The sequence below is a fragment of the Oryctolagus cuniculus genome, chromosome 12, assembly GCF_051225735.1.
Source record: "Oryctolagus cuniculus isolate XC-2025 breed Fujian yellow rabbit chromosome 12, ASM5122573v1, whole genome shotgun sequence".
Classification (NCBI taxonomy): Eukaryota; Metazoa; Chordata; class Mammalia; order Lagomorpha; family Leporidae; genus Oryctolagus; species Oryctolagus cuniculus.
Window position 1 is genome coordinate 24538158 of NC_142878.1, and position 144179 is coordinate 24682336.

The 144179-nt window shown below is 44.9% G+C and overlaps 2 protein-coding genes across 3 annotated transcripts; one reads left to right on the forward strand and one right to left on the reverse strand.

Annotated features, from left to right (window-relative positions):
* The first annotated feature begins 2534 nt into the window (after positions 1 to 2534).
* Positions 2535 to 4535, forward strand: LOC100348796 (large ribosomal subunit protein eL36). The gene has a single exon (XM_070053671.2). It carries the CDS (start codon positions 3529 to 3531, stop codon positions 3844 to 3846), a length of 318 nt encoding a protein of 105 aa, XP_069909772.2. The 5' UTR covers positions 2535 to 3528; the 3' UTR covers positions 3847 to 4535.
* A 4045-nt stretch (positions 4536 to 8580) lies between these two features.
* Positions 8581 to 89917, reverse strand: FRMD6 (FERM domain containing 6). 2 transcript variants are annotated; one of them, XM_051822842.3, is made up of 14 exons: positions 89768 to 89917; positions 49688 to 49932; positions 40219 to 40309; positions 37303 to 37382; positions 36212 to 36288; positions 32407 to 32593; positions 29769 to 29924; positions 26007 to 26072; positions 25189 to 25257; positions 23160 to 23334; positions 18188 to 18523; positions 16965 to 17096; positions 13693 to 13784; positions 8581 to 11542 (listed from the first exon to the last, which is right to left on the reverse strand). In XM_051822842.3, exons 2-14 carry the CDS (start codon positions 49784 to 49786, stop codon positions 11258 to 11260), a joined length of 1845 nt encoding a protein of 614 aa, XP_051678802.1. In that variant the 5' UTR covers positions 49787 to 49932; positions 89768 to 89917; the 3' UTR covers positions 8581 to 11257. The 2 variants fall into 2 exon arrangements, with proteins under 2 accessions (XP_051678802.1, XP_051678801.1); XM_051822841.3 differs by having other exon boundaries at positions 37279 to 37382; positions 89768 to 89900.
* Between the last annotated feature and the right edge of the window lie 54262 nt (positions 89918 to 144179).

A 144179-nucleotide genomic window follows, 5' to 3' on the forward strand; every position in this document is an offset into this window, starting at 1 on the left:
CTTCTATTGGTTAAATACGTGGAAGTAAAATTGCTAAGTTTCAAGCTAAACTTACACAAGTTTTCGGTATTACCTACCAAATTGTCTTACAAAATGTATTATTTTATATTTTATCAAAATTATTAAAGTGCCTGTTTTTTCATATTCCTACAAACACTGGATGTTACCAATCATTTTAACTTGTACCAATTTGAGAGCAAAAATATCAGTATATAATTGTTCATCTACCTCATTATAGGTAAGATTGAACAGCTTTTCCTGAACTTGTTAGCTGTTTCAAAAATTTCTTTCTCCATGAACTGCCCATTCATAGCCCCAGAACTTAATTGTGATATTTGTATTTCTCTTACCAACCTGCACAAGCTGTTTGTGTACTATGGGCATCATTTGGCTTTTATAAAAGTTGCTAAGATCTTCTGTCACCTATTTTTAGGTGATAAGCAAGTGTTTTTAAGCCTTTTTTAATACTCAGATTTATCCACTTTTTTTTGGTGTGTACAAGGCTTATGAGTAGTAGTTTACCTTACAGAAACTTTGACACCCCCAAGTGTTCTCTATTACCTCTAATAATTTTTAAGTGATTGATTGATTGATTGATTGATTTGAGAGGGAGGGAGAGCCCGCGAGCACTCCCACCCATTGGTTCACTCCCCAGATGCATGCAACAGCTGGGGCTGAGGCCGCAGTCTGAGAACACTGCTCGCCTCCCACGTGTGGCAGGAACCCAATTACTTGATCCATCATCACTGCCGCTCAGGACCTGCACTGAGAAGCAGCTGGAGGGGCGGGCGCTGTGGCGCAGCGGGTTAACGTGCTGGCCTGAAGCGCAGGCATCCCATAGAGGATGTAGAGGATGGCCCAAGTCCTTGGGCCTCTGCACCCACGTGGGAGACCTGGAAGAAGCTCCTGGCTTTGGATCGGCACAGCTCTGGCCGTTCTGGCCATCTGGGGAGTGAACCAGCGGATGGAAGGCCTCTCTGTCTCTCTCCTCTCCTCTCTCTGTGTAACTCTTTCAAATAAATAAATAAATCTTGAAAAAAAAAAAAAGAAAAAGAAAAGCAGCTGGGGAGGCTGGCACTGTGGCATAGTAGGTTAAACCTCCACCAGGGGTACCAGCATCTCATTATGTCTCCAGTTTAAAGATTTAAAGTTTAAAGTTTAAAGAAAGTCAGAGTTACACAGAGAGAGGAGAGGCAGAGAGAGGGAGAGAGAGACAGAGAAGTCTTCCATCTGATGGTTCACTCCCTAACTGGCTGCAGCGGCCCAAGGACTTGGGCCATCTTCCATTGCTTTCCCAGGCCACAGCAGAGAGCTGGATCGGAAGTGGAGCAGCCTGGTCTCGAACTGGCACCCATATAGGATGCTGACACTTCAGGCCAGGGTGTTAATGTGCTGAACCACAGCGCCAGCCCCTTGCTCCACTTCCAATCCAGCTCCCTGCTAACGGCCTGAGAAAGCAGTGGAAGATGGCCCAAGTGCATGGGGCTCTGCACATGTGGGAGACCTGCAACTCTGCCTCTCCAATAAAAAAACCTTTAAAAATAAAAGCAAAGCAGCTAGAGTCAGAAGCTGGTGCAGGGTACAGTCTTTACTGGTAGGTAAAAATCCCAAGCCCTGCTAATACTCTTATAAATTGTATATATTTAGCTTTTTTTTTTTTGCTGTTGTGTAAAGGGATCTAATTTTTTTTCAAGAGAATAATTTTTGCAGCACTACTGCCTAATCTATCTTTTCCCCTATGATCTGAAATGTCAGCTGTTTCATATACACTGTTCCCATTTATATATTATACGGTTCCTGGAGTCTTGTCAATTACATTGCTCTAATCAGCGACTGGTAAACCACAGCCTGTGAACTAAATCCAGCCTGCTGTTCTTGTAAATAAAGTTTTATTGGAACACAGCCATGTTCATTTGTTTACTGCTGCTTTCACACTCTACATGGGCAGAGCTAAGTACTTCCAACAGAGACCATGTGGCTTCAAAAGAAGAAAACATTTCCTCCTCACTTTAAGGAAGAAACTTCCCAGTTCTTGCCCTACACAGCTCCTTTTGTGTTGATATCATTCGCAAACAGAATGCTATAGTATGTTTTGTATCTTGGGTAAATATCTCCTAATTGGGTCTATATTTCAAAACATTCTTAGCTCTTTCTTGTAAATGCCTTTGGGGGGTGAATTTTACATTTGATTATTGATATAGTTGGCTTGTGGGGGCATTGCGGCACAAGCCACTGCTAGGGACATCTGCGCCCACACTGGAGGGCCTGGTGGGAGTCCTGGCTACTCTGCTTCCAATCCAGCTTCTTGAGAAGGGGACCCTGGGAGGCAGAAGACGGCGGCTCCAGGGACCGAGTCCCTGCCACTCGTGCTGCAGAGCTCGCCTGGGCTTTGGCTGCTGTAGACGTATGGGGGAGTACAGCAGCACAACGAAGCCCTCTCCCTGCCCCCGTCTCTCTCCAGCTACTTGCCTTTCAAACAAACAAGTAAAATATATTGATTAAAAAATAAGTGTGTCAACTTCCCATTTGTTTTTTTTCACTTGTTCTATATATCCTTTGACCATTTTATCCCTGTTTTCTTTGGGTTTAGTAAATTGTATTCCATTTTTATCTCTTACACCTCTTGTTTATGGATTTTTTTAATGTTTGCTTTACAGTTTATAGTGTATATTTTGAAGTTATCATGGTTCATTACACTGCTTCAAACACAGCGTGAGTAGCTTAGCAAAGTACACTTGAATTTCCCTTTCCTGCTCATTATGCTATCATGGTCAGGCATTTTATCTTTTATGTAGGTCATAAACTCCACAATCATTGTTTTTATTTTGGCTTTAAATAGTAAAGATATTTAAAATCCATATTTAACTCCATTCTTTGTGTAGATTTCCTGAAAGACTTCCATTAACATTTGTCCTGCAGATCTTCAGTGTTGAATTCAGCTTTTGTGTGCCTGAAAAATGCTTTATTTCACCTTTGTTTTTTAAGGACATTTTTGCTTGGTATAGAATTCTAAATTGATGGTACTTTTCTTTCAATATTTTTAAAAGGCTAGTTTTAGAGCTTTTTTAGATGGGAGCATGGCAACCTTTGGCAATAGGAGAGTACTTCAAAAAGTTTGTGGAAAATGGAATTAAAGTTTATATGGGCCAGAGCTGTGGTGTAGCAGGTAAAGCTGCCTCCTGCAGTACTCATTCCATAGGGGCACCAGTTCCAGTCCTGGCTGCTCCACTTCCAATCCAGCTCTCTGCTATGGCCCGGGAAAGCAGTACAAGATGGCCCGAGTCTTCCCACCCACATGGGAGACCCAGAAGAAGCTCCTGGCTCCTGGCTTTGGATTGGCCCAGCTCCGGCCATTGCGTCCATTTGGGGAGTGAACCACTGGATGGAAGACCTCTCGTTCTCTCTCCCTCTCTACATCTGCCTTTCTCTAACTCTGCCTTTCAAATAATAATAAAAAAGATAAGCTTATATTGGTAGAAAATATTTTTGGAGTTCTTCCGCCCCGGCCGCCATCGGAAAGCTGCAGCCATGGCCCTGCGCTACCCCATGGCCGTGGGCCTCAACAAAGGCCACAAGGTGACCAAGAACATGAGCAAGCCGAGGCACAGCCGCTGGCGCGGGCGCCTCACCAAGCACACCAAGTTCGTGCGGGACATGATCCGGGAGGTGTGCGGCTTCGCCCCCTACGAGCACCGCGCCATGGAGCTGCTCAAGGTCTCCAAGGACAAACGGGTGCTCAAGTTCATCAAGAAGAGGGTGGGCACGCACATCTGCGCCAAGAGGAAGCGCGAGGAGCTGAGCAGCGTGCTGGCCGCCATGCGCAAGGCGGCCGCCAAGAAGGACTGAGCCCCGCCCGCCCCCCAATAAATGAGTCCGCGAAAAAAAAAAAAAAAAGACAATATTTTTGGAATCTATGCATAGCTTTTTTCCCATAATATGCATTTTTTCATAAACTTTTTCAAGAGCCTTCACCCCTTCTGAGTAATCGATGCTGCTCCTTTCTTGTGGTTTTCTCCCAGCCTTGGAGATCCTCACCACACGGTGATCTGCTCACCAGTACTCAGCTGCACACAGCCAGCCTTCTGATCTCCAAGGCCTTCTTTCTGTGCAACTCTCTCCCTTTCTCTGGCTCTCTACCCTATGAACTCTAACATTTATTTAATTTATTTGAAAGGCGGAGTGACAGAGAGAAAGACACACGCACAGAGACACTTTCATCCCCTGATTCACTCGAAAAATCATTGCAACAGCCAGGCCTGGGCATGTGAAGTCAGGAGTCTGGAACTCCATCCAGGTCTCCTACATGGGTGGCAGGGGCCCAGGTATTTGGGCCACCATGCACTGCCTTCCCAGGTGTATTGGCAGGAAGCTGGATCAGAAGCGGAGCAGGCAGGATTCAAACCAGCACTCCAATATGGGATACCCTTGTCACAAGAGGCAGTGACTTTACACTGCTGTGCCACAATGCTGGCCCCTGCCCTGTGAAATGCATCCAGCCTGGTCAACTGAAATTCTCAACTCTGCCTTCTCAATCCAGGGAGACCACTGGGACCATTCAGATCCCTCCTCTCTGTGTGGTGGCCTGGAAACTGTCCCTAGTGAGATGGGGGGACCATGACAATGGCCACCTTGTTTGTTTCTCTGCCCGTTGCCAGGTAGCTACAAACACATTTATTTGCAGCTTATTTTAGTTATTTACGACGGGAGGATAAAACTAGTCTCCATAGCACCCATCATGGCTGAAAATAGATCTATCAGTCAGAACTTAGTTAGGAATTGATGGGAAACGGGGCCATTTGTATTACTCCATCTGCCCCTTTAGGAACAGGGCCTGTCAATTTCTTTAGGCCATCTTTTAAATCCTTGTGGACCTTTGGTCTTACACTTTCACGTGGGTGTTGCACATAGGCTCCTTAACTTGTGGCTCAAAGCATTTTATTCTCACACTTCTGGGGTGGAGCAAGAGCAGAGCTTGGCCTTCTGCTTCTTACAGGGCAGCTCCTACACCCAGCCTCTTCCTCCCACCTCTGCCGATCAGCAGGATCTTGTTCCAGCTTGCTGATGGCAGAGCAGCACAAAGCAGCTGTGTCCTAGGGTCTTGGGTGTGGATGAGGAGAAGCATCTGTCCTGGTGATACGCAACTCGGCAGGCAGGAGTGAGCTGGAATTTCTGCCAGCCCTGCATTGTATCTTTGCCTCCTTACACCCACTTTCCCATGATGCCCCTCCATCACTTCCGGGACCAGAAAGGAGAAGACACCATGGCCATGTGGAAGTTAAACTCTAGGGGCTCCATGAGACCCCCACCAAACCCATCACATAATACGCTTCACTCTGTTTGTATATTCAATTAGAGTACCCCCTAGCTCATGAAAGGGACGGATAACATGGTAGGGGGGCTTTGTTCTTGAACAAGCCTATGGCTTCTTCTCTGGCCTCCTCCCCCCCGCATTCTCATAGGCAACTCTCTGGCCCACTCATCACAGCATCTGTGTGGGGTGGCCCACGTTCAGGTGTGTATATTCACTCTTTCAAATAAACCCTGCTCTCATTCGTACACTGCATTTATGCCTCGGCTTTGAATCCTTCTGAAGTCAAGAATCTAGAATGAAGATGGAGATACACAGGCCTGTAACACTGGAACTCCAGGGTAGAAACTGGCTTACAGTGCACGGCTGGCCTAAAGCTTTGTTCTCCTCTCGTTATAGTGGGACAAGGAAGTACCAGGAGAAGTAGACTTCCTCCTCCCTGGAGACTGAGCTGTCAGTCCAAGGGGAGGAGGAGGTGTTACCAGCTCTGGTTGTGGGGTTCTACCTACCTCATCTACCCCGTGGGCCTCTTCTTTGACAGACGGTTAAGGATGCACAGAAGAATCATCTCTAATAATATCCCTGCCTTACAGGCATTTGTGGGCTACTTAGGGGAGCTGGGGACGTGTGTTGTAAATGTCAACCAACCAATTTAGAAGCAAACTTGGAACATGATTCCTTCCTGGGTTGGGAACTGTCTGTTCTTGGGAAATCCGTCTCCTGCAGTAATGACAGTAATAAATGGAGGAGACCTCAGCTGATGGCAGTTGGCAGCAGATGGGAAAACGCCCACCTTAAGTACTGAGTCGGTTAATTATAGCCAGGTCGTGTGTACCGCCCTTCGATGGATCTCGAGAGTCTGTAACTTCATCACCTACGGTGCTTCACAGCGGCTGAGCGGGCCTTTGCAGGGGACTGGATCCTCCACCAACTCAAAACGCACGTCTGAGGCATCAGAGGGGGGCATTCGGCTGACTTATCTTCATGAGACCTCCATGTGGGGATCCACCTGCGTACAACATCAGGGGGAGGATGAGGCCAATAAAACCGTGACAGGGAGGCGACTCGAAAACTCACAGAACCCCCACCTCTGACCGAACCAGTCACAGGCATGGAACACCCTCCTCTCTAGAATGGGTGCCCTCAGACTTCCTGAGACCGTCACGCGGACAACGCCGCCATTTTCTGACAGTTTCACTGACAAAAGAAAACAATGCCACTGTTAGCAAGTACAATGTGTGCAGATCTGCCACAGGCCCAGCCCACCCAAGAGTGGATCACACAGGTGCAGGGGCAGAGAGCCCGGCTGGGCTGTTCCTCAGGCCCAGCTCTCAACCAGGAGGTGACAACCCTGGTGCACATCAGTGTCACTTGCGGAGCCACCCTGCACCCAAACAAATCAGGCGCTCTTGGCAGGGCACCGGACATTGTCATTTTAACCCCGCCAGGTCATTCTATTGTGCAGTCTACAGGCTCCAGCCCTGACGTCCACAGTGCCAATTTTTAATGTTCCAAGTATTCACGCAGACCGTAATTCACAACATACAGTGGTAGCTAACCCTCGTCTTCCCAAGGTCTTTGCCAAGCACAGGAAAATCGCCTGCTTTTCCTTACAGTTTAGGGGATGACAACCTGTGTATGTGACACACAGCACAGGTCTCCCATCCCCCTCCCTACATAGCTGTTGGATCTTTGCTTTTCTCCCTGCTGCCACCCCCCTGGTTGAGACCCTTGTCCCCTCTTGGCTCTCGCTGATTCCTTGCAACCTTCTGTGAGCACTGACCCATTATTTCTCTGCAACTCCAAAGACGTGTCTTTCCTTTGCAGCCCCTCAGTGCTGCCCTGCTGTGTAGAAAGACACTCGGCGTCCTCATCCGGGCACCCAAAGCCTTTCATGTCTAGGCTGGACATTGAGTGCTAAAGTGAAAAATGCGCCCTGAAATCCAGGCGGGTCCCTATCACGCCTTGCCCTGGACAGCCTGTCCCTCACCCCACCATGCCATGAGGCGCCATCAAAGGCTCTTTTCTCCAGCAAAACCTTCTCTGATCTTGCCGTCTCTCACTCCCCACCTGGCCCAGGCCTTCAACGCCTCAGTGCCAGAGGAACACCCGTACTACACGTCTTGCTCGTACACGTCTGACACACAGTGGCTGCTCAAACCACCCCTGAGCCAATCCATTTCATCTACCACACTCTCAATGTGCGATCTGTCTTGCTCGTTAGGTTCTGAGTCCTATCTCAAGGCAGTGGATAACATGGCGTAAGCAGCAGCAAAGAGAAAGCTTTGAGTTGGATTTGGGTTTCGAACTCTGCTCTACCTCTCTCTGGCTGGAACATCACAGGCAAGTTTAACAGTCTCCTCAGCTGTGCTGTGAGGGCCACAGCTGCTGCAAAGGCGGAGCCAAGGACGCAAGGTGCACTGACACCTGACACACCCCAGCTGATCAGGTATTTCCCTCCCCTGGCACCAGCCTACACATCACCAGGCACTCTGCAAAATTCCGGAGTAGCTCCCAACTAGAGCACTTTTGCTCTGGACGATAGGCTTCCAGAAGGCCAAATGGCTCTAGTGTAAAGTTAAACGTCTGTTAGATTTAAAAAGCTTCCTTTCTCTGACCCTAGTCATCAACGTGGTACACCTGTCCGCTTACTGAATTCACTGAAGTGTCTGCTGAATTCCTGTCCCTTAGATTACAGACAAGAAAGCTGGCAAAGGCAATGGGGTTCCCTTTGGGAAGAGCTGGGGCTTCTCAGAATCCCGAGCAGACTCCTGGCTCCACGCTCTTCCCTCTGGGTCACGGGACCACCCCCCCCCCCCCCCCCATCCAGCCTCTCGAATGCAAACACAGCCACTTAGTGTTTTGAAATCAAAACCAACACTCCCATGATGGGTGTTTTAAGTATTTTAATTAAAAATATAATCGTTAAAGAGTCCTTTCAGCCCTGTAATTTGAGACTGCAAAGGGCCTGCTCTGGTTTCTTGCCCTCTACCTTGAGAATGGGACAGCACTTGTCTTTCTGGACTGTGAGGATGAAGCGAGCTAACACGTGCGGGTCTGACAGCCTGGGCCGGGCGTGGAACGTGGCCATCAGTGGGCGTTGGCTCTCAGCACCAGCACCACTACAGGGGCTGCTCTGCGGGGAGTTCCATCACTTTTAGGTTGTTCTGTAATGTGTTCCATTATAGGGAGGAAGAGCACAATGAAAATAAATTCCATCCTAAATGCTTCTTGTTTCATGTATGAATGCTCGTAACAAAAGACTCTTGAGAGGCAGAAAAAAAAAAAGAAACTTTATTGACCTCTAATCTTACCATGAAACACCTATAAGAAATAATTACAAAAGAATGCAGTTTTTTTTAAACATACTTTTGGTATGATCCTGATACGCTGATCCTTTCACAGAAAGGATTATTTACAGTCTGTGTGGATATAAAGCTCACCGTTGCAAATACGAATGTGGCTGTGCAGGGCGGCAGTACCACGCGGGGAAAATGTAACAAATGCAGAATAAATAACAGCTTCACACTTTGCCTTTATTTCTTCAAATAATTTCCAAATACAAAAATGTAGATTATTCAAAGTGATTTCCATACATATATACACACACACACATATATAAGTTATATAAGTGTTTGTGTGTACATATATATATATATGTAATTCTGCTGCAAGCAGTGGATCAAAAAGTGAAACTGTTCCTTACTGCATTTCATTTTTGAAAACCCACAAGACTATTCATGAACTCAATTACAAACAGGGTGTGCAAAACCACCAACCATGCCGGCGAAACCCTGAAGACCTGATTCTGGCTGAAGTAGAGAGAAAATAAAGTATAAAGCGTCACCTGCTTAATTGTCTTTTTTTAGGTTTTTTGCTAGAGACACTGCGGGCTAAGGAAATGCACTGCACGGTGACGGGGCTGGGCTTGTCAGCGTACAAAGCTCACCAGGATTCGTGGATTACTCAAGGACCTCTGAGTGGAACGGTCATTAGGTGATCCCTTCATTCTTTCAGCCAGAGACTGAGATACTTTTTTAAAAAAATACATTCTGAAATCTGGAACTTTGGTTCTTTTAAAGCCTTTGAAAAAAGCAAAATAATTTCATGACCATAGGACTCCACAGGACTTTTTTTAAAAAATTAAAGTGTCAGGTGAAACCAGCTGCATGGGGCTCACGGGCCACTGTGCCCCACACAGGAGGGCAGCCCGGGACACGCTCATGGTCTCTGCTGGCTGCAGTACTGACTCCCAGCCACGGGTAACACTGCTTACGTTCTGCTGTGCACGATATCTAATTCTCTGTTACTTGAAAACACAGTTTTGTACAAAAATATGACTGTTTCCTTAGAAAATAATATATACTTCTTCTTTTACTAAAACCTGGCAGATAGAAAAAATGGTATATCAAAATATGGTAAACAAATGCTGTAAAATACTAAATCATTAAAAACACCTCATAGAAAGACGTTGTGCTGTGCAGTTCTCATCCTGAAGTGCGAGCAACACTGTTTCACTGTACATCAAAGGGCGATGGACTCCTTGTCCTGGCTGCATTTCATTCCGTGTCCGAAAGCACACAGCAGGAGCTGTCTCAACATCGGCCCTTCTCACACCAGCATCTCCGTGGCACGTGTGCTTCAGAATTCATGAGCAAACACCCTCGGGTCAGCGGTTTCCACCCCTGCTGAGGTCAGCTCCATCTGGAGCACTCTGAGAGCAAAGGCAGTTCCACCTGGGCCCCACCACGAGACTGACTTAATTGGTCTGGGGTGAGACCCCGACTCTGTTATCTTTTCAAAAGATCCCCACATAACTCTATTATGCAATCAGGGTTGAGAATCATGGCCAAAGGCACAGGAGGGAACAGCCATTCCAGCTCTACAGCTATCAACTGATTGTCTGTACGTATCATTCACTCAGCAACGAAGCCTTAATATTAAACAGGGATCCCACGTAAACACGACCAGCACGGAAGCTAAAATGAAGAGTTCATAAGCCTAAACACACCTCAGCACACACAATCCCATGTAGTTATATGCTTATAACGTATACATACAATTAGGGTATTTTGGTTAAGCAGAAACTAGTATTAACATAATTTGTTCCTGATAATTAAAATAAACAAAATATCACCAAGCCCAAACATTTTCTAAGACATTTCCATAACTTTAACAGACACCGGTTTTGCCAACTCCACAAAACTCATCATGTCATAACACAACTGATCTGTTACTTGGATGAGGAACTGAACTGAATTCTAGAAGTTTCTAGAGGGGCAAACAGGAGGACATGGCCCTGCCCAGGCTGGAGGGAGTCCCAAGGCATCCCAGCATGCAGTCTTGACTTCCTGCTTCATTCACGTCTTCCTGTCTCTGAGCAGTCACTTCCGTTATGCACAGATCTTTGGCTTTCTAGAACCACGTGATTTTGATCACTTGGTTATTAGTGTTCACTCTGGGACAGCCTCAGTGAGGCAGCCATGGTTGTGTCCTAGGCGACAGCCTCTCTGTTAGAAGAGAGAACCTTCTCGCTCTTCTCCCCAAACCATGAGCGTTTATTTCATGAGGGAGCGGTGTAAAATAACGTGCAAATAAAACACCACTTCTCACGTGATAAAAACCATGATGCTACGTGTACTGAACTCGAAAGCAGCTAACGAGAAAGCACACCACGGTTCTGCAGTCTGAAGGCTTGGTAACCAGCAAAGCACATTTCCTTCCCAAGGATCAATAAACTTCTGGCACTTGTCTTGCTGCACATTCTCTGTGGTTCTTCTACTTCTGCATAATACTTAAAGTGCAATCGTCCCAAGGCTTTTGCTTCCATCACAAATATTATAAAGAAAGAGCTGTCTGGGGTGAAGAAGATATGGCACAAGTAATATGTAAAGAACCCAAGAGGCTCCCACAGCCTCTGGCCAACAGCAGGCTGCCTGCACGTGGGCTTCACACAACAAACTCCGGAACCTCATCATGAGTGAGATCCAGAGAAAAGTACTTGCTGGTTCTTTTGACTGGAAAAGCATCTTGGATGTTGACGCACTGCTGGGCCAAGCAGCTGTTGCAATAGAGGCCTTCCTCATCAAGTTCATGGCCACATCCAAAAGTGTAGCTCTGAGCAGTGTCCTGACACAGACCTGCGATGCGCAAGAAGTCTTTCTGGTAAAGTCTGATGTCATCCAGGCTCAAGCTATGTCGGTCAGTGGACGTCTTTGGCTTTCGACATACAGTCTGCAAAATAAGGGCAGATTGAGGCGCTTAAAAGAACAGACTCAAGTGAGAGGGTGGTGTACCTGCCCTGCAAGGCTGGCCAGGGTGCTGTGAGAGGTGACGGAGTCCCTGCATGTTGCAAAGTGCTGGTCTGCGGGCCCCTGTGGCGACAGGCATCAACACCACCCCCAACACAAGCAGCACCAAATGTGTACCATGTGCCAGGCCCTGGTGTCAACACTCAGCATGTATTAACTCATTTAATCATTCTAACAGCTCGGGGAGACAGGTGCTATTATTCTCCATTTTATGGATGCAAGCACAAGAGGAACCCAACTCTGCCGAGCACGCAAAGATATTGTTTATTTTTTCACTAGGATATGGTGAGTCAGTCTACACTCTCATGCTGACGTTTGCTGCTATTTTAAGAAAAAATGGGAAAACAAAACAACTGTCACACAAGCAACACAGTGTGAGAAATTATTTCTCTACAAGCCAGAATCCTTGGGCAGAATACAGTGTTGCTGGTATGAAAGGGCTGGGGAGGCAACACCAGGACCACAGGGCAGCGCCTGAGCCCCCAGGAGGTGAGGGGCTGCCAAATGCTCCAGCCAGGCTGAGGCAGATGCTGGGACTCAGCATCGCGGGAGGCCGTCCTGGGGGAGGTCCCAGGTTGAAGAGTGGTTCAGATCATTACATGCAGCAGAGGCAGTTAATGCGTCATTGCTACAGTGAGCGCCCTGTCTCCAACGTCTGCTGCTTCACACACTTTTGCTAGAAGCAGCACTTTTTATTTATTTATTTATTATTTTTTTGACAGGCAGAGTGGACAGTGAGAGAGAGAGACAGAGAGAAAGGTCTTCCTTTTGCCATTGGTTCACCCTCCAATGGCTGCCACGGCCGGAGCACCGCGCTGATCTGATGGCAGGAGCCAGGTGCTTCTCCTGGTCTCCCATGCGGGTGCAGGGCCCAAGCACCTGGGCCATCCTCCACTGCACTCCCGGGCCACAGCAGAGAGCTGGCCTGGAAGAGGGGCAACCAGGAGAGAATCTGGTGCCCTGACCGGGACTAGAACCCGGTGTGCTGGCGCCGCAAGGCGGAGGATTAGCCTAGTGAGCCGCGGCGCCGGCCAGCAGCACTTTCTGGAGGACACTTTACCAGGACGTTTCCCGTCTGGGTGACACCCCTGCCCACGACGACTGCTCATAAGCCTGGCTGCAGTCCTCACAGGCTCCAGCTGGGTTTCACACCCAGGACCACCTGGTCAGCTCCACAAACCCTCGAGGCACGCGTGGTGCGGCTGTGGAATGTGAGTTTCGGCTGTGCCCAGGAGCAGTGCTGGCCTGGGGTGGGGGGGCACTGCTGAGTGGCAGGGCTGGGGCGGGCCCAGCAGTGCGGCACAGGACCTCTCACCATGGTCCACCACGCTGCACACACAGCTCCAGGGATGACTCGAGTTTTCAGGAATGTGCTTAATAAGCATCGTTTTCATACTATGGTTACTTCAACGGAAGCAAGAGAAAGGAAGGGCAGTTGAGAAAAGAAGGGGGGAGGGTTTAAAAAGCAGGGGATGGAGAGGGCCAGGATGCAAGATGAAGAAGGAAGTAGAGAACTACATCAACAGGACACAGATAGAGTCCACGCAGGGAGGTACAGGGAGGCACACGTCAGCGGCAGGCTAGGCCCAAGCCTGAAACCACGAGTTCAGGGTCTTGGATCTTAGTGTTTGACGCCGTGACAGTTTAACCGCCATCGCAGCTCGTCAAACGCTTCAGCTCAGCACACTTAGAAAGTCCATTCTGAATGCAATGACCAGCGTGTGGTCTGCCACGACACACGGGGCGAGATGACGACTTTCCAGGTCCAGGTCAGTGAACCCATGCGGACACCCCCACACTTGCATGCACACATGCACACTGGCTTCCACCTATGTGCAATACGGAATCAAGTATGTGATACGTCCAAATAAAAATCAACTCACACAGAAGTGGAACTAGCAAATAAAATGCAAGCAAACTGATAACACAACTAGAATTTTTGTCCCTAGTTAGAATCCTTTCTTGAAGGTTTTTAACTTTCACTCACTTGTATAAACATAATAAATGTGAGTGGTTATGTACAGCTGCCTGTAACTGCAGCTCCTAATTTAAAATGCCCAGTTTCTTCAGTACCTGTGGAAGGGAATCGGTGCTCTGGCCCCGGAGTTTCACCACGGTTTCTGACGAGCTGGAGGTGGAAGAACCGATTTCTTTCACAATCAACCCTGAGATAAACCAGAGGAAAACACAATGAATGTATCAAGTTAGCCATACCTCTTGCCACATATTCTCTCCCTCTTTTGTAAAGACTGACTTATTTATTTATTAAAAAGGCAGAGTGAGACACAGATGTCTTCCATCCAATGGTTCACTCCCCAAATGATTGCAATACCCGGGTCTGAGGTGGGAGAAGCCAGGAGCCAGGAACGCCATCCTGGTCTTCCAAGTAGGTGGCAGGGGATCAAGCACTTGGGCCATCCTCTGCTGCCTTTCCAAGCACATTAGCAGGGAGCAAGATCGGAAACAGAGCAGCCAGAACTCATATGGGCACTCCAATGGGCATCTGGATATAAGATGGTGGCTTCGTGAGCAGCGGCTTAACCCGCTGCATCACACCGCTGGCTCCTCCTGCCATGTATTCTGACATGAACGACTATCAGCACTGAGAAACCACTGAGAAACTGTCTCAGGTGCTGGACAGCCAGGGCAGTACATTCTCTCCAGGAAACAGAGTGCAGTGCGGAAATGGGGCATCAGAGCAGAGGACGGGGTTTCGAGTGTGAATCCCGTGGAGTCAGAAATAAGGACAATGACGGTAGGCGTCTCCTTACTGCAGCTCAAAGCCTCCCTTCCCAGCCTTTGTGGTTTTCTCTGGCATTCAGTTTGCCCCAGCAGAACAGTTTCGTTGTGTGTGGATGTGTGGAGGACAGGACCGGGGCTCTGGCCTCGGGAGTGAGACAGACCTGGGCTGGACCGTGGCCCGCACCACAAATCACCACGTGTTCTGGCAGGCTAGCCGGCCTTCCAGTGTCTCAGGCTCCTGCTGCTATAAAATGGGGCTGAGCACAGCACCCATTCATGAGAGTTTGAATGCACGAAAAGGGGTGGGTTCTCTTCTTGACAGACAGGGACACAGTGGCAAGGATCCCACCGGAAAGAGACCAAGGTAAGACTAGCAACCAGGTCTGCATCACCTCAGCGCTCAGGGCAGAGTAAATTTTCACAAACAAAAATCCAGGCTGACACACAATTTCTTCTGTAACCGTGTGGCATGCGGGTGAAGCACCCTCCCCCACCCAAAGACAGTCTCACAGGTGAGGTGTGGACAAGAACTGTGGCTGTGAGCAACCAGCGTGGCAACGCTTCTGGCTGATGACGAAGCACGTGAGCAGGTCAAGCTCGAGATCCAGAAGGGCGCACAGCGCCTCAGGGACATCCCGGATCAAAGAATGAACCCGGGGATAGATTCTTGTCCAACTGCTCGTGGTCGGCAGAAACGACTTTTTGTGTTCTCTCCCTTAACTCTTTAGAAATGTCTCTCAATGGGGCCGGTGCTGTGGTGTAGCCAGTGAAGCCGCTGCTTGCTGTGCCGGTGGCATTCCTTATCAGCGCTGGTTCAAGTCCCAGCTGTTCCACTTCTGATCCCACTCCCTGCTAATGCACCTAGGAAAGCAGCGGAGGATGGCCCAAGTGCTCGGGCCCCTGCACCCACATGGGAGACCCAGAAGAAGCTCCTGGCTCCTGGTTCCCTATTGGCCCAGCTCTTGACACTGTGGCCATTTGTGGAGTGAGGCAGCAGATGGAAGATCTTTTCTTTCTCCCCCTTCGCACTGCCCATAACTCTGCCTTTCAAATACATAAATAAATTGTCACAACAATTGGGTGTCCAGCATGTGCCTCGTGGATATGACGTGCCTTGTATATACTACACTTCCAGTAATTACTTCAACTGAGACCTGAAAGATAAGCCACTTGGGGTTTACACGTCGACAGTTTAAGAACTTCCAGGAGGTGCCCAAGTTCTAGGGGCTGGTACGAACTGCTTAGTAGAGGGTGTCTCTCTATAAAGACCACTGCCCTCCATAGAGCACTAAGGCCCTGAACAAACCCTCCGGGGAGCCTGTGGACCTGTGCACTGGACGGCCCTGGCTATGGTTCCTTGTGGGTTCCCTGCAGCTGTGTCTGTGGCCGCCATGCCTGTACAGTCTTCACCAAAACCCTGACCCTGACTGCCACTGGGCAAGGTGGTATCAAGAGCCAGGTGCCCAAAACATCGAGCCGTCGACTCTCACCCCCAGCGGAAGGCAGCAGAAGGGCTCACTGCACTGCCACCTCACCTGCGCTCAGGCTTCAAGAACAGTCTGCATCTGCTCACACTTTTTTTTTTTTGCATATAAGTCTTTTGAAACAGCCATCATTTTAATGGCTTTCCATTATAAATTACATTGTTTCCAGTTAAAATTACAAAACTAGGGGTGGCGCTGTGGCGTGGTAGGTCAAGCCTCTCTCTGCCTGCAGTGCCAGCATCCCATATATGTGCCATTTGAGTTCCGGCTGCTCCACTTCCAATCCAGCTCTCTGCTATGGCCTGGGAAAGCAGTGGAAGATGGCCCCAGTGCTTCAGCCACTGCATTCGCATGGGAGACCCGGAAGAAGATGCTGGATCCTGGCTTCAGATGCGCCCAGCTTGGCCATTGCAGCCATTTGGGGAGTGAATCAGCCTGTGGAAGACCTCTCTCGTATTTCCCTCTCTCTCTGTAACTCTGCCTCTCAAATAAATCTTTAAAAAAATTTACAAAACTACCTACCCCATAACCAACATTAAATCCGTGGAGGAGAGTGGGAGCCCTTATCTGCCCCTCCCCATGGGCACTCTGATGTCCACTTTCCACAGTGTGTGAGAGGACATCAAAACAGCTCGTGGGAACAATGAAAAGGTAAGCTGACTTTGGTGCACAGATTTTGAAGCTTTGTGTAGCTTTTTCCTAATGCACATTTTCCATGAACTTGGTGAAGACTCCTCGTATGTGCATGGAACTGTGCTAACCTGAGGCCTGACTGCTGTTTCTAGACACACAGCACTGTCCTCTCTGTCATCTGTGACAATGAGGCCCTTCCAGGTACATCATAGGACTCTGATTTTTAAGCAGCAAAAGTAAGTAAGTAAATAAAGGCTCCTCACACAATGTAGGGAGCAGAAAATGCTGACTCCCAGTGCTGGTGCTTGTCCCCTTCTCTTTCGCAGCGGGCACCTGACCCTGTAGCTGACGGCACTGATTCGGAGTCTCTTCTCCTGGCCCTGCTCATGGTGGAGAAGCCCCACCCACCCCTTCTGCGTTCAGAGGCACCTGCTTTTCAGCCTAGGTGGATCCGACTAGAGGAGAGCCAGTCCCACGGGAGCTCACCAGAGTGTCCATTCAGCTTCCGTGACACCAGCATGTCCTCTGTGATATAGATGCACATGTCTGGGCTGACTTCCAGAGAGTCTTCATTCATCGGCTCCAGGTCCCTGGGGTCATCAACCAACATCTCTATTTCTGACACAGAAGAAGGGAAAGGCACTTAATGACCCGGAGAGAGCTGCCACCATTATCCACAGCCACTCTGGGGGCAGTTGTGTCATTACTCAGATTTGAAAATGAATTTACTCATGAGACTCTTCAACAGCAAACTCCAAGGGCCAGCCCTCAACCAGGCACTTCTTGTTCTCTCTGACACAGGGTTGCTGTGTTAGCTGCGTATCCCCTAATGCCAGGATTTGATGAACAACACTGCCTTATTCTCTTAGAAGAAAGAAGAAAACCTCCAGCCTTGCTAGAACACAGTGACACACAGAGGACCTCCTGAGATGCACAGGCCGTCTGCTTCACACAAAGCCAGGCCTGTTGACAATGGCAGAACAAACGCCTCGTGAAGCTGCCCCTTCCCGCAGCTGCCGGCTTTCAGTGATTTGATCTGAGAGCTGACGAGTTCTGCAGGACCCCACTCAGTCTGCAGTTGTCCCTAACACGGTCGCTATCTTCCCACACCTGCAAGCCAAAGCACTTACTTAAGACAGGAGAAAGCAAAAACATGAACACAGCCGAGGCAGACCAATGCCCAGTTTGGCTGGCATGGGTCACAGGTCTCTTCTTCCCTCTGTGACATGGAGGGAGTGCCTATCAGCTCTGCATTCTGCTTCTTTTATGCTCCCTGTAGTTCTGGTGACATGGGAGGCACTTACAGAATAATGTACTCATTAACTCAATGGCACGGCCTCACCTCCTCCAGGGGAAGTTCAAGATGTTTTTGTCACTGTCATGCACCCCATTCTGTTGTCCTAACCACTGTCTTATTTCACCTGGGATTCAGAAATACTGTTACCGACAGGACTGCAGGACTAACCTCTCCTCTGCACCATAGAAACAGCTAAGACTTAGAACCCATGCCCACCCAACCCTTTGGCTCAAAGGGTCATGACCAGAGGGACGCTTTGTTCACAGCCCAACACAAGCAAGTCGGGCAAGTCACTGGGGAAGACTCCTCTATTACTGCTACTCGGCTGCTCCCCTGACATGGATCCTGCAGGATGGGCAGTTGAGAAAGCTGGGAGAGCTGCAGCGGGCCGGGGATGGGAAGGCGCCATTACCATCGTCCTGGGAGTCCTCCTCCAGGCGGTCCTTGCCGCCACTCTCCACACCAGACGTGTGGGAGCTGCCGTGGCTGGTCATGGAGCTGCAGGTTTTCAGCCTGCGGTGCAGGGCGCTGCCGGGACAGCTGTCCTCGGGCCCCGCGTCCCGCGGCTTGGTGTCTGCCTCGATGCCCGAGGTGTGCGAGCTGCTGTGGCTGGCGGTGGAGTGGCGAGACAGGCGCTTGTGCTTCACGCTGCCCGCGCTGCTCCCGCTGGCCCGAGAGCGCTTCTCCAGCTGGTCCATGTCCAGGTCCAGGTTGTCGCTGATATAAGACTCCCGGTACTGCTTCTTCTCTGTGGGAGGGGGGACAGGGCGTGTCACTACACTCGACCAAGACAGGAGGAAAGCCATGCATGGTGATGGGAAGCAGGAGCTTGACTTAAGAACAAACAACGGGCCGGCGCCGCGGCTCACTAGGCTAATCCTCCGCCTAGCGGCGCCGGCACACCGGGTTCTAGTCCCGGTCGGGGCGCCGGATTCTGTCCCGGTTGCCCCTCTTCCAGGCCAGCCCTCTGCTGTGGCCAGGGAGTGCAGTGGAGGATGGCCCAGGAGCTTGGGCCCTGCACCCCATGGGAGACCAGGAAAAGCACCTGGCTCCTGGCTCCTGCCATCGGATCAGCGCGGTGCGCCGGCCGCAGCGCGCCGGCCGCAGCGCGCCGGCCGCGGCGGCCATTGGAGGGTGAACCAACGGCAAAGGAAGACCTTTCTCTCTGTCTCTCTCTCTCACTGTCCACTCTGCCTGTCAAAAAAAAAAAAAAAAAAAAACAACGTGAATAAAAACCAACACAACGGGTCTGAGGGAGTGGTTAAGATACCCAGAGTGTCCGAAGTTTCAAGCATGGCAGAGGACACAATTCCAAGCAGGGTCACAAAGGACCTCCTGTCCACAAACTGATCGGCCTATGGTGAGGAGGGCTCAGCAAGTGCAGAGGAACGTTCAGAGCTCGCGCAGCACCGTGGCGCTGCCAGGACTGCCACCAATGTGAGCTTGTGATTTGGGCTCCACGGCATGTTTGCTATTTTTAACGTCTGGTCCTTCTCCACTGGTCACCTCAGAGGCACTGCTCTAGAAGACTTGCATAAATGTAATTATGCTAATTACAATTCATTTTAGCCATGCATTCACTTTGGTGTGCTGTTAGCTTTAGCTGTTGAATCCAACAAAAAATGAAATTATTCTTCTGAGACTTTCTCTTAAAGAATCTAAAATCTAGATTTTTATGAATATAAAACTGCTTTTTTTCTATGCAGGCTGAACTCAGTGAGGCTTTCTCATCTACCCAGGAAGCAGTTATCACTGCTGGTTTGATGGTTTGTGTCATGTGGCCTCTGATGGGTAAAATCATTCTTTAACATCAATACTATTCTTTAATGAAGACAAAGACACTGAAAAGACCCCTTTTCTACCAAACACTAACCATTACATTAAGGTGTAAAATGACAACTGAGCTATGAGCATAGAGCTGACGACAAAAATACTTTTTTGTTTTGGGTCAGAAATTTAAAAAACAAACAGCTTATTTAGCTTCCTAGATTTTTTAATACTAATGAGAAAAAACACATTAGAACACTGTTAAAATCAGAAAGTGCATTTGGGGAATATTAACATGATATTACTTTAGAATCTACTAACTAGTAGACTAATTGGGTTCTCAGGGGCCTGCTAATGGATTTGATCGTCTTGTTTCTCAGTTAAGTGAAGATACTTGGACTCCTAATGTCTGAATCCAGCTCTGAGGTGTAATCACCACAGGTTCCCTAGGGAGGGAATGAATGGCAGGAGAAACTCAAGATAAGATACACTTTCCAGGATGCAAAATCCAGGAACTGCTTGGAGCAGCTGTGTACACCGCCGGGCTCCATCCGTGTCATCCCAGGAGCCGGGCTCCCACACAAGGCGGGTATGTGCAGCCATACAGAAAGCAGACCAGAACCTGACACCAGAGCTGCAATCACCTTCACACACCAGCAGTGCACCCCTCCGCATCCCAGCTCTCAGCGGCGGGGGGACGCGGGCTGCTAACAGAGACTGCCAAGCTCTCTTGCAGTGCCTGTTCCCTGCGGGTTCAAAGGAACAGCGCAGTGGCCCTTAGAGAAAAAGCTAAGAAGAAAAAAGTTAAAAAAAAAAAGTCTTTCTAGAGTTCTATTTGAAATTTTTTTGTTTACTAGTTTTCATTTTATTTGGAAGTCAGAGAGAGACAGAAACTCAGACAGATACACAGATAGATTCCATCTGCTAATTCACCCCCTAAATGCATGCCTCAGCCAGGACTGGACCAGGTGGAAGCCAAGAAGTTAGAACACAATTCAGGTCTCCACGTTGGTGTCAGGCACCCAGACACTTGAGCCATCATCCGCTGTCTCCCAGGATGCACCTCAGCAGGAAGATGCATCAGAGGTGCAGGAGCCAGGACCAGAACCCAGGCACGCGTGACACAGAGTACGACTCAACTGCTGTGCCAAAAGCCTGCCGCTGCTGTTCTAAGACATTTAGAAACTGCATCTGATACATGGAAAAACTCCTCTACTTCTGTACAACAGCCCCTTCCCTCCCAACTTTCCTGCAGTTCAGAGTGGTCCACAGTTCCTGAGTCCTCTCAGGACACTCACGAGCAAACAAGTGCTTGCCAGCCCGCTCCCAGTGCAAATCCTAGCTCCTGTCAACACGTCAGCACGGCCTGGGCGCTCCACAGGGCTGGCTCCACTCCCTTCCCAGCACCCTATCACGTACCCTCTGCAAACATCTTAGCAGCTTCACACAGCTACAGACAGAGGGAAGTGGCTGAGTCTCCTGAAGCTTATTCTCAGAAACGTGCCACTCGCCCTCCCTGGGTGTCAGGGGCTCGGGGGCCGGCACATCTGCATTCTGCTCTGGGAGCGCGGGCGCTGCCAGGCTGCTTGGACCTGGTGGTGGACCGCAACACAGTGGGCGAGCACCGCATTGCCTTGGCACAGGACCTCAGTTCACTCTCCAGCTGCGACGCACGCTCGGGTTCCAAACTTTTTAAACGACACAGGGCACGTTTCTCCTCTCCTACCCCTCTGAAAGAATCTTCTGATTACTTCCCACTATAAAAAATGCTCAAGGAGCATTAGGATTTTTCTTGTGAGAATTATAATGCCCTTAAATGTGGGTGAACTAACTGGGTGCAGGGCAAAGTTGGCCCAGAAAACCTTGTTCTCAGGCCCTTCCTCAGACCTGGAATTATCTCTAAGGATAAGGCTCTAAGCGTGCTTTCTCTAGTGGAGGAAAACAAAGACAAGCCTCCATACTCGTGCACGTCAAAGCTCTAATCTGTATCTTCAGCACCTCTTCTCTCCTCTCCTGTTACGGTTTGAATGTGGCCTTCCAAACTCATGGTGAAATTCAGTTGTCACTGTAGCACGACGTGGGGCCTTTAGTGACCGGGTCCAGGCCCTGTCCTCGCGAGTGGGTCACTCGCGAGGGCTGTCAGGGGAGTGCAGCCCTGGTTTTTCACTTTCTCTCTCCCTCCCTCCCTCCCTCTTGCTCCTCACCCTCCTTCCTCCTGACATGGGACTGCGCAGCAAGGAAGCCCTTGCCGGATGCTGGTACTTGGGGCTGGACTTCTGAGCCTCCAGGACCACGAGAAAATACATGCCTGCTCTTTGTAAATTACCCAGTTTGCTCCTGTCATATTTTTGTTTGTACTGCTGCTGTTTGTATTTTGTTATGGTAAGCCTTCAAACACATCTGCTTCTATGCTTGGCAGTGAACAAAGTTTTGCTCCTCTAAGACTCAGAAATTTCTTCTAATATTACTTTAGAAACCATGGAGGAGATTCATTAATTTTCTTGGGCTTTGAAGGGCTTCCTGTGTGGTTAGCTAAGCAAGAATTTCCTCAAACGCTGCAGGCAGGGAGCCGAAGGAATCAATGAACATCTCGAGGTGTGCTGTGGTGGCCACGTAGGAGTGAGGCACCTGGCGAATCAGCGGCCTTGCACCCCAGTCAGCTGGCCTCTCAGCTCCCCTCGGCACGTCTGCCTCCAGCTGAAAGCCTCCGGGTAGCCCTGTCAGCAGAGGAAAGTCAGATCTGTGACACGGATGGGTCACTGGGGAGAGGACGCAGCAGTGTGGCGCAGCGGACGCCAGCACACCTGAGTTACACCCTTCTCTCGGAAGATGGATGAGGCTGGTGACAGACAGGGAGAGTGATTCACGCTCTAATCACTACTAAGTTACAAGGGAATCTCCAAATGAGGCCTGACTTGGATTGAGAGATGGTTTTTGAGACAAATCAATCAGACACACAAACCTGTGAGGTTTTTTTGTGTGTGTGTGTTTAAGAGAGGCTGAGTATCAGATTCCGCAGGGAAGATGTGGCCTGAACTCACACTCAAACACTGGTTTCAGACAGGAGGCCCACATGGACTGCACTGTTCCAGCTGCATCGTGGCAAAGCCCCCACAGGGCTGGCTGACAAAATCCTCAGAGGAATCCTTTGTCACTCTTGCTGGGCCAGACCTGGGGCCTCCCAACTGTCAACCAGAGATGTTAGAACCACCTCTGGGACCCACCCTTGGTGTCACTCTAATGTTAAAGAACACTGCGGCTAACGGCACCAGGTATGTCAGTGTACGCAGAGCCCTGAGACGCAGACGGCATTTACGACACGGGTGAACTCTCATCCTGGACCCTTACAGGGCAGCTTTTTCCAAGGATTTCAAGTCACACACAAGAAACTGACAAACTGTACATGACTGAGGCGACCTCAGAGACTCTGAACAGGTGCTGAGCCTACCCCTTTGCTTTCTAAGACAGTGATGAGTTATCAGCAGAAATGCTGCTCTCTGTGTAGAGGGCCCGCGTCCCCACAGCCCACTGCTCAGAGGCTCAGGACAGCTACAGAGCAAGAAGCCACGCGTGGCAAAGGCACTGTGTGCGGCCCGGAGCCCGACAGCCGTGGTTACCTTCGTTTTCCTCCAGCTTCCGGATGTGGCGCAGGATAGGCTGCAGATTCATGTAGAGGCGGTGGCTGTTGCTCAGCAGTTGCAGGAGGTGCCTGGAGCGCAGCGGGCAGCCCGTGTAGTAGATGAGCTTCCTGGCTGAGGGCAAGCCGTCGGGCAAAATCTCAAACCTCTTACCCTGGGGAGGGAGAGCAGGAACCCAATTCAGGAAGGAAAACCTCTTGTTTGCCAAGGTCTCCCTCCCTTTCAACTTACTACGGAAAACTAGATTCAGAAATAGAGGTACACAGCTCCATTTAAAATTCCCGAAGCTGGAGGTAGGCTTTGGTGCAGTGGTTAAACTGCTGCCTGGGATAACACCCCATGGCAGAATGCCTGGCTTTGAGTCTCAGCTCCAAGTTTGAATCCCATCTCCTGCGTTCAAGTCCCAGATCCAATTCCAGGGTGCTAGCGAGCACCCTGGTTGGCAGACGATAGCTCAAGTATGTGGGTACCTCCGACCCACATGGGAAGGTCTGGACTGAGTTCTTGGCTTCTGTCTTCAGCCTGGCCCAGTCCCAGCTGTTGTGGGCACTGGGAAATGGGCCAGCAGATAGAAGATCTTTATCTCTCTGCTTTTCAAATAAAAAGGGAAAAATAATGAAAATTCCCCAAGGGATATGTGATTGTTTTCTCCTTCACATATTTGTTTCAATGATTTCTGGACAAAGCAGAATGATGGATTTTGATGACAACCAGATGTATGCATTACTACCCTGTCACTCTTTGAACCCTATCAAAAAACGGACAGAGGTGGCAAAGCAGAGAAATAGCTGGGAAAAACCATGACTTTGCTCTAATAAAGGAGAAAGTATCATTCTCAATATTCTAAAAATAGAAGTATCTTTCCTGTTGGGAATTGTAGACCTTTCTTTATAATGTTGAATTTTAAATAGATATTAATAGAAACATCTTTTTATATCACTTTATTCTTTGCTCAAAAGAAATAACTTCCAGGAGAACCAGCCAAGCCCCACGCTCAGAGCATTCTGCCCTGTGATTACAGCTTTTTGTTTGCTACTCCTCCTGCTGCAGGCTTCTTGTGGTAATTCCACTTATGAACCCATCTTGTACTTTCCCCACATTTCTTGTGCAACTACAGTAACTCAGGGTAGTGTGGTAGGGACCAGAAACATAGCAAAATTAGTCATTTCTTTTGCTGTAGAATTTTTTGATTTTGAGTTCCCTACTGATCTTACAAGAAAGATAGCACATGCACAATAATATAAGAAAGCAAATTACTTTCAGCTTCAACTTTTAAAAACTACAAAAGTATTTTTATCTGTTTGAAATGTAGAGTGACAGACTGGGAGGGAGGGAGGGAGGGAGAAGACAGAGAGTGAGAAAGATCTTCTATTCATTGGTTCACACCTTACATGCCTGAAACACAAGGCTGGATCAGCTGAAGCCAAAAGCCAGGAACTCCACCTGATGTCTCAGGTGGGTGGCAGGGAGTACTTGGGTCCTCCTCTGCTACTTTACGAGACACATTAGGAGGAGGCTGGATTGGCAGTAGAACAGCTGGGACTAGAAGCCGGCATTCCCATATGGGGTGCAGGTGTCCTAAACAGCAATTTGACCTGCTGTGCCAGGACACCTGCTTCAGCTTTATTGTGGGGCACGCATTAGTGCAGTGGTTACAAGGTCACTTGGGTGCCTCCATTCCTGGGTTCAATTTCTGGCTCTGCTTCCGACTCCAGCTTTCGGCTGATGCACATTCAGGGAGGCAGCAGGTAATGGTTAAAGTAGTTGGGTCCCTGCAATCTAGGTGGGAGACCCAGAGTGAGTTCTGGGCTCCCGGCTTCAGCCTGGCCCAGCCTCAGCTGTTGGGTCACTTGGAGTAAACCAGTAGATAGGTGATCTCTCTCCATCTGTCTAGGCCTTTCAAATAAATAAAATAAAAATTTTAAAAACTTCTCTGACAGACAACATAGTTTTTAAAAAATGAACAAAAAGAATCAACCAGTAAGATGTATTAAGTCAGGTAACTTACCACAAACACCAACTTTCCAACATTTGTCCAGGGGAAGTCATAAAGTAACTGTTTCTCTTCATCTAGATTCTATGGAAGGAATTACAAGGCATATAGAATGAATGGGAGAAAAATGATAGATACTCTAAAATGGCTCTGACTTCCCTCCCAGAAAACTGCAATACAATCTGATGGAGGCCCCAGCTCACTTTGGAGAAGTGCAGACAGTAATTAAAAGATGACTGATGCGACCCTGTAGCTTCTGTGCCAGTGTGACCGCACAAACTAGCCTTTCCAAGGCAATCTTCTCCCTACTGGCCTTTGCCAAAATGTAAATAAAAAGTCCCAAAGATGTAGGCATTCAAGAGATGTGACAAGGCACTCGGACTTTCCTAACTGGATACTGTGCCTACGTCAAGGATGACACACCCTTACAATTTCCAGTATCTCACAGAAGGACTCCCTTTCCCCTGAAGATGGCTACAGAATAGCACTAGTTCACCTGGAAAGAGGTGTCAAGTACTACTTACTCAAGAGACAAGTTTTATCAGGAAAGTACAATGGGAATTAAAATGTTTGGCCAGAAACTTTGTCATTTTTCTCTTCACACTCAGTGGTCTGCAGTGATGAACCTGGGTTAAGCTTTCGTTAGCTTCCGTTACAGAGGACTTGGAACTGTCAAGGGCCAAGCTGGGTCGCTCCACCCACACTCCACTGCCCATACCTGTGCTCTCCAGAGACCACAAGTGGACTGGTGAGTCTGTGGCAGGACCATGCAGGTTCCCTGTCGACCTAGGATGTGGCCCATCCCACTGGACACACAGTTCTTATTCACCAACCTGGAAGATCTGAATCCCCCGCATAGTCAAGCCAAGGGTGAGTGAAGCTTCAATTTCCCTTTTATCCTGTAGGAATACAATTTTGTGAAAAAAACATGTTTTTCTCGTTCCAGTGGACAATTCAGCACCCAAGAAACAGAAACTTTAGGACTGGAAAGTTTATGACTTAAAAATTATCTTTGTTCAAGTCTTTCCACATCCTTAGTCTCCTACAATATTTAAGAAAATCATGAGCACGTTTTCTATCAATGATGGTATATTCTACTTTTTACATCCCTGTGATGCCAAGCTTCTGTTTTTTTACTAGTATTACATACACTTTCATATTGGAAAAATTCTAAATACTTATGCTATCAAGAACTCCTGTAAACAAGACTATTTTTGGTGCTTTTGCAACATCTGCTTGGGTATCTTATACTTACTCTTTTCTCATATATTACAATTTTAAATCTAATGTTCTAGTGTATCCTGAGATGCATCAGACTTTTTGTTTCTAAAACTGGGCAAGATTCCCAACTCTGAAGTGGAAATGAGAGGGAAACAACTATACATTTAAGGCTCTCCCCTGAGAATAATAAAGCCATAAAAGCCTTATATTCAGTTAGTTCAGAAATACTTATTTTTAAGAAGTTATCACTTGCTGACATGATACCCATTCTACTAGCCAAAGCATACACTGAAAAAAAAAAGGGGGGGGGGCGCCATGGCTCAGTAGGTTAATCCTCTGCCTGCGGCACTCGCATCCCATATGGGCGCTGGTTCTAGTCCCAGCTGCTCCTCTTCCAATCCAGCTCTCTGCTAAGGCCTGGGAAAGCAGTAGAAGATAGCCTAAGTGCTTGGGCCCCTGCACCCGCATGGGAGACCAGGAAGAAGCACTGGGCTCCTGACTTCAGATTGGTGCAACTCTGGCTGTTGCAGCCATTTGGGGAGTGAACCAATGGAAGGAAGACTTTTCTCTCTCTTTCTCTCTCTCCTTCTCCCTCTCACTGTCTGTAACTCTACCTCTCAAATAAATAAATAAAAAATAAAAAAGGAAGGAAGGAAGGAAAGAAGGAAATAACGAAGGAAGAAAGAAACTACAAGATTAAGAAAAAATACTGTAAAATTAAAAGTACTCTGAAATTTGGCCACATCTTTTAAGAGCTCATCTGTAACAACCACATACAATGTATTAAGTTCAGAACAGAAGGTAAATAAAATTATTAAGTAACTAAAATATTTTCATGATGATTTCACAATAAAAACAAATATACATATATTCATTAAATTTAGTGCCAGTTTTCCCATAAACATGGGAAGAAACATTTTTAGAAAATGCATCTTCACCTGGCATAGGAAAGAGGGGCCCTGGCCTATTTTCACTTTGGGGCTATTTCTTGGCACATGCAGTCGAAGGACTAACAGGAGATCCATCCATCACTTCTTAGTTTCCTTTTGCAACTAGACTGATTTCTTTCTGTGGTAAGACTGTGCTCCTCAAAGGGCTGCTGTTCACATATGAAGTGTGCATGAGTGAGAAAGGGTCAGAACATTCTTATCACAATGTTCCCTATCCTGACCACCTTACCTCCATGTACGTAGCCCCAGATGATGCCAGAATTAATGGCAGTCACTTGATTTCTCCAAAGAATAGAAACTGCCCCTCAGGTAATACCACCTATTCCTCCACTTTGTTTCCTTACATTTTCATTAAACAGCTTCAACAGCAGACAGCAGTGCCATTTTCTATGCAATGTTGAAGTACCTCACTTTAAACCTATCTACCTTACTAGAGAAGATGATTTAAAAAAATTTATTTATTTGAAAGGTAGAGAGAGGGAGAGAGAGAGGCCGAGGGAGATCTTACATCCATGAGTTCACATTCCAAATGTCCGCAACAGCTAGGCTGGGCCAGGAGCCTGGGTTTCAGTCTAGGTCTCCACATGGGCAGAGAGGACTGGAGCTCTGGAGCACTTACTGCCTCCCAGAGCACACGTTAGTAGGAAGACGAGCTCAGAGATGGAGCCTGGACACAAACCTAGGCACTCCACTGTGGAATGAAGCCATGTGTCAAGCAGTGTCTTAACAGCAATGCTAAATGCCTGCCCCAGATTCTTCATGTTAAACAGAATTGTTTAAAACAGCGAGCTTCCCTAGGAAATAAGGCAAGAAGTAAGGAGTATTTCTGAGCACTTACTAATGTGCCAGATAGTCCATCTTGTTATTTCGGACTCATTATCTCATCAAATCCTTAACCCAGTGACATACACAGTAGTATTCCCACTGAATACTCATAAATGGCCCAGGATACTAGTTACAACTGCCTAGTAGCCCAGCAGCAGTGAGCAGTGACACAGGGTTTCTAACAGACATCCCATTCTAAAGCTACAGCCTTTCCAACTTATTCTTCATATTTCTAATAAACTGATTGTCAAAAATCTCACATATTTGCTTTTTATCATGTAAAGTGAGATGCTACAAATGAAATCTCTTAAGGGAAAAAACCCAAATCAGTCATTTAGGAATTGAGCCAAAGAAGAACGAATGTCTCTCGAGGATGAGGGAGCAGGCGCAGTGCATCTCTTGGGCATGGAAGAGAGAAAACACATGCATTGGCTCCTTATCAAGTTTCCTGAACTGTCTAGGAAGACTGCCCAGGTGTCCACAGACCTACCCAAGCCTCCACTGGTCTGGTCAGCCTAATCCTACCTAAAGAATGAGGTAGCAGGCACAGACTGACAGTAATGTTAGCTGCAGGCTGAGTGTCAGGCTTCATAGCACTGAGCACTGTCTGAAGCACTCTTTACCCATGAATTCCTTTAGTCACGTGCACCTGCAGAGGTGGGTATGTTACTGTTCCCATCTAACCACAGGCAAACGGAAGCACAGAGGTGCAATCACCAGCTCAAGGTCACACGGTGAGAAGCCCTGCTGGGATCAGCCCATGGGCACCTCTTCCCATCTGGTTTGAGAACCTCCTTCAGGAGTTCTCACCAATGAAAGGGCACTTGAGTCTCAGGGAGGGGCAGCGGGGTGAGTGGACGAGAAGACAAGCTCAAGAGCAGCGTGAGCAACTGCCGGCAAGGGCCCCAGCTGTTCTTGGGTGTGTGACCCTGCTCCAGGACAGGAAAACAAGGCTGGAGACACACAGCAGAGGAAGCCATGACCTTCAGAGAGTGGAGTGCAGTGGCTTAAGCACAGGAGCTTTGCTATCCGGAGGCCAGAACTGAATGGATCTGCCACTTAGGCTGACAACCTCAGGTGAGCTACTTAATAATCCCCCAAACCCTTAGTTCCCTAGTCCGTAACACCAAGACTACAGTCCCTTCCTTATAGCACTGTGAGGATTAGAATACAACAATAAAGTGTCCCCAATAAACACAGCACTTCAGAAACACTGGTGGTTGTGGCGATGACCTTGTAATTAATGGATGCAGCACAGGTATGCTTCACTTTGGGCACTATTAAGCATCATTATCAAACCAGTCACAAAGGTTAACCCCCACTCCCCACCTTGAAGCAGAAAAGCAGGTCTGGGGAGGAGAAAAAGGCCTCCACAATCATTGAACAGCCAGAGTTACACTGTGCAGCCATCTGTGACTTCCCTGTTAGAACCACTGACAGACGGTCCACTCTGCTTCCAGGCCAGCGGCAAAGCCTCACTGCCTCCAAGACTGACCATGACTACAAACGGTAGCTAAAAATAGAAGGAAGGAGCGGTTTCCCGCAGAACTGAAGCCCCCACCCATGGAGATGCCATGCTACGGAGTGGCAGGGCCGTACCTTGTACAACCTGTAGTAATGGACAGCAACATCATCCAGCCGGACGGCCTCTTTGATGTATTTCAGATGTGCCTCGGAAGCTGTCAGTGCAAACTGATCTTTGTGCATGTTTGGAATGTGCTTCAGGATGTAGTCCTTCCCCCTCTTGGAAACAACCTGTTGGGAACCAAGGGGTGTGCAATGCAACATCTGCTGGAGGGAGGTAAGCACTCCCCTCACCCCGGAAATGGTGAGAGGAAGAGAATCTAAAATAGGTCACGGACCCTGGCTGGTTTCCATTAGAAGATTCCCACTGTTACTGTGTTTCCATCACGTTATGTTATGACAACGCTGAAGCAGTAATACTAGAAACTAAAAGCCAGCCTAGTTGTACTGTTCCATCTGTATCGAGGAAGACTATTCACAAGCACTGGAAAAAATGAATACTCTTGGCTTTAGAGTCACAGGAAAGTGCTCCATGCAAATGTGCAGAGTTTCGTGCACATCAGTGATGATACTTGCAAGAGTAATGGTTCTATGAAAACGTCTACTGTCAGCAAACCTCTACACTCTGGATCTGCCTTTTGTCAAATTTACAGCCACACCAAGGGAGGTTCTAATGTTACTCCGGAGAAGGTAGGAGACTCTGAGACATTTTTGTTTCTGACATAAGAGAATGACATGGACACTCTATTTGAGTACTTTGAAACAACTTGATTTCAACACTCCACTCTGGTTCACTATGGCTTACACTTCACTGGACAGTTTGATCTTTCAGATGTCAAACACATGTAGTATCCAGCAGCTTTATGTTGACGATTATAAAGCATGGAAAGAATTCTACTATAAATTACAATATTTAATTTAAAATAGTTTTATAAATACTGATACTCTGTTTCTTCCTAGTAAGGATTCAACACAGTGAAATATGACAAGTTATTGCTCAATTATCCAGTTTTGCTGAAAAATCAAGTTACATATTATTATGTCTAGATTTTTACATAGAAATAATCTAAATCAGTACTTGTCCATCTTTCATTGGTCCAAAGAATCTCAGAGAAAATAGTATTTTTAAGATTAGTGAAGTAGATGGCCTTAGGTGCTGTCGGGCTGGAAGAAGTAGGATCTCTGCCCCATGGCACACTAACTGGGTACTCGGACTCGCAACACCAAGGTTTGAGGAGTATCTCCAAGGGCCACGAGAGATGCAAACGCGTGCTGTGGGCAGCATTCCTGCACCTGACACATTCTGTGGCTTCTCTTCTCCCACCGCAGCTCTGCAGGCTGGGCAACAAACCTTATGGAGCACCTGCACGTGAAATGCCGGTGAAGCAGAAGAGCGTCCGTTTACGCCCGTCCTTCAGGACGGCCTAGGAAACACTGAGTTTATGGGGGCAAGGTTGTAGGCCATTCTCAGAAGCCCGGGTTTTGCTTCACAGTCTTCTCATGGGCAAGCGCGGGCAGGCAGAGCCTCACAGCAGCACCGTACGTGTTGCTAAGAGCTGGGACGTGGGATTGGTGGATGCAACGGACACGAAGAAAAGCATGAGAATTTTATTTCTCAAGCTAGGTGGCAGGTACACAGTGTCTATGATAGAGGGCATTATGGCTGCCTGGATGGGGCAGGAAGAAGGACCGGTGATAAAGGAGAGTTCCCTGTGACTCTCAAGTTTTTGGGTAACTGGTGCGTGGCAGTGCCGCCTGCTGAGATTAAGAAGGAATAAACAGAATGCAGGTGGGAAGAAGAATTTGACTGAGTACTTTCTGAATTTGTGTTGCCTACAGAATAAACAGCCACCTCACAGACAGAGGGAGGAGAACCGAATTTGGGAGTTGGCAGCATCTAGGGTGATGGTTAAAAGCATTAATTTAGGTGAGATCTTCCAAGACCTAAGTGATAAGGGGTCCAGTGCACCACTGGGACTCAGAACAAGGAGTGAACACTGCCCACTAGCTTGACAGTATCGAGGCCACTGGTGGGAAAAGGTGGCAGGTAGAAGGGGCTTAACGGACGCACGTGGGAAGCAGCTTTAACAACCCAACGTGCAGCATGTTGCAAGCTGCTCTCTGGAGGACGCACGTGTAAGAACCAGCGTATCGGTTCGTTCTGAAAAGGAGCTCGCGGGGAGAGGCTCAGACTCGGCAGGGACTGCAGGACGCGAGGGAAGAGCAACGGACAGGCCAGGGTGGAGCAGGTGCATGTGAGGCCCTGCGTGCCGGAGTGCCGGAAGAACAAACACTCTCCTGCTGGCGTCAGTGGGGGCTCCTCTTCTCAAGGGAAGAGCAAGAGGTCGGCTTGTTCTTGTCTTCCCAGCACAGAGAATGCTATGAACAGTCTCACCCTTCGGGGGGTGACGCTCCACTCTTCACAGGCGGGAAACACTGCTCTAACAGGAGTCGATGGGACAGCCAAAAGGAAGCTGCCAAGTTCTGGCCCCAGGCCACACCTCGGATGGGCCGCATCCTCTTTCCCCCAGGTAGTGAGCAGACTGAGTGTGTCCGAGCACCCTGTCATGGAGCTCTCCACTGTTCAGCATCTACCTGGGTGTCACAGAGTGCTTCACTGGCCCCAGGACCTCTGCACGCCCCCTCTGGCAGCAGCGCCATGAGCGAGACCCGTGCTAGAGAACGTGTGTTAGGACTTGAAAACAGTACTTACCCATGCTGGGAAGTAAGCCTCTGGCTCAAAGTATTTTCCATAGTGCTTATTCCTTTTGAAGTTCCCAAGATCCGCCTGCAGGGCAAAGGCTGCCAGCAGGAAGTAGGCCTCCTCGCGGAGCACGCACTGGGAGTGCAGCACTTGTTTTCTCAGGTGCCAGTAATAATAGTATCTAGCAGCTCTGTCGCTGGAAAAGAAAAGAAAACAGAACGCACGTTTTGATGAAACAATCCAACAGCACGTAAACAGAACCCCAGCCCTACTCTCCACCCCGCGACAGAGCCCTGTCTCTGTTCCTCCCTCCCACCTCCGTGGAAGGGGCTGTCCTTGCTCCTCCTTGCGCACCTGATGACTGCCTTTGCCTTACTGAGGTCACAGGCCTCAGAACTCCAACCCACGCCACCAGACAGCAACAATAACATTGCCCAAGGCTCGTAACATTTGATTCATTCAGAGAAGACAAAAAAGGCCTGATTCATCCCACTCCAGTCTGGTAATTATTTCACTGAATGCGCATTAGAATAGAAGCCTTGGCATCTGCTGGCTGTATTAAAATAAATTTGCTGCAACAATGCTACAGACATGACAAATAAGGACAAGTCTGAGGGGCAGTCTCAGCTTCCATGTTTTGGTCTTTTTTGCTTTGATTTGTTTTTTTAGCTAACTATACTACAACACTCTGGCTTTTTAAAAAATCTTTCTATGTCTGTCTAAAAAAAGATGCCCAGGGCTGGCGCTGGTTCAAGTCCCGGCTGCTCCACTTCCGATTGCACTCCCTTCTAATGTCCCTAGGAAAGAAGCGAAAGATGGCCCAAATCCTTGCACCCATGTGGTAGACCTGGAAGAAGCTCCTGGCTTCAGTCTGGCCCAGCCCTGGCCATTGTAGCCATTTGGGGTGTGAGTCAGTGGATGGAAGGTCTCTCTCTGTGCTTTTCAAATGAAGAAAGAAAAAGAAATGCTTGCCTATAGCCTATAGTGTTCACTTTTTTATTTCCCTAAGAAAGATCGAACCGAACAGCTTTCCTTAAATTTGCTTCTCATGTTTTATTAAGTGGATATAACTTTCTGATTTTACAGGCACATGTCATGACAATCATGATAGTCTCCACAGAAGGAAATATTGGGGCCGGAGCTGTGGCATAGTGGGTAAAGCAGCTGCCTGCTATGCTGGCATCCCATATGGGGCCCAGTTTGAGTCCTAGTTACTTCTCTTTTGATCCAGCTCCCTGATAATATGCCTGGGAAAGCAGCAGAGGATGGCCCAAGTGCCTGGCCCCTGCATCCAGAAGAAGCTCCTGGGTCTTGGCTTTGGACTGGCCCAGCCCTTGTCATTGTAGCCATTTGGGGAGTGACCTATCAGATGAAAGATCTCTAAGATCGCAATCTCGATCTCTCTCTCTCCCTCCCTCCCTCCCTCCCTCCCTCCATCTGTACCTCTGACTTTCAAATAAATAAATAAATCATTAAAAAAGAAAAAAAGAATACTAACAGTGGACTCATTTACAATCCACTGAGATCATAAATACAACCCCCACTAAACATGCTGGGTGAAATGCTGACTGGGGAAAAACATGTCCAAGCACCAAAGAGGATGCTTTTGTGATCAGACTAAAACTGAAGAAAAACAAAGTGTGAGTATGCATTTCAATGGGCTTATTTGCCTCATTATTTCAGGTTGTCTGTCTACATATATATATTTGTACCAAGACCATGTTTAAGTATGAAGTGCTTAAATATAAAGCATTTATGTAATTCTCAGCACCCCTCAGAACAGAGTACTTTTCAGAACGTATCTTTTAATAATGCTGATCACACATTGTTTGTCTTGGCTCAACCCTGGGGAGAAAAGGCAGAAGAAGGGGGATGAATTAAACATTTTTATCCCCACTGGGGTTAATTAATGGCTAAATAATATAGTTTTTCTTATTTCCATGGCATTCCACCCTTCCCAGGTAAACTGGGTGAAATTTATATAAACTGGCTGCACTGTGGCATAGGTTAAGCCTCTGCCTGCGATGCTGGCATCCCATGTGGACACAGGTTCATGTCCTGGCTACTCCACTTCCAATCCAGCTCCCTGCTAACAGCCTAGGAAAGCAGTGGAGATGGCCCAAGTGCTTGGGCCTCTGGACCCAGGCAGGAGACCCAGAAGAGGCTCTTCTTGGCTCCTGGCTTCAGGTCGGCCCAGCTCCAGCTGTTGCAGCCATTTGGGGAGTGAACCAGCAGATGGAAGACCTCTTTCTCTGTATCTCCCTCTCTGTCTGTAACTCTACCTTTCAAATAAATAAATAAATCTTAAAAAAACCACTGATTTTTAAAAGAAGATTGATATATTTATTTATTTGAAAGGCAGAGTGACAGAAGAGGAAGAGGCAGAGAAAAAAAGAGCGGCCCAGCTTTGAACCAGCTAATTCTGATATGGGATGCTCGTGTTGGAAGCAATGGCTTCACTCGCTCTGCCACAATGCTGGCCCCTAAAAAAATTCTTTATAGGCTAATACTTTTTAATTTGCAATACAACAATATAAATATCTTTAATTTTACATGTAACTCATTAGCCAAACCCTCTATCACACAGGGTATCTCAAAGTTTAAAACCAAAAAAGACGATGCTCCTGGCTTCAGATCGGTTCAGCTCTGGCCATTGCAGCTATTTGGAGAGTAAACCAGTGGATGGAAGACCTCTCTCTGTGTGTCTATTACCTCCCTTTCTCTGTCTCTATGTCCCATTGTGACGCTTTCAAATAAATAAAAAATAAATCTTAAAAAAAAAAAAAAAAGTAACAGACACAGAGGCCGGCGCTGTGGCGTAGCTGGTAAAGCTGCTGCCTGTGATGCCAGCATCCCACATGGGTGCTGGTTCGTGTCCCAGCTGCTCCAGTGCCAATCCAGCTTCCTGCTAATGGCCTGAGAAAGCAGCGTAAGATGGTCCCTGTGTTTGTGCCTGGCCTCACCCTGGCTACTGGGGCCATTTGGAGAGTGAAACAGCAGATAGAAGATCTCTCTCTTTCTCTCTGTTCCTCCCTCTGTGTGTGTGTGTGTATCCCTCTCTAACTCTGATTTTCAAATAAATAAGTAAGCCTTAAACAGTTTGACACTTCTAGCTATTTCCTATCAGCCAAGAAGATCACCTAGGAAAGTTTCTTCTTTCCTATGCAAATGACTGAATGGACTTTTGAAATGGTGAGTTCTGAATCTGTGTCATGAAGGCTGTATGTGCATGTGCCCATCTTCAGAAAAAGAAAGCAGCTCCTTGCCCTTATCAAACTGCATCTAAGATTCCCATAGGACAGGGCCGCTGTACTTTATCTTAGCTAAAGCTATTGAGAAGAATAAAAACCACCCAATGAGAAAAGACAACAAGGCTCTATGAACACCTGTGCGCCTTTACAGAGAGTTCCTGCCGGGCCCGTCCCACCCCGAGAAAACAAAGTAATTCTTGAACCCATCTCTCTACTCTTCATAAAAACACTAGCTCCTTCTTGGAAGAAATAACTTTTTTGGTGGCCGATTTGTTTCATGAAGAAGATGCAGTACAGAAAGTATGTGTCAATGATACTGTTAACATTCCCAGCAACAGTCACAACATCATTCATTCATTCATTCAGCAAATATCTGGGATCCTACACCTCTGCATGAAGGGCTGAGGACACAAGTGCACGCAAAAACATTAGCAGAAAAAACCCACTCCTGTTCTAGAGTTTATACGCTAACAGAGGGAGACAATAAATGTAAGTAACTGACTGGGAATGCTAGAAAAGTGCTATGGGGAAGCAAAGGCTTAGGATCCCTCCTCGTCCCCTACCTGATCAATCTGCCGTTTTCCACGTAATACTGTACACGGAAGTGTATAATCATAGGAGGCCCAAACTGGTCAATACCCTGAAACAAAGACACACATACAAACCAAGGGACTTTAATTCCTTCCAAAATAGGTTTCAAAAGCAAGCAAAATGACATTTTTTGTAGGACATCCTTAAAAACACTGAAACACTTTATCTACATGTAGTGAGCAAACTTGGTGGGCAGACAATTGTCCTACATGGACACCTGGTTCCTGTAGAACCAGGATGTTACAGGCAAGACAGCACTATCCGACTTGGATTCTCATTCAAAGCTACGCCAACGACAACATAAGGGAAGATAAAAATAAATGTCACGGAAATTTCTAGCTGAGTGCCAGCTCCCAGCTCAGCTCTGTCCCCTGTGGTGACCATTTGCTCCTAATTACAAATGTTCTCTTGTTGCTCTGACATTCCACAGACCGAATTCTAAAATGTTGCTTGTTTATTTAGACATTCATGTTCCCTACTTTGTAGCTGCCTTTGAAGTAGCCTTCCCATTTATTCCAAGAATTCTTAAACACAAATTGGAGGATCTAGGATTAGATACTGGGGTTTTATTCCTTACTTACTAGGGTAATCCTGGCAACACTAGGTAAATTTCCTGTGACTACTCTTCCACATGAATGGAACCGATGTTCACTAGATAAAGGCACCACTACAATAAAATAACAAGTAGCAAATGCCAGTGTAGTACAAGTCGATTTAGAAATTACTAACTTTTAGAACTTCAGTTTTGACAACAAACATAGACACCAGAGAGGAGCAAATGATTTTTGCATGCTTTTCACTTTAAATCATTATTTCTAAATTATTAAAAAGAAGTTACTATCCAGCATTATTTCTTCAGCCATCAAGAATCTATAAGCCATAAGTCATTTATAGCAGATTAATGTGGCATTTTAGAATAATCCATTTCCCTTTCCTAATTTCTACTGTATAAAGCATTAAGACTTTTTCTAATGCATAGCAGCTAAAATAAGCATTTGTTTAACAATCAAAATAATTTTGCTCATAAATGTAATCTCACCCAAGTGACTTCGTATTGTCGTACCTTGCTGGCCTCTTTCTTCCATTCTTTTGGACAATACTTATAAAGCTTTTGTGACAATTCCATGTACACATGTTCATTGTCTGCACATTAAAAAACAAAGGAAACAATGCTAAAGGACAGATTTTTTAAAAAAGAATATATGAAGATAATCAAAAATGAATCTTGATGTGAATGGAAGGGGAGAGGGAGTGGGAAAGGGGAGGGTTGTGGGTGGGAGGGACGGTATGTGGGGGAAGCCATTGTAATCCATAAGTCATACTTTGGAAATTTATATGCATTAAATAAAAGTTAAAAAAAAAAGAATATATGAAGAAACAAATTTTTTTAAAGCCTCAAGATATGTGAGCTTACTCTGAATCTACATACTTTCAGGAGAACTCAACAAAAAAAGATGAACATTCCTGTGGGTTAGACATGAATGAAATCCTTTATGAATCATTTTGCTTTTGCAAACACAAAATAGATATACTCATTAAAATGTGTCATGTTTAGAAGAAAGGATGGTTTCCAGTCCTGCCTTTCCTAAGGTCCCTGGAGTCTAATGTTCAATATTATGGGTGTTATTTAGTCTGAGAGAAACGGGCTTCTGTTAGCTCAGGGACGACTGTTCCCGCAGCTGCAGAACACTGGATACAGGGCAGAAACGCCACGGCCAGTGCTGCGTGAGGCGTCAGAGCACTGGTGAGCACAGCCATCTCCGCAGGAGGAGCCATCTCCGCAGGAGGAGCCTGACAAGCTCTGTGAAGCAGTCCTCCTCCGCCTCTGTGTCCCCACATCAAAACACAACGGGACAAAATGAGAAAACACCACACTCACGCTGCCTTCAGGATCCAGCCGATGAAAACAAACATGCACAGGAAAATATTCCCTTAAGGGGATGATGTAAATAAAGTAAACAGAAAACAAAAGTTGAAAACCTATGTAAAAGTAACCTAAGGGACAACAATTTGGTAAAAACCAAAAATATCCAGATTTTCCAAAGAGAATCTTTTCAGACAGATTCTTACTTCATAAGAGAAAACCTTCAGTATTCCAACTGCATACAAAGTTTTAACACCTTTTTGTTTGTTCGTTTTTAATTAAAACTAAGTCCTTTTTTCTATGACCAAGGGGACATCCTCATGGAGAGCTCTATGTCAAAACGTTCATTTTGGAAAGGATGTGTCTCTCTGACAGCTGCAAGGATAAACACTTGGCTGCACTGGACTGCTGGCTGAACACGGGCGTCCCACTGGAAAAGCGCCACAACAGAACAGGAAGAGTGAAGTACTCTGAGTCTATAAATGGCACAGGGAGTTGATTCATTTGAATGAAATGGAGAAGCAAGAGGTCCCAGAGACCAACAAGGAGATGCTGCTGAAATCCAGTTATCAAGTGGTAGCTCCCACTTGCGTGTGGCTTCAGTTCCTGTCAGGGGCAACAGCAGACTGCACAGAAGTGGGACTGCTCAGTGCAGCAGCACACAGACATCCTTAGGCAACCGCTGTATCGCCACAGCCTGGCCCTCTGAGCGGAGCTGTGGAGGTGACGAGGTCTCAGGCACACTCAATGCTGCAAAGCTGCCGGAGCAGCCGATTCCATCTGACGTGTGAACACACTGACAGGGAGAGAACCCGCGCTGGGGCGTCTACAGCCACCCTGCTAGGCAGTGGTAGAACCAGAATTAGAACCAGGTCAGCACATGCTGCATGTGATGTTCTTTCACTGTTCCACGCTCTCTCCTGCAGAAGTTCATGTTTAAAACTCTCCTTTGAAACCTAAACATCTATGAACGGGTTTTCTTAGCCTTGCTCATTGGACGACAAAGATCGCCATCCCGGCCGCAGATGTAGCAGGAATGAACTTTGAGAAGAAGGCATCTAAAAGGCCCCTTACTGCTCCCGACCCTCCCTGGAGAGGAGACTGCGGGGTGTGGCGCCCACAAGCCTTTGTACGTATTACACCACAGCAGCCTGAGAGGAGCAAGTGGCCACTGTTGGGGTGCCCCTGAGCTCCCTGCTCCACATTCCTCAGCCGCTCCTAGAAAAGGAACTGACAGCGGCACACATTTTGGAGATGAGGCCTTATTCACCACCTTCCAGCCTGGCAGATGTGAGCGTTTTACAGTATCGATGAAGTTCTCAAGATCTCTCAAGCCTTTAAACGCAAACCAATTCCAGTAGCAGAAAATAATCCACAAGTAAGTACAAAGTATAATTAAAGACATTTCACAAAAAAAGTTTCTTTGGCAAAATGAGCTTAGGAGACCAGAGAATATTTAAAGCCCAATTTTAAAGAAAAAAGCTTATAAGGAAAGGTTGTGCTTAAGTCCTGGGTTTTTAACTCTTACTAGACATTATAGGAGAAAAAAAGTTTCTGTGGAGTCCTATACTTAAAACTTTTCTCCACATAAAGCATATGGCAGAAACTGACCCTATTGTTTCCAAGTCATACAGTCTAAACCGGAAACAGAAAAAGGGTAAAAGAGAAAACAGAAAATAAAATTAATGAATAGAGTCCCTTGTTACGCTATATAGTCAATAGTAAGAGAATCTAAAAAGGAAAGTGAGTTTTATTATGCTCATATTTCTTTTTAATGTAAAAATTGTAAATGACTACTAGCTCCAGCTAGTCCTTGAAAGTAAGGAAATAAAAACCAGGCTTTGTTCATTAAAACAGTAAAATGAAAAAACATGAACTCTAGATTCCTAATGAAGACCCAATTTTTAAGTCCAAACTAATAAATATCTGACCTAAAAACCTAAATCTTATAAGAAATATACAGTGGTTAAGATTTTTAAAAATCACGTTAGATTAAAACTGAAGAAAACTGTACAGATATTCTGACCATCAAAGTTGTCTAACAATATTCCTGGTGACATGTTACTTCCTCAAGGACAGCTGGCTAAACCCCCCAGGAATGGGACCATGACTTACTCTGTATGACACTGAGTCCAAAGAGGTGACAGTCCTTCAGTCTGAGCAGGTCACACACCTGGACCAGCAACTGATGGCACAGAATTTTAACCTATGGGGGAACAAAGCACAAACGGAGATAACAATTCAACTGAGTCCACACACACACACTAACACACTATACACACATGCCTTGGAAGCAACAGCGACTCCGGCAAAACAGTCATTGGTTTCTGGAAATCACTTTAATCAGTGGCTGTGTTTCAATTAACAACTAGCACAATACCAATTTTTACAACATGGTGATGAAGGACCAACTCAATCTTACACAAGAATCATAAATCATATGGTGGACAAGGCTTTCAAACTATGCTGCATGATAAACAAGCACTTCTAAAGTCACCCAGAAGAGCCACCTTAAGTTACCAAAACCATTCATTTGGCAAATATCTTTTCTTTCTTTAAATATCTATATTTCATGGGGCCAGTGTTGTGGCTTAGCAAGTTAAGCCTGGCATCACAAATATGGGTGCTGGTTTATGTCCCAGCTGCTCCACTTTTGATCCAGATCGCTGTTAATGACCTGGAAAAGCAGCAGAGAATGGCTCAAGTATTTGGGCCCTTGACACCCAGATGGGAGACTGGATGAAACTCCTGGCAGCTCCTGGCTTTGGCCTGGACTACAGCTGGATGTTGTGGACATCTGGGAAACAAAGCAGTGGACAGAAGCTATCTCTCTGTCTCTCCCTCTCTCTCTCTCTGTAGCTCTTTCAAGATAAATGAATAAATCTTAAATAACTAAATACATTTCTATGTTTTTACCTAACAAATAAGAATTGTATATATTCATGGTAAACAACAAGCTTATACACAAACAAGCTGTGAAGTGACTAAACTGAGCTACTAACATACATAACCTCATACATATATTTTTGTGTGTGAGGGAAGAGTACATAAAACATATTCTCTTAAAAACTTTTTTTTAAAGATTTATTTATTTATTTATTTATTTTTTTTTTTTTGACAGGCAGAGTGGACAGTGAGAGAGAGAGACAGAGAGAAAGGTCTTCCTTTTGCCGTTGGTTCACCCTCCAATGGCCGCCGAGGTTGGCGCGCTGCGGCCGGCGCACCGCGCTGATCCGGTGGCAGGAGCCAGGAGCCAGGTGCTTTTCCTGGTCTCCCATGGGGTGCAGGGCCCAAGCACCTGGGCCATCCTCCACTGCACTCCCTGGCCACAGCAGAGAGCTGGCCTGGAAGAGGGGCAACCGGGACAGAATCCAGCGCCCCGACCGGGACTAGAACCCGGTGTGCCGGCGCCGCAAGGCGGAGGATTAGCCTAGTGAGCCGCGGAGCCGGCCAAGATTTATTTATTTATTTTTTAAAGATTTGAGAGGCAGAGTTACAGAGAGAGAGAGGAGAGAGAAAAAGAGAAGAGAGAGAGGAGAGAGAGGAGAGGAGAGAGAGAGAGGAGAGTAATGCTATAATGAACATATGAGTACAGATATCACTTCAACACCATGATTTAGCTTTTTTTAAGATATATACCCATGAGTAGGACTGCTATACCACACAGCATTTTAATTTTCAAGTTTTTGAGGAGGCTCCAGACTGTGTTCGATAATGACTATACTAATTTATATCTCTACCAACAGTGTACTAGGGCTCCCTTTTCTTCAGTCCTTACCAACAGTCGTTAATGTTTGCTTTTTGGACAGTAGCCATGCTAACAGGTGTGAGATGGTATATCATTGTGGTTTTTGTTTACATTTCCCTGATGATTGGTGAAGCTGGCATTTTATATATTCCTTTTGGCAATGTTATATCTCCCTTCCAGACAACTATTCAGAGCAAGTAACTTTTCATAGAGTTTCCCTCTTGATGGTCAAAGCAAAATATTCAAACAACAGAATAATGAATGTCTACCTAGCTTTTACTTATTGTAATAAACTGCTATTGTCTAATATCTGTTCAGTAATTGAACTAGATCCTCTTTGAGTCTTACTATAATCCAATCATATACCCCTATTAATTAATCTATGCTAAGTTATTTATTTATTTATTTTTTTGACAGGCAGAGTGGACAGTGAGAGAGACCGACAGAAAGGTCTTCCTTTTCCATTGGTTCACCCTCCAATGGCCGCTGTGGCCACCACACCGCACTGATCTGAAGCCAGGAGCCAGGTGCTTCTCCTGGTCTCCCATGCAGATGCAGGGCCCAAGCACTTGGGCCATCCTCCACTGTACTCCCGGGCCACAGCAGAGAGCTGGACAGGAAGAGGAGTGATCGGGACAGAATCCGGCGCCCCGACCGGGACTAGAACCAGGTGTGCAGTGCCACAGGTGGAGGATTAGCCTAGTGAGCCGCGGTGCTGGCCTATGGTAAGTTATTCTGAAAAATTACACACTGAATGATAAAACAGGCTTTAAAAGATACAGTTATGAGGTTGGCATGGCACAAGGGGTTAAGCTGTCACCCTATAGGAGCGCCAATTTGAGACCCAACTGCTTCACTTCCAATCCAGCTCCCTGCTAATGTACCTAGGAAGGCAGGAGAGGACAGTCCAAGTGGTTGGGCCCCAAGCAGGAGGCCCAGGTAGAGTTCCAAGTCCTAGCTTCAGCGTGGCCCAGCCCCAGCTGCTGTGGCCATTTGGGGAGTAAAGCAGCCGATGGGACATCTCTCTCTCTGTCTCTCCCCTGCTACCAGTCTGTCTTTCAATTTTTTTTTTTTAAGATACAGTTCTAATGCTTTCTCAAATTTTTAATTAAATGCTGGGGGATAGATAGTACTCTGGTGAGTCTGCTTGTTGAGTTCAGAATTAGGAAAGTTTATCAGAGTTGAGATTTAAAGGACCATCCAGTTTAATTTCTTCATTTTAAAGAAGTAGAAAATATATCACAGGAAGCTGAAAGTAATTTAGATAATGGTGGCACAGGCAGCAACTCACAACTCATTTGTGCATTAATATGTTTATGAATATTAAGCTATGTACAATATGATGGTCTATCATTATAGCTATTCACAAACAGGGAGCATTTCCCCCCTCCTTGGTACTACTAGTTTTCAAATCCTATTCTCAATGGTAGTGACGCCAATTACACTTTAAATTATTATAAGTTCTACATTAGTTAACTCTAAGCAATCAACTTGTCATACTTTAATATGGAACCCAGATTAGTAAAGTAAAAACATGCCCAGATCCCCTGAAAATTAAAAGGCAAGCAATTCATAACTGGTGATAATTCTAAATGCAGCAACTTGAATGAGTTCACTGTTCTTTTCCACTTTTGCTACTTAAATGGCAACTAACCAGAAGTACTCCACCCACTGGAAACAGTCAAAGACACTGATGACCAGAACAGCACCAATTCAGCTACTTAGAAGCACCAGAACTCCATGGAACTGGAACAGCATCTTATTTTATATTCAGGGTATACAGTAGGCACTCAGTAAATACGTTACAAATGAAAGGCGAGAATGCTTCCCCTATGGACTCCTTACCTAGGTTCTGTTCCATGACAACTGACTTCTGCCCAGTTCACTGAGCAAACCATTTTATAAATGTGGCATTCAATAATACAGGGAAAACACATCAATGCAAACCCACCAATACAAGTAGGAGAATAGATTTGCCAATGACAACTAATTGTCACCCTCTTTGCGTACAGGTAGTGATTCGGCTCACTTTGCTATAGAAGTTCTATGTTATTTCCAACATTCACTAAAAAGACTTGAATTTGAGTTCCATATTGCCATAATTGCACTGTACAAGTAAGCTTAAATACACAGAACAATAAAGAAGAGGAGAAAGTATCAAATGTCATATAAAATCCTTAAGCTGAACTCTATAAGGGGTCTTCCAAAAATTTATGGAAAAGTGAAATTTGAATATGCACTTCCCACAAACTTTTTAAAGTACCCTCATATACTACAAATTTGAGATTTAAAATGTCTTATTTTCTACAATACCTATAATCCTTAGTTCAATTACATTTTAAAATGTCAGGCATAAAGCAGCCAAGATGACCTGGGGTAAAAAGTTAAAATTCCAAACCACAAACAAATGTGTACAAAATAAACTATGTCTAACATTCAGTGACTGCTGGACAAATCATGCTGCACATTTCCTACATGCATCCTGTGTAATTATGATGGTTGTTCTACTAGTTTAAATCAAGTATTTGGAGCCTATGGATAAAGCTCTTTAACAGCTATCAAGTAAGTCTAGCATTCTTGTTTAAAAACTATAATTAAATAAGGCTGTGGCTCTGAAGTCTTAGCTGCTGTGAAAATAAGCTCGAGTTCTCTGTATTTGCATAGTATGAGTCTTTAAAGCTATATTTTAGCTGACTGTGAAATTTCTCAAGTTCTTTAATCTTCAGGAGCACTGGGAATTTTAAAAAGTGCCACAAAGTATGAGGCATTAATAAAAAGAGTTAAACCTTACTTAAAAATACACTTTATATGGAACTTTAAAATTAAAACAGCATTGGATCCTGAATGTGCCAATGGTTTGTTATTGTGCAAGAATATTTAAAGTATCCTCCAGGGAAAAATGAGTTATTCACTCCAGTCATGGTGAAGACGTGTAACTCTTGGCCTTAACCTACTCAAACTTTGGGGGCTGGTGTTGTGGTGCAGTGGGTTAAGCTGCCAGTGTTTACAACATTTGCATCCCATATCAGAGTGCTGATTCAAATCCCAACTGTCCCACTTCCAATTCAACTTCCAGCTAATGTGCTTGGGAAGGCAGCGGATGACGGCCCAAGTACCTGGGGCCTTGTAACCTGTGTGGGAAACCCAAATGGATTTTCTGGCTCTTGGCTTTGGCCTGGGTCAGCCCTGGTTGTTGTGGTCATTTGGGGGAGTGAACCAGCAGATGGAAGACTCCCCTTTCTCTCCCCTTGCTCTTTCTGTCACTCTGCCTTTCAAATAAATAAATAAATCTTAGAAAAAAAATGGCTCTTACATTTACCATGAACATATCTAAAAATGCCCATTTCCATACTTAGTACTTGCCTAATAATCAAAATAATTTAAGATACCTATTAGTATAACTTATGTAGAATTCAGAATGACCAAAACATGAATTTATTCCATATGCAAAAAGAAAACATGCTATCAACTATAGCTGTCAGGGAACAATCTTTTCTTTGCTGAGAAAAATACTTAGGAGTGAAGAAAATAATGAGACTGCTGGTAAAATAGTTCTTGCTACAGCTAATTTGTTATATCAAAACTCTATAAACATCAACTGCTATTTCCCGAGAAGATATTATTTTGTATAAAGAGGGAGTCTTGCAGCTTTGACTTGTTTTTCTGGCAATTGGGTACCTCTATCTGCTTTAGGTGGCCCCTTTTTGACACAAATGCTCGCTAGACAAGAGCCTGGGCACAAGCAAAGAGTCTGTATGTGGGGCAGGCGTTGTGGTGCAATGGAGAAAACTGCCACCTGCAATGCTAGCATGCCATATGGGCACCAGTTTCAAGTCCTGGCTGTCCCACTTCTGATGCAGCTCCCTACTACTGCGCCAGCAGAAGATGGCCCAAATACTTAGACCCTTGCACCCGTGTGGGAGATCCAGATAAAGCTCCTGGCTATGGCCTGGTCCAGCCCCAGCTGTTGCAATAATTTGGGAAGTGAACCAGCAGATGGAAGATATCTCCCTGTCACAATCTGTTAACTCTGCCTTTCAAATAAATAAAATAAATCTTAAAAAAAAAAAAAAGAGTCTATCTGCCATGGAAAAAGAAATTTTAAATCCCACAGTGGGCTCAGACTCCCCATTTTCACTTCATGAATAGAACACCCTAAACAAATGAACAAACAACTCGAGAAATTGAGTGCCACTCAATTAAGGGCTCACTGACTGAACAATCCCCATGTACGTGACATCTTTAAGTTTTCTCAATGTCCCTGTGAGGTTACTCCAGTCCATAGATGAGGAAACCAAAGCAAACCAAAGCAAAATAAAAGCCAAAAAAACAAAACAAAAACCACCACCACCACCAGCTAAGAAATGTGCACAATGTTGCAAAGTCAGCTATGGTGTAGGGATTTCAACCTATGACCATTCTGTGACTCTAAACCTTAAACATGACCTATGGCTTCACAGTCCAGACCATGGTATACTTGTGAGATTATTATACTCATTTTCTAATAGAAGAGAATTGGAAAGTGTAAAATTTTTCTGCCTTGGCAAAGAAACTGGAATAGCAGTTACTACCTTTGTGTCAGATAAATGTGTGATAACCACGAATTCTCAGTTTCCTTGCTACACAGGTAATATTCCCATTTAATAGGTGAAGATACTGGGGCTGAAGCTGGTTTAATTAACTTTCCCAAAGCCATTAACACATGGCATGTGAATTCAGGTTAGTGTGTTTGAAGTCTGTCAATGTCTCCTCACCACCACATTGCTCGATTATTCTTCATAAAGGTAAGGCAGAAAGGAAACTAATACAAATTGAGGACCTACCAAACAAGTACTAAATAAGTTGTTTTTACAAGTGAACAAGATAACTAAGTTTAAGCAACCTGTCCAGGGTCAGCAATCTAGTCAACTTTAGCATCAAAGTAAGAATAATCTTGTAACATTTCTCAACTATGATTTTTTTTTTTTTTTACAGGCAGAGTGGACAGTGAGAGAGAGACAGAGAGAAAGGTCTTCCTTTTCCATTGGTTCACCAACCAATGGTCACGGCGGCAGGTGCACTGTGGCCAGCACACCGCGCTGATCCAAAGCCAGGAGCTTCTCCTGGTCTCCCACGCGGGTGCAGGGCCCAAGCACTTGGGCCATCCTCCACTGCACTCCTGGGCCACAGCAGAGAGCTGGACTGGAAGAGGAGCAACCAGGACAGAATCCGGCGCCCCGACCGGGACTAGAACCCGGTGTGCGGCGCCAAAGGCGGAGGATTAGCCTATTGAGCCACGGCGCCGGCCTCTCAACTACAATGTTGATAATTACATTATTACTAACCACAACCAACATTTACTGTGTTTACCATACATTATGTATTTTCCCAAGGGTCAGGCCACTGACAGATGCCAAAAAATACAATCCCACAAGTAGGACTCTGGGAAATGAAAGAAACAACATGGTGCTGGTATACAGATCAATGCTTGTCTGGCTTAAGATTTTAGAGTATTGAGGCTGGCACTGTGGCACTGTGGCACAGCAGGCTGAGCCTCTGCTTGTGGCACTAGCATCCCATATGGGCACTGGTTCACGTCCCAGTCACTTCACTTTAGATCTAGCTCCCTGCTAATACATCTGGGTAAGCAGCAGAAGATGGTCCAAGTGCTTGGGTCCCTGTACCCACATGGGAGACCAGAAGAAGCCCCAGGCTCCTGGCTTTGGCCCAGCTCTGGCCATTGTGGCCATTTGGGGAATGAACCAATGGATGAGAGACTTCTGTGTGTCTCACTCTCTCTCTGTAACTCTGCCTTTGAAATAAATATATAAACCTCAAAAAAAAAAAAAAGATTTTAGAATATTTATGGTCCCTGGTTAGGGGTCCTCTTAAATACAGATTCCCACATCCTACCTAACTTACTACATTAGCATCTCCAATGAATGGAGTTCAACAGTCTGAATACTTAACAAGCTCTTCCAAATAACTGATGTATATTCAAGATCTGAGGTCACCGATCTATAGGAATAAATGGACTGGCTACCCTCCCACCTGCGCCCCATAATTATCTCCCTCAGCTTAGATTTTATGACAAATTGGTTTCTTTGAAAGTTTAGTCACCTCTTAGTAGTCTTCACCACGTATCTGCAGCTAGCAAGGTTTCGTTCTGTACCTTGTGTATGTGCACACATTCCACTGGGTGCAAAGAAAAGGAGAGATAGTTCCTAAATATTTATGCTGTATGCCCTGCATTATGGATATTTTAAATTTTTAATGGGAATATCTTTTATAGAACTATATAAAAGAACTCAAACAGCATATTCATGCATATAGAACTATATTTTAATTTCTTCCCCAGTTTCCACATTTCAGTGTTGCCAGTTTTTATTAGATTTTAAAATCAAATGCTGCAAAATTAATACCTTACCACTTTATACAAGGGATGCTAACTAAAATCCATCAAACAGGAAGGTTTGATACCTGGACAATTCCTACACATAAAAATCAAGTTAACACAAAAGAGTGTGGTCAGAATAACCAAAATGATTATGTTAATAAGTAGGTTCCTTTCTTGTCTAAACTTTCTGATGATGCTATTCAAATGTTACATATATTCAGTATAACATTTAGAAGTGCTCTTTTATATGGCTATTGGATTCAAAATATTGGAGCATACAGGAAAGAAACTTATTTCAAGGCATACATTAAGGAAATTTTTTCCTTAATTCCATCGGAATACTACTAATTGAAAGAAACAAAATGAAGTTGATAATAGGGAAAAGAGCTGAAAAATGCTAGGCATATCACCATAAAATTGTTTGGTAGTGTCTACCAAGGCAAAACATAGGTAGGTAAACCCTATGATTCACATATACACTCTTGGTTATTAACCCGGAAATAGTATATATATTTGCTTGACTATTTATAAGTTTTATTCATAGTATTCTAAGATCCAAGAAGAGATCAATAATTGTGCTTATTCATACAGTAATCAATATATATTGGGCTTATTCACAGAATAATGAAAAAAAATTTGTCACACGCTGTAGCATGAATGAATTTCATGCGCCAAATGTTGAGTGAAAGAAGCCAAACACAAAAGAGAATATATAATTCCAGATGTATGAAGTTCTGGAAACTACTCTACTCCCGTGGTAATAGAGGTCAGAGTATTTGTTAGCCATTGGGTGGAGGTGACTGACTAGAAGGGGCCACAAAGGATCTTTCTGGAATGCTGGAAGCTTGTATCTCAAGCTGGGTGATGTTTACACGGGTTTATGTACACGAGTTAAAATGCATTGAACTGCAACTTAATATTTCCAGACTTTGCTATATGTAAATTATAACTCAATTTTGAAAAGTTAAGAAAACATATAGTGTCATATCCCTCAATGTCCAGGTTAACTAAGCGAGTTGATTCTTAACTAATAAATGGGAATTAACCACTTAGGTGTGCAAATGTACAGACTATGCCCTAGTCTTGAAACTGGCTAGATGTGGACTACTATTAAACAATCAATATGGCTATTAAAAAGCTAGAAATTATTGCCATTTCATGTGTGTGGGTCACAACTCTAAGCATTCGAAACATATTCAGATACTTCAATAAAAAGTTTAAAAATATCAAGTGTTTGTTTTTCAATATAGTGCCCAAAATTCTCTTATTTCTGTCCTCTGTGAGGGAAAGTTGAAGGCAGCTACACTTGAATGATAATGCTATGTTTATACCTGAGTAGACCATTCAATACCCAGTTCTGCCACATTCTGTAATGATTCCACCCTCAACAAAGTGGTAACTTGAATATGGTCATGGTGAGAACACAGGGTTTAAACGTTTCTCAAACTGGATCTACTCACATTTATGATGATGTTCAGAGATTCATCGTTGGGCAGGAAAATGCACACACTCCGGCGGTCTTGCATGACTCTGTTGTTATGGAAGTTCAATTTGTTCATTGTGTTATGGGCTCTCCAGTGGTCAGGGCTGGGCTCCGAGTCCTCGGCAATGCCTCAGGTTCCCAGCACTCCAAAGCCAAACTCTCCTCCTCATCACACGCCTGACAGCAGAAGCATTGTAGGGCTTGACTACGTAGGTTTCATAGCTGTTTAAAAAAAAAATGCCCAAAGGCAGTGAGGTTTGGTGAGGAGAAGGGTGGGAGATCAGTAAAGTGCCCACTCTCGTGAACACAAGGATGACACAAGGTCTCAAGCCAGGGTCACCCAGTTTAAGCCATGAGAGCCCAAGAAATCTGTTTTTCACTTTGTCTGTTAACAACTATGTGAAAACTTTCATTCACACTCATGAATTAAACTCAAAGCCAACAAGTGCTTCCTCTATCCAAGGAGTCCACAGGGCTCTCTCTCTCTCTCTCTCTCTCACACACACACACACACACACACACAGATTCTGCTTCAGATGTGTGTCCAGTCTCACTTGGGAGACAATGAGGGGCTCTGAAAACAAAATGACAGAAACAGACAACAACAAAATCTAGTCTCTCTCTTGACTTTTACACGACATTCATTCTTCAAGCACCTCCTTCACTTTACCAACTCGGCTCTGCCAAACGAAGCCAGTGATCTCCAGACCACCAGCGCTGCCCATGGGAGCCACTCTATTTTCTCTCTCTACAGCATTAAAGGCCTCCTTATGACACCCTTCCCCTCAGTTGCCATGGCACTGCTTGCTCATCATTCTCTAATCTGATAACACAAACTTAATTTTTTTACTTATTGTTTCATCAGGCAATGCACACACAGGTATAACAAGAGACTGTAACAAACATTGTTTGTATATAAAAGAACTATAGATTTGTGATTCCTCTCATGTCTAATTGGTTTATTAAATGTATTTTTCAAACTTCTCTTAGATTTTTAATGTATACAATTTTGTTTGCAAGTAATCAAAATCTTATCTCTACCTTTCAACCATCACTCCTTTTGTTTCTCATCTCATTGTATTGTACTGGCAAGATCTTGAAGAGTGACAAGTATTTCCTACTTTTAATGAGTGTGTGTTGTGTTTCATATATTAATGCCGGTAGAACATTATTCAAGTGGGATATTGTAAGACCAGTTGTCTCACAGATCATTGTATATATTGTTCCTTACCATCTATATTTGTAGGATGCAAAAGAAAATACACAGTATTCACAGAAAAGCTATTATCAGTGCTCACATAAATTAAGGCACAGATGCGATAGAACTTAGCCTACTTAATTTTTAAGGTTGACATTACCACCAGGAGGGGAGAGAATATGTTCTTAGATGACACAATGAGTAAACACAATCTAGTGTTTCTTTTAAAAGTACAATTAAAATATAATCCAATGAAATTATCCAAAACTAAATAAAAACAAATAGTAATCTTATATATTTATAAGATTATTATTTCCTTATTAAGGTGACCAAATTACTACTTAGGAGTTCTGCTTTCCTTTCTTTTTTTTTTTAAATTTACTTGAGACGCAGAGTGAGAGTTCCCATTCACTGATTCATTCTCCAAATGTCTGCAATGGTTGGGGCCAAAGCTAGGAGCTGGGGAATCAATCCAGGTTTCCTAGTGGGTGTTGTGAACCCAATTGAGCCATCTCCATCACCACTACTTCCAGAATCTGCTTTGGCAGGAAGCTCACGTTAGGAGGCTGGAGCCAGAATGTGAACTCAGGTACTCCAACGTGGGACACAAGTATCTTGAGTGCTAAGAGAAATGTTTATTCTAGCGACTGCTTCATGTGAGGTCATAGTCAAAATATCACTGCATGGTGTCACTGGAGGTCAGTGCTACAGTCCTCCCCAGAAAGGAGGGTTGAATAATCCATGTCTACTATGACCACAAATCAATTGCACCCCAAATCAATCACCTATCTAAGAAGTGCCTGCTTTCATATCAATAGTTCCAAAGCGCCATCTGGAGAAACAACGTTCACTGCATCAGAATCACCTGGGTGTCTGCACTAAATACAGAACCCTGAATGTGGTGACATTTTTACTCATGCCGAACCTCAGGGTCAGGAATTTCTGACATGTAGCCAGGCTTGGAAACTACTCCTTTAATTAATAGTAGGTACTGAGTTGAGGGTTGGATTTAACACCTCCACAGTATACACAGGGAAAATATCTTGCAGATAAACAATTGGCGATAAGTAACATATGCAAATAGCACCATATTATCATATAACCAAGAACAAATTCTTCAACACTTTCAAGAGTCTAAGTCCCTAAAGTGGTCAAACCTGTGTGTGTACTCATTTGTTAAATAAATCTTAAAAAAAAAATTCTCTATTTATTTGAAAGGCAGAGTTACACAGAGAGAGGAGAGGCAGAGAAAGAGAGAGAGAGAGAGAGATCTTCCATCCACTGGTTCACTCCTCAGATGGCTGCAACGGCCGGAGCTGCGCCAATCCAAAGCCAGGAGCCAGGAGCTTCTTCAGGGTCTCCCAAACGGGTGCAGGGGCCCAAGGACTTGGGCCATCTTCTACTGCTTTCACAGGCCATAGCATAGAGCTGGATCAGAGGTAGAGCAGCCAGGTCTCAAACAGGCGCTTCAGGTCAGGGTGTTAACCAGATGCACCACAGCGCCAGCCCCCTTTAGAGAAATTTTACTCAGTAGTTTAGTACTGTACCTTATAAATATCCTCTTAAAATTCCAGAAAGTATTAAAGTCTCTGAAAAGTCCTGAAGCCAACTTCCTAAGTTCAACTTAGTATTTCTCAAACAAGTCTGACTTGAGTACAGAATATTTTCTCCCTGAAACACACCCACTACATCTACAAATCACAATTCTTAGGTGCACCATTGCAGAAGTACATTTTGTGGCAACATTGTACGCTATTTACTGATGTATTTCAACCCTTGAGGCACTCACTGTTTGGTTATATAAAATCTTTCTAAGAAGAAATTATAAACTATGATTAAATGCATCTTAAATTCAAATCTCCAAATGATATTAATCCTAGAATAACTTTTTATTTAAATCTATACTTCAAGTTGAGTTAGTAGTATAATTTTCCATTTCTAATTAAATCAATTAAAGCATGGTATTGCTACTGATCTACTTTTTAGAAATTAAAAAATAAACAGGAAAAAATGTCTTCTGAGGTTTGGGATGTTTAAGTGTTACATTCAAATAATTTGCCAATTTCATTTGGGTACATTTTTATTTATTTCATCGCTCAAGTATGTAGTATTAAAGAATACTGGAAGAGATTATTGAAGCAAATTCAACGTAAGCAGAAACGCTAAGAAGCAGTGCGGCTTCAGTGCTGCTTTTTCTGCTTTGAGGATGGTAAACTAAATGGAGAGAGAGGATTAAGCTTTTACTTTACCCAGGACATCATTAAAGCTGATTAAAAGGCCCTTTGAAATAGCAAAATAACCATATTTCAGAAACAAACACATCAGCGTAAAATTTGATTTTAAGTTGGAGATTCCTGAAGAAAAGAATTAAAGAAAATGTATACCAATGTGCTTCCTAGAAATCAGCCCCTCCGTTACTGGCTCCTTTTTCTCTATCCTAAGCTTAGCCTTCCAAGGACACAGTTCTTACTGCAGAGCAACCTTTTTCTATCCAGTGATCTCAGATCATCTATGAAGGACAGCCATGTTGCCGGAACCTGTTTCCCAGACAAGAAAACAGGCCCATCCTGCCATCTTTATTAATACTCAACTTACAAACAAAATGTGTCAAGCTATGAAATTCTCCCATTTGAAGTTTAAATGCTTATTAGTATGAGTCCTTTATTTCCTGATAAGCCCCACTGGTTAAAAGCTATTTAGTTTTCTTTAAGCAGGAAGCTGCCACCCACAAACATCCAACACAGTCATTTTTTAGATTTTGTGGAAAACAAGCTCTAAAACTTGGTCACCATGGAATACAAATGTGTACTTATGTTTCAGTACTGGTTCATTAGTTGTGACAAAAGTCCCATAATCATGTAAGATGTTAACAACAGGGGAAATTTGGATGCATATAGGATATATGGGAACTATACCATCTTTGTAACTTTTCCATAAATCTTAAATTATTCTAAAATTAAAAGTTTATTTTAAAGAAAATGAGGACACCAGAAATTTCCTACCCACATAATACAGTTTCATTTTGAATGGAGGCAAAGGAAGAGTCTCATCTGGGATTGTCTCCTTAAAAAATGTAAAAGATGACAGGATGCTGTAAGGCAAGCAAGGTGAGGAAGGCATATGTCAACAATCAATATGGTATCTTTATAACCTAAAAAAACAAGGCAGAAAACTCCTTGGAAAACCCATCACAGAGATCCTAATCTTTTAATTCAGTAACTACAAACTTACAGAAGTCATGATACACACACAGTATTGTAATATTCACTGCTGAGAAACAGAATGCAAACACATAGAAGACTTTCCCCTTGTACTCACCAAGTCACCATCTAGTTAAAGATATCACTGACAAGAAGCTTAAGATGATGGCACTGCCCCTGACTGCTAAGAGCACACAGTCTCTGATGGGTAAGTCCCATGTCAACCTCAAGGGAAGATACAACAGATAACAGCGCTAATATATTAAATAGATGAATTAAATACATGGATACTGTAGCAACAAGCACTTTGGAATAAAAATATAGAATGTGTTCTACAAATGCTATCAAAATGCCTTCGGTAACATGAGTGCCAGAAATCTGGCTTGAACCTCTGGCTTCGGTATACTTTTGAAGTTCAGCCTTCTCAAAACTTCAGTTTTTAGGGCAGTGTATCACTAAACTTCTCACTTAAGGACACTTGTTACTACAGGTACTTGTTCCTGGAGAGTCCTACATTTTGTTACTCATATTTTAAAGCAGTGAAGCCCAATTTCAATTTGCCTTTATGCTCTTTGCAGGCTTATAAGCCTTTTTGGAACTATGGACTTTTTTCTTTTTTTTTTTTTTTATTTAGTTGACAGAGTTAGACAGTGAGAGAGAGAGACAGAGAGAAAGGTCTTCCTTCCATTGGTTCACCCCCAAATGGCCGCCACGGCCAGAGCTATGCTGATCTGAAGCCAGGAGCCAGGAGCCAGGTGCCTCCTCCTTGTCTCCCATGGGAGTGCAGGGGCCCAAGCACTTGGGCCATCCTCCACTGCCTTCCCGGGCCACAGCAGAGAGCTGGACTGGAAAAGGAGCAACCAGGGCTAGAACCCAGCACCCATATGGGATGCCGGCGCTGCAGGTGGAGGATTAACCAAGTGAGCCATGGCGCCGGCCCTGGACTTATTTTTTCTTACTTGAACACTTTCTGCTCCAAGGACTGCTCTGCAGTTACTGTTTTCTTAAAAAGAAAATAGTAGCCATCTCTCAATCATCTCAGGCAAAGTAACTGGAAAGACCATCAGATTCTTGTTGCCATCTCTTTGTCACCTTCCAATCATTGCTCTGGGAGATAAACAAGGCATTGTGCAGACACTAAGATCATTTTCCACAGGGTTGAACCCTAGGTGTTTAAAGACAATGTGGACAGTATACTGATTAAGAAGACAGACTTAACCTTCTCAGTCAAACCTGGATCCTAATTTGGATCCCACAATACTAACTGCATGATCTGGGACAAGTAACCTAATGTCTGAGCTCGATTCTTCACTCATAAAATATTTGTAATACTGGCTTCCTAAGATCTTTGGAAGGGTCAAATGACATAATAAAGCATTGGAGATCAGGTTGGTTGGTGGGAGGTGTTATTCAGTAATAGTCATGAGATGCCAGGTCATGAGAAGGAACATCTGTAACTGATCAACAAACAGCTATAGAGATCTAGACCTTAGAGCTAAATGCAACAACTGGGCTAGACTTTGGGAGGTCTACTTTGGGTTGATGAAGACTAGTGTACTGTTGGTTGTAAATGGGGCAGTGGCCCAACATTAGATTGCTACCCCTTTTTGAGATTTTATGTATGGAGAAAGAGTGTGCATGATGTGTGCTGGCTGACCAAGGATGGAAGGTAGAGGACTATTTTATTCTGCTTGCATTGACTTTCCATTGGTGAGTGCCCCTCTCCTACCCCCAATGCTTCCAGTGTGGATATAAATCACAATGTATTCTCTACCCTGGAAACGTGAAAGGTGAGAAAGGGTACAGATGTGAGCCAAGGCTGGCCAATAAGGTATCCCATTCTTGAACCACAGTGCTTGGTCTGAGAGAACATGCAATCCTAGCAAAGCCAGCAATCTTTCATGAATTTTGCGACACAAGTACTGGGAAAGACAGTGCTGCTCTTCTCCTTGGACTGCTATCTGTGAGAATCTTACAAGCCTAGAGCTCTGCCAATCAACTTGGATGTCACATGATAGAAACTTTCCAAACAAATATGCCATCCCACGCAAAGAGAAGCTCAAAGAGAAGCCTGATTATATCATTTGAATGGCAAGAAAATTCTAACAGTAATTATGAGTAACAAAGGAATACATCATCTTGAATACTAATGTATGGGTAAATAATCTTGTCTCATTAAAGACCACAAAGTGTTTTAATAGAATCTTGCTGAATATGCTTTTACTGTATTGTCCATGTCTAATAAATTATAGTAGCTGCAAAAAAAAAAGTTTTCTACAAACAAAATAACTGGAAAACATGGTTGATATACAATTTGGAAATTGATCAGTTAACAGTGGAATTGCAATTTAAGTAAAAATAATAGTACTTTCTGACATACTTTATACACTTGTAAGGGAAAACCATTAAGCTAATTACTAGGTACAACCTAATATACTCTAATATAGATCTCCAATATGGAGTATAATCTGACAGTACTACACTATAAGTGGTTGTGTAGGTCACTTGAAATGCAGGCTAGTTATAGAGTAAATGGGAAGGTGAAGTTTGAAAATAAAGACTATGGCACCAGACAGTACAACGTGCTGCTCAAGAGCTTGGTCTCGGAGCTGGACTGCTGGAGTTCGAACCCCAGCTCTGACACTTGGGACCTGAACACCCACGGGCAAGTTTCTTTACTTCTTTGTGCTCATTTCTCTCACCGTGGCCATAGGATTGTCGGGAAGATTAGTAAATATGTCCTTCAGATGTGAAGTACTGAAAACAGAGCTGGATACAGAATACTTATTATTGACTACCAAGAAGCACACTGTCTTTCTACCTTGAAAAGCAAGTGAAGCATTACTTTTTGTTAACAAAAGGTGGTAATTATCTATTCTTGTCTTAAATCCTATCATGATTGTTTTAAAATAGTGTTTTTTCTCCTGTTGGTAACTAACATAGTTCACTTCTGTATTTAACCAGTGACATTTGCTACACCTTGGGATTAGGAATGAAAAACAACCTAACAATTAAAATGGATTTCAAGTGATAACAACTAATGCTCATCACACTCTAATAAAATATGCAGCTGGATGTTGGTTACAGACAGGTCAAGAACTTTATATTGTAAGGAGAAAAATTAGCAAAATAGATACAGTCCTAAGCTGTGATTAGTACTGTAAATCACAGCAACCAATGTGGCTTTGTAAAGTCACAGCGATGTTCGTACCTGTGACATGATAATCCCACTCCTGGGAGCCAGGAAGGAAATATTTCAACCAAAGCACATGACACTTGTGAACAAAGATACTCACTGAAGTTTTACCCCTCAAAGTAAAAACTGGAAAAAAAATTTATAGTGAAACCAGAATGGGTAAGTAAATTATAATATGTAAAAAGAGTATCAGTGAAAAAACCCATTTATTGAGCACATTATCCTTCCAAATCATAAATAGTATAGCTCAAAAACCAACCCTATTTCACTTACGGAAATGTTTCCAAAAGCTCATGGAAAATAGAATTAAAAGATGTTTATTTTGGTGCAAAAAATCTGTTGAAGTCCATACACTGGTTTTCATCCATGCATTTTCCAAAAACTTACTGAAGACTCCCTCCCATGTTACTAGAACAGAACTAGGTAGAATGTTCAAGAGGTAGGAGAAAAACTAAAATCACAGGCATCCTACCAGTCAATGAACAAGCATAAGCCAACAGGCATTTTGAGTCCGTGGTACTTGTTAAATATTAGTACTTCCTTGTCTAAACTGGAATTTGAGAAAAGGCTGAGAAGTTGGGGGGAGGGCAAGAATCAGCATGGATTTCATAAGGGAGGAAGTGACATGTATATTCCGGCAGAAGAAAGGCAAGGGTGGGAGGAAACACTGATAACGGCCTAGGGTAGAAGCAGCAGAGGTATTGTGTGGCGGACCTGTGCAAACTCAAGACTGTGGAGATGCAGAATCGGAGCTCCGCCTGCAACTTAAGGCACTTCCTTCAGTTCCTGCAGGGCTTCAGACTAGAGTCACAGCGACAGCACGCAGCATTACACTGTGGGCTGTTCTCCACAATTTTGTTTTATGTCAATTTTTTTTTAAAGATTTATTTACTTATTTGGAAGTCAGAGTTAGAGAGTAAAGGAGAGGCAGAGAGAGAGGTTTTCCATCTGCTGGTTCACTCCCCAGTTGGCAACAGCCGGAGCTGAACCAATCTGAAGCCAGGAGCCAGGAGCTTCTTCCAGGTCTCCCACAAGGTGCAGGGGCCCAGGGACTTGGGCCATCTTCTACTTCTTTCCCATGTCATAGCAGAAAGCTGGCTCAAAGTGCAGCAGCCAGGACGTGAACCAGTGCCCACATGGGATGCCAGCACTGTAGGTGGTGGCTTTACCTGCTATGCCACAGCTCTGGCCCTGCTATGTGAACTTAACCAATCACTAGCTTTGGCAATGGTTTTGCAACCTGGGCTAACACTTGCTATGCTGACTCCAACTCTGTCAAGTTTTCCCCTTCCTTGAAATTATTTCCTGCTACCACCACGTTCACTCTTATTCAATTAAAAAGGCTGAGAAAAACGGTGGCAGCAGCACACAGGGTAAATGAAATCATCACCTTTTTACAGTGGAGAACAAAAACAGATTTCTCCAGTGTTGGACATTTGGTGCAGCAGTTAAGATAATGGCTGGGACACTCACCTCCCATACTGAAGTGCATGGTTCAAGTACTGGCTCCTCAGTTTCTGATCCAGCTTTTTTCCTATGTGCACGCACCCTGGGAGGTAATGAGTGCTGGCTCAAGTACATGGGTTTGTGCCACCCATATGGGAGACTCAGAGTTCTGGGCACCTGCTATCAGACTGGCTCAACCTGGCTGTTGCAACATACGGGGAATAAACTAGCAGATGGAAGCTCTCTCTGTCCATGTCTGACTTGTTCTCTTTCAAATAATAATAAAAAAAAAAATGTAAGGGGCAGTTATGTGACATAGCACTTAAGACGGTGCCTGGGTTTGAGTTCCCACTCTGCTTCAGATCCACCTTCCTGCTAATGTGTACCCGTGAGAAAGCTGGCAGTGCCACCCAAGTAGGAGGCCTGGATGGGTGTCTGGTCTCCTGACTTGGGCCTGGCCCAGTTCTGTTTTGGCATTTGGGGGAAACAATCAGGGAATGAATATTTCTGAAAATTTGTGTCTGTCTCTCTCCCCTTATCTCCACCAAGCTCTCTGGGTGCACACCTCCCCCTCTGTCATTATGCCTTCAATAAATAAATAAAACTTAAAAAATCCTTCAAAGCACAGTTCTGGTATACCCTCTCTAAACGGTGATTAGCTTAATCCTGATAACCAACTCATATGGTGGCTTCCATCCTTCGGTCCTTAGACATAATGAGATCTTTAAATATTTCATGAAGCCTAATAGAAATGGTGCATTTGCCCATGGGAACATCCCAAGAGAAATTAAAAGATCATTCACTTAGGTAACATTAACTCCATTTTTAAAGTGCTTATTTTGACAGCACACTTAGTTTTACATATAAGAGTGAAAAAATGAAAACAAATGACTTAATTTGTTTTGATAGACAAGATTTCCAAATTTAAGGCCCAAGGAGAGAGGGGGAGAGGAAGTGTAACAGAAGTAATCCTCAGGGATTCAAAGCTGGGAAAGACTGCGTTGCTCACTCTCTCAAGATTACTTCTGCAAAATATCTAAAGAAAAATGTTGCTTCCATCTGCCTACTCTTCTTCAATGGTTTTCTCTACTGTGTATCCCTTCTGTGCTCCTGTGTGGAGTTTTAAATGCTGTGTGTCCTATTTCATTCTTTAAACCCATCCCCCACAATGCTGCCAGGGTGAGCCCGTCACCTTGTGAGACCTGGCTGTGCCCATCACAGCTTCAGGCTAACACTTAAATGCTGTGCCCAGCAATCTCTCACCACTGGGGTCCATTTGTCCTCAGTGTGACCATCTTCCAGCTCTTAGTCTGAGTCACTGCAGGTCCTCTCCAGGCTCCATCCTCAGCTCTTGCTCGCAGACTTATGTGTCTGGCCTTGCTGTTCCTTCTACCTGCAATGTCTCCCTTAAGTCGCATCCCACCTGCCAGCTCCCCAAAGAACAAAATGTCTTCAAGACTGCTTGGAAGAGTAGACACACGTCCAAGTCTGGGCACAGCTGTGTGGTGTCTCCCTGCTCCCCCAGGAGGACCAGAGTCCTTGCCCAGAAGACCCCCTCAGCACCTGTGTAATACTGGCTCTTTAACAGGAAAACAGCAGCACTCTGGAAGAAATAATTTGTTCACCAGAAAGGTGAATAAATTCCCTAGCAATTAAGATTAAAAATCTGTTCTTTAAGGCATCCTTCCACCATCGCCCTCCACTCCAAAAGGGTCAGTGTTGGTCACAGCATCTTGAATATTTTCTGCAGGTTTATTACAGAGGAAAAGGTACCTATTTTTCTTTGTCTGTAAATTAAGTGGGAAAATGTACATGAGAATACTATTCTCCAACACTATCAACAAAATAGTTTCTGGAAAAGTCTCCACGTGTTTCAGGTTAAACGCAACTTGTAGGAAACAAACATAAGAAAATGTTGGTTGGGATGCACTAAGTTGCAAATGCCAAAAACATCAAACTCAGACGAAGATACCAGAGTCAAGTTTCCTGGTCTGACTAGCATCCAGCTAGTCCCTTCCCATTTGACCTAGAGCAGTCTCCTTCACCTGTCTCTCTCGGCTTCCACAACTACAAACTGCAAATGATGATAGTACATACTGCAGGGGGATGGCAAGGCCTATGGCAAGCAGACACAGATGTTAAGTACTAGTAAACAGGACTAGTTCATGATGTGAGGGGAATTTATAAATCAAGTACCTTAGAGCCTGGAGGGAGGATGGGCAGACTGGGGGTGGTTTGACAGCGTACCTTATGACGACATCCAGGCCCTAGTGCGCTTTGAGGCATCTTGGAATTAGCTCCACTTTAAGACGAGCACTGCTCAGTGTGGCCAAGTCAACCAGGAAGTGGAAGCAAACAAGAATACTGACACTTCCCTTGACAGGTCACAAGCCTCCACACCAATGGGTAGGGGCAAGCCCACCTCTAGATCTGGGGGTGGATCACCTTCCTGTGAGGTTCATGGACATTAAAAACAAAACTGGGGTACCTTAGGGAAGTTGGGGGACTAAGGGAGAGGCTGCACAGGAGACCACCACCAACTTAAACAAGGTGAAATTCAGGAATTATAAACCACAAGGAAAAGGGGAGCCGAGACTTGTGTCCTTGTTCCATCATAAACCATGAAAAACTTCTTCACAGCCATCTGTATTCGAAAGTCCTATCAGGTTTAGCAACCAGGCACAAAAAATCTTTTCAACCAAGATGAATTTCTAGCAAGCCATCACCAACAGAAAGTGCTGTTCTCAGGGAAAACCCTCCAACTCAGAAGCATCTGCTTCTAACTTCCACAATGAAATCTTTGATTTTTTTATTCATGGCACTTGCACTCAATTCCCTTTGACACAGGAGCTGCAGTTTTCTAGATAATGATTTTGCTGTGAAATTCTCATTATTTGGTAGCAAATATATGGACTCTTAATGTTAACTTCACTTTCCTCTCCCCTGAAGTGCTTTCTTTTTGAAAAAGTATTATTTAACAAAGATTGAAGTAGACATCTGGGATGTTACTAGCTTTCTTGTCACAGCACCTAAGAGTTTTCCATGTCATTGAATAACTCATGACAATAACAGCATGTGCAACCTAGAGACGAGAGTCCACTGACCACAGAAGAGATAAACACGGTACATTAAAACTAGGCAGTGAAAATTGACGAACTACAGCTACACATTAGTGAAGACGGATCTCAAAAATACTGTGAAGAGAAAAAAAGTAACCAGGTAAAAGAATACACACAGTATGATTTTAATTTTCTGAGTAAAAAGTTCAAAAATAGGCAAAAATAAAGATTCATTTTGAGAGAGAATTCAAAAAGCTCATGGAAAATGTATATTATGAAAAAAGCTTTTCTTTTAGTTTCATATCTCCACATCTGTTTGAAATACCCTCATATAGACAAGTATGCGTTAAGAGTATAAAGTTAAAAAGTGATTAACTCAAAATTATAATAATGGTGCTGGAGTGGTCCTGCAGTTGAGGGTATTTTCGGAAATGGGTAGGGAACTTCACGGGTTCTGGAGAAATGTGTGTTTTCTTAAGCTTGGTAATGAATCCAATGGTGTCCTTCTATCACTATCAGTGTTTAAAATGTATGTAGACATTACAAATGCTCTTCTGTGGGTACATTTTACAATATTAAAGGTAAAATAAATCAGAGTTACTGCGGTTGAAACTGCTGTGAACAACCACTCATTGGTGACTACGTCTTAGACAGGTACACGAGGCAGGCCAAGGATGAACTTTTGCCACATCTGCCTGCTGCATCCAGTAGATGACTCCATGGGGGACCCCTCGTATAGTCCACCACACACTAACACAAGAATATTATTCCACCTATCTCATGATAGTCTTCATGGCTCTGAAAATGATAAAAAACCTACTGCTTCTAATGTTACTGAACTTTTGTAGACATTTTTATAATTTATGATATATGCAAATTAACATATTTTAATGGGAAAAATGTGATAAAGTATAATCAAAGTACCACTCTATCAGCTCTCAGAGATGACCTTGCTCAACCCCTTAATTTTATAGATGAATAAAACTGACATCTTGAAAAAAGGCTCTGGCCCAGGTGAGCCATGTCAGTTTTAGGTCCCAGCTGTGCGTTTTCCTTTTGGGGATTTTTCTTTAAGTTCTACTTTAAAAACTCTCATGGGCATAAAGTCGCTTAGTCTCTTCTGAGAAAGTTCATGCTTTAAAAATAATTTACATAGGAAGTTGAGACATATGCTACAATGATTTACTAAATTAAACATACCCAAATGCTAATAAAAATTGCCTCTTACCCTGATTTATAAAGATTGCACGTGAAAAAAAAAAAGTGGAAATTTGCTTTGAGATGCTAGGAATCAAATTTATAGACTTCTACACAGAAATCTGGGGCTGAGCTTCAGGTGTTACCTTGACACACCCAGACCAGCAACATTTGCAACAGGACACACCCTCACAAGTGCACATGAACAAGACACGTGCAGAAGGGTGCGAAGTGAGACTCGTGGGGCCAGTCTTTACAGTAAAAGCAGATCAAAAGCACACTCTGCAGACTTCAAAGTAGGAGATTCCTCTGGACACACTCATCCGGCTTTATGTTACTACAGAAGTCCACCCCAGGAGGGCGGGTGTGCTGTGAATGTACAGCACAAACCTCTGATTTACAGTCTCAGAAGCCCTTACAGGAAATAATTAAAAATATGTTCATTTATATATGGCTTCTTCATTATAGCTCCAAAAACAATTTACCACTGCTATTGTCATGTAGGGATTCTATCTCCAACACATTAAAAGACACTCTGTGCTAACAAAGCCTTCATTAATTGGGGAGTGACACTCCCAACTCTGGGGTGCCATGAAATCTTCAGCCAAGCTGCTCAGGAGACTGAGGTGGCTTATATTATTCTGGAGAAACTTAAGTCCAAGACTCTAAGCTAACTGCAGGGAACATCAGCGGAAACTAGAACTGTCCCCTTTTATGTTTCTGTCAGAGAAGTCAACCAGACAGACGCTCGTTCCTGTCTGTGTCACCCAGGGTTTAATTCCCTCAGCTGTCTTCCAGACAGTAACTATCATGAATTTGCCAGCTCCACCAGAGTGCAGTCTCATTTTCAAGTGGCACTCACCTATTTAGAACATTCTATTTCCCATATGCCAATTTGCAGGCCTTATTTCTGTAACTCTTCTCAACTGGGGTTTTGAAATAAAACACAATCAGATCAATTCAATTATTATCTTTTTTTATTTTAACAGGAGGAGAAAGAAGTCCTTAACAGTGAAGCCCTGGGCTCTCCAGTGTGTGAAATCAACAAAATCCAATAGTGAGTCACTCAGGAGCCCACTCAAGTCACCTCCTCTGACCTACCTATTCACTGGATTTTCGGATCCTGTGATGTGTGTTGCCCTCTGTTGTGCCAAGAGAGCATTCCTTCTCATAGTAATCATCCTCTGATGCTTTCAGAGAGACTTAAAGTCTGATGTTTAAAGGGTGTGGAGGAAGGAAATCCAAATTATACTTTAGCTTACATTAACATGGTTAATCCCCCATGAAAAATTGAAGCATACTTCGACCTTAAAGGCTGGAGTTTGAAAACAACAACAAAACACACGCACACATCAATCAAACAAATGAAAAACAGAAACTACCCTACCTCTGCTAGGTACTGCTTTCTCAGGTAGCTCAGGTCACTTTGTCAAGGCACCAAGTTCTCAGACTGACCCACATATTTCAATCCTGGAAAATCTCGATGCCCAGCCTGCTCCAAGGTCATCCATTGTTCATGGCAGGACCATTGCCCAATACCAATCAAGCAGTGCTAATCCCTTAATCTAGCCCCCTTCCCAAAAGACTATACATTGCCAGCAACTGCCCTGGAATCATCTCATCTCTGATCCAGAGGCACAATCATTTAAGTTTTGTTTGTTCGTTTTGTTTTTTTTTTTAAAAAATCATTGAAGTGGGTGTTTGGCCTAGAAGTTAAGATGCCACTTAGAATGCTCACATCCCATATCCAATTGCCCAAATTCAAATGCTGGCTTTGCTGATTCCAGCTTCCTGCTAATTTGCATCCTGGGAGGCAGTAACAGCTCAAGGAGTTGGGTTCCTGTTACCCACATGGGAGACTTAGACTGAGTTCCCAGATTCTGACTACAACCAGACCCAGGCCTGGCTGTTGGGGGCCTGTTCATCTGCGAATGAACAAGTGGACAGGAGCTCGTCCTCTGTGTCTATGCCTCCCAAATAAGTAAAAAGAAATCATTAAGAAGGCTGCCACTTCTCCTTCACTGCTTTCACATTTGGATAAAAATTAAGAATTAAGACAACATGGTGCTGGTCTTAGTAATTGGTTTTCTAGGGTATACTGGACTAAGTGCCTTCCTTCTCAGACAAAAGCTTTGAAAAAGGTTTAAATCATCTACTGGCTTTACACTTCAATACAAGTCTCAATAGTCATGAGAGAAAAATCACAAAATTCCCTGTAAAGGCTTTCTTACAAAAACATCATCTAATGAAATGCAATCTTTATAGAATCTGGAAATAATGTGCTCCAAGAATATAAGCCACGACAGTTGCCTAAGCAGCCACGTGTGGTAAATGTAAAGATAGCTGAGTTCTAAATTATCCACCTTAGTGAATTAAAACCATTAAGAGCAAAGATTCTGGCAACATGAAAATATTTCTTTTCAGAGTCTTATGCACCACATGCTCTAGACAATATACAAACTTGCAATTACTTCTAGGTACCGTATTTCAGAATCAATATAAGCACCATATTCCACACAAAATTAAGCAAAAGACAAACCAAACCAACAACAACAAAATCAAAATATCTCAGTGCCCTCTCCACTCATTTTATTCCTAAGAGACAGTGAGATACCTTCCATCTGCTGGCTCACTCCCCAAACGCTTGCAACAGAACTCAATCTGGGTTTCCTACCTGAGTGGCAGGAAATCAACTACTTGAACAATACCCTGCTATCTCTCAATTTATGCATCAGCAGGAAGCTAGAATTTGAACCCAGACACTCCAATGTGGTATGCAGACGTCCCAAGTGGGGTCTTAACCACGGCATCAAACATCCACCGCTTCTCAGTACTTCTTTTCTCTCCACACTTTCCAAGTACTTCTTTCAGTTTCAAGGAGTTTTAAAATAATAACTTGTTATATTCAGAAACTTCTAATTCTTGTCCATCAACTCAGAGGGGCTAAGACAGGAAGATGGAGATCAAACCTTGAGAGGTAGAGGCAGCTGGAAGTTGCGGGGCAGAATAGGTGCACGCAGGGAGATCCAAGGGTCTACAGTGGAGGTCTCCTCAAATCACTGGCTAAGGGGTTGACACTGTGGTGGTAGCGGGTAAAGCTGCCACATCCCATATGGGCAACGGTTCGAGTCCTGGCTGCTCCACTCTGATCCAGGTCTCTGCTATTGCCTGGGAAAGCAGTGGAAGATGGCCCAAATGCTTGGGCCCCTGCACCCATATGGAAGACCCGGAAGAAACTCCTGGCTTCGAATCAGCACAGCTCCAGCTGTTGCAGCCATCTGGGGAGTTAATCAACAGATGAAAGACCTCTCTTTCTCTGCCTCTGCCTCTCTGTAACTGCCTTTCAAATAAATAAATAAATACTGAAAAAAAAAAATCACCGGCTAAATACCAATCTGGGCCTATGTGAAAAAACTCCATGAGGCACAGGAAAGAATACTGGAAGGCAATTTGCCAAATAATTCCTGGAGCTCTCACTGGACACAGAACAGTTCTCACTCTTACTCTTTTCTCTCAGCCAGAGAGAAGAAACCCCATAAAACTTAAGGCATCAGATGGCTTACTCTGAAGGATATCACATTAGTAGTATAGGCTAATTAGCTCTAGTTGGAAAGTTCTTCTAGACTCTAACAAGGCCTAAAAGCAAGTTCTGAAAGGATCAGACTGTAACTTAGAATAAAGTCCAAATTCTCAAAACATAGCATTCAATAATGGAAAATTACAAAAAATTTAAGTTTATGAATTCAACAACAGAGATGAGATGGTAAATTTTTTGAAGGGCACAAACTACTGAAGCTCATTTTAGAAGAAACAGACCATAGGAGTTATGTGTATCTATGAAATACACCCAATTTCTAGTTAAAAATCTTCTGACAAAGAAAACTGCAGGCCCAAATGGCTTCCCTGATAAAACCAATCAAATATAAAAAAAAATATTAACTCTACATAAAATTTCCCAGAAAACTCAAGAGGATATTTTCCAACTTTTTGAGTGAGGCTAAGTATTTCCCAAAACTGAGTGACATAATGATAATTAAAAAAAAAAAAAGACCAATACCTCTCAAGAACATAGACAAAGACATCCTTAACAAAGTTTAGCATACTGAATTCTGCAATAAAAGGTCTAATACTCAAGACAGTGTACTGGCCTTAGAATAAACATATGAGTGAAGGTCAATAGAATAAGGAGACCCGAAATACCCAATAGAATAGAGTCCAGATATAAAGTCACATGTATGAAGTCATCCAATTTTTGACAAAATGGTGCCCAGGTAATTGACTGAAAGAATGAACTTGTAAGGAATGTTGGTGAAACAATGAAACCTCTATATGGAAAACATTTACCTCAACACTTAAATAGAAACTAACCCCCAATGAACTGCAGATTCAAATTTAAAAGCTAAAACTCTAGGAGTTACAGAAAACTTCTAACAGATGATCTTTGTGACTTTAGGTTTCCTGGGCCCCAAAATACATGAACCATGAAAAACATATTTTAAATTCTTCCTTTTGAAAGCCACGTAACAATGACAAAGAATTCTCAGACTGGGAAAAACATTTTTTAAACATGTATCTGATTAAAGACATAAATCCAGAACACATGAATAGTTCTTACAATCCAAAAAGAAAACCAACTCTTTAAAAGTATGGCCAAAAACTTAAAGTAGTCCCATCACCAAAACAGATACACAAGTGACAAATGATGTTCAACATTAAAAAAAGCAAATAAAAATCACAGTCATATACCACTGCATATCTGCTAGACTGGCTAAGATTGAAAAGACTGACAATACCAAGTCTTGGTATTGGAATGAGAACACCAGGCACTGATAGTAAGAATATTAAATGGTTCAGCCAACTTGGAGAACAATTTGATGTTTTTTTGTAAGGTTAAACCTTCATTTACCATGAAATTCAGAAATGAGAAGATATGTTGACCCAAGACTTCTCCATATATGTTCATGGAAATTACATCTGTAATAGCTACAAAGTGGAAACAATCAAAATATTAATTAAAATAAGTGAATAAACAAATTGTGACACTTGAATGTAACCCAACAATCAACAGGAACTAGTGGTATATAGCACAGGATGGGTGAATCTGAAAAACATGTCACGTGAAAGAGCCTGACACAAAAATCAGGGAAGGCCCGGGTGAGGTGGACTAACTAGAAAGGACTTTTGGCCCTCACAGAAATGTCCACAATCCTGTCTGGGTGCTGGCTATGTGATCATATGGACACCTAGTAAAACTCACCAAATGACCACCTTAAAGCCTGTTAACTTTATTTTTACTCTAATTTACCTTCTTAAAAATTTCTTTAAAAACTAATGCACCTCTTTACAGTGAAGTGACTTTTTTTTTTTTTAAAGATTTATTTATTTGAAAGTCAGAGTTACAGAGAGAGAGGAGAGGCAGAGAGAGAGGTCTTCCATCCGCTGGTTCACTCCCCAGATGGCCGCAATGGCAGGAGCTGAGCCAATCCAAAGCCAGGAGCTTCTTCCAGGTCTCTCATGCAGGTGCAGGGGCTCAAGGACTTGGGCCACCTTCTACTGCTTTCCCAGGTCACAGCAGAGAGCTGGATTGGAAGAGGAGCAGCTGAGACTAGAACTGGCACCCATATGGGATGCCGGTGCTTCAGGCCAAGGCTTTAACCCGCTATGCCATAGCGCTGGCCCTGTGACTTATATATTAAGTAATGCTATATTACCTTAAGTACTTTCTTGCACAAAGAAGGGTAGAAACAAAATAACACGATACAAATCAGCTACATTGGCTAAATTCATGGATTCAGGCAGTTTAAGTTAGACCTTGGAATTAAAATATAGGAAGTCACAATGATTTGGAAAATAAGACTGTAACTTTCAGTGATATTAAACAAAAACAAATTTGGCCTCTCACGTTTACCAAAGCCATCACCAAGTAGGAATTCTTGAATGATTCAAGACTTCTTGTTAAAAACTGCCGAAGGAGAGTCTTAAACTCGTCACGCAGCATTACTGCTTGCTTGCTTCCCCGGCTTAACCATAATCTAGCTTCTAGTCCCATGCTTTGGTCATCACTGAACCGCCAGCAAAGCATCTGGCACATAAACGACCGAATCAAAGAACTGCAGATGTTGTCCTACTAAATTGGGTTTCTTCTGTGAAGTGCGCACCTGCGTAAACTTCCTCTAAGAAGGTTTGTATCAGATTTGTGTCCATAATGACCACCAGGATCATGTCACCTGAACCTCACAGCGATCCTCATTCCAACCTAAAGATTTTAAACTTAGAGTAAATCAAGCCACCTTCTTAATCTCTCACCCTTTAATATATAATGTGTAATCATTTCAAAACACTGATTTAAATTTAATTGCCCTTTTCTAAGCAACCCTATAAACAGAATCTTTCAAGGTAACCAGCCCCACTGAAACAAAGGACTGACAGTGTGAAATTCTGCACACACCTTGATTTTGGCAAAATTCAATGTCAGGTGAAATGCATTTCATGGAAAGTAGAGTTTGGAGAGATGGTTTTGAAAGATGATCTTATTCAGCTCAGACACAAAACTTTCCTTATGACAAAATCAACATGAGCTAATGAAGAGTGCAAGTTGATTTGGTATCTGGCACAAACTAAAATTGACTGGAAGAAATATCAAAGAAAAAAACATGCAAGGAATAAAAATGTAGCACCGTACCTTGCAAACACTTTAGAAATGCTTTACTGACAGACCATGGGGGAAAACAACAGCACAGGCCTGGGTGTCAGAAAAAGAGCACCGGGCTGGCACCGCGGCTCACTAGGCTAATCCTCCACCTGTGGCGCCGGCATACCAGGTTCTAGTCCCGGTCGGGGCACCGGATTCTGTCCCGGTTGCCCCTCTTCCTGTCCAGCTCTCTGCTGTGGCCCGGGAGTGCAGTGGAGGATGGCCCAAGTGCCTGGGCCCTGCACCCGCATGGGAAACCAGAAAAAGCACCTGGTTCCTGGGTTTGGATCAGCATGGTGCACCGGCCGCAGTGGCCATTTGAGGGTGAACCAACGGTAAAAGGAACACCTTTCTTTCTTTCTCTCACTGTCCACTCTGCCTGTCCAAAAAAAAAAAAAAAAAGAAACGAAAAGAAAAAGAGCACCATGTTCTGCTTTTATCACTCTCTCAGGCAAAGGTGTAGGGCCACTCACATGTTTTAAACTCTTCATCTGTAAAAACAGACTACTGCTTAAAACATCAAATACAATCATCCAAGTAAAAACTCCTTTTCCATGACAAAATGTCACATAAATTAGTACAATGATAGAAAATCTAGTGGAAGGAGACAGACGCTCACATCCCTTCAGTTTCTAAGAAAAGGAAATATACAATTCATGGTGCTTAATCTTTACTGGGGTCTTGGGTAGCCTGACCAGTGCTGTGTGTGACCAGCATTTGTCAGTCTGGCTGGATTAAGGAACAGAAGCCTGGGAAGGCATTACTTTAGATTGAAGTTCCGAGGGCGTTTCCAGAAGAGATCAGTATGTCTGAGTGGACTAGGTGGGAAGACCCTGCCTCCATGTGGTGACAGCATCACCGGCTGGAGGTCTGCAGAGACCAAATGCTCGAGGCTCTCTGTCTCTCGCTGACAGCTGGGACACGCTTGACTCCTGACTTGGACATTAGTTGCTGCCCTTTGTATTCCAGGATGTGGCTACAGCAGCAGGTACCTGGTGCTCAGGCTTTCGGCCTTAAACTGAGAACTATACACTATGTTTTCCCGGTTCTAAGACCCTTTGACTTGGGCTGAGCAGTGCTACCAGCATCCCAAGGTCTCCAGCCTGCAAATGACCATTCGTGGGATTGCTCAGCTGCCATTATCCCGTCAATCAATTCCTCTAATAAGCCCCCTTCATATACCTAAGCGCACATCCTATCAATTCTGCTGCTCTAGAGCACCCTGACTGCACCCTGTCATTTGTGCTACTCCGTACCACCACCTAAGTGTGGTTCCAGAGGAGCGACGTCTCCTCCACATGATTTGAAGTCCAGAGGAATCAATTTTCTGTTGTAGGCTGGCACTCTTTAATAATTCTATATTCTTCTGTTTCTTGCTGACACTTACTAGCAGTAAATTAACGTACAGGTCATTGTGATACAAACTTAAAGCACTTTCAAATATGCTATTTCATCTCCGCAGCATCTTCCACTTTCTAATAATATTTTACCAGCATGACCTCAGTCAAGTATCATATATAATTCAACTTCTGAAGTGTGATTTATTATAATAGTAAATTCTAATGCTAGTTAGAAGTCTTAATCATGCTCTATTTTTAGCTACACTGAGGCATGAAAACATCATTAATTAAGATGTATATACACTTATGAAAACTTGTGTTATTTTATAGATTGGCATCTCAAAACTGAGAGAACATCACTGAAATTATAATCAAATGCTCTATTTGTTTTTTTTGGGGTGGGTGTTTGGTAGGTGCTTACGACATGGCTTTGGATGCCTACATGCTGCATTCTGGCTCTGCTTCCAGTCCCAGCTTCCTGCTGGAAGGCACACTCTGGAAGACAGTAGGAGAGGACTCAAGTGACAGGGTCCCTGGCACCCTAGCAGGAGACGTGGACTGAGTTCCAGGCCCCTGGCTTCCTCCTGGCCCAGCTCCAGCTCTTACAGTTGTTTCAGGAACAGATCAGTGGCTCAAAGATCTCTCTGTGTCTGCCTCTCTTTCAAACAAATAAAAATTCTGAAACAAGACAAAACTACATGGTTCTCAAAAAAATTCCTCATGGACCTAATCAATAACATCTTGATTGGCTTCTTTGAGGAAAAGGTGCTTTTTATAGCTTGGTAAATCATCAAAACTTAATCTTTATATTGTTTGAAAATTTAAGCATTTATATTTTCAACACTCACATTAAATCTAAGTATATTATGTAAAGAATTATATTGTGCTCATAAGTCAGATGTGGAGGACAGACACATGAGCTTTCATAAATACTCTTAATTTTTTTCCTGAGTTCAACTCCTCATTGACTTGCTGAGGATTTAACACACACAGTTATTTATCAAATAACTTTATCAATAACACACACACACACACACACACACAGTAAAATTAACTGTTTTATTTATAAAGTAGAAAGGGGCAGAATCTCCATACATTATTTTGCCTATTTTCTTTTCTACTAGTCCTTCGATCTCAATATAGGCTACATCATAAGCAGAGATTTTTTTTTTCCAGCTATGAGAGAAGATACAGGTGATCAGACAAAACAGACACAGAAGACAGAGCAGAGTTAAGGAATAGAAGTCAGGGGAAGGTGACACTCAAAGATCTCTGAAGAGGTCAAGGCGGCAGCAGAGAAGACGGCTGGCACAGTAACCAAAGACTTTCACTTAGAAACAATCCCAGCCTTTTCATCTTTCCTCCCCCTTAATCTGGAGAAAACAAAGGGTCAAGAACAACATAAAACTCATGCATAAAAAAATTCAGCATCTGTTATCATCTCATTCCCAGGCCACAGGGCCCTGTCAAGTGAAATGGCCAGAGGTCCATACCAAGTTTAAGAGCGTGGACAGTTTGATTACCACAGCAAAAGTGGACGGCACCACTGATCAACCCAAGAAGGAAAACCTCAGTGATGGTTAAGTATGTATTTACAGTGGGTTAAGACTGTGCTTTGGGGCTGGTGCTGTGGCGTAGCAAGTAAAGCCGCTGGCTGCAGTGGCGGCATCCCATATGGGTACCGGTTTGGGTCCCGGCTGCTCCACTTCCGATCCAGCTCTCTGCTACGGCCTGGGAAAGCAGTGGAAGATGGCCCTAGTGCTTGGGCCCCTGCACCCATGCTGGAGACCCAGAAGAGGCTCTTGGCTTTGGATTGGTGCAGCTCCAGCCACTGAGGCCATCTGGGGAATGAACCAGCAGATGGAAGACATCTCTCTGTCTCTGCCTCTCTGTAACTCTGCCTTTCAAATAAATAAATAAATATTTAAAAACAAATAAATTAAAAAAAAAGTGCCTTGGCCAACCTAAGGAAAGCAGAGGAAACTTGTGCACAGTAGATGTTTATTAAACTCCCAGAAATCTCATGGTGCAAGCAAACAAATAACAAGCATTCTCCAAAGGAGGCTGGGAAGAGAAGAAATCCCAAACTAAGGCATTTCAAGCGACCTTTCCTCCTTGCACTCAGGGATCACTGGTAACTGCTACTGCTGCACGACACTGGCAAGTTTAAACACCCAGTTTTAACTGTCTTAGAATTTAAGGAACAAAATTTGTATTTTAGGGGACAGCAATTGTGCAGTGGGTTAAGCCACTGCCAGGGACAATCACATCCCATATCAGAGTACCTGGTTCATGCCCTGGCTATTGTGAGCTTCCAATCCAGCTTCCTGCTAATGTGCCTGGGAAGGCGGAAGATGATTGCCTAAGTATTTGGGCTCCTGCCCCTATGTGGGAAACTTGGATGGAGCTCTTGATTCCTGGCTTTGGTCTGTCCAGTGCTGGCTGTGTGGGCATTTGGGAAGTGAACTAAGGGATGAAGATCTCTCTCTCTCTGTCTCTTCTCCCTGCCCCTCATCACTCTTTCAAATAAATAGATAATTTTAAAAACTGGCATTTTCTATAGTCTTGAGAATCTAAGCAAATACATCAGTGCCAACATCAAAGCTGGATACTTATCGCTGCTGTGGGAAGAGTTATATTTTACACAGGTGTCAGACATGAGAGAGAGGCACACGGATTTTCAAAAACATGTTTTGGATTTTTTATGGGACATCAAGTCACACCTGGCTCGCTGAAGGTTTACATCCAGAGGACAGTCATGCCTCCCCTCACAAAGATAGAAAAAAAAAAAAGCTGTAATGTTGCTGAGCTTGTGTCAAGAGCCAGTGTGGCCTAGGTGCTAAAGAAATTGAGAGAGGTACAAACATGCCACCTGTCTGTCCTCAAGTAGCTCACTGGCTACCAGCAAGCTGACAAATGTCCTAACACTGACACCATCTGACCAGAAGCTGGTGACAGCAGTAGTCAGGAGTACACCTGCCTGCTCAGGACTCGAGCACTAGGAAATGCAATTCAACTCATACACACTGTCCATCAGGCCCTGCCACAAAATTTCAGCTCATACATACTGTCCACCAAGCCCTGCCACGAAATCCCACATCCTTTCCGATCCCCTTGGCAATTTAAAATTTATTCCCAAGTCTCTTCAATAGAAAATAGATTATAATGAAAAGCCATTATTCTGGATCCTACTATACACCGATTACAAATTTCCTGAGCACTTACTGGTCAAGAAAACATCTAGTTTGGAAGAGCACATAAAGCATAAGTAAAGACGCTTTGGTTTTATGTCACAAATTAGATGACCTCCCTGAGCTCTCTCTGCTGTTTTACTCAACTACAGAAATTCAAGAGACTTTGTCTTTATACTCCTCCAGGCATCCATAAAAGCAAATGACTTGGTCTCAGAAATTATCAGTTCATTGTCCTCTTTCACAAATCTAAAATGATTGTGAGCTCAGAAAATGATTATTTGAGGCTAAACAGGTTTTTATTTTCATTTTTAAAATATGTAATTAGAATTTAAATTCTAGATGGCATTTGACATTTCTTAACAAATATTCCCTAATTTGAGTTCCTTAAATCTTACTTATACAACATTTGAAAATCCTGGATATATTTGAACTAAAACTCTCCTATATATGTTAATTTGTTTATAATTTTTCCTCTAATAAAAGTAACATTAGTTGCTCAGAGAGTTCAGAAACAGCACCACTGCAGCTGACTTACGTTTCAGTGACACCAAACTATGCAAAAAACTAACTTTACCACTATATTTAGGTGACTTTAGTTGAGTATAGAATTCTACTTCCTTTGGGAAAAAATACATACAATATTTATGATTGTGCTAAAATATACTTAGCCACACAAAATTCCACTCTATTTTTTGACATACACATGTTACTAACTTTACAACTGAGTTTTTTCACGATATCATATTACTTCATTCCAAAGTAAGACTGATAAACAACATTTTTCACTTATTAGCTTGGAAGTATTAAATAAAGGTACTATTCATTAGTGACTCTTGAGTAGAATAACTTTGCTTTTTTATACCCTAGTTTTGAAAGCCATGAGAAAAGTCCTTACTAGAAATACCTTTGAAATAATTATAGGTTCATAAAATTAAAGTTGCTTTACAAGTTAACTATGTCTGAAATTTCTTTTTTCTTTTTTTTTTTTTTTTTTTTTGACAGGCAGAGTTAGACAGTGAGAGAGAGAGAGACAGAGAGAAAGGTCTTCTTTTTTCCATTGGTTCACCCAAATGGCCTCTATAGCCAGCACGCTGCGCCGATCTGAAGCCAGGAGCCAGGCGCTTCCTCCTGGTCTCCCATGCGGGTGCAGGGCCCAGGCACTTCGGCCATCCTCCACTGCACTCCCGGGCCACAGCAGAGAGCTGGACAGGAAGAGGCACAACTGGGACAGAATCCGGCGTCCCAACCGGGACTAGAACCCAGAGTGCCGGTGCCGCAGATGGAGGATTAGCCTAGTGAGCTGCAGCGCTGGCCCCTATGTCTGAAATTTCTAACCCAATTCACCTTTTGTCTTCTGCTTACCTATTTAAAGAGTTTAACTCAAGTACCAAACAATCAATTCTAGAGTTTTAAATTATAATTTTCTTTATCATCAAATCAATGACAACAGACAAATTCTTTGGGGTAAAATGTCTACTAGGTTGTTATAGAAATTGCCTCTTACATCCTTTCTAGGGTTAAGTTTTTCCATTCTGATTATTTTTACAAATGGCTATGGAATATGAGAAAGTTAAGAAATTCAGAAGTCAGTTCTACTGTACTCCTCACTCCAGCCCCCACTCCCAAATCAGAGCCCTCGGTTATAGGGTCTCACAACATCCCTACTTCTCAGTATACTTAACAAAATCATATCATTATATACATTATTTTAAAACCTGCCTTCCAGATTTAAAAAAAAAAAAGAAGCTTCATGAGGTCAAGTATGATGGTGTATATTTTTGTTAGATGAATGAAAAAAATAAGACATTTAAAATAGTATCAGTCATTGGAGCAAAAAAAGCATATTTAAAATAACTGAGTTATACATAGTAATGACCCTCTTACCTGGAAATTTTGTCCATTCACAATCAGAGAACTGGCAATAAATGTGGTGTTTAGTGACAGAATACTTTGACAGGTGATGGCAAAGGAACTACAAGGTTACAAAGGAATGGGCACTATAAACCAAGGAAGCATTATTTTTAAAAAAAATTTATTTATTTGAGAGGCAGAGCTACAGAGAGAAGGAGAGACAGAGAGAGAGGTGTTCCATTTGCTGGTTCACCCCCCAAAATGGCCACAACAGCTGAAGCTGGAATGATCCGACGCCAGGAGCCAGGAACCTCCTCTGGGTCCCCAACGTGGGCACAGGGGCCCAGGCACCTGGGCCATCTTCCACTGCTCTCCCAGGCCATTAGCAGGAAGCAAGATTGGAAGTGGAGCAGCCAGGACTAGAATTGGCACCCATAAGGGCTGCTGGTGCCGCAGGAGGAGGCTTAACCTACTACACCACAGCACCAGCCCCAAAAGCACTATCTGAGAAAGATTTTACACAAGATTTTGAAATAGTCTAGTACTTCCACAATATCGTTATAATCACACGTTAACATATACTAGAAGCTAAATCTAAATAATTATCGAGCAAATCTAAAATACATGTGCGAGGCTCTAGCAATTTATATGGTTTTTGTTTTCAAGAAATGTGTAACACAGCTGGGGAGTTAGGAAATACCTATAGAAAGCAGCACGTGCTAGGTTATAGTGGTGGGCAACACGCAGCCCAGGTGCAGGGGCGCGAGAAGCCAGAAGTGGAAACATGACCTAGACTAAGTGTACATGCATTATACAGGGCAATGGTAGAACACTTTGGCTGGACTTGAGGAACTCTGAGATGACAATGGAAAACTGTGTACCTACAGCACAAGGACAGCAAATTCATGTACCTAAAGGGGCAGGCAACAAAGAAAGCATGAGAAATGAAAAATGCCCAGAGCCACTTGGCTTCAAAGCTGGGAGAGGCTTGCTGCTGGGTGCTGAGGCAGCGGGAAGCGGTGGCAGAGAACACACCCAGGTAAGGCACGAAGCTGGTATGCTACTCCAACAGATCACTCTCAGGCCCTTCCACAGTTCAAGAACAGGCACAAAGTTCATTTTTTTAAATAATGTAAAATGTTTTGGTCTTTAAGTATTGGCAAATCAATGCTTTCAACCTTGTGTGAAAACCGAAACAAGTCTGCAGTCAATTTTGCTGGTGGGCCACAGGCTTGGAACTTTGGTTTGTCATGGTAAATTCCAAGCTAAGAGATCTGGACTTCATCTTGGAGGCACTGACTTAAAAAGACCCAGCAAGGGTTGCAAAATTTGCTTAGTTTTACACCTCTGCACACTCCGGTATCTACCATGGAACACTGAGCACTGCCAAATTATTTCACACTGGCCTTGTAAGTCTTCTCTGTTACAGGCCAATTACATTCATTTAACTAACTGCAGAACGGCTTGTAGGTTGCAGCTGAAAAAACATTCAAAATGACACCAATAAAACAGTGTTGACATAGCCGTACCTAAGAGAATGCTGACATTATGTGTGTATACCACAACCCACTAGAAATACACATAATCACTGGGGCTCCACTTCTCAAAAAACATGTACCATAATCCACCGCAAATGAGATCTTCTTTGCCCTCTCCTGCTCTTTCCCATAATTAGCAACTTTCTGAAGACTAATACTATACATTTTCTTATTACCACACAACACTCAAATATGTGTAACACAGTTTCAATTCTACCAATAGTTCTAAGCTTTTAACTATCCAAAAACATTACTTAGGTATTAGAGGCCTAACTGTTAACATTTTAATAAGCTTACAAAGAGAAAAGATAATTAGTATCAGAGACTTGTTGATTCGTTTTGATGATAGTATTACAGAGAGCTAGCATCAGAATTCAAAGGTAGTACCTAGAAGAGAAAATTCTTGGCACATAATTATGATCTAAGACACAGAACCATGAAAATTACTTAATCACATGCCTTGAAATCAACTCAAGATCAAAGTCATCAACAGTCATCCCTGGGTATCCCGGGGCACTGGTGCCAGGACCCCCCACAACTACCAATCTCTGAGGACACTCAACTCTCTCACCTAACGTGGGTGCCATTTGCATGTAACTCATGTGCCTGCTCCTGGTTACTTTAAATTCTATCTAGATTACTTGGAATACTTGAAACAATGCAAATGCTATGTGAGTAGTTGTTACACTGCACTGTTTAGGAATTGATGACAAGAAAAAGTCTGTATATCTTCATTACCGATAACAATTTTTCCTCAAACATTTTCAATCTGCAATTAGTTGACTCCATGGACTCAGAACCCATGTACACGGAGGGTTAATTTTGTGAAAGAAATATGAAAGAAGCAGTTTCCCTGTTTATAAGCTCTGGCTGTAGAGAACTCTTATTATGAGCCAACCACTCTGAGAATGACAGTTTGCAGGCTAGGAGAACACTTCCCTGTGTGGTCTGGTCACCTCAACTTTGTAACCACTGCTGAAAAAGAGGCCAACTTCAAGGGCAAGTCCCATTCTCCATATAAAAAAATCAACAGGTTGCGTTAATAAACACATCTTCTTCGTTAGAATCAAAGAAACACGTCTTAACACAAGCACAGGAGCTTTTAGGCTACAGTTCTCATCTAAAGACATTCAATAAAGAATTCAAAAACTGCATTAGAACTGCTATTTTATTTCAAAATAAACAGACGGCAATCCGCACACTAGCGTCTTGCCAGTAATAACCAGGGGTAAGTTCGAAGGCTCTAGCCCTGTCAATGCCTGCTGAAGACCCTGCACTTTCCAAAGTCCCGCCCCACATCTTCTCAGATGTATTAGACCGTATCTCACAACCCATATTAAATCTTTCTAACAGAAGAAATAGAATTGCAAATAACTTACTTTTCATAAGCTTTTCATCTTCTGAACTCACTCCAGTGAGATTTTCATCCTCACCGCTCACTGTGGTCACTGAAGACCAGATCCAATGAGCCACGTGAGTCCTCACGAACCCTGACCTCTCACAGCAGCACGTGACCCCATGGATTCACTCAGACTTTTTTTTTTTACTTCACATCAGGAATGGTCTCAGAATTTCCCCTATCCTCTTCGTTTCCTGCTCATCCCCCTATAACTCAATCTCTGAGCCGCAGGAGAGGGAAGGACTGGGCTGGCAGGCCAGGTAAGGCCATGAAATCATTTTGTCTGGCCCTGCTGAGGCAACTGCAGGCGGCACTTGCAATCTGATAAATTCATATAGCAGGCTCATTTTTAAGCTGGTAATTTTGTATGGCCCATAAATGATGTTATAAATATCCCAATGGTCCATGGCAGAAGAAAGGTTCCCTGACCCTGAACAGCATAAAAACAACCTAAGTTTTGTCCAAGACCATCATCACAATTAGAAAAACAATTCATGGTTCACTCCTCCCCACTGTGTGCGTCCACAGAGTTCACACTTTCTTCTAATAATAACATTGTTACTCCAGGAATGAGACAATTAATTGGTCCACTATGTTGAAAATATGTGCATTCCTTCCTTTGGCTTAAAGTATTTTCTTGTATTACTTGGGACATCTATTCTCCACATACTGTCAATACATCTATGACCCAACTGGGTCCATGGACCTCTTTCTGTCTACACATACTGCTCATGTGATCTCACTCACTGTTGGCAATTTCCAAACTTGTATCCCCCATCTGGCCCTCTTCCCTCAACTCCAGATTTCTACTGCCAACAACCTACTCAATTTCTCCACTTGGAAGTCAAACATAATGTGCTCAAAACAGCTCTTGGCTACCCTCCCCAAACAAACCACTCCCAAAGAGCCCTAGCTCAGTGGATGGCGACTCCCTTATGACACACAATTGCTCTTTCTCCTATCCCCCAGAGCTGGTTGGGAAATCCTATTGGTCGGTCCTACCTACAAAATAAATCTGGGCCATTTCTCACCACCTCCTCCACTGCCAACAGCATCACTTGTGTCCCTGTTTCTACCCTTGACCACCCTCTTCCATTTTCCTATTCCCAACACAGCAGCCAGTGATTCTACTGAAACCCAAGTCGAAACACCTCACTCTTCTCCTCAGAAGCTTCCAGTGTGCCCCATTTCCTTCAGAGCAAAACCACAGTCCTTACAAGGGTTCAGGCAGGCCACCCAGATGTCTTCTCTGACCTCCTGAGCTACTGCTTCACTGGTTCTCTGTGCTCCATGCAGTGGCCTCCACACTGTTCCTGCACAGCCCCAGGCACGTTTCCATCTCAAGTCCTCTCTAGCCCCTCTGCCCGGGCCCTCAGGGGCTTACTGCCTCCTTCAAGAAAGCTCCCCAGCGAAGCCTCACTCCTAATGTCCCTTGGTTTTCTCTATTCTTTCCTCTTCCCATCATATTGAGTATCTTCCAAAACACCATTAAATTTACGTTGTTAGTTTTATTGTCTCCTAATAGAATATAAGCTCTAAGAAGGAAGGACATTTTTATTTTGTTCATTAACTTATCTCTGGCATACACTAGGCATAGATTATATGAATGAAAGAACAAAATGAATTATAATTTAAGAACTGAAACTTCATATTAGTGTTTCAGTATTTGAAACTTTTTATTCAAACTTGAGCAATTTTGTTGTTCCAAAAGAAGCCCCTGTGTATCTGAAGGATGGAAAGATCTCAGCCTGACTCCACTGCCCAGCAGGATTCCAATAGCCCCAGGCACGCTGAGGACATTCTAAGCTCTGGCCATCCTTGATCCTGCTCCCTAACACCAGGGCTCAGCTTAACACGTACATCTACTACCCTTCCACACACATGTATTTTGTTCCTCTGACCAGACATCAAGTACTTTGGCAGCAATTCCACAAAGTCTGCATCACAGCCTGAATACTTCATAAAGACAAAAAACCTGGTTTTGGCGGACTTAGTAAACCTAACACTTTAAAAAGATCACTAAGTTCAAGACCTCACACACTCAACACACAGCAGGGAACAGGGTCATCTGGGGTAGATCCCCCTTTAATGAGCAAATCTGAATGATCCAGCGTGATTCTTGTGGAGGACCTGTGCCTATTTTGCTGAGCTCATAATTGCACTGTTTATATGTAAATGTGTCTTCTTAATATGCTTGAGTGTTTTTTTTTCTTTAATGCTTCCTTTGAAACTTTCAAACTATTAATTTCCTTTACACAAGTGGTTTAAAATCTTAAACTGTGGGCCTCACAACAGCCAACTGTAAAGGGGTCTGACCCACATGTTATGTAAACTGTGCCAATTTTGTGGGAGTGGGAGGGGAGGAATAAACAACTGCCCATACCAACCAAAGTGGCTTCTTGAAACAGGCTCGCATAAAACTACAGAATGCATGAGCAAAAAGACGCAGGCCACTGGTACTCTAAGTTTAACTTCACAGGTTAATCACTGTAAGTCTACAGATTTGCTTTATGGCATCTATAAAAATACTATTATTTAGTAGGCAGAAGCTGGGAACTGAGATGGCTGGAAACTGGGGGACAGTCTAGAAAAATAACTTGATCAATTAGTGATCAGTGAGACAGACCAGCTGTTCCTAGTGCAGTAACATGAACTATCCAATAACTGTAACTGAGAAAAATTAGGGTTTGTTGTCTGCTGAGTGCCATCTTTCTCTACATTTATGATAAAATCCCATAGATTACCTGTGAACAAAGGCTCAAGGACTACCAACTAAACTAAGTCCTTCACATCATTTCTGCTTGTCTCATGCAATAGCTAACATTACTTGGCTACTTACTATATATTAAAGACCGTATCAATGGCCGGCACCGTGGCTCAATAGACTAATCCTCCACCTGCAGTGCCGGCACACAGGGTTCTAGTCCCGGTCGGGGCGCCGGATTCTGTTCCGGTTGCCCCTCTTCCAGGCCAGCTCTCTGCTGTGTCCCGGGAGTGCAGTGGAGGATGGCCCAAGTCCTTGGGCCCTGCACCCGCACAGGAGACCAGGAGAAGCACCTGGCTCCTGGCTTCAGATCAGTGCGGTGCGCCGGCCACAGCGGCCATTGGAGGGTGAACCAACGGCAAAGGAAGACCTTTCTTTCTGTCTCTCTCACTGTCCATTCTGCCTGTCAAAAAAAAAAAAAAAAAGGCTGTATCACTAGTTTTACACATATTAGTTCATTTAGTAACAGTAAGTATCCCAGAAGGATGTTCTGATTATTACCTTTCATCTTACAGATGAGGAAAAAGCAATTCAAAGGATTAGGTAAGTTCCCCAGGGGTCCCACTAGAGAATAGCAAAAGCTGGATTCAGGGCCGGCACCACGGCTCACTTGGCTAATCCTCTGCCTGCGGCGCCAGCAACCCAGGTTCTAGTCCCGGTTGGGGCGCCAGGTACTGGTCCCTGTTGCTTCTCTTCCAGTCCAGCTCTCTGTTGCGGCCCGGGAGGGCAGCAGAAGATGGCCCAAGTGCTTGGGTCCCTGCACCCACATGGGAGACCGGGAGGAAGCACCCGGCTCCTGGCTTCGGATCAGCACAGCACCGGCCGTAGCGGCTATTAGGGGAGTGAACCAACAGAAGGAAGAGCTTTCTCTCTGTCTCTGTCTATAACTCTCTCTACCTGTCAAAAAAAAAAAAAAAAAAAAAAGCTGGATTCGGAACCCAGAAGATTGACCTCAGCAATCTCACTCTCACCATTATACTTCACTGCCTCTTTCCAATGCTGTCTTTTCTGAAGTAGCTGCCCTGAGTAACTTCTCAAAGTTGTGCACCTACAGTAAGCCTATTTTAGTTTCTAACACTACCCATAAATATTTGCTGTTACAAGCAGTATCTCATTCAAACAGGAAATATTTATTACACATATACAAAACTGCAATTCTACCTTTCTTCACCTTTTAACGAGCTTAAGCCAAAACTCTGACCTTTTCTTAAACCATGAAAATATCCTTTATTCTTTAAGGAAATGTGAAAAGAATACATGAATAGTTTTCCTTTGCAAACACTTCATCTAACAGATCTGTCAGTGAGATCATAATCCTATGTTTTACAATGAGTGCTTCCTGGGAACACCAGACATCCCCCATCAGAATTTCACTGGTGTTTTCAACAGACAGACACTGGGATATTTAAAATATAACTTGACTGGGGGAAGGCAGGGGGTAGGGAAGAACAGATAAAGGGAGGAACTGTTCAGAGAGGGAGAAGCATAAAGGCAGGAGGAATCCCCAAAAATCTTTCTGGCAATATTTTCCTAAGAATGAACTATCCTGAAAACATTTAGACAGCAATCCTTTGAAATGAGTGTCCTTCTTAGATCACTGATGATTAATGAAACAACCAATCAAAACGGACCTTCAGATATCACCTACTAGTCATAACCCCAAGACTCATTAGGGAGCCATACCAGTTAGGGGAAGAAGGGGGTGCACAAATCCCAACAGCTGCATATGGAGGGCAGCCGTACAGCAGGTAGAAGTAAAATTCTACCTCACTGGGCTGCAGATTCATTTCTTCTGGGCAGGTTTAAACCCATCTGAACAGGGCCACGGGACACCGTGGTGTCAATCAGTGATCCTCCCAGTGGACTCACTGCTTAGACTACAGGGCAGCAGCTGAGTTTCAGCCTTTATGCTCCCTACGATACAGGACAGCACTGCCCTGATCTGGTCTCTTCTCTCTCCAACAAGCAGATGGCACTAGAAGAGAAAAGGCCAAATCTGAAGTAGCATCCACTCTTGGTAACACCATGAGCTGATTCCAAATCACTCGCTCAACCTCACAGAGCCTCCAAGTCAGGTGTTTAGCCTCCTGGTAAGACAGGTACGTCCCACACCGAAGTACCTGGGTTCAGTTCCTGCTCCAGCTCCTTGGTTCCAGCTTTCTGCCAATGTGTACCCCGGAAGGCAGCACTGATGGCTGCTCAGAGTAACTGGGTTCCTACCTCCCATGCATGAGATCCAGCTCAGCGCCTAGCTCCTGCCCTGACCCACTGCTGCTCCCACTGGGGAGCTCTCTGAGTTTGTCTCTGTCTCCCTGTCTCTCAAATAGAAAACACATAAAAATGGGGCTTGCAGAGATATCACCTAAGGACCCCTTCCTCTTCCCAGTTCTCCATGAAATTTCACAATCTCCAGTTGGTATATCCCAAACTTTACCCCTACAACACTGAGATTCTGTGGACTGAGTGGAAACTTTAGTATTTTTGTGATAATGTTTTTCCTCTCACATCATATTTCTGAAGTTATTTTTTTTCTTTTAAGCTTGCATCTTTTTCTTTAATCTCAACCCCAAAGTGCCCAACTTTTTTAGGGTCATAAAAAAGATCACTTGCCATACAGCAGGCCCAGAGTACCCAAATGTCCGCTGACAGAATAGATAAATAGGATATATTCATTCATAGAAATAACAAAAAAAGTAACTACTACTACCTCTATCAGTCTGGATATACAATTTGACATTATGTTGAGCCAAGGAAGACATAAAAAAGAACTTCTATGTGATTGCATTCAAATGTAGCCCAAGAAAAAGATTAAAATTAACTCACAACAGAAGTCAGATAGAGCTGACTCTAAGGAGAGGCTTCTGGGGTCAGGTAGTGTCCTCTTTCTTGACTTGGATGCTAGCTGCCACTTTGGTCTGGATGCTTCTGATCTGTGTTTTGTCCAGGCTGTATGTAATCATTCAGCAGCAAGTTCAAAGAAATAAAGCCACAGGAACCAAAGAGGAAAAGCTACCCATACAGCACAAATGCTGCTACCTGTGGGGAGGAAATGACCTACAGTGCACTGAGTATGTGCAGACAGAAAAAGCACCCGAAAAGCTACGTGAGAAACTTCACTGTATCTCCTCAAGTTTTCCTTCAGAATTTGCTCACGTTTAATGAAAATTTTCTCATTTACATGAAATTGGCTATAAATTCAGTTATATTTTTAAAAAACCTAAAAATATCTGAGAAAGATCCATTTGGAATACTAAGGGTTTCTTTTTTAAAAAAACTTTTATTTAGTAAATATAAATTTCCAAAGTACAGTTTATGGATTACAATGGCTTCCCCCCCCCCATAACTTCCCTCCCACTCACACCCCTCCCATCTCCCACTCCCTCTCCCATTCCATTCACATCAAGATTCATTTTCAATTATCTTTATATACAGAAGATCGATTTAGTATATATTAAGTAGAGATTTCATCAGTTTGCACCCACACAGAACATAAAGTGAAAAATACTGTTTGAGTACTAGTTATAGCATTAATTCACACTGGACAACACATTAAGGACAGAGATCCCACATGAGGAGTAAGTACACAGTGACTCCTGTTGTTGACTTAACAATCTGACACTCTTGTTGGAATACTAAGGGTTTCAAAAAGATACTTTTGAGCAGAATTATCCCACTCACCCAACAAATTCATACAAAGATGTGGGTACTGGCCAAATCTCTGCCTAGGTTCTGCCTGTGTAGACTGAACTGTGCTGGCTGAGGCTAGGCGGGCGGGGAAAGACACTCAGGAAAAGGCTAGGACAGACAACTCCAACGCTGCCTGTACCTGGGAACCACACCTGGTTCCCCTGTGAACGAGTTTCAGCATTCTTCTCTCCCTGCAGCACTGTAACCGGCTGTCAGATCAACGATTTCTTTCCCCTTCTCAGAGGCCCACAATTCCTCTTTGATCAGTGTGGCACACCGCCTGCCTGACTGCTCCATCTGATACACAGAACAAGTGACAGGATACAAGCGTGCATCTGAAGTAATTACAACACTAAATCACTTTAAAAGATCAGCAGGCAGGCTGCTTCTCACCCACAACGTGATACAAACTTCCAGCCATTACTGTTATAGAGTCCCTCTGATCCCACAGCATCGGAGGCAGAACCATTAGCGCTCAGACAAAAACTGCTCCCAGTCTTTGAAAGGGGAAGCGGCTCTTGGGGGAGCAGGTTGGGGGGCTGCTACTAAGCATCCAGTCCCTGCACATTACTTAGCTTCCCACACCGAGGCAGGCAAGGGTCTGAGCATAAATATCAATTAGCAGCCCTCCTCCGTGTTGTGCACAGAAGGCACCTTAGTCTAACCACTGTAATTCTCCCTGCTTAGCAGAAAAGATGCTATTCTCTAATTTCCTTTTAAACTAAAGTTCTCCCTCTCGGCTTTGTTTTGAATACTCACCCTTCTAAGTTTAGATATCCTAGATTTCAAGGCTCTCAAATTATCCCTTTAACTTATGTAAAGGCCCCCCAAAGCCTCTTCCTCAAGATAACGTGCAACTCACAAAAGTGCTCTCAACCAGCCCCTTTATCAAAGTTTAACCAGGGAGACCAACAATGCCAGTTTTCCCGCTTGGGCTTTAGGGAGGATCTACTTTAGACAAAATTTTATTACTCAGAAGATTCCTTCACTGATTCTTTGCTAATCCTCCTGCCTCCTCTTGACTGTCTATTATACGCAATCACAATGTGGTCAACTTTCAAACTGCATAATGACATCACCACACTAAGGCTTCCCAAAACTATGTTACTTTAAGTATGCAACAAACACGCTTCCAAACTCCATACACTGAAGTTTTCTTCTGGGTTGTGTTTGCTGAGACTTGGCCAGACAAAAAGGGAGGTACAGGCTGAGGAGCATCATACCAGCTGCTACCCCTGAAACCACAAAGTGTGTTACAGCAGGATGCTGCTGGAGATGCCAATCACAATCACAACTCCTTGTGTTTCAAACAACAAAGTCGGAACGGTGTAAGTGAAAGCCAAAGCTGTGCTTTGCCCATAAGGATACAACACCGAATACTTCCTGCTTTCCCATTTATTAAAGAAATATTTTTCCTCATCTACACAGAAGCATTTTTGAGCCTGCATTAATGAGTAAAAAAAAAATCACTGCTGTATAAATGCAGAAAGCTTTCCACCCTTTAGAAGACCAAAAACAATATTAAAAGGACAAGAGAAAGCCATGAAATTTGGTTTGCAGCTCAGAAAACTAAGGGATAATTTGTGAATGCCATCTGGGATCCAGGCAGCCTCATCAACAAAAGGGGAAACTTGTTGAGATCATCCAAATCTAAAACTCACATACATTTTTACATCTGGACTGAATTAATCTTTTCTTGGTACTGGCCTTCATGTAATAAAGTAATTGTTTGCAGGTTTTTTTTTTTTTTTTAACCACAGCTCTAGAAATCAAATGTGTAGCATCTAAGATGAAAACTACAAAGAAGCACTTTATCAAAAAAAAAAAAAGTAAGTTGAGACAGGAGCCTCCTTTGCACTCAACTCTGAACCTGACAGCTCAGTCAAAAACAATTCTGTCTGAAACCTTCATTTCAAGCATCTGCCACAAAGGCTACACAGCCTATTATGTCATAAGTTCTGAAAGCCAAAAGCTTTATAAGCAGAGTTAACTGCGGGAGCAAACTCCAGAAACTAGAAAATACTCTACAACCCCCTCCCCCAATACCGCTAGCCCAGCAGAATGACCATCATTTAGAGAACTCACTTGCAGCTAGAGGACTATCACCTAGCACACTGGCATTCTGTTTTCAAAAGCACTGTCTTCACTCTGTTGTCTTCCTGCAGAGCCAGGGGCATTTCAATCTTCAAATTCAACTGAGGTACTTGAAGCTGGCAGCTTCCCCTGCTGCCCTCAACAAGGAGGAGTTGGAACCAGACAGGGACTTCCACTGCCTTCGAATGTTCTGAGCGCTGGAAGAACTGCTGGTTCCTGCGGCCCACCACCGTCCGAACACCAGGATTCTCACCAGCAACTCAAAGCGCGGAAAATTAGTTCAGCTTACAGTCAGTCTGCTTTCTGGAGAAGCTATCCTGCAGATAACCTGACACGAGATAGCCCCTGCGAGACCCTTTTCACCTAATAATTTCTGCCAAAGGGCCATTTTAATATGAAATTATGAACCCTCCGTGTTTACCAACACACTGAAAAACAGCATTCAAGAAAATACTGTCAAGTATTTTCATTTTTAAAATAAAACTGATTTCTCAAAACCACACCCAAGGAAAAGGATTAGGTGTGGGGAGTTCTATACCACAAAGGACAACTGCATCTGGTTTCCTGCCTCTTCTGGTCTTCTCCCTCCCCCATGCTCCAACCTGCAGACCATTTGTACCGCCTGCTTGTTACAACTACTTTCCACAATCGTCTCCTGATGCTCCAGATACTAAAAAAACTGCTTACCCTTCAACAGTGCCAATTCTAAATTTATGCAATGCTTTAAGAAGGAAACCCAAAAGTCACAAGGCTTTTTAATGACAGATGTATTACGGAAAAATTTCCCCACCAAGTTTTGATGCTGTGAAATATCAACTCCCCGAAATCACAGAAAGGAAATGGCTTACATTCTTGGAAAATGAAGCCACCAGCGGCTTTCTCCAACAGTATTTTCTAATCCCTCAACTACACCCTGTGGCTACAGGGAGTATTTCGTGCAAAACCTAAATTGAAATAGATGCTTACAAAAGCAGCAACAAACATCGCCCGGGTCCCAGAGAAGAAGGGGAAGGAAACATAACGTGGGAAACCCAGCAAGAGACAGCTTCTCTCTCCACGTTCAGAAAGGCAGGGGAAGGCAGGTTTAAAGTCAAAAGCAACCCGAGAACGCCGCCTCAAGTTTTCCTTCCCCGCTGCGGGCAGTGCACAGCTCCCGAGGGAAACGCAGCAAAACAGACACTTGCTACACACACACACACACACACACACACACACACACACGAGAACGAGAGAAGAAAACAACAAAGAAAGCCCGGCAAGGGTGGAAGGGGGTACACGAGCCAGCATTTTTTGGACAGTGCTTACACAACTGCATGGTCCGAAAAATGTACCGGCTAGCATTGCAACTTTTCAATATGCCTGTTTTGACAGCTTTCCACCCATCCAAGCCCTAAGAAAACAGCCTCACCAGTAAGGCTTTGCCGTCCCGGGGCTCGAGGCGGGGGTTTTAAGCCTCGCGATGCCCACAGGGGGGGCCCTAGCTGTCCTTGCTGACAGCGCCCGGAGCACAGGCTGGATGGAGGTCTCTTCAGCCCGGGGTCCGGCCTGCGCGCCGCAGCTCCCCCCACCACCAGGAACCTCAAGTCAGCAGGCCGTGCCCCCGACCCGTGTCCCAGCTCAGCCTCCAGCCCTCGCGGCCGGCCACTTCCAGGGGCCGAGGGGCAGAGGCTGCGCGCGGGTCCGGGTCGCTCCCCGCAGCCCAGGCTGCCCGGCCTCCGCGCGCGCACAACAGGCGGCCCGGCACAGCCCCGCCAGCAACGCGGGGCTCGGGTCCCAGCCGGCGAGCGAGACGGACGGCGCCAGGAGCGTTGAAATCCGGGGGCCCGGGAGCGCAGCCCTCGGCCCGGCCCGGCCCCCCGCCCTCGCCGCCCAGGCGGCCCCGCAGCTCCGCGCCTCCCCCGCGGCCCGGCTGCCCCGGGGCCCCGTCCTCCCGCCTCAGCGTGGGCGAGCTCCGACTCGCGGAGAGGCGACCCGCCCGCCCGCCCGCCCGCCCGCCCGCTGCCCGACGCCCAGCGCAGCAGGAAGGCGAAGAAAGACGCGGAGACCGGGCTCTGCCGCGCCGGGACTCCCGACTTCCGAAACCCCGCCGAACCCCGTCCCGGCGCCGCCGCCGCCCCGGGCCGACAGGGGGCACAGCGGGCGGCCCGGGCGTCACGGCCGGGCTGGGTGTGGGGGAGTCCAGGAAGGCCCCAGGCGCTCGTACCTCGGAGAAAGTCCCGAGCACCGGGCGTCGGACTCTCGTCAGCCCCAGCGTCTTCCTGCCGGCGCCGAACCTACCCAGCTCCTCTCAGAGCCCGGGCCAGAGCAGCCACAGGAGCGCCCCGCCCCCCGCCCACGCCTCCGCCACGCCCCCGAGGCTCCACCCCCGGCCCGCCCCTGAGGCCCCGCCCCTTTCCGCCCCGAGGTGGCGGCAGAGGCTGCGGAGCCGCAGGAACCCGGCGCGGATCGCGCGATCGCACGTGGAGCGCCGGCCCACCCCACCCCGCCCCGCCCCGGATCCTACCAAGCGTACTGCGGGGGGCGATGCGGAACGTCCGCGGCGGGAGCGAGCGGAGGAAGCCCCGATTCCGGGGTCCTGGGCCACGAGACGAGCGTCACGTGGACCCGCGGTGTGGCTCTGCAAGTGGCGGCCTTGCCCCGTGCGACAGAGCCTGGGCGCCAGGGGACACTGTTGCCTCCCCTCCCCCCGCCTTCTGGCCGAATGGTGTATCCCTCGCGGGGCCTCTGCTCCTCTGGGACGCTCCTTAAGCTGGCTGGTCGCGACGGCCGGGGGCGGCTGTTTGGCTTGGGCTTCGTTTGACTAATGCCGTGGAACTGAGGGGAGGCCTCTCTGTGAGGAGGCGGAAGAGGTTTCGTGACTCCTCTCTCCCCTCGCGTCCTCCTGCCCTCCCAGCCCCGGGGACGCCGCGCCTCGCGGGTCTGGCTGGAGGGGCGCCGCCGAGGAAGCCGAGCCTCCCCGGCTAACGCCGCCTCGCCAGCCCGTCGGGGAGACACGGGCTGTCGGAGATACTTAAGCCCCCTCCCGGTGGGTGGGGCCGGCGGGAGGATGCTGTGATAACACTGAGACACCTGTGGGTTCAGCCCGCCCGCCTGCACCTGCTGCTGCGGGCTGCACGCGTGGGGGAGAGACGCCGCCCCGGCCCAGACCCCAGGCCCGCGGCTCGCGGAGCTCCAGCTCCCGGGCCGGGGCCCTCCTAGGGCTTCCGTTGACTTTTCTGACCCAGTGACCCCTGGCCTTGCCGGAGGTAACAGAGACGCCCCTGCTGGGCCGTTTACTAAAGGGCCGAGCTGTACGACTGTCCTGCTCTGCCAGCTGGCTGAGACGGACGAGGGCCTGAGAAAGCGCAGGATCCCTAACCCGACCTATGCTAACAGAAGCCAACTTTAAAATTGCCCTGCTCCTTTGATCCAAGCGTAAAACGTGAAGCTGGCTGTCACTGGTTGAAATGATGCCTTGTTTGCATGCCAAAGAAACAGAGTTTGTATTCATTACAGCTGAAGCTCGCTTGGAATGATTGCCTCGTTCAGGCGCTATACCTCAGAACCCAGGGTTAGGAACTCATCTTCTGTCTTCACCATGGGTGATTCCTTCAGAGGCAGGCAGTTCACAAGGATACTGCACTCAGGGCTCAAAGTTCTCACTCCGTTGTGGAGAGGGACTGCCTCGTAAATTAGCTGTACCTAGGGTACGGAAACTCAAAAGTCGGTTAACAGTGGACTTCCGCATTGTAGGCATTTACAAGTGGAGGGTCGCACTGTCCCGGCAACTTACCTTTCGGCTGCATTCAGAATGAGTGCATTAAATAGTACTTGATAAGGTAATAACTTTGCTTAATGAGCTAACCCAGCAATCCATGTGTAAAAATAAATGAGAAATGTGAGGGTTCTTCCAAAAGTTTTTGGGAGAATAGAACAAAAGATAAGTATTTTGGTGCAAAAAAATGAAATTAATGTAGGGTGTTTTTTTTTTTTGTAAGAGGCATTTTCCTTTACTTTTTTGAAGAACCCTTGAATGAATGGATTTCAATTTTTTTTTTTTGCACTAAAATGAACTTACCTTTTAACTTTTCCCACAAACTTTTTGAAGCATCCTTGTATATTACCATCTTGGAAGACAGTCCCTAAATCTGATATATTTTAAGGTTTCAGGAATCAAAATGTAGCAGATGAAGAACAACACATTGTTAGATATGAAACATTGTTGCAAGTATAAAATAGGTAATATAAAGATCAAAATATTTTAAACGGGTTTTTTTAACTTGCATTTAAAATCGAGTTTATTTTCTAGAATTAAATCATAGTAAAATTTATGTGAATATTTTCTGAGTATTATATTTTCTGAGGTTATATTAATGAAAACCATGAAACCTATGCTCTTACATAATATGTTTACTAAATTAAGTACTTTAAACTCTTCAAATCAGTTTTTATAAACCCCTATAACACCACACAATGCTGAAAGAATTGATTTGGAAAAAGACGGAAGAGGAGCTGAGGTTGGATGGTTGTAGATATTTCTTATCAGAGGAAATGTGTTGTGGTGTTTACTCCAAAACAGAAGTCAATTTTGTAGATAACTCACAGTTAAATTTTATGATTTCTTTGCATGTTGGGATATAGTTTTATTTTCACTGGTAGGATGAGCTGTTTTCCAAAATGTAGGACATTGCCCACTAATGCAACATCATCTTGAACATCTTAAACTACTAATTTTTCCATAGCATTTAAATATCAATACAACTCTATTTTGTACTTATGTTTTTCTTAGAAAAAAAAGGTTATTCATTTCATAAATGTAGAGATTACCTCCAAGTACCAGGCCAAGTATTAGACCCCGGGATCCACAGGTAAAAATCCCCCTCAATCAAGGGGTGGGCACGTGGCCAGAGGAGAAGACCTCATCCTACATAGGAGTACCTGGGTTTGATACCTGGGTTCAGCTCCCAATCCCAGCTTCCTGCTAGTGCAGATCCTGGGAGAGAGTGGTCACAGCACAAGTAACTGGGTTTCTGCCACCCACATCTGAGACCTCGATTGAGTGCCAGCTTCTGCCCTGTCCAGCCCAGTCGCTGCTGTTGCAGGCATTTGTGGCGTAAGCCAGCAAATGGGAGTGCTTGCTCACTCGCTCTCCCTCTCTCTCTCTCTCAAATAAATAAATTTTAAAAATACTCTTGAATCAGCCGGCGCTGTGGCTCACTAGGTTAATCCTCCGCCTTGCAGCGCTGGCACACCGGGTTCTAGTCCCGGTCAGGGCGCCGGATTCTGTCCTGGTTGCCCCTCTTCCAGGCCAGCTCTCTGCTATGGCCCAGGAGTGCAGTGGAGGATGGCCAAAGTGCTTGGGCCCTGCACCCCATGGGAGACCAGAATAAGTACCTGCCTCCTGCCATCGGATCAGCGCGGTGCGCCAACCGCGGCGGCCATTGGAGGGTGAACCAACGGCAAAGGAAGACCTTTCTCTCTCTCTCTCTCTCTCTCTCTCACTGTCCACTCTGCCTGTCAAAAACAAACAAACAAAAAAAAAAAACACCAACTCTAGAATCTTATAGTACATTGGGGGAACAGCTAGGCAAGTAAACAGTTAAAGCATACAGAGATAAAGTGGAGGAGGGGTGAGAGAGACAGGAAGAGCTCCCATTTGTTGGCTCACTCTTCAAATGCCTACAATGGCTGGGACTGACTGGTCTGAGCAGAAGCCAGGAAATCGATCCAGATCTCCCATGTGGGTGGCAGGAACTGCCATAATTCACCTTCTTTTATAAGTACTTCCACCAGGATAGTATGTTGGCAAGAAGATTAGTTTACTATATTAGAAAAAAATTGATTATTCTTATCGTCTTTATAGTTCAAGACTATTTGAAATCTAGAGTCTGTTTTAATGCTGAAATATAACTTCCAATTTAAGAAAGAAGTCAATGACTTGGCATACTGGGCTTTAAAGCATTCTTTACTAAAATTAAATACTGTTCATCATTCTGACTAAAGGTCATGATAAAGAGATTGTGTACATTTTTCTTTTTGGTAATTACTGAGATTCATTTTTCGCAAAACAAAATGTGCTTTAAACAAATATTATTAAGTTCTACTCTAAGGTGTTAATCGTCCTTTAACTACCACAAGATAGAAGAATCACACATGGAAACAAATAGTACAGTAATCGAGGTTTTGATTTTCACTAACATTTAAAATGCTGTTATTATTCTAAGCTGGTATATTGCTGCATTCTGTAAAATACACACAGCAAAAGAGATTTTTGTGCTCAAGAAGAGTCAGCAAAATTGACCATCAGTCACTTAAATCAGTTGTAAGTATCATACACCAGGAGCCACTATCAGGACTGCAAATATAGATGGACCTTCAATGATTTGGTTTAGAATGTTTCAACTTGATGGTGTGAAAGCAAGATGCATCCAGTAGAATTCTGGTCTTCTCCTGGGCTAGCAATCTGCAGTAGGATATGGTCTCCCAATGCTGGGTAGCAGCAGTGAGCACCGTTCCCAGGCAGCCATGCTATGGCGGGGGGGTAGCAACCCACAGTCTCCGGTTTACTGGATTCAATAAAATGACCTGAGCTCTTCAGCACTGCTGTAAAATAGCCTTCCTATTCAATGATTTTGCCCAAGTGTAGGGTGAAAGTAAGCCATCCAAGCCCGTTCAAGGTAGGCTAGGCTAAGCTAAGGTGTTCAGTAGGTTAAGGTGTATTCCACCTTTTTGACGTAAGGTTATTTTCAACCTGTGAGGAATGTGTTGGGCCATAAACCCACTGAAGTCAAGGTGTATGTCTGTTTTGCAGTGGCAGCACGGCACATGGATTAATATTATGTGGCAATCCACCTCAAGAAAAGAGATTTGAGTCCCTTAAATTCTACTGTGGTGCCCCTTTTGTGAAAAGATTTAAAAGCAGGATGCTTGATTTCCCAAGCACAGTTTCGTTTTATACAGAATAGAAAAGTTTGCAGGGGACATATTTAAAGAGCTGCTTTGTTTCCATTCTTGTATCATGCTGCTTCCACCACAAACTTCACTTGGTGGCTTCTTAAGAGCTTGGATCCTTACTTCAGATGTAAGATGAATGTTTAGATAAGGCTCTGAAGGCTGAGCCCTGCCCTTCACTCCTGTGAGAAGGTGCGAGTTGTCCAAAGTGGGATGACATGGGGGCGGCAAGAACTCCACTGAGGTGTAGGAGCTGAAAAGCAGAGTGGCAGAGGCAGGCTAAGGGATACTGCTGCTAACTCAAACACTAGTTGAGAAATTCTGTGCAAAAATAGGACTGCTGCATAATGCAGAGAAAGATTGAGGATAAGTAGAAAGGCTCTCCTCCAGAGGGAGAGACCAAAGCACATGTTCTACAATAAAAAAAAGAATACCAATGTGTGCTCTCTGTCTCTGCGTCTATCCAAGGGGTCCTAAAGGTTCCAGGGTGGTTTTTCAGCTCTCTTTCCTTGATTGCTCTGGGAGGAGCTGGAAGCAAACATGCCTGCCTCCTGCAGAGGGGGAGAGAGAAGCGAGGGAAGGCAGCAGGACCTGTGGCCATTTGGTGCACGCCAACAGATTATCTTTCTCTGAGCTCACACTCCAGCAGGAGCCACTGTCAAACACAGAGGACAACACTATGGATGCCAGGGGCCACTGAGATTCTCTTCAGTGTTTTAGGACATCCTGTTAATTTGTGCCTGGGACACCAGTGAGCTGGGAAAGCAGGAGATGACAACACCCGACTTCTAGAACATGCGTTCCCAGCCTGGCCGCCGCCCGCTCTCTAGAGAAGACTAACCCAAGTTCCATTTGTGAATAGGGTGTAGGAAATCTGCCCAGTCTGTTTTAATTTGGTTCTCTTGAGGATATAGTAGGCACAACATATGTGCCCTTAAATGTTTTTAGTTTCTTAAAAAAGAAGGATGAACAAAAGTACAAATAGGATTATCCTTGCTCTGGAATTTCATAGGAAAAGCACTTAGACTAAAGGGCTCTGGGTTGGTGGGCCTCCAAGGGACATAATACTATTCTCTGTGAGTGGATGGGATTCTGATTGTAAGGCAAGGTGCTGGTACACTAGTTACACTAACCGGTTGGATTAAAAGGAGAAAATCCTCCATTGGATCCTTGTTTTACTTCTCCCTTGATCCTAGAGAAAACCTACATTTTCTCTTACGGTCTTGGCTGTAGAACCAAACACCTGAAAGTATTCACATGGTCTTCTAAGGTAAGGCTCCAATGATTTTTTTTTTTTTGACAGGCAAAGTTAGACAGTGAGAGAGAGAGAGAGAGAGAGAGAGAGAGAGAGAGAGAAAGGTCTTCCTTTTTCCATTGGTTCACCCCCCAAGTGGCCGGTGCATTGCGGCCAGCGTGCTGCGCCGATCTGAAGCCAGGAGCCAAGTGCTTCCTCCTGGTCTCCCATGTGGGTGCAGGGCCCAAGGACCTGGGCCATCCTCCACTGCCTTCCCGGGCCACAGCAGAGAGCTGGACTAGAAGAGCAACAACCAGGACAGAACTGGCACCCCAACCGGGACTAGAACCTGGGGTGCCGGCACCGCAGGCAGAAGATTAGCCTAGTGAGCCATGGCGCCGGTCCCAGTGATCTCTTTTTGCCAAGTGTGGTTTACTAAATCATTCTTTGAAACTGAACAAAAATCTTACACTCTAGTTCTTCAAGGAAAGAGCATGGTAATTAGACGATGGAGTCTGAATTAGAAACCCTGGATGGGGCTGGCACTGTGGTGTAGTGGGCTGTCGGAGTGCCTCCATCTGCGGCACCAGCATCCCACTTGGGTGCTGGTTTGAGTCCCAGCTGCTCCACTTCTGATCAAGCTCTCTGCTGTGGCCTGGGAAAGCAGTGGGAAATGGCCCCTGCACCAGTGTGGGAGACCTGGAAGAGGCCCCGGCTCCTGGATTTGGATGGGCCCAGCTCTGGCCATTGCAGCCATTTGGTAAGTGAACCAGCAGATGGAAGAATCTCTCTCTCTCTATCTCTCTCTCTATCTCTCTCTCTCTCTCTCAGCCTCTGCCTCTCTGTAACTCTGCCTTTCAAATAAATAAATATACCTTTTAAAATTTTTGAAAGAAAAAAAAGAAATCCTGGATTAGGAGATTCTTCTTGAGGGATCTCAGATCCAGATGTTAATTTTCACAGAAAGGAAGAAAGTCCTGGGTATTCTTAACCAGATATCTGTACAGGTGAGACTCTCAGTGGGGCAGGCACTTATTACACATGCTTTCTGTTAAAACTTCATTGTATATTTGTGATTCGTCTTTAATTAAACCAAACATTCTAAGGATCCGCAAACTACTGCTTTTCTGTTATGTCAATAGTTCATATTGGATAGTAATTTTTGTTGCTTATTCCTCAATTTCTTCTAGGATTATGGGGATCTATACCTAATATATGACAATTTTACATAGAATGCAGACTGAATATACAAATCAGTATCGAATATTAAATTTCACACATTACTTATTGTTTTCACCACTTTTACCATCTGAAATTATTGATGAGTATGTTCACTTGCTTATCAACTGATTATCTCCTTTTAGAATTTAAGCTTGGGGCCAGCATTATGGCACAGCACGTTAAGCTGCTGATTAGAATGGACTGCTGGTTCATGTCCCGGCTGCTCAGCTGATCCAGCTGCCTGCTAATACACATGGGAGGGAGCAGAAAATGGCCCAGGTACTTGGGCCCCTGCCACTCACATGGGATATGGATGGAGTTCCTTGCTTTGGCCTGCCCCCCAGCTCTGGCTGTTTTTTGCATTCAGAGAGTGAACCAGAAGTTGGAAGATTTTTCTCTGTATGTCTGTTCTCTCCCTCTCTCTCTCTCTCTCATTCTGCCAAAAAAAAAAAAAAAAAAAAAAAAACCAAACAAAAAACACACACAGAATTTAAGCTTTATGTGAGCAGAGTTAACTTCTCTAACTGCTGTGACTGCTGTGGTCCTACCATCTGAATAATTTCTGACATGTATTTGTTGAATGAATGAATGAACCCCAAAGAAGAGAGAGAGAGAGAGAGAGAGAGAGAGAGAGAGAGTTGGAGATAGGGCAGAGAGAAGAGAGATACATTGAGGACAAGATTCATAGTTTTTTGAGCTATTCCCTGGACCTATATAGCAGATATTGATAAGACAGTATCCCTAAAAGACTTTTGGTGATTTAGTGGACAACTTATATGGAGGATCTTCAAAAAGTTTGTGGAAAAATACATATTGTCAAACAACTGCACATGGATTTCAAATTAGTTTTTGCATCAAGATAAGCATCTCTAAATTTCATTTTCCCACAACTTTTTGAAGTATCTTCCAGTTCAATTAATTCTCATTTTTTTCAATATAGTATGTGATACATGATCAGTATTCTATATTAGTGTTCCTTATTGTATGTTTTATGTCCGTTTTCAGCATATATATTATATATATTATTAGTGTTCCTTATTGTATGTTTTATGTCCACTCAGCCCCACTCGACAGCCTTTACAGATATTAAGGAGGGTGTCAGAGGGATTTTATGAGAATGGTTACTAATTATTGAATGCCTTGCCAGCAAAACATTTTGAGGAGATCCTCTTGGCAACAGAATGGTTGGAGTTCAGCGCAGGGAACAAGAGTGGCCTTGCCTCGTTTGCTGTGTCCTCCCCCTGCATGTGGGGTTTAACTGCACCCTGTGTCGCCTGGAGTGGCCCCAGGTGGGTCTCCTCAGATGGAAGTCGCTCTGTCTGCCACATCCTGTCCTTAATATCTCCCTCCAGACTTGTCGTCTGACCCAGCCTTTCAGTCTCCTAACCCCTCCCAATTATTTGAGTTTATTAGCCGGTTTTTGGCTTTACTTCTTTCTTTTTCAGTTTAATCCATGGGGTAGCCTCATGTCCCAGTCCCCTTGATCTTCTAATCCAGCTTTCTTAACAATTCCAAAATTCAGGTCAACTCAGTCATTCATTTTCTTTCATTTTGCCTTCAAGTCACTGAGATAAGCCCAAGGAAAATCAGTAAATGAGTCGATGAGTCACATCACCAAGACAACAGTTCCTCCAGGGGCAGCCCTGCAGGTGCGTGGTCAGTGGCTCTCCTGCCAGCCTCCTCCCTGCAGTGACCCTGCAGACACAGGTCCCCCATCGCACCCCGAAAGCCTGCTGCTCTCAAGAGTCAACAATCGGGCACAATCATGGATCTGAGACGTTAACTGGTATTCAATCTCATGGAATCCCCACAGCAGCCCTCCGAGAGGGAGACTGTTCAGATCCTTGATTTACTGATGCCTGAGGTCTTTCATGAACACAGGCGGTGAGCCGGCGCCTCGGCCCAATAGGCTAATCCTCCGCCTGCAGCGCCGGCACACCAGGTTCTAGTCCCGGTCGCCCCTCTTCTAGGCCAGCTCTCTGCTATGGCCCAGGAGTGCAGTGGAGGACGGCCCAAGTCCTTGGGCCCTGCACCCCATGGGAGATCAGGAGAAGCACCTGGCTCCTGGTTTCGGATCAGCGCGGTGCGCCGGCTGCAGCGCGCTGGCCACAGCGGCCATTGGAGGGTGAACCAACGGCAAAGGAAGACCTTTCTCTCTGTCTCTCTCTCTCTCTCACTGTCCACTCTGCCTGTCAAAACAAAACAAAACAAAAACAAACAAACAAACAAAAACACAGGTGGTGGCACCTAAATCTGAACCCAGGAAATTTAACTCTCACCTGTCTTGCTTCTCATGCAGTTGGTCAGGGATTTTTCTTACGAGGGCTTTCGTTCTCTCCACCTCCAGACTTCTCTGTGTCTTTTTCTTTTCTCTTAAGCCATTCTGCCCAGCTTTTTTTTTTTTTTTCCATCATCCATCTTCCTCTCCCAACCCCCCCTGGGGCCTTCTCCCTCATTCATCTATTGATTGATTTAGCAGGTGTTTGAGGACCCACTGTCTATGGGACACAGAGCTTAAAAAGAGAAACACCAAAACCTAATCTCCTATCCTAGAACCGTACATTTGAATTATTCCTCTTAAATATTCAACATCTCCTAGACTCTTCTACCAGCAGAACGTTCTGTACCACCTCTAGGAGCACACCTGATGAGGCGCTGGGTACAGATGGCTGAATGGCTCCAGGGAAAGGAAGCAAGCTTTGGATGTTTGTTCTTAGTGTCTGCCTCCCCCTCTTAAAAAAAAAAAAAAAAAAAAAAACTAATGGCCCACTTATGTTGTCTGCAATCCCCTGCCTCTTATTACTTCCCTGCTGAGCAGACCAGAGAAGGTTCTGAAAACCAACTCTTTGCAGTTGTTGGCTAGCCAGTTGCACTTGAACTAAGATGCATTCCCACCCAAGTTACCAAGCTGGCACCTTTGGTCTAAGCTTTCAAGTCTGTGCCTGTGAGATGAAGGGTCCATGGCCATATCAAAGAAATAACAGCATCTGTAAAGGTGGGGGTTACTTGAGGGAGTCTATAAACCTTACTTTGCCACTTGTGGTCCCCAAGCAGTGGCTGACGGCCCACAAGAGAATACTTGGTACTGTTTAGAGGTATCTTAGGCTGTCACAGCTTCACGGGGGTGGGGAGTAGGGTAAGCTGGGCAGTGCTACTGGCCAGCAGCTAGAGATGGGAGAGGCCAAGGATGCTGCACACCTCCTACAGTGCTGGGGACAACCTCTCACAGTGCAGAATTACTGCCCCTGCTTGAGAACCACAGACCTAAGGGTCAGCTTTACTGGGACGTTAGGGACGCTGTAAGTTAGGGTATACGTCGTGGATCTGATCCAGGGATGCAGGCTGAGGCTGCCACAGGTCTGTGGAAAAGAGTTGCTGGAGGTGATGGAACCAGGGGGTAGGTGTCTGGGCTCAGTTTCTGCTTCTCCTCTCCCCCTTAGATTTCTCCTAAGCCCCAAACCTGATGCAGAGTTTACATCTTCCTGTACTACCTTTATTTTATTTTATTTTAGCATGTGGTGATTTTCAAGGTAAATAGGATGATTCCTTTATGTGACAAAAGCATTCGTTTTTGCATTGATATAATTTCTAATTCTGACAGCAGAATTTCTGATATGACAGAACACATCCTTGTTAACAGAGGTAGAGAAAGATTTATCTCAGTCCCAAGTTAATCATAATGAGGTCAAAGAAGAAAAAAGTTGGAAACACAAGCTTTTCACTTATCAATATCAGAATCAACTTGTTGAACTAAAATTAGTCTCAAAGGAGAAGAGTTATGTTAATAAAGCATTTTTATAAAATCTAAAATATAACCAGGCATGAGTGGATATTAGCTCTTACAATGGATAATAATTACAATGACTTAATTTGCTAAACTTTAGTTTTAAGTGGTATAGTAGGAATATATTTAATAGATTAAATAGTGTGTTTTAAGCAAATAGCCACTGCCATATATATAGAATTAAACGTTGATTATTAGGGCTACCAAAAATTGTTTGCATCAAACATGTTGATCAAAGTAATTTGGGCTAACCCATTTTCTTGTTTCTAAGCATCCATTGTTCATCTCAGCATTGGCAGTTATAGCAAAGAATATATTATGTGATCAGATATATTCAAATTCTCATGAAAAGCAAAACCAATGAATATTCATAAAAACAGATCATTCAGTGCTTTTCCACATTACCTGATTCCTAGGTAGCCTTATTAGCTGGTTTCTCTTAGACAGTAATTTCTGAACTTGGCAAAGCATCAGAACCATTCAGAAACAGTGACAAGGCTGAGAATCTCAGGTAAGAGCAGCAAACCCCAAAGGATTCTTTCACTCATTCATGACCACATGGATGGGTAGGGGCCCTGTTGATGCTTACTCTAGAGCAAGTCTCACATGAAGAGGCCAAATTTAAAATAGTTTTGAAATGTCTGAAGCCCCCCAATGCTTCAGGTGCTGTGATGTCACCACTGTATTCCAACAGATAAACATGTAGGGAAGGGTTTGTGTTGAGATATGATTAGCAATCTTTTTCTTTTAATCACAATAAGGACATTGACGTCAGCACATCCAATTCACAATGGGGAAGATTTTCCTATTTTTAATTTCCTGTGATGTGAATGGAGTAACCAAAACTGTGATTATTAATTTGGCCAATAAGAAGCCATTCAACTAAAGACAAAGCAACAGAAACCATCAGTGTTAGTGAATAACATAATTGCATCCAGTCCCCCAGAAACTTCTACATCAATCCGATGGTGTATAAATAAATCAGAGACTTAATTAATCTTTCCATAATTATGCTGAGAGGCAGCTCTGAGAAAATGGAATATAGACTAAACAGGAGATACAAGCTTTCCTGGTGCCTGCCTCTTTCCATTTCAGAGATTTACTCTGGATGCTGCCTAATAAACATCCATATATCTCATATCTACAGGAATAAATTTCATCCCTACTGCACTAACTTATTCAGGACTTTGGAAGGTGACATCTCATAGATTCAAACACGGTAGCATGGATAGATGGTATTTTGTTATTCAAATGACAAGTTCAAAAAAGTAGTTTCTGGGAATGGAGTATATTTAAAATAATGATGGCTGATTTGCTGATCACTTACTGTGTTCTAGGTACAGTGCCAAGTTTAAGTTTATTATCATTCAATCATAACAGCCACCCTGTAAGATAGTTATCATCATAATTCCTATGTCACAAACAAGGAAATCAGGTCACATACAAGTTGCTTAAAATTAAATGGCACATTAGTAATGGAGTTTCCAAATAATTTTCTTTTAAAAAAAAAATTCTGTGAGAGAAGATGGAAGGACATAGTTTCCATTAACAGCAACAACAACAAAATTGACACTGGGAAGTCTACTTTCTTGGCCAAGTGTGTCTGGTTCTCAGACAGCAAGCTATGGATGAGAGAACTGGGGGACACACCCAAGATATATTCCCACTCAAACTCATTCACACCCAGATGTATACATGGAACAGAAAGGGCTGTGAGGGGTCAGCTCAGTGGTGTAGTGGGTAAAGCCACTCCCTTGGTGCCTGCATCCCATATGGATGCTGGTTTGAGTCGCGGCTGCTCCACTTCCAATCCAACTCTCTACTGTGGCCTGGAAAAGCAGTAGGAGATGGCTCAAGTCCCTGGGCTCCTGCACGCACATGGGAGACCTGGAAGAAGCTCCTGGCTCCTGGCTTCTGATTGGTGCAGCTCTGGCCGATTGCAGCCGTCTGAAGAGTGAACCAGCCTCTGCCTCTGTAACTCTGCCTTTCAAATAAATAAATAAATCTAGGAAGGAAGGAAGGAAGGAAGGAAGGAAGGAAGGAAGGAAGGAAGGAAGGGCGGGCAGGCTGGGAACAAAATTCTCAGCCCACTTCCGATTTTTAAAAATAATGATAAAATACCATGAGGCGACCTGGCAAGAAGAAGTCAGGAGGACAGTGCTGATGACACCCCCTCCACTGCACCAGCTTAAGCTTGCGGGTGTCTTCAAATGATCAGGCTAAAGAAAGAATGACCAACGCCCCTCTGCATTCTCTCTGCGATGCAGCCTTTCTCCTCCAGTTTCTCCCATTGCTTCCTTTGGGCCACATACACCATTTAGACAAAGTCGGACAGTTCAGGTTACAAATGGGAAACTGACTTGCAGATCCTGGGAATCACCTTTGCCTTTAGTCCCTGTAATTTAATTTATCATTGCTGGAGCAACCGTTGTAAAATCTAGCCTGTGACAAGAGCTGTGACTTCCAGAGCAGTGGCCAGAGGAATGCAAACAATGCAGAACCACCCAGAGCTGGAGGCTGCCAGTCTGAAAGGAGTGGTGGAGACCCAGCCACTCTCCCCCTGGAAGTGGGGGTTTGGCACCATGCTGTCTTGTCACACTCTGCTCATTACCCATGGAAAGAATTCAGCATTCTTAGTATCTTGGAGCACTAAGTTTCAAGAAAAGATAGACATCAAAATCCTTTTAATGGGGGATTTGAGGAAAGATGAATCAAACTGTAATGGATTTATGGAATACATTCATGCAAATGTGAAAATACCAATTTGTAAACTGAATGTACTCACTTTTGGCCTGGCACAGGTGATGTCATGAATAAAGCCACCCCTGCAACGCCAGCATCCCGTATAGGCACTGGTTCCAGACCCAGCTGCTCCACTTCCGATCCACCTCCCTGCTCATGCACCTGGGAAAGCAGTGGAAGATGGCCCAAGTGCTTTAGCCCCTGGACTCCTGGCTGCGGATCAGGCCAGCTCTAGACATCGTGGCCATTTGGGGAGTGAACCAGTGGGTGGAAGAGCTCTCTGTATCTCCTTCTCTCTCTCTCTCTCTCTCTCTGTAACTCTGCCTTTCAAATAAAATAAATCTTACAAAAAAAGAGAGAGAATATCCTTACTTTTCCGGAGCACCCTACCATTTGTTATGCCTGCTTCAAAATTTAATTCCTTGGTAAGCCCGGTGACTCATTGTACTAATGAACAGGGGACAAAACATTTTCCTTGTTCTTCAATCCCACTGCTTCTAGATACATGGCATTGCAAGTATCTGTGGAGGTAAAATATTATTGCTAACAGTACTGTGCTGCGCTGATAACATGCCATTTGCTTTAGATCAGTCCCCTTTTCCCCTAAACTATTTCTAGCCCATGATATAACGCTTGCTATTCTTTTTTTTTTTTTTTAAGATTTCTTTTTATTTGAAAGGCAGAGCTACAGAGAGAGAGAGAGAACTTCCATCCACTGATTCACTCTGCAGATGGCCACAATGGCCAGAGCTGTATCAGACCAAAGGCAGGAGCCAGGAGCTTCATCCAGGTCTCCCATATGGATGCAGGGGCCCAAGGAGTTGGGCCATCTTTTGTTGCTTTCCCAGTCCATTAGAAGGGAGCTGCATCAGAAGTGGAGCAGCTGGGAATTCAATTGGCACCCATATGCGATGCCTATGCTGCAGGCGGAGGCTTAACCTGCTACACCACAGTGCCAGCCCCATTCTTGCTATTATTTTTAAAAAAGTAAATATATGTATGTGTCCTTATATATGGTAAAACTGTGTCCCCAAAATGCATGACACATGACATATTTGACATAATTCATTTATATACTAATGGGAGTATATTGGTTTATTACAGAGTAAAATCAGTTTTTAAAGCATTTTAATCTAATGGTTGTATTTAAAATGTTGATAAAATGTTTATTCTTTCCCTTAGACAGGAGACATTCACACAAATAGAATTTCCTGCCAGCTATTTTAAAGAAAAAAAGAAACTTCATTGTTTAAATGTGAAATACGATTACCATCTACCGTTCACGAACGTGAGATGGTTCAGAATGGATCTGGCCTTCTCTTCTCCACGGGTGCCTCGATCATTCTCTGCCCTTTGGGAAGGGGCTCTCCCTGTCTTGCCTGAGCCCCGCCACTCCTGGTGCACAAATGGGAACATGGAAACAGCCACTGCAGACCCGTGGGAATGAGCTTAGTCCCTGGACTGTGGGAGACCTTCCAGGGCTACCTCCTCCTTTCCCTTCCAGAGTTAATCTGAATGCGGACTCCCATGGAGTAAGTGGCGCTTTCTCCTTTTTCAACCACAGGCGATGACCTCCTCGGCCTGGGAAAACAGAGGATGCCAGTTGGGCAGGGACTTCCCAGCCACATTCAACACAAGTCAGCATTGCCACTTCCTACTGCTGCCCAGGATGTGCCCAGAGCACACGGCTGGGGAGAAAAGCAGTCGAGTGGAGGCAAATCCGCCACACTGAGCAACGCGGGTTAGTCAGTGCAGAGAGCAATGGGACCTGTGGGGTGGGTGGGGGAGCCACACGGCCGTGGCCTTCACCTGCCTCCCTGATGCACTGTGCAAAGGGAGCGCGCACAGGTCAGCAGCGAGAGCCAACTGATGTTTCATTGTGTTCTGTAGCAGGAAAACAAGAATTTTTTTTCGCCAGATAAGGGATATGTGGGAAAGATAAATGATAGTTGCTTTATTCGTTACTATGTGTCAGACACCCTGCTAAGTGCTTTGCAAGTATTTTTTTCATTGAGTTCTTATGCCTCCCAAGAAACCCGTGAAGCACACAGCATTATTCTCTTTTAATAATCACTTTAAAAAGATGAGGTGACTGAGGCACAAAGTCTCGTGTCCTAAATTCTAAAGTCAGATCAAACCCAGCCTGAGTATGGAGTATGTCCTCAAAAGCTACACATGCTGCCTCCTGATAAAACTTGCTCAAAATATTAAATGAGAATATTTACATGTTTCTTGATTTAAAAAAATTGAAAACAACATAGAACAAGTAAGAGCCTTGGCGGAGAGGCCAGAGGTTTGGTTTGCCAGTACCTGGGCTCACGTGGTTCTGATTGGCCTTGGGTCCATGGAGAGTCTGTGCCAGACTCTGCCAGTGTAAAACTGGTAAAGAACTTGATGCTTAACACCAGGTCCTGGTCAGGAGACTCTGGGAGCAGGTGAGTCTGGAAATAGACTATTTTAGAACTGGAAGAAAACACAGATCATCTCATCTAACATTTTCATTTTTTTAAAGAATAGTTTTAAAATGTATTGGAAGCCAGGAGGAGGGCAGTCAGTCCAGGTCTCCCATGTGCCGGGACCACGTACTTGAGCCTGCTGCCTCCCAGAGCTCACATCAGCAGGATCTGGACTCTGAATTGGAGGTGGGAGTCAAACCCAGCCCCTCCTATATGAGATGCAGGGCTCCCACAGGGCAGCTTCACCACTGCCCCAAATGCCCATTCCAACCTTTTCACTTTATAAAGGAAAACATCTGAAGCTGAGCAATCAGTGACTGCCAGGTTCCGCAGAGCTAACTGGTGGCAGGGCCAGGGTGCCAGCCTCATCTTTCTGATGCAGCTTTCAGTTCACAAAGTTGCCTCCAAAATCATGACCGAGAATTTCCCAATGTGTGAAAAAAAAAAAAGAGTCAGAAACTAATATGCATGTATTTTGTAAATTCTCTCAATTTTTTTAAATTTCATTGGTAAATGGAAATGTGTTTGGATTTTCCAAGAGTACTTGAATATCCTCTGAGTTTTATGTCTCTAACAAAAGGGCCAGGCTCAACGATTTAATTTTCATGGGTTAAGAGCTCTGGTCAAAGCCTTCACCTTGACAAATAATTGGTTTTGGGAATAGGGGATGGATATAAATTCAGATAAGCATTCATTCATTTATTCAAACAGATAGGTATTTGGTGCCCATTCTGGTTTAGATACCGTGTTAGATACAGGTCATTGCTAATATAATTACAGTATACTTCTTTCCCTGAGAGAGTAATTTTCCCCTCTCTTGCCTATTAGCAAAGGATATGATATATTCTTGCTGTTGATGTAACCCAAGGTGTAATAAGGGTACTACTTATGCTTGTGGTATGCTGCATAATTCTAAGTGGTAACAAACAAGCATTTTAAAAAATAATTATATATTCATTTCAGTATATGAAAATATAGTAATTGTTCAGTTTAGTTACATACTCATTCCAATACAGAAGAAACAGAGGGGCTGGCGTTGTGGCGTAGCGGGTAAAGCTGCTGCCTGCAGTGCCGGCATCCCAAATGGGCGCTGGTTCAAGTCCCTGCTGCTTTACTTCTGATCCAGCTCTCTGCTGTGGCCTGGGAAAGCAGTAGAAGTTGGCCCAAGTCCTTGGGCCCCTGCACCCACGTGGGAGACCCGGAAGAAGCTCCTGGCTCCGGATTGGCGCAGCTCCGGCTATTGCAGCCAACTGGGGAGTGAACCAATGGATGGAAGACCTCTCTCTGTCTCTCTCTCTGCCTCTCCTCTCTCTGTGTAACTCTGACTTTCAGATAAATAAATAATAATAAAAGAAGAAACAGAACAGCTCACAGAACCAGGCTTAGTGGCTGTTAGGGCACAGGACCTGGCTGCTGCTTTTGTGGGTCCAAGCACTGCAGATGGAGTGAACTACAGGCATCTTCCATAGGTCTCTGAGAGAGCATCCATGAAGTGCAGAGCCACAGTCTCTCTAAAGTATACATGATCTGGATCAGTATCATGGATTCTGAAGGCACTGCATTCCTGTGTTCCTGACTGCAGCCTTTTAAAAGCTACATCCACATCGAACCTCGGTAGCCCTTCTGGAAGACATGGAGCACTAATCATAAACAGTTCATTGTCTCTAAGGAATTTATTTTTAGGCACACATGCTGGGAATTGATTAGAGATGTTATTTGTGTTGTTCGCTTTAACATGCTTTATTCGTAAAATATAGCATTGCTTTTTATTATAATTTTATGGTTACCTCTTAATTTTGGCAAATAGTTATTCACATTCTCATTTTTAATTCAAGGATGTGCAGCTGTGTTTGTATTGCAAACAGTAAACATCAATACTAATCAGCAACAACAAGCAAGTGCTAAACGTGTTTAATGAGATGGTTGATCTAGCTAGCATCTGCAGCCTCAACCTGTGTATCTGGCGCTACATGGGTTTTTTGATACATGGGTTTTTTGCTACATTCATCGCTTTGTTGGAGCTGAAAGATCATGTCCTGGACTGTGAATGACCAGGTAAGGTGTAAAGGCCATACTGGACCAGAGGGAACCGGCATCACAGATTTCCCAACTGAAAAACCCTGATAGCACATTTTTTAAAAGGAGGGAAACAATAGCAGACCCCTGGGCCCAATCTCCAGAGACTTTGTTTTGGTAGACTTGGGGCTGAAAATCTTGCATTTAAATTTTTTTTTTCATATTGAAAAAAAATCAAACCTACAGAAAAATGACATAGAAAAAATCCCCCATGTACTCCATTATTTAGATTTAGCAGTTACTAACATTTGCCTTATTTGCCTCATTCACTTAGTTTTTGAAGTATTTGAAAGAAATTTTGGACATCCTGATATTCCACTAAATGCTTGAGTATGCTTCCATAAAATAAATGACATTTTGTTATATAATCAGATACCATTATTATGCCTAATAAAATTAATAATAATTCCTTAGTACGTCCAGATTTCCACATCCCTGGAATCTCTCCTGACAGTGAGCCTGCTGGAATCCAGGGCCAGACAGGTTCCGTGCATTTAGTTATTAGATAAAGTTAGTTTTGCTTTTTATTGAAAAATGCTCCATTCACCCAAAACCACCCTCAGGAGTACCTGGATGAAGCCGTCCTGTTGGGCTCCTAGGAGACAGTTTGTGGACGGATCCCTTTCAATGCATCCGCTGGCTCTGTGTGTTTCCCAGCCTGGGTCCCTTGTGGTGTCATTGGAAAGACAGGATGGTGGCAGTGGAAAGGGCAACCTGACGGGGAGAAGCTGCATTCCCAGAGCACACTGCGCGGTTTCCACAGCCTCTCTCCTGCACTGGTGGACATAATGTACCAGAGATGGAACGGTTTTCTTCGCTAGCAGCTCAGGAAATGCTCCCCGCAGCACCCCGAGTTGGTAGGCTCCTGGTGCACCGTTTGTGCACTGAAGACCGTTTGGTGTTCCACAGGAAACTTGACTCAGTGCTCCCCAAGCTCAGCTGGTTATGGGAATGGTCCCCCCACCCCCACAGGTCCCCATTCATGTCTCCTGGCAGAGCTGATCATGCCACCATTATTATTTCTCTATTGGGTGCACCAATAAGATGTGCTCTAGCAAAAACACCTGTCGTCCCTTCTCTCTGCTTCTCCTCTCCTGTTAGACCCGGGGGTGTTTACTGGTATTTTTATTCCCATCCAAAGGTGAGTGCTATTAAGTACCTGCAGTGAGCCACACAGCCTGCTGCCAGAGCTACAGCGTCATCTAAAGCTTTACAACCGGAAGACTTAGTTGGTAAAATCCAAAATGAACCCCAATTACCAGAGTATGTGTTGACTGTGAGAAAAAGGGATTTCACAGTGTATTACTCATGTTCTCATCGCCCATAGCCTGTCCCTCTTATCACACTCCTCACCTAAGCATGAGCCACCCCTAACTTGATGCTCTAAGGACTAGGGGAGCTCGTCAAGTTAGACATCATAAAGATAACACCCCATGACGGCCCTATAAACATTGATGAAAAACAGTGGAACGAGGGACACATCGACCAAATGTTCCCCGAGCTGGAGTCTGAGGACGCAGGTGCAGGCGGTGTGGACCCGTGTGTCTCTGGGAGAGCTCCTTCCAACACTGGGCAGCTTCCTGCGAACGCTCCATGCCTGCTCCAGCTGCCACCATGCAGAGATGCCAGGTGGTGGTGGGTGGCAATGACATCAGTAGAGATCCCTCATACCCGAGGGAAACAGAATGATTACTCAAAAAATGTACCAGTTTAATTCTGGAAATTCTCACCTTGGGTGGTAAAAACGTCCCTGTGGATCTTCTCTGCACTCTCTGGGCAGGTACTCAGAACACACCATCTCGTCTCAGCGGGGAGCCCATCACAGTGTCTCTCCAGCAAGGAGTCCACTTCCCCACCAGCCTCCTGAGGCTTCCAGGTTGACACCTGGAGCCCAGGCTCTGACTGTTTCATACATCGGAGGGAGCAACGCGTGGAAATGAGTGGAAGCCCTGAACCAGGAGACTGCTGCCTTCTGGAATCCCATTGTTGGACTGGCTGGTGAGTTGGCATTGACCTTGCTTCTCTTCCCCATTGTTTAAAGATTTCTGCCTCTGTTTGTTTGGCACGGTGAAATGAACTCCACTTGGATCCAGATGCCCTCGCTCGCTGTTGCTGTGATCCTACACAGTTGCCCTGACCTCTGTCAGCCTGCGCTTCTTCACCTGTGAAATGGGGACTATAAACTGTCTCAAGAACTATGCGTTTCATGATATTAAAAAAAAAAAAATGGAACTGCTGGTTTCGTGTGCAGAATGTGGGCAGGTAACAACTTGTTGGGCTCTTTGCTTTTTCCTTTTCTTCTACATGTATAATTTATCACCCAATCTCATCCTCTTGAGAGGAAAATAAAGAATAGGAAACTTCTACAGTAGTTTGTTTTCTTTAAAATGACACCATCAGCCACAAGAGGCTCATCCTAAGGGGACCTACTTCCATTTGCTGGAGTCGAGGGGGAGTTGCATAGGAGAAGCAGCCGGCCCCGTGGCTGTTGGGAGAAGACTGTTAGCACTGAGCCACTGCACCTGCCCATGGCAGGTGTGTGATTTCTTTTGCACTTACTCTAATTCTTTGGCTAAAACACAAAATAACCACTAAGCATCCCTTTTCTTCTTGTGCAGACACCAAAGAGTCTATTTCAAGTTGGTAAGTGGATGCTAGCCACTGTAGAATGCTTAGGATCCCACTGAATGGGTGTGAATTTAAATCACAGACAGTAAGAAGTATTGGCAGGGATGTGGAGCAACTGGAACTCTGATATGTCCCTGGTGGGGATGTAAAATATTTTTCATTTTGAAAAACAGTTCGGTAGCTTCTTAAGTTAAGCCTATAATATCACCGAGCAACTTTGCTACTAGGAATACCCAAGGGAGTCGAAAACATATGCATACAAGATAGGTATGTGAATGTTCACAGCACCATTACTCATGAAAGCAAATGGAAACAGTATAAACATCCACTCATGGGGTGCCAATGGGGCCAACCATGGGGCACTATTTGACAATAAAATGGAGAAAACTGATACACCCTACAAAATAGATGAACTTCAAAATCATGCTAAGTGAAAGAAGACAGGTGTAAAACACACATTTTATGATTCCACTGAAATGGAAAATCCGTAGGGGAAGAAAGTATACTAGTGGTCCCTTGAGGTTGGGGACTGGAAAGAGAACTGACTGAAACAAGCATTAGAGTTATTTGGAGGATGTTTGAAATGCTCTCAGACTGGATTCCGATTATGATTATGGGCCCTAAAAATCTTCCAAAATGTCATTAAATTGAACATTTTTTTTTATTTGACAGGTAAAGTTATAGACAGTGAGAGAGAGACAGAGAGAAAGGTCTTCCTTCCATTGGTTCACTCCCCAAATGGCTGCTACGGCCAGCGCTACGCTGATCTGAAGCCAAGAGCCAGGTGCTTCTTCCTGGTCTCCCATGCAGGTGCAGGGGCCCAAACACCTGGGCCATCCTCCACTGCCCTCCTGGTTCACAGCAGAGAGCTGGACTGGAAGAGGAGCAGCCATGACTAGAACCCAATGCCCATATGGGATGCTGGTGCCGCAGGCGGAGGATTAACCTAGTGAGCCACAGTGCTGACCCCCTAAATTGAACATTTAAAATGGGTAACTTTCATGGTATGTCAATTATGTCTCAGGTTTAAAAAATGATTATGTAATTTCTGGCGTGATCTTCTCCATATCAAAAGTTAAGAAAAATAACACAATCCAGCTGAATTCTTGGAAATAGACATCCATCTGTCTTTCCACTCAAACACTCACTGTGCAGTGGCTGGTGGTAAAATGCCCTAATGCATCAACTTTCTGTTTGGGTAAAGCATGGAGCGGCGAGCCAAGGGGAGATGCAGTCTGGGTGATGGAAACGCCAAAGGAGAGAGGCACAGTGGGAAGACGAGCAGACCAGAAGCCACGTCCATTCTCCAACGTCAGGAATGGAGATGGCAGAGCACCTGCCTGGTGTGGTCTTTGGAGAGCCAGCACCCAATCTGCACATCCCGCCATCTCCTGGCTTGGCACAGCAGTCTCTCTGTGTCTGATCCCTCCACACTTTTTACTTGTCTTAAATCTGATTTCCTCTGGACTGCTGCCTCAGTCACCTGTGCACCAAGGTGCCCCGTCAGGCTAGACCTTCCAGGGACTTGGTGTAATCCTCATCTGCAACATTTTAAGCCTTGGAAAACTGTGTCTGTCAATCATCATTTTCCAGCTACTTAGAACTTTAGATCTCATTCACAAACACAGGAGGGTACTTCAAAAAGTACAAGGAAAAATGGAATCACAAGGTAAGTTACTTCGCTATAAATCATTTTGAAATCTATGCGGAGTTTTTTCCTAATATGTATTTTCCATGAACTTTTTGAAGACCTAGTATATCTAAGAAACTTAGATGATTGATCTGCAATTCACGTAATTGAAGAACATAAGTGAGGCAGGGAATTCCAAAGAAAAGTGGCTACCTTAAGAATTGGTACTATTGTCCCCTTTCAATTTCATTCAGTCCCAGTATCTCAGAGTAAGATTGCTAAGAGAGAGGGAGCTCCATGTCATGGAGAGAAATATGATATGCTGAGAACACTGATGGTAGCAATTCTGAAGGCATGCTAAAAATAATCAGAGATTCTGTGAATCAACTGAATATCAGATCTTTTGGCACACTGTGACCATTTAAAGTGAAAGCCAACTTAAGAATTCCCTTAAAATCAAAAATGCCCTCCTATGCCTATCTACTGGTTGAATAGTTTGGATTCTGAATTATTTGGGTTTTTTCCCCCCTGTAAGAAGCTTATAGAAGCTTACAAACTTTGGCTAATATTTATTGAGTACTTGTGATGTTCCAGGTGCCTTATTTAGTCTTCACAGTGACCTGATGAGCTAGGTATAATATTAACCCAATTCTACAGGTGAGAAATGTAAGAAATAAAGAGGTTTTCTGCCCACAGTAGCAGCTGATAAGCAGCACAACCATGTCTTTCTGACTCGAAAGCCAGTGTCTTCAATCCCTGCACTATGTATCTAAATAGACCTCCTGATAACAAATAACTTTCCAAAGAAGTCACCCTCATGTTCATAAATGGGGAAACCTTGCTAGGACATGTGCGTGGGACTCTGATTCAAGAACAGGCAACAAGTCAGTTCCTCGCAGATTTCTGCTCTGGAGCCACGTGGGCTTCCTCTCCAGTGCTTTATAAAGTGCTCAGTCTCTGGGATAGGACTCTGTTGCACAGGGTACTTACCTGAATTCAAGCTACAGGCTCTCCACACAGCCAGAACACTTCACACTCTTCATTTGCTGCAAATCACTGAAGTAGCTGAAAACGAAAGGAAAGGACCCTAAGTGTTTAGGCTGCCAGGTAATTAGAGCTGATTAAGTAGCAATTGTGTTTGGTTTGCATTTAACTCAAAGGTTTTGGCATCAGATCCACTGAGGAAAAGAGGAGGAGGATTACTCACCAAGAATATTATCATGTGGTGCAGACCAGGGCACTTTAGAAAGTTCACGGAAAGGTGGCATGAAAAGCCTGACTTTATTCTGATGCCAAAAAAAAAAAAAAAAAAAAAAAAAAAAGCCTGAGGTTCAAAACTTGTTGTCATAATACATGGAAAATGTGTATCATAAACAAACCGTATGCATTTTCAAAAGGGTTTGTGCACCAAAATGAAGTCATTGTCCATTTTTCTGTGAAGCTTTTGAAGTTCCGGCATATATGCCAACATGTTAAGGAACTAAAACTAGTCCTTTAATTCAAGTTAAATCATGATGTAGCCCGTTCCCTCTAGGTCGTCTTTTGAAATGTCTTGTGAGTGTTTTGTTAATCTGACGTCAAGCCAGAGTGGCAGGGAGGAGTGACAAGTCCTGAGCATGGAATGAGTGATTTGCAGAGGAATATGCCTGCAACCCTCTCATCACGGAGGTGTAGCTCCTACTACGCTCACTGCACAGAAAACCCCAGGTCTGGCCCTGCTGCTGCTGAGTTAGGCAAACCCGCAACATCGTGCCTTCTTTCCCACTTCCCCTCTGAAGTTCCCTGATCATGCATTCAAATAATATGATTAATTATTTTTATTTTTCCTCGATCAGAAAAATCTTAACATTCTTTCATCCTTCTGGCAAACACACACAGGAGAACTATGTTTCCTATCTTGGTGGGTAAACAGCAGCAATCACCATTTACAGTGCCTACCATACAGAAGGCATTGTGCTTGCCATTTCACATGTATTATTGCTAATCCTGATAACCCAGCAAAGTCTGTATTCTTATTCCTATTTACAGGAAAAAAGCACCACACACACACACACACACACAGAGAAAATCTGGGGCCAAGGGAGATTAGAAAATTCTGTCTGACTCGAAATCCATGTGCTTTCCATCACGCTATCTTGCCCTTCATCAAACCTTGGAGTACTACCAAGGATTAGATGATTTTTTTGGCTGCTTGAACAAATATTTATCTTGCCTATTTAATGCCTAGCATGAGCCTCAGCTATGAGAGCCCCTCAAAACAAGGCATGGCCGAGGTCTTCAGGATCTCATAATTCAGTAACGAGAAAATGAGAGTAGGATTAATGACTCAGACAGTGCTGGGGGAATTTAGGGCACAGTTAGCCTGTGTAGAAGAGAATGTGGGAAGTTTACTGGAATGATATGACCCTTAGTGGACCCGATAGAAGACAAGATTTGGATAACCGTTAAGAGAGAGAACATTCTACAAAGAACTAGAACTAGAAGTGAATGGCTTGTAGCAAAGAACAATGAGGACTCCTTCACATTGGAGTGATGGGGTTGATGCTAGGGAGCTACAAGTTCCCAAGTCCATTGTAACTTACTTTAAAGCAGCTCATTGTGCAGCCAGAAAAATTCAGTTCCAGTCAGGGTCCAGGGATATTGCTTTCTATCATGGGGAGAAAAAGTTCTACTGTTTTTAACCACCATCACAAAAAAAAAAAAAAAAAAAAAAAAAAATAGGGAACCGCAGAAGGACCATGGAACAAATATAGATTTAGAAATCAGAACTTTTAGGTTCTGTTTTTAGTGTCAGTCACTTATTTTCAGAAGATACAATGGTAGAAATGATTGAACCTCTTCTGAATTAGTTTCTGCTAAGTAAGACAAATAAACAGCCTTCCCCCATCACCACCACCACTCACGACACACACAAGTTCATCTCACTGGAAACACTCAGGTTGCTGCAGATTCCAAGGGGTCAAAACACTGGCTCTGCTCAGGAAGGTGTCCTCACACCACTCTGCTTCCCTCCCTTCTGGCTCCGACTCTGCGGGAGACACAGTGGGGAGGATGGGATGCCGCTTAAAAATTACGATAATGGGGCGGTGTTTGGCCTAGCAGTTAAGACGCTGTTGTCTACACCAGAGGGCTTGGGTGATTCAATACCCAGGTTCTGAACTCTGACTCCAGCTTCCTGGAGATAGTGGAAGGCAGCAGGGATGGTTCAATGGGCCGGGCCTCTGCCACCCATGTGGGAGACCCAGCTGCTGGTTCCGGGCCCTGGTTGTGGGCATTTGGAGAGTGAACCAGCAGATGGGCACACACTCTATCTCTAAAAAATGAATCAAAATGTCAAAAAATTATGACAATGTTGGTTCTTTAAACAAAACAGGAGAGACAATGTTAACTGTCTTTACAGTTTTCAGGCTACACAGTATAACTTTTATTATCATTACAATTTTCCTGCTACCTGTGTGTTTAGTTACACAGTTTTTAATTTGTGCAAGATTGGACTAAGCCATTATTTTTGTGAGTTTTAGGAAGGCAAGTTAGCCTTCCAGACACATTTTCCCAATCTTCCTCAACTCTCATTTGGACTTCATTCATTTTACCAACTTGCAGAGTATAAAAGACACAGTGGTGGTGTTTAGCTGTGTCAGCGCTGTGTTTGGAAGGACGAGTGAGCAGCACGTCTCTGGGCTCCTGGCACTGCACTGAAGCAGTTCCACATGGTATTCTTGTCCACTGGCCAGGCAGTGCCCTGTGGAAGGTGTTTCATAAGAGAGCCATGGCACAGACATAGGACTATGGATTCCACAATGGGGTAACATACCCACACATGCTCATCTCAACAGTTCATCTTGCTTTGGGGAAGGCAGCAATATGAAAACCAGAAATGAAAAAGGAAAAGAGTTCAGAAACTGAAAGGTCTAAGTAACTCTTTTTTGCTTTTTAGATTTATTTATTTGAGAAGCAGAGTTAGAGAGAGAGGAAGAGACAGAGAGAGGTCTTCCACCCACAGATTTCCTCCCCAAATAGCTACAGTGCTGGAGCTGGGCTCATCCAAAGACAGGAGCCAGGAGCTTCTTCCTGGTCTCCCATGTGGGTGCAGGGGTCCAAGGACTTGGGCCATCTCATACTGTTTTCCCAGAACATTAGCAGGAAGATGGAAGGGAAGTGGAGCAGCCGGGACTAGAACCGGCACACATATGGGATGCTGGCACTGAAGGCTGAGGCTTAACCTAGTACGCCACAGCACTGGTGGCTAATTTACTTTTTCTTCCATCACTTGGAGTACCCAGATCCTGCGAATTTCCCTCTATCCCAGTCTTTGAATAGCAACACCCATGGTGTTCCCAGTAAGGGCTACCGGTTCTAAGTTGAGAAACACCAGAGTTAAGTTCATAGGAAATTCTCTAAATCTATGTCCAGAGCCAGTAAATGGCTGTTCTTGCCTTATAAATGCCAGTGTTTTCTTGCTTTCATTCATTTGTTCCTTTATTCAGCGTTCACTGAATGTCTACTTGGACTGTAGTGAACCCAGTCTCTTAACATTCAGGTTGTTCATTGCTTAGTGGGAGGGACAAATAATAAAACCTGCTGACACAGCATAGGGTCCTGCGGTCAGGACCCAGGTGCCTGTGACGTGGGGAAGGGACTGCAATGGTGGGAAGGCGTCCAGGAACCCGTGATTTCTGGGGAAGCTGAAGGATGACAAGGTGTCATCCAAGTTGAGATGAAACAAGCAGGCTTCTAATGGGAGCAGCAGCATGTCCTGAGGCAGGGAGGCAGGAGGAAATGTCCATGACCTTTGCAAAAATCAGAAAGGTGACAGAGCTAGAAGGGAGCAGAGTGATTCACAGAATTACGGCTTTCAGGATGACCGACCAGGGCATCTCATTTTCAAAACCTAACACATCTGCACACTTGGACCTGTGGGATTCAGGAGTCTATTTTAAAGGCTGTTTCTTCAGTTGGCGATTGGGAAACACGACAGAGAACTGGTGTGTGCTCAGGCAGCATTTCTACAACATGAAGACCTCATTTTATGTCTTAAACTAGGCTCAGAAATTCCACCAAGATCACTTTTTTTTTTTTTTTTTTTTTGGACAGGCAGAGTGGACAGTGAGAGAGAGAGACAGAGAGAAAGGTCTTCCTTTGCTGTTGGTTCACCCTCCCATGGCCGCTGCGGCTGGTGAGCTGTGGCCGGCGCACCGTGCTGATCTAATGCCAGGAGCCAGGTGCTTCTCCTGGTCTCCCATGCAGGTTCAGGGCCCAAGCACTTGGGCCATCCTCCACTGCACTCCTGGGCCATAGCAGAGAGCTGGCCTGGAAGAGGGGCAACCGGGACAGATTTCGGCACCTTGACCGGGACTAGAACCTGGTGTGCCGGCGCCGCAGGCGGAGGATTAGCCTATTGAGCCGCAGCGCCTGCCCCAAGATCACTTCTGATTTTTTTTTTTTTTAAAGATTTTATTTATTTATTTGAGAGAGTTACAGACAGTGAGAGGGAGAGACAGAGAGGAGGGTCTTCCATCTGCTGGTTCACTCCCCAGGTAGCCACAACGGCTGGAGCTGCGCCGATCTGAAGCCAGGAGCCAGGTACTTCTTCCTGGTCTCCCATGTGGGTGCAGGGGCCCAAGCACTTGGGCCATCTTCTACTTTCCCAGGCCACAGCAGAGAGCTGGATTGGTAGAGGAGCAGCCAGGACTCGAACCGGTGCCCATATGGGACACCAGCACCTCAGGCGGAGGATTAACTAAGTGCGCCATGGTGCCGGCCCCATTTCTGATTTAACAACTGCCTTTTGCTTTCTCACCTTTTGTATACCAAAGGTGTTGCTTTTACCTATATGTGCAGAGGTCAGCTGATTTTAAAAGCTAATGTCCTATTTTTTTTTTTTTTTTTTTTTTTTTTGAGGAGCAGGTCTTTTCATTGTGCATCCAAGAAAACTTAGGATCTTACGACAAAGCCACACAATGTTTCAGAGTAGAGGAAGAATTAGACTGAAGGAGTCCCAATGCTTGGTTTGGGATTAATCTTTGGGGTACTGTGAATAAGAGGAAATACTCTGGAACCAAACTTGACCTTGTACTGTCTGTGTGAGTTCAGGGCTGGCCAGGGACTGACTCGAGAGTGCGGCTCCAGGGCAGAAGAGAACTCCATCAGTGGATACTACGGAAGGACGTTACTCTCACAAACACCCAAGGAGCCACTTTCTTCTAGGTTTCTTCCTATGACCTGGTGCCAGGAGTCACAATCACTGCCATCCCCTTTATGTCATCTGCAACTCTCAGCTGAAGCTGGGAGGTTGATTTTCTCCAGAGCAGCCTTCAGGGATCATTTCAATCTGACCTCATCGGCATAAACGTGGTGAGAGCCAGAACTCGTCTGATGTGCACCTTGTTGAGATGAGGCAAATTCCTACATCTCTCTCCAGACTGCCGCACCCAGCAGGTGCCCTTGCCCCAGATGCAGAGCCTGAGCCTTTCACAATTTGGCTGGAGTCAGAGAGTAAAGAACAGGATGCTCTTTAAAAAAAAATGAATTAAAAAAATGTATGCAAGCCGGGGCCGCGGCTCACTAGGCTAATCCTCTGCCTTGTGGTGCCGGCACACCGGGTTCTAGTCCCGGTCGGGGCGCTGGATTCTGTCCCGGTTGCCCCTCTTCCAGGCCAGCTCTCTGCTGTGGCCAGGGAGTGCAGTGGAGGATGGCCCAAGTGCTTGGGCCCTGCACCCCATGGGAGACCAGGAGAAGCACCTGGCTCCTGCCTTCGGACCAGCGCGGTGCGCCGGCCGCAGCGCGCCGGCCATGGCGGCCATTGGAGGGTGAACCAACGGCAAAGGAAGACCTTTCTCTCTGTCTCTCTCTCTCTCTCACTGTCCACTCTGCCTGTCAAAAAAAATGTATGCAAAATTAACTTTAGAAATGAATAATTACAAGGAAAGAAATAACCACAGGTAACTAAAGCCTGAGAGACTTAGGACTTCTCCTACAATCTCGTTAGAGGAGCTAAGTGCTTACACAGCAACACTTCCGGATGGCAATCTCGCTTTCACAGTGCACCTGTAACACTCCTCAAGTCCTCAGCTAGTGGCTTCCTGTTTCAGCCAGACGTGGCACCACTGATGATGGCTGCAAGAGAATGGTGAGGTCTGTTCTTCTCCATATTTTAATAATTCCCTTGTCAGTCTAAGAAAGCTCTGGTTTGCTTGATACACGATAGGATTAATGTTGTCCCCTTGCTGACCACACAAGCTGGGAGCTTCCAGGTCTAACCGGAGCACCTTCAGTGGCTTTCAGCCTCAGCTGGACCATGCAGAATCTCTGTTTTCCAATCTTGAAGCAGAGGTCATCACATCGATCTACGTTGACACGGGTTGATTTGTGTTTTCCTACCTCCTTAACAGGCATTGGTTTGGGGCCGGCGCCATGACTCACTTGGTTAATCCTCTGCCTGTGGCACCAGCAGCCCGTATGGGCACCGGGTTCTAGTCCCGGTTGCTCCTCTTGCTGTCCAGCTCTCTGCTGTGGCCTGGGAAGGCAGTGGAGCATGGCCCAAGTGCTTGGGCCCCTGCACCCACATGGGAGACCAGGAGGAGGCACCTGGCTCCTGGCTTCAGATCAGCGCAGCTCCGGCCGTAGCAACCATTTGGGGAGTGAGCGAATAGAAAGGAAGACCTTTCTCTCTGTCTCTCTCTCTCTCTCTGTCTAAACCTGTCAAATAAAAAAATAAAAAGACGTGGTTTGGTATCATGCAAACTAAGACTTGTAACACACAAACCAGCCCTCGGTGTGTGGGGCTTCTTTCCGTCAGAGAGGCCAGAATCTGGAAGCAATGCTATCCCCGCCGGGGAGTTAATGCTCTTAGGCCATCACGCAGGTCCAGCCAAAGATCGCCTGCCTGCCTGTCCTTGGGTGAATGTGCCGGTGGAGCCGAGCGAGTTCGAGCCTTAGGGGCTCCCACTGTCGGGTCATCATCCTTAGAGAAAGGCATGCAGGCAGCCAGGGTTGAGGAGCCTCAGCCTACACAGACCAACCAGCGGGGACGTCAGGGCAGGCGAGGGATCCAGCGCCGCCACTTCAGGGCCTTTGCGGCACATCTTGGAGCACCAGCAGCCCGGCTTACTTCCCCTGCCCAAGTCACGTGCAATGTGCAGGTAACTTCAGAAAGGCCAGGTTTAAAAGGCAGTTTCCGCCTTTTATGGGCTGATCTGGGCCCATGAACGGCGGCGTGGCCACATGCCACTCTGCGTCTCAAGTAATGATACTTCAGTCCTGGAATGTGGTGCTGCAAAGCCTCGTCACAGCCAGCAGGGTCGGATCTATCAGCAAACCCGGGCGAGCCTGGTACTCCGCACGCTGCTGCTCTCAGAACTCGCTACTTCCTGCTTGGGCGCTGGCCCTGGTGCTTGCCGAACCTGAAGACAAGTGTGGGTGCCCTGCCCAGCTCTCTCAGGCTGCTGCCAGCTTGCAACCAGCAACCTGTCTACAACAATATGGCTTGGAGACTTTAGCCCATGGTACTGTCGGTCACGCATGCTCAGGGGGAGCCCTTGGGAAATAGGGGAGGCTTTCAAGAGTGGTGCTGGCCTGGGGCTATGCATTTCTGTGTCTTGCTGGGTCCTGCTGGCTGCATTGCCCCTATTCAGCAAAACAAAGAAATCCACCCAGAGCAAGGCTGGTGGAGAGGGCAAGGCTCGCACAAAGAGGGGCATCCCTGTGAGTCAGACGTGTTGGCTGCCAGCTCAAGGGCCCAGACCAATGGTGTCGCCTAACTTCATTTTAACAGAAGGACACAGGGGGCCTTTAAGGCATTGCTACTTTGGAATGATGCCTTTTTCACCTTCCTCTGCTTTCCATCCTGGAGACCAGTCCCCCACCAGGCACCAACTCAGTGGAACTTTCCTTATGGTCTGGTGGGAATTGTTTCCCCCTATCCTTAGAGAAGTCCCTCCCAAAGCTACTGCTGGCAGCTGGATTTGTGCTAATTAGCTGTCCTGGATGGATTTATTTCATCCAGTTGTAAATTTTAGAGGCGATGTACCCAGACCAATTTAAAGGCAGAATTTACAGACCATGCTGAGTGGCAGGCAGCCGATTCCCAGGGTGACGGAACAGAGCATGCCCAGGGAGGCGAGGCAAAGTTGCAGGACAGGCCTGGAAGCAACCTCGCAGCCACCATTCATTTCATAGGCGAGACACCTGGCACTCACGCAGGTGAACTAACTCGTCTGATCACACGGCTTCTTGCTGCTCATCTCTGGCCATGGAAAGGGTGTAGGTGACACTACAGACCACAGGGGAATTACTGGGTTGTCCTATACAGTTGTCATCAGGAAAGGCCTGGCCTAGTAGTCTCAAGATCATTATTCTTCACACATTCTACCTTTTTTTTCCCCCAGGGAGTAATATTATACCCTACAGAAAACACATGGAATCCAGCTGTTGGAATATTTCAGATATTCAGAGAGTATTTGAAGTAGCTGACATAGCTTGGGTGGCTATAGGGGACCAGCTGCCAGAAATCACAAAACTCCCCAAACATCTGGATGGATCTTCATCCTAGGTTGCAGTCACACACTGTCCCTCAGCTGTAAACCTTCATGGACAGTCTCTGATTACCCAGCTGGCTCTGGCATTTTAAGAGGAGGTAGGGAAGTGGGGTAGTGATGGTAGGGGCGTTGCTTCGCAGAGTACTCTGAAACAAATCTTTCTTGCTGTGTTGATGACAACTCTTCCAGATGCTATTTTTCTTCATTTATTGGCCTCAGACTTATTACAGATGAAAAATGGAATTTTCTTCCTCTTCTCTTTTCCTTTTCTTCCTCCCTCCCTCTCTCTTTCTTTCTTTCTCTTCTCTCCCTCCTCTTCTCATTAGTCTTCCTCTTCCTTTTCCTCCTGCTTCATCCATCAAAGCCTGTTTCAATTAAAGAGCCACTCACAGTAAGCGCTTGTGTAAGGGAGACTGTATCAGTGGCCACTTGTTGTTCCTTGGCCTCCTGGACATTTGTTACAAGTGAGGCTGCCTTCATATTGCTACTTCATAAAATGTAGTTTTACATTTTAATACAAAGACAAGAAGATTCTTCATTTTACTAAATGAAGACCGGGAAGCTAGTTTGGAACTTTTGTCATGAGAATTTCTGTTATCTACAGAGCAGTAAGTTCCAATGATGCCAGAAAAATAATCAATAACCGCCTGATGACTGATTAGCTTTTGTCTCACATAACCAATTATTAGAAATTCTTTAAACATAGGGAGTCCAAGGATTATTTGGACCTCCTCGATACTGTGTGTGTGTATATGCATTAGTTATGTGTTATATGTGTGCATGTATGTTATATGTGTGTATGTATCTGTTACGTGTGTGTATGTATGTGTTACATATGCATATATATGTTCTGTGTCAGATGAGACTATTAATTTTTCATAAAAAGCCCTTATAGTATAATAATTTACTGAAGGCGATAGATAAAAATAATTTCCACTTCAATTAAGTGATTCTGAGAGCAAATAACGCCTAAGCATTTTCCCAACCTAAGCTCTTTCTCCTGTAGATGTCTTCATGGCTGTCCATGGTTGCAGTCTCCCCACAACCTCAGGCCAGAACTTGGGGAGTCATGCTCCACACTTCTCAGCCCTCACCCTTCCCATTCAAACCATCCTCAAGTCCTGTCCATTTCACTGTCACTCCAGGCTTCCCAAGCCACCATCACTTCTTTGTTGGCCCACTCACCAGTAGCTTCCCAACCTGTCTCTGTCCACACTTGCCTCTCTAACATATCTTCTGCCCGCAGCAGCCAGAGGAACATTTTCCAAAAGTATCTCTGGGTAGCCTGTACTCTTGTTTCCCTATTTTTTTTTAACATGATTCTAGATCACTCACCACTAATCCCTTGGCTCCATAACAACACCTGCCTTGGCCTTCTTTTGGATTCTGGAATGGTCTGCCATATCTCCTCTTTTCTCCCCTCCTGCCCCACCCTAGGTACTGACAAGTTTCTTTTCATCCTCAAGTCTTAACTGAGTGCATATCCTTGGAAAAGTCTTGCTCCCAAACTAATAAAGGTAAGATAATTTATCCACAGAATGCTATTGTCAAATATAATACCTGGTTCTTCCTTTTCAAACTCCTTGCCACAACTAAGAATCATACATTTCTAAACATTTCATGTTTTGTGTCAATATTAGAATTCTCCACAGACCTGTAGCTCCATGAGGGCAGATACCACATATGTGGGGGCCCAGTGAAGGCATATAATATATGTTCAGTAAATACTAGTGCATAAGTGGCTCATGATGGTCATGCGTTTATGCGTGGCTTGTTTCAGTTTAAAGTGCATGAATCGGGGGATGCCTGGCGCGGTGGTGTAGGGATACAACTGCTGCCTGCAAATACTGGCATCCCATATGGGCACCAGTTTGTGTCCCAGCTGCTCCACTTCCCATCTGGCTCCCTGCTAATATGCCTGGGAAAACAGGGGAAGATGTCCTGAGTGCTTGGGCCACTGCACCCATATGGGAGACCCTTCTATGTTTGAGACCTTGAACAAGTTACCTAAGGCCCTTGTACCTCCAGTGCCTTATCTCTAAAAAAGGATGGTTGTAATATTACCCATCTTATGGTGTTTTTGAAAGTAATTAAATGGGTTAGTATAATTGAAACACTCTGTACACATACAAGGACAAAAATGTTCATTGTTGTTATTATTTTTCTATGTATTAGGCAATCTCTGGACTTGAGAAACATAAACTATCTCTCCTAACTTTTCTTTTTCAGGTTCAGGGAACTCAGTGTGGGTGTCCCTCACTGGTGTCATAAGTCCAATTACTTGAGTTATCATTGCTGCCTCCCAGGGTTTGCATTAGTAGGAAGCTAGAATCAGGAGCTGGAGCCCAAGCCCAAAATCAAACCCAGATATAGGGATGCGAGACATGAGGATCTTAGCCAGCACCTTAACTGCTAGGATAAATGCCTGTTCTCATTCATGCACTTCATTATTTTTTTAAGATTTATTTATTTATTTGAAAGAGTTACAGAGAGGGAGGGAGAAAGAGATCTTCCATCTGCTGGTTCACTCCCTAGATGGCCTCAATGGCTGGGGCTGGGCCAGGCTGAAGCTGGGAGCCAGGAGCTTCTTCTGGGTCTCCCAAGTGGATGCAGGGGCCCAAGCACTCGAGCCATCCTCTGCTGCCTTCCCAGGCACATTAGCAGGGAGCTAGATCAGAACTGGAGCAGCCAGGACTTGAACCGGTCCCATGTGGGATGCCAACACTGCAGGTGGAAGCTTAACCCACTAGTGCTGGCCCCTCGGTACCTTTTTTATACTGCATATCTTCCCTGAACTTTTTGAAGCCCCCTTGCATCTGTGGCAATATGACATATTCAATGTATTTTACATAATAGATCCATATTCGTGTTGATCATCTCACTGTAATGCAGTTCTACCATATTGACCTTTACTCAACCAGTTCTCCCATACTGGGCAATTCTGTAGGTGGAAGGGAGACTTCGGTTCTTCTTGGTCTTCATTCTCTTTCTCCTCTCTATGCCTGCCTTCTCTCCCCGCAGCCCCCCTTCTGCCTGCCATGTGGCAGTGAACTCTGCGACAGAGCTGCTTTTCTGCCAGGCTATCACATATAAGGTCGGCGTTCCCACATTCCAAAGGTAGGTCAAATGCATGTGGAGAACAGGGAATTTTTTCCAGAACAATGAGTCACTGTGTACATGCAAACGGTTCAATAGTAGGTCACTGCCTTAGCAAGAGCATTGCTGTCTGTCTCCGGGGAAAATACAGGGGCTACTAACCCAGCACTCCAAAAGATTTAAGAGAAGCTTCTAACAAATGAGAAGGCTGCACCCATCCTGAACCATATCGTGGCTTTTTATTTCTTGGGCATAAATGGTGAAATTCCAAAAGGAATGGGGATGAAATGCAGTTCTTTGCATGTCACGTTGTACACATTTACAATGATCACGTAATCACCTCTAGCTTATCCAGAAACTAATTATATAGGTAGTGGAATAACTGGTTCCTTAGGTTCTCCTAGGAGCTCTAGTAGCTGCCTTAATTTTTTTGGTCCGTGTTCCTGCTTATGAGGAGTTTTACTCATGGAAACACAGGATTATGGCGGAACTGGGGTGGCTGCTTCCTCCTTGATTTCTTCCAAGCACAGTCTAGGCTGCTGGAAATGTCCTAAACCTGCTCTGGGTTTCGGGTCTCTCAGGCCGTGTACTTTACCAGCACCCGCCCGGGAACTGGCCTCCTGCACTTGAACTCTGCTGCTGGGAAGAGAAAAACACCTCTTGCAGACTGGGGCTCTCATAAATTGGTGATCTGAGGACTCAGCTGATCTCTGAGATTGCTCCAACAAGTAGGTTGCTGATCCTTGGCTCCTTTTTTCTGTTCTCCTTGGTGCTGTTTCAAAACTTTCTTCAACCCCTTGTAATCTAAGCCAGTAGCTTGCGCCCTTGGCAACCCATTAAAATCACCCCAGTACCTTTTAAAAGTCTCAAGGCTGAGGCTGCTGCTCAGACCAATTAGATGGGTTTCCTGGCAATGGCCCCATCAGTTTTCTAAAGGTTCCCTGGATAATTCCAGCATACAGCCAAGGACTGGAACCACTGCATTAACCAACTAACATCACCTTCTGTGTCACCCAAACTCGTAAGACCATCGAGACATCTCAACTTCTCGCCCTCTCACAAGCTTCACTGCATCGGCCCTCCCCCTGTGTCCTTTTGGCCAGTCCTAGTGGTGAACGGATCATTCTCTCCATTTCCAAACAACACATCAAACTAGGCCCTCTCTACCCATACTTCCCAAGACTTGCTTGTAGGACCAGTCTTCAAAAACTTTATAAAGAATGGGCTTTGTCTTTTAAATCCATTTTCCCATCAACTTTTTGAAGTACCCTCATTTCTCTAGGCTCTTCATCTCTTGTGGATCTTCCCTGTTAGAGGGTGTGCAAGCTTAGGTCTCCCCATCTTCAGGGAAGACTCTCCAGAGCCTATCTGTGCCTCCAGTCTCACATCTACCCCTCCCTATTTAATTCTTCGGACTGGTTCATAGTCTCCCTAGAATATCGGGTTTTTCATAACTCGGCTCAGTTGCTATGCCATCAAAATTTGCTGGCTGGATCAAGACTCTTCAACAGCATTTAGCACTTTCAATTACAATTGTCTATTTGCTTTTCCCTCTTCTCTCAAGTGCCAACTTCTTGAGGGCAGGAACCACATAGTTTTCTTTTCTGTCACCATCAGCAGCCAGTTCTCCTTAGGCTTCTAATCTTTGCTCCTTGAACTAAATTGCAAAACAATTTTCCACCTAGCTTCCCCGCGTGGAAGGGAATGATCAAATGAACTTCATTCCTGTTGGCGCTCTTGTGGATAAATGCTTTAGAAATTATCTGTAGCCACTGCGATTACTGAGCCCGTCTTTGGGGGTTTATGTTAGGCCACAGAATAACGTCACGTTTACTTGCTTAGGATGAATTTCTAAACAAATTGAGTAGAGAATTCCTCTCATCAGCATTTCTATATTTCCCAAGGCCACTGCACCAATAATAAGTAGGAGCCAGAAGGAGTGTCATCAGCATGGCTGGGACTTCCTATGCAGTTTTAGAAGTCAAAATCTGGCCGGCACTGAGGCTCACTAGGCTAATCCTCCGCCTGTGGCGCCGGCACCCCGGGGTTTTAGTTCCAGTTGGGGCACGGGTTCTAGTCCCAGTTGGGGTGCCGGTTCTGTCCCAGTTGCTCTTCTTCCAGTCCAGCTCTCTGCTGTGGCCCGGGAAGGCAGTGGAGGATGGCCCAAGTGCCTGGGCCCCTGCACCCGCATGGGAGACCAGGAGGAAGCACCTGGCTCTTGGCTTCGGATTGGTGCAGTGCACTGGCCGTGGTGGCCACTTAGGGGGTGAACCAATGGAAGGAAGACCTTTCTCTCTGTCTCTCTCTCACTGTCTAACTCTGCCTGTCGAAAGGAAGGAAGGAAGGAAGGAAGGAAGGAAGGAAGGAAGGAAGGGAGGGAGGGAGGGAGGGAGGGAGGGAGGGAAAATCCATACCTTGATCCAGCCTGCGCTTTTGCAGAACCCAGAGCCCCCCTCTCTCTGCAAAGCAGCCACAACAAGCCACTGAGCTCTCAGGGCCTAAAACATACTCAGATTTTTCTTTCTTTCCTTTTGTTTACCTTTTAAACTCTCCTTCAAAAGCACACACTACCCCTTCAATCATCTTTCACGTGCTTAACTCCCTCGATGGAGCAGGCGAATCCCTGGTCCGCTGATTAATTAGCTGAGTAAATCTACAAAACTCCTCAGCCTTTGGCCCTTATTTCTGCCAAGTTTGTAGAACTCATAGACTGCGTGTATTCAAAAGCACAAGAAAACACCTGTGAGCAATTAACCACATACCCTTGATTTAGAGGCTTTGAAAATACGCTGATGGCCCGGAGACCCTTGTCACGGGTCTGTAATTATGTGAGACCACAACCAAGTCATCCCAACAGTCCAATTACAGGAAGGCTCATTCTTTCAAATACAACATGACACTGCGTCTAAAAATAAGTCGGCCTGAGATCCAGGAGGCAGAGTTCTGTGGGCGGGCGCTGCTTTTAAGGAACCACGCAAAGGAGTCTGGGAAGAGAGTACTTTCTTGGACATTTCTCTGACATGTGTCTGTGTCCACTGTCTTGGGAACGGAAACCACCAAAAGCAGTGAAAACAGCTCCCTGAACTAAAAATCCTCCTTAAGGGCGTTCGCCCAGAGAAGGCTGCCTGTAACTGTTTCTATAGGTCTGGAAATAATACCCACAGTTAATAACCCAAGTCTGCAACCAGCAGTGTGCCCCCACGAAAATGGAAAAATCTGTCTTTGGCAGTAGACAGTCCCCTGCAGAATCACAGAAGGCAAAGGCTTGTTTGGTCCTTTCTTTTAGTTGCAAGAACAAATTATTCTATGGCGTAGGTTATGCGCCATGTGACTAGAATCTTTAATGGGAAGCCTTACATTGAAGAATGTCAACTGATTTCAGACCCAGCCTCCAACAACCCGAAAGATCCCAGAGGCGAGTTCTTAAGCAAGTGCAGATGTGCCAGCTGAGCTCTGAGCAACCCTGCAATTGTAGGAGCCTGTGGTGTGTGTGTGGGTTTCTCAAGGCGGGAGGCTGGGAGGGAGGTGTCTGTAGCTGCCCCCTCCACCATGGTAGTCACGTCTGAGCACAGCCTCAACTCTACGTGTAAAGTTCACACAAAGAAAGTATCTCATTAACAATTATTATATTGATTATTGTTGTAATTATAATATCTTGCATGTATTGGACTAGATAAAATATGTTATTAAAATTTCATGTTTCTTTCTACTTTTTCAAAACATGGTTACTAGAAAAACTAAAATGACATTTGCATAGGGGACCATATGTGTATCGCACCTGGGTTCCACAGCCACCTCTGGCTTCCGACTCCAGCTTCCTGCTAATGTGGACCCCAGGAGGAAGTGGTGATGGCTCAAGTAGGTAAGGCCCTGCCACTCTGTGGAGGAGCTAGATTGAGTTCCCAGCTCCTGGCTTTGGCCTGGCTCTGCCCTGGCTGTTGTAGCCATTTGGATAGTAAACCAGCAGATTGGAGCTCTCTGTTTCTCCTTCCCTCTCAAATAAATAAGTAAAAATTATATATATATATATATATAATCCTAGACTGAACAGAGATTAGCATTTACAATAATAAAATTCCACATGTGTCTCACCTTATTTCTATTTCCATTGGTTATTACCAGGTCTATGGCTTTCTTCAGGTTTTCAAAGGGCAAAAGAGGAACTTGCTAGGATAAAAATGCTCATCTCTCTCTCTGGACACACTAGAGTTCATGGAAATTGAATTAAAACATAGGTTCCTTGGTACAAAAACTTTTTTGACATTGATGCATAGTTTTTTTTTATTATAGTCATTGTCCATAAACTTTTTGAAGGTCCCTCTTATATATGAATTTCAAAAATGTTTTGCAACAAAATGGACTTATCTTTCAATTCTATTTTCCATGAATTTTTGAAAGTGCCCTGTAGGATTTCACTGGGCCTTGAACAGAGGCCAGCTCCAGGGGACCATGACACGGGCAGAGCTGAGTCGGGCCACCTTTGGAGACACTTTGCCTTGGAAACCTCTCTCTCACCTTGCTGGTGTTTTCAGAAATCCAGATGGACCTGCCTACCACTTCACCGCTCACACCCGGATCCCATGTTCCCTCTCCCTCCAGAGAGACAGGCATGCCTACCACAAATCTGCCCCATCTGTCTGCTTGGGTGCTCCACCTAAAAACCGAACACACTCACTCCTCTCATCCCGATCCTCTCCTCCTCCTCTATTTCCTGTCTGGGTCATGGGCATCTCTGAATTCCTTTCCCTCATTCCCCGCCCACACCCACACAGGCAAACAATCATTAAGCCCCGTCCAGGTCTCTAATACACCCCTGTGTGCTTCTTCATCACCCCGGCCTCAATTATTGTCATAACCTCCCAACTCACCTCCCTTCCTCCACCACGTCTTCCTCACTGCTGTTAGAGTTAATCTTTAAATCACAAATCTGATCGCATTGCCCCTCGGTTCAAAGATTAAACCGTAAAGCCTTCATTGTGGCTCAAAAAGCCCTCCACAAACAATCTCAATCTGGATTCTTTCTCCACACCCCTTCCCATGTAAACTCCAGCTGGCCCTGACATTGCCTGACTTTATGTGGCCATGGCTTTGGCCGGTGCTTCCCTCTGCCAGAATAGCTTTTTCTTCCTTCAGAATCCACCTTATCCCCATCTCCACTATCAAGCACTCTTGATATTTCCCAATATGGCACATACCCTATTGTACGGGCTGTATTTAACTGTAACTGCGCTGCCTGGACAAGTGCTAAGAACTGGTAGGAACTTAACATACAGAGAGATTCCAAGTGGCCTTGTTTCTATAGATCTTCTAGGCATTCCATTCTCCAACCTTACCAGTTTGAAGGCCTCTCCTTGCATTCTTTGACGAGCAAATCAAGGTCTACAGAGGCTGAGTCATCACTCATTGAGTGCCTACTGTTTCCTCTCATCAAAGTGGCATTTCTGTTAATATGCAGTTTACACAAGCAAAAAATATAAGCTTCAGTTAATTGAAGCAATGCATTGACCCAAGGCCACATAGCTGGTTATGTGGCAAGGCAAAATGAGTATTCAGGTCTTCCGCATTTGACACAGACCTCTGTTCTTTGTCTCACGTAGCTGGTGTAACCTGGAGCACTACCTGAGTTATTCAACAGAAGCAAAGACAATTCTTTTTTTTTTTTTTTGTACAAAGAGATAGAATAGTTCAGTGAAAAGACCACAGGATGACAGTGAGACGAGTTTTATCTTAGCTCTGTGAATGATTAGCTGTCTAATTATGAACACTTGTATCACTTAGAGTTTTCTTATCAGCTACATGAGGAGATTTACTTTAGTTACCTTAATTGTTAATATAAGATGTAGACAGATGCAGACATAAAATTGGATATATGAAATGTTAACATATTAGCTCAACTTATGAGTTTAGGTATGTCTGAAAAATACTCTGCTATGACAGTGATTGTTAACTATAGAACTATGTTCTAGTACTATTGGTTGAACTCTGTAATTAACACACAATTATTCTTAGGAGTTCAAATTTTAACTGAAAAGTGATCCCTGTTAAATATAAGAGTGGGAATAAGAGAGGGAGGAGATGTACAATTTGGGACATGCTCAATCGGACTTGCCCCAAATGGTGGAGTTAGAAACGTGCCAGGGGATTCCAATACAATCCCATCAAGGTGGCATGTACCAATGCCATCTCACTAGTCCAAGTGATCAACTTCAGTTCACAATGGATCACACTGATAGGTCTAAGAGTCAAAGGGATCACACAAACAAGTCTAGTGTCTGCTAATACTAACTGATAGAATCAAAAAGGGAGAGAACGATCCAACATGGGAAGCAGGATACACAGCACACTCATAGAATGGCAGATGTCCTAACTAGCACTCTGGCCTCAGAATCAGCCCTTAAGGCATTCAGATATGGCTGAAGAGCCCATGAGAGTATTTTAGGCATGGAAAGCCAAGACACTCTGGAAAGAAAAAAAAAAAAAAAAGAAGACCTAAATGGAAGATCTCTGCGAGTGAGATCCCAGTGGAAAGAATGGGGCCATCAAAGAAGGAGATACCTTTCTCTGAAGGGAAGAGAGAACTTCCACTTTGACTATGACCCTGTCGGAATAAGATTGAAGTCGGCAAACTCAAAAGGCTTCCATAGCCTTGGCAACTCATGACTAGAGCCTAGGGAGATTACTGACGCCATAAACAAGAGTGTCAAATTGTGAAGTCGGCAACAGGAGTCACTGTGTACTTACTTCTCATGTGGGATCTGTCCTTAATGTGTTGTCCAATGTGAAGTAATGCTATAACTAGTACTGAAACAGTATTTTACACTTTGTGTTTCTGTGTGGGTGCAAACTGATGAAATCTTTACTTAATATATACTGAATCGATCTTCTGTATATAAAGGTAATTGAAAATGAATCTTGATGTGAATGGAATGGGAGAGGGAGTGGGCGATGGGAGGGGTGTGAGTGGGAGGGAAATTATGGGGGGGGGACCCAATGTAACCAATAAACTGTACTTTGTAAATTTATATTTACTAAATAAAAAAACTATATTCACTATAGAACACTTTTATAGAAAACTATAAATAGATGAAAAATATCATCATCATGATTGCTATAAACATTTGATATAATTCTTCTCATTTTATTCGATGCATTTTTTGTTTGACATATTTGTGATCATATTAAGATTTATTTGCCACTTTTTTTTTCAACATGACATAAACATTCTCCCATTATTACTGTATACTGTTCATTAGTGTTAACTTTTCATGGCTGCATAACAATCCCTCAGCTACTTACACCATCATGCATGGAGTTTGGAGTCTTAATACAGTGATACACAAAAGCAGGTCATCTGGCAACTGGGTATATAATGGTGTCAACGGCTCAAACAGACTTCAGCTATCTCCACACCTTTGCTTCTCAGAGTGTGGTCCTTAGACCAGCAGCTTATTCCTTGCCTGGAAGATGGCTTGAAATGCAGGCTCTTGGGTCCTACCCAGACCTACTGAATTTGCAACTGCATTTTAATGGGACCCCCAGGTAATTCATGTGCACATTTAGGTAGAAGATCTAGTGAGAAAATGAAGAGGTTCTTGACTTTCAAAGCCTTTGGAAAGACCTTCAAAATTCTGATGGCCATGTCACATGACAGATTAACTCAGAATCTTTAGGGGGGGACCCAAACACCAGCCTTTTTTTGGGGAAAAATGTATTTTACTTGAAAGGCAGAGAGACAGGGAGGAAGAGAAACAGACATTGTCTATTTGCTGGTTTGCTCTGCCAAATGCCTGCAACAGCTTGCAGTGGGCCAGGCCAAAGCCAGGAGATGGGAACTCAATCCAGGTGCCCCACACGCGTGGTTGGAACCCAAGTACCCGAGCCATCAGCATCATCAGCATCCCAGGGTGCACAGCAGCAGGAATCTAGAACTGGGAGCAGAGCTGGGCCTTGAACATGAGATGATGGCCCCCAATGCAGCATTTTAACTGCTGAGCCCAACGCCTGTGTGCATCAGTCTTTCTTAACGCTGCCCTGGTGATTCCAACATGTTGAATGCCTGTAGAAAAAGGCACTGAGTCCCTGCCACAGACTGATTTAGAGGAAGTTCCCACAGTCCCTCGTTCTAGCACCAGAGCTTTCTATGCATGTTGATGGGATATGTGGATGAAACAGCACAAAACAACAAAAACACAATAAACCTCCACAAGACTTTAGGGAAATTTAAATTAAAATAATTCTCTAAATTTTCCATGTGTACTTTCCTTTCTGCCTCTCCCTCGACCCCTTCTCCAACCCCCACCCTCCCTGAAAAGATTCCTGGCCTTGACTGTCTTTGAGGATTATACTCAGAGACCACAAACAGTGGTTTTCCTGAATCACAGGGCCAAGAAGCAATCTAAAGATTACTCGATTTCTTTCCCATCGTTTTGTGTCTGGGCACACTTTCCTGCTGGCAGGGCCCCTGTCCAATTTGTCCACTAAAACCCTGTCTACACAATGCCATGACCAGAGGTTGAAAGAAAAGTCAAGGTCAAGGCCACCACTTTATTTTCCTTCCAGTCAATGGACCACTTCAAAAACAAACATCTGAATGAACTTGGAAGGCTTTGTCCTCCTAGTCCTGAAGAGAACTTAAATAGTTTTTACCCTTGGGATCAGAGGGAATATATACACTTTTGCAAATCTCAGAGTCAGGGCTATTGCCCTGTTTTACATAAACTAGAGTCATACCACATACTCTGGATATTAAAAATTTTTTAATTTATTTTCATTTGAGAGGTAGTGAAGCAGAGAGAAATACACAGACAGGCAGAGGTCCCATTTGCTGGTTCATTCCCCAAATGTCTGCAAACAGCAGGGGCTGAGCAAGACTAAAGCCTGGAACCCCAAACCCCACCCAGGTCCCCCATGTGGGTGGCAGGGGCCCAGTGACTTGAGCTATCCCCTGCTGCCTACCGGGCTATGCATTAGCACGAAGCTAGAGTCAGGAACGGGAGCCAGGATGGAAGGCCAAGCACCCCAACTGTGTGCATCACCCCTACTCCAGGAATCTAGATACCTCTGGGTCTTTTGGCTTTTGTGGGGACTGTTAAACTGGGACCCTGCAGACACAGAATTATACTTGGCCAGTGAAAAGTGATTTTTAAGAGTCTTTAATGTTTAAACCCAGTTGTAGGAACTTTAGGGATGTGGATCAGTTAATCCCAATTTCATATTTGTCTTAAGCTTAAAATTTATTTCAAAAGTTAACATTTTAAGCTTCTAAGTGGTACAAAACAATTAAACAGGCATCTAGCTCGTAATGGCCGGCTGGGTACAAGCCCTTATCTCTTTTTCTGCTTGACAGTCACTAAACATTGATGATTTGCAAAAAAGCTATAAAAAAGGGAATGGGACGGGGGCTGTCATCTTATGAAAGGTTTGAGAATTTTCTGGAAGACAAAGTGGCTGGAGGGTGGCAGCCTGGAAGAAAGCAGGGTACAGGCATTTATCCACCGCCGCCCCTCTCTGCTTGAGACCCAGCCTGGGCATAGGCCAAGGCAGGTGGGGCTGCCAACCCGAGGTCAGCTGGCACCGCAGGTGGAGCGCAGGTGCGCGACCCTCACACCAGAGGTGACTCTGCAGCCAGAGACACCTGCAGCGCAAGAGCCTCCAGCCCTTCCTCTGCACACGGCATTCCTGCCTAACACTTTCCAGGGGCTTCTCTCCTGCCTGAACAGAGACACAGGAACGGACCTCAGGTCTTCAAGCTTGGTGTGGATGTGCATTCTTTCAGTAGAGAAGATCCATCGTTTTCAGAAAGGTCCATGTTAAATACTTAAGACCCACAAACACGGAGCCCTAATCCCTAACATGACAGGCAAGGCCCTGCACCATCCAGACTAACCAATCTCCCGCCAGCCAAGTCTCCCCCGCGCTCCCCAGCTCAGGGAACATCAAATTCCAGTCTCAAGCAGGCTGTAAGCTCCTTAATACCACTGTGATGAAACACACGCCCTGTCTCCCGCCCAAGAATGCCCCGCCTCCTCTGTCCCCGCCTCTACCCCCTCCCCGCCTGGAGGCTCCGCCCACCTAGACCATCCCAGGAGTTTCCAGAGCCCTCCATACAGCCAAGTGGGCAGAATTCACTCCTGGGGGTTTTAACTGTCCACCTGCTCTGTCTCTTGACTGTGAACTCTTAGAAATGTAGACCGTGCCCCTCCCCACTCCAAATCAAAACCTGGAACATGGCAGACAAGAGGGACACCAATACCAGCAGTGAGAGGGCGATGGCTGTTGTGATGAGCTTGGACAGTGGTTTTCTTGGACGTTAGTGAGAACCTGGCCCTCACAGCCCGGACTTTCCTGAACCAGGCGTCCTGGTGAGGACCTCAGACTGGGTCCTGGCCCTAGAGCGCATTTCTGGCTGATTCCTAGGCGCCTTGAAAAACCACTACGAGAAAACGATGATCCGAACACAAGAACGTGCGCTCGGAGATGAAATATGTAATGGATGCCAGAACACATTCATCAGGAGGTCTGGATGGCAGAGCTGGAGGCATGCCCTGGAGAGAGAAGCCACTGAAGGGCTGGTGCGCATGCCTGCCAAGGCACCCAGCCACGCCTTCTCACCAGAACATTCGCTGTCACGCTGCGGCGTCTCTCTCTACCTTCACACGTGTCCTGATGCTTGGCACACAGTAGGTGCTAACACGCATTCGTAGTGAGAAACCAGATCACAGATGTGGACCGAGAGAAGCCAGCTTCCGGCAGGCTCAAGGCTGAGCTCTGGGGTCAGAGGGAGAGGAGAGGGTGCAGCCAGGGGCACGCTCCGGGGTAGGGGCCCGGCAGGGCAAGGGTGGCTTCAGACAAGGGGTGGAGCCACCAGAGTTCCGAGAGAAGGAAGGAGAGGTGACCGGTCCCTCGGCCATTGCCACGTCTCCGGTACCGTGTGCGAGACCTTGCGTGCATTCTCTCCCTGAAGCGTCACAGGACGCCACAGGGCAGCTGTAATGGCTTCTACAGTAGTCACAGCCTTATTTGTGGGTTCACTTTGCTTGGTTTCAATTACTTGCTGTCAACCATAATCCCAGAATATTATCTGGAAGATTCCAGAAAGAAGCAATTGAGAAGTTTGAAAGAACTTCTGTGACAGTTTGTTGTTAGAACTGTTCTATTCTATTATTGTTGTCAACCTCTTAGTGTGCTTCATTTATAAATTAAACTTTATCATAGGTATGCCTGTATAGGAAAAAAAAATCAGAAAATCTATGAGGAGACTTCAGAACAAAAGAAATGGAATTAAAAGATGAGTTTCCGGGGGCCCAACGTGGTGGCACAGCAGGTTAAGCTGCCGCCTGTGCTGCTGGCATTCCCACGTGGGCGCCCATTCAATGGCCTCTCCACGTCCAACCCAGCTCCCTGCTGACAACCTGGGAAAGCAATGGAAGATGGCCCAAGTGTCTGAGCCTCTGCCCAAGAAGACCCAGATGAAGCTCCTGGCACCTGGCTTTGGCCTGGCTCAGCCCAGTCACAGCCATTTGGGGAGCGAACCAGCAGATGGAAGCACTCCCCCACCCCTACCCTGCCCTCTCTGTAACTCTGCTTTTCAAACAAATAAATAAATCTTAAAGAAAATAAAAGATAAGTATATTTTGGTGCCATTCTTAAAGTCCATGCATAGTTTTTGCATAATGATCATTTTCCATGAACTTTGTGAAGACCCTGTGTACGTGTATGCAGGGTTCCTTCTCTACCCTTGGCACACACCATGGTGGTGGTGGGGCAACCATATACCCATTTCCTGGATGAGAAGGATGAGGGGTGCAGAGGAGAAGTTTCTAGCCTATGGTTCTACAGCCAGGAGGTCATGGAACCATGATTGGAGGAGAAAGTTTGGTTAAAACTGGTATTCCCCTTACCAGGCTGCTCTGCAAGGCCAAGGCCTCAAGTCAAGCCTTCATGGTCCTTGTTCTGCCCAGGGTTGGCCCCGCCTGCTGCCTGATCCTGGCTCCCAGCTGGGGATCACACACCTCCTCTGAGCTTCCTGCCGGCTCCTTTTCCCAGAAAAATGCTGCGTGGGAGGGAGGAAATAGCTGGGTTTGGGGCATAATGGTTTTCTCCTGTTTGTGTGTTACTGGATCTGATGTACAGAAAACTGCCCAGAACCTCCAGATAATTACAGTGCGATGACTGTGGGTGCTCACGTGGCCGCAGCCCTCAGGCAGGAGCCCAGAGCCGCTGCAATGCCATGGCTGTGACCATCACATGGGGAGAGGTAGAGACGGGATTTCTCCCGGAACCACAAGCGCAGCGTGGCAACTGGCAGAAATGGGCACAGAGGTCCCTCCTGGCAGGGCAGGGACTTGTCTTATTTAAAAACCACCCAATTAAAGGCCCTTTAAGACCTGATTCAGTGGGGAGGAAGGCACAGTATACGATAATTTGTGTAGTATGGTTCCACATGTCGGGGCCCCAAAAAGGCTACAAGCCACTTACGTACCCGCCAACAGTGGGATCTCCAAGGAGGGGCTGCTGTGGGAGACCCCGCCTTTCCCTATATTTTTGAAATTTTCACAATGATATGACAACTGTATTCTATTCTATTAATCATCCTGGGTGATGAAAAGAGCAAAGTAAGTAAGAAATATATTTGAGACCGAATGACAACGTGGGAAATGGAAGTTGTCATTTGTCGGCGGTCAGGATGAGAATTGCACCTGAGAGCCAGGGCTGACTCCTCCTTTGATTTTTAGGAATCTGCCCTGCTGGTTGGGGTCTCGATTTCCACCTGGATGCACAACACTCTCCCATAAGGCACCCAGGACTGAGGGTCTTGTGGTTTGCTTGGAGCCGGAAGGGATTGAAGAGACCCCCCCCCAGGGGGAAACACTCCGGCCGATGAAGACAGGGAAAGTCAGTCCCTTCCTTCTGTCCTCCCACTTTCCCCAGCTGCAACCTGCCTGCTCGCCTGCCTTCCTTTCCCAGCCACAACCTTAGACACATTGGGGAAGAAATACCCTACGGGAGCTGGCGCTGTGGCTCAGTGGGTTAAAAGCCCCAGCCTGAAGCATCAGCATCCCATTTGGGCACCAGTTCTAGTCCCGGCTGCTCCACTTCTGATCCAGCTCTCTGCTATGGCCTGGGAAAGGGATAGAAGATGGCCCAAGTCCTTGGGCCCCTGCACCTGTGTGGGAGACCCAGAAGAGGCTCCTGGCTCCTGGCTTCGGATTGGCGCAGTTCCAGCTGTTGTGGCCATTTGGGGAGTGAACCAGTGGATGGAAGATCTCTCTCTCTCTCTCTGTAACTCTGTCTTTTGAATAAATAAAAAAAAATCTTTTTTTTTTAAAGAAATACCCCACAGACCAAGGCCAAAAGACACCACCTAGAGATTAGCTGAAGGCCAGAGCATGACTTGGCCAGAGGGGGGAGGAGGAGGCTTGGGACTCCACAGAGCTCGGCAAGTGTGTGCGCATAACTGCATGTGTGGCAGTGTGCATGCATCACGTGTGTGTGAGGCTTCGTAGGCAAGTGCATGTGTGACTGTGTAGTTGTGAGTGTTCATATGTGTGCATGAGTCCCTGGGTGTGTGTGACAGTGAGTTTCGATGTGAGGAATGAGAGGAGTACTGTTTTGCCATGCCAGGAGCCCTAGGAGGTGCACCCAGGTACTCAAAGACCTGACGCCTTGTAGCATCACACTGGGGTGCGAGGCTGTGGCAGAGGACGGCTCGCACCCTACCCAGGACAGAACCCACTTCCTCTGACCCTTGGGGATTGGCTCATCTTACTTCTGGCTGTGTCATCAGCTTTCAGTTACAGCACCAATTCCTTTCTCGGAGCTTCAGGAGACAGGAGCATGGGACCTGGGCCCTGAACGATCACTCTGCAGTGGCTCAGAGCATCCGTCCCCAGCAGCTGGGAGGACGGAAGTTCTGGGACACAAGGGTTCTAGCTCCTCCCGAACCACTCACTTCAGTTCCCGTTAGAGATGAACAAAGTGATATTTTGTGAGTCCATTGCCTTCCCCTTCGCAGATCTCAAAATACACAGTGCACACCACATTACCAATCCTTGCAAGGGCCACATACAATCTCCAGTTACAGCAGTGGCCCAGCGATAGACAGAGGCATAGCCCACACCCTGCAGGAGTTAATCCTGCACAGCCTTGGTCTACTGGCTGCCTATCATGCAAATAAGGACAGGAAGCCTCACAGGGGGTGCCTGTTAAGACAGATGCTCTCCCTTTGCTGTCTCAAGAACATACATCTTTAAGGGAAAGAAAAAAACAATGTAATAACACAGACCCTATCAGCTTCAGGCATGAATACATTAAGAAAAGGATTTATTTCCCTCCTCTGATGTAGCAAAATCCTGCTTGCAAACTTATCCTAAAATTGAAATAAGTAACATCACGCAAAGAAGAACAAATGTAAAGGAATCTGCTGACATAGAAAAAGTAATGACTCGTAACGAACTAGATAGGTGGCAAACTAGGGCATGGGGGAGACAGAGCGGATTTCCTGAAGAGATGCCTGTGCTTTCGATCCATGTTTGTGTCACCCCTCATGAATCTTGAGGTCCCAGTTCATACAGGCCACTGACGCTTCAAGGATCTGACCCCAAAGAACAGACTGTATTTACTAGCTAGTATTAATAGCAAGCAGTGGTTTAGAGGCTGGGAGTAGGTAGGGAAAGAGCCTGGAAGAGCATCAGGGTGGAAAGAGAACTCTCAGAGCGGTACTTCCTGGAAATAAGATGGACAAGGATATAGCACAGTGCAAAACTTCCCCTGGGCATTGTCATATCCAAGGGACACTCCAGGGTGTCTGTCTGCAGCAATACAGTGGACCATGGAACCTTCCCTTCCTCTTCCCGCCGTGTCATGCTCTTAGGATCTCCTTCTCTAACTCGTCATTAGAACATTCTTTTGGTGATTCTTTTGATTCCCGGCCCAATAATATTTTAGCTTATTTTAACATGTGTGTGTGTGTGTGTGTGTGTATGTATGTATGTATGTATGTGTTGAGAGTTGGAGAGACAGAAAAAGAAACAGAGAGACAGAAGGAGCTCCAATCTGTTGGTTCCCTCCCCAGATGCCCACAATGGCTGGGACGGGGCTGAGCCAAAGCTGGGAGCCAGGAACTCAACCCAGGTTTCCCACGTGGATGGTAGAGACTCACTGCTTATGCCATCACTACTGTTTCCCAGCGTGTGCATTGGCAAGGAGCTGGAATTGGGAGCTGCAGTTGGGAATGGAATTGAGGCACCCCAAAGTGGGATGTGGGTGTCTTAATCGGCATCATAGCTATCAGGCTAAACAGCTGCCCCAACACTTGGAGTAATCATTTTCTCCTTTCTGACCCTGCGTGTGCAAGCATTCCTTGGGAATTACTTGAACTGGGAAAAGAGCATTAGATACGTGGTGATGGCTCAATGTCTTGATCGATTGTACTCCAGCGCAATGTGCACCCAGGGATCCCTGCTGCTTTTCACCGTGTGCGACTACTTACTGTGAGTTATAGGAGCAATTCTCCTGCCAGACGCGCACCGCCCTACACATACACACATCCTTCCCTTGCCTACTCTCTCTTCCCTGGCTCAGTGAGCAGTAACGGAAGCTTCCAGACTCAATGGCAAGGCCGATGCCTTTTCTAAACGGCTCCAGTGCCCTCAGGATAGATGCTGTTTCTGCCCCTTTGCTGCCCTGTTACTCATTCACTGGCCTTCCCCGATCCTCACCGCATAGAGTTTATTTCAGGGACTTTTCTTTTTTATAGGAGAAATCACCTGTAGAAGGCAGGCCATCTTTATAGCATATTTTCTCCCTAAGATATGTGAGAAATTGATAGCTTTTAATGTTTAGATGTCTCACTGTGTAAGTTGTTTTGTATGCATTATCTTAATGAATGCTTGAAAAAACCCTAAGAGATGTCATTTTCCTTATTTGAGAACTTCGAAAACCCGAGACTCAGTTATGACAAGTAGTTTTCCCTCCCGATTGCATAGCTAGTGACTGGCAGACTTGGTTTCTGACACCCAGGGAGAAGTTTAAGGCCAAGGCCATGGCTCCACTACCTCTTGGTGCAACTTTGTTACCCAAGGGAAGGAAGCTACACCTAAATGCTTTATCATTTTGTCTTATCTTTCTATCCATTCCTACTCAGAAGAAAATGTTTTTCTTGATATATTTCTCCTTTTCATGAGAGTAATATGTACTCACTGGAGACCACTTAGAAATACAGAGAAACAAAAAGAAGAAAATAGACACTTGAGACCCCACCGTTCGCACAGAGCGCATCTAAATTCTGGTATGGATTCTTTGATTGGAACGTGGCTCACAGATTCATGCTGCTCAAAGGGTTAATACTGGGAACAGGTCCATGCCACTTCTCTCTCAGGACTGAGATAACAAAATGCTGACGCCTGGGTGGCCTGTAAACCACATAAATTTATTATGGTTCTGGAGGCCAGGATGTCCAAGATCAAGTGCTAGCAGATTTGGTCTGGAGAGGGCTATAGATGGTGCCTTCTTGCTATGTCTTCACCCTATAGAAGAGTGAGCTCGCTCTCAGGGGTCTCTTTTATAAGAACATTAATTCCATTCATGCGATCCCACCACTTCTCCAAAATCCTGCCTCCTAATTCCATTACCGTGGGTGTTAGGATATCTCCAAAGGGATTTTCTAGAGGGGACACAAACACTCAGACTGCAGCACCAATATATGATTCTATATCAATCAATGTAGAGATGTACCACACTCTAACTAAGACCCTGTGGTTAGGCAGGAAATTTCATTTTTGTATTGGAATGGACATCCCTGTAACTATCTCCGTACACTTTTTTTTTTTTGAAATGGAAGAAACACTGCTTGCTCCTTTTATGAATGTTAAAAAGCTGTTCACTCAAAGGTATTAAAGTTAAAATGAAACCAGCAAAAAAACCTTTGTTTTAAATCAGGGTTTGACAGACTTCTCTCATAAAGGAGGAAGTAGTAAATAATGTAGAGTTTAAAGGCCATGTGGGCTTGTTGAAACCACTTAACTACGCCATCCCTGCATAAAAGCAGCCATAGACAATACATCAGTGAATCAGCACAGCTGCCTTCCAACAAGCCCGTAGTTATAGACACTGAAATTCGAATTTCATATAATTTCCATGTGTCATAAAGCAGCATGCTTCTCTTCATGTTTTCCCAACCATTTTAAAATGCAAAGACTCCGCTTAGCCCGTGTGCTGTATAAAAAAAAACCGTGACTGCACAGAGCTTGCCTATCCTTGCTCCAAATCATGCCTTCACACACAGCAATGTAATTCTACATGCATCTGGCCACAGATGGAAGTCACAGGGAGCAGTGAGAAATCTCTTTTCAATGCTTTCCTCTCCTGGGTTTGGCACACATGCACACACACGTATACCTGCATATAACCACACCCATACCCCCCCATGCACACACAAAGAGCCTGGGGGCCCCAAAGTCTTTCCTCAGTAGGCTAGGGTTGCACAGGATCGAAAGTGCTTCCATTTTCCTTAGTCAGTTCTAGTTTTTGGAGCATCTGGCTGTCTAATGGAAGTAATTCACATTAAGGAGTGATTGGCAGAGACCAATCTACCCTCTGGGAATTTCTATTTAGAAGAACACGCAGGGAAGTGGCTAGCTGGATGCTGTGGAAGGCATTTGTGAGTAGCAGGGAATCCAGCCCTCGGCTCAGGATGCTGATTTTGGTACTTTCAGCATTATGGGGCCTGACAAAATGATCCGTCTCCTGGTGTTTACCATCTAATCCAGAGGAAGCACAGGAGTGGTGCATGCAGCAAAAATTAAAAATTCAAATCAGTGGCCATTAATGGCGAAGCAAATGATCAAATGAATGAAACAGCTAAGCTATGACAGAGACTAGTACAACTACCCTATGCTGTCAAGCCCAAGCCCAAACGGATGTTTATCTGCATATTGGTAGATACAGGACCTCAACCTTTGCCTTCTATGGATGGATGATGGCTTCATAACATCCCCAGGGTCTCCAGGCTTTCCTCCAGTCTCATGAATAATACAGGTGTAAAGTTGGGTTTTCATTAGGCAGCAGCCAAGCTGGGAGGCAGCTCTTGAGCCTCTCTCTACATTTCTGGAAATATGCAAATCCGTAAACAGAATGGATTCCCAGGTTCTTTTTCAAATGACAGAAGGGAGAAGTTTTGACACAAACTCTATGGTAACCACTGGACAAGCAAGGGAACCAGGGCAAAGCAGGTTTAATGTACAACCATTTCCTCCTGCCAAGGTCTTCTCTGGCCAAGAAAGTGCAGGAAAGTAAGCGACCTCCCGCTGGAGCCCCATGTCTTCTGTCCTGAAAGACACACTAAGCCCAGTAAAGTCCTCCTCAGAGAGGTGTCCCAGAGAGGTGGCCTTGGGGGACATAAGTAAGCTTAGATCTAGGGGTGCAAGTGAGCAGGCTGTCCCTTGGGGAATGGCAGATTGCCATCCACCCAACCCTGTGGCAGTCTTTAAAAGCTGGACTTCAGGTCTGCCCAGAGCGCCCTGATATTGGGGAGGGTGTGCCCAGGAAAGGCCAGGAGAAACTCCTGGGCTAGGAGAGGAAGTTTTCAAGTCAACATCTGGGCACCAGGCTGCTTAGGAAAGCAAGCATGAAAAATGCACCTTACTCTTCAGCTCTAAAAACTGTAGCCCACATAGCCTCTGGTACTCCTTCAATTTTCACTTCAAAGCCAAGTGCTAATAGGTCATTAAAATAATATGCAAAGCGCTAACCCAGGCTACTGGCAACCGCTGCTTGCTGCAAGCCCTTGACACCCCTACCCGGCTTCTAACCATGGTTCCACTTCATCTGGCTCCCTGCCTTTGGCAATGGCCAGGGTTTGATGGTTCAGAGAAAGGCGACCTGCCTACATAATTAAGGTCTGTCCTTTTAAAAACAATGTTTCTTCCTATTGTCAGGCAAAGTCAAATGTTTTGAATAAGCCAAAAAGAAATTCTGCACTTAGATGTGGTCGATGAAACCCTTGCCTTAAACTCTAGATTGCAGAAAAATAAAGGCTTATCATGGAAGCCAATTTCACTGTGGGGAGTCTCTATGATGTTATGAATAAGTTCTTACACAAAGTGATGTGTTAGGAACCTCGAAGGAAGACCCAGATGTTGGTGGCCAAGTGCCAGTGCATGTTAATTATCCACCGGGAAACTTTCTGTTGGTAATTGTAATTCCAAATCCGTTCCTAGTCTTTCTCACCTTGGCCAAAGCCCTCTGCATGAGACAAACTGATTTCCAAAATCAATGGTCAGAG

Excerpts from the sequence above, each read along its gene's own strand:
- FRMD6 (XM_051822841.3), bottom strand. The coding sequence starts at position 49,786 with ATGAACAAATTGAACTTCCATAACAACAGAGTCATGCAAGACCGCCGG. Across the intron at positions 18,524-23,159 it reads GAAGCTGGAGGAAAACGAAG|AGAAGAAGCAGTACCGGGAG; the intron begins GTAACCACGGCT and ends CCCCTCCCACAG. Across the intron at positions 11,543-13,692 it reads GCACCGATTCCCTTCCACAG|ACTGTATGTCGAAAGCCAAA; the intron begins GTACTGAAGAAA and ends CTTATTTTGCAG.
- LOC100348796 (XM_070053671.2), top strand. The coding sequence starts at position 3,529 with ATGGCCCTGCGCTACCCCATGGCCGTGGGCCTCAACAAAGGCCACAAG.